Source organism: Jatropha curcas, chromosome 5, assembly GCF_041381405.1.
Source record: "Jatropha curcas cultivar XTBG-Jc1 chromosome 5, XTBG_Jcur_1.0, whole genome shotgun sequence".
NCBI classification, from domain to species: Eukaryota; Viridiplantae; Streptophyta; class Magnoliopsida; order Malpighiales; family Euphorbiaceae; genus Jatropha; species Jatropha curcas.
Genome location: NC_143155.1, coordinates 26,803,906 through 26,926,289, shown reverse-complemented (window position 1 = coordinate 26,926,289; position 122,384 = coordinate 26,803,906). Strand labels below are relative to the sequence as shown.

General features: G+C 34.1%; 20 protein-coding genes, 1 non-coding gene and 1 pseudogene across 31 annotated transcripts; 15 read left to right on the top strand and 7 right to left on the bottom strand.

Moving 5' to 3' along the window:
• Positions 1-1,227: 1,227 nt before the first annotated feature.
• LOC105642625 (Calcium-dependent phosphotriesterase superfamily protein) lies at positions 1,228-2,985 on the bottom strand. The gene is made up of 2 exons (XM_012227508.4): positions 2,362-2,985; positions 1,228-1,933 (listed from the first exon to the last, which is right to left on the bottom strand). Exons 1-2 carry the CDS (start codon positions 2,795-2,797, stop codon positions 1,386-1,388), a joined length of 984 nt encoding a protein of 327 aa, XP_012082898.1. The 5' UTR covers positions 2,798-2,985; the 3' UTR covers positions 1,228-1,385.
• A 5,921-nt stretch (positions 2,986-8,906) lies between these two features.
• On the top strand, positions 8,907-10,213 carry LOC105642624 (Cytochrome c oxidase subunit Vc family protein). The gene is made up of 2 exons (XM_012227507.4): positions 8,907-9,047; positions 9,858-10,213. The coding sequence occupies exon 2, from the start codon at positions 9,886-9,888 to the stop codon at positions 10,075-10,077; it is 192 nt and encodes a 63-aa protein (XP_012082897.1). The 5' UTR covers positions 8,907-9,047; positions 9,858-9,885; the 3' UTR covers positions 10,078-10,213.
• A 1,237-nt stretch (positions 10,214-11,450) lies between these two features.
• LOC105642623 (Prolyl oligopeptidase family protein) lies at positions 11,451-17,162 on the bottom strand. The gene is made up of 10 exons (XM_012227506.4): positions 16,856-17,162; positions 15,201-16,182; positions 14,960-15,088; positions 14,045-14,344; positions 13,493-13,951; positions 13,309-13,374; positions 12,824-12,884; positions 12,582-12,731; positions 12,284-12,421; positions 11,451-12,055 (listed from the first exon to the last, which is right to left on the bottom strand). The coding sequence occupies exons 1-10, from the start codon at positions 17,139-17,141 to the stop codon at positions 11,741-11,743; spliced, it is 2,886 nt and encodes a 961-aa protein (XP_012082896.1). The 5' UTR covers positions 17,142-17,162; the 3' UTR covers positions 11,451-11,740.
• A 1,326-nt stretch (positions 17,163-18,488) lies between these two features.
• On the top strand, positions 18,489-19,142 carry LOC105642622 (calvin cycle protein CP12-2, chloroplastic). The gene has a single exon (XM_012227503.4). The coding sequence runs from the start codon at positions 18,568-18,570 to the stop codon at positions 18,946-18,948; it is 381 nt and encodes a 126-aa protein (XP_012082893.1). The 5' UTR covers positions 18,489-18,567; the 3' UTR covers positions 18,949-19,142.
• A 2,248-nt stretch (positions 19,143-21,390) lies between these two features.
• On the bottom strand, positions 21,391-22,623 carry BZIP53 (basic region/leucine zipper motif 53). The gene has a single exon (XM_012227502.3). It carries the CDS (start codon positions 22,058-22,060, stop codon positions 21,626-21,628), a length of 435 nt encoding a protein of 144 aa, XP_012082892.1. The 5' UTR covers positions 22,061-22,623; the 3' UTR covers positions 21,391-21,625.
• A 2,049-nt stretch (positions 22,624-24,672) lies between these two features.
• LOC105642619 (Vps51/Vps67 family (components of vesicular transport) protein) lies at positions 24,673-32,875 on the top strand. 2 transcript variants are annotated; one of them, XM_020682796.3, is made up of 21 exons: positions 24,673-24,791; positions 24,899-25,084; positions 25,247-25,386; positions 25,537-25,591; positions 25,714-25,821; positions 26,154-26,252; positions 26,396-26,473; positions 26,686-26,763; positions 26,989-27,120; positions 27,287-27,387; positions 27,556-27,623; positions 28,515-28,588; positions 28,726-28,792; positions 29,098-29,216; positions 29,584-29,850; positions 29,955-30,071; positions 30,932-31,003; positions 31,100-31,150; positions 31,384-31,614; positions 31,707-31,883; positions 32,157-32,875. In XM_020682796.3, the coding sequence occupies exons 2-21, from the start codon at positions 24,914-24,916 to the stop codon at positions 32,274-32,276; spliced, it is 2,325 nt and encodes a 774-aa protein (XP_020538455.1). In that variant the 5' UTR covers positions 24,673-24,791; positions 24,899-24,913; the 3' UTR covers positions 32,277-32,875. The 2 variants fall into 2 exon arrangements, with proteins under 2 accessions (XP_020538455.1, XP_037496225.1); XM_037640297.2 differs by having other exon boundaries at positions 24,680-25,084.
• An 851-nt stretch (positions 32,876-33,726) lies between these two features.
• TRNAH-GUG (transfer RNA histidin (anticodon GUG)) lies at positions 33,727-33,798 on the top strand. The gene has a single exon. It is a non-coding gene; the product is annotated as a tRNA-His (tRNA).
• A 158-nt stretch (positions 33,799-33,956) lies between these two features.
• On the top strand, positions 33,957-40,290 carry PRL (Minichromosome maintenance (MCM2/3/5) family protein). Its single transcript, XM_012227499.3, has 15 exons — positions 33,957-34,139; positions 34,219-34,286; positions 34,454-34,513; positions 34,633-34,856; positions 35,505-35,682; positions 35,849-35,971; positions 36,050-36,139; positions 36,518-36,660; positions 37,497-37,674; positions 38,157-38,348; positions 38,467-38,639; positions 38,828-39,031; positions 39,106-39,271; positions 39,572-39,793; positions 40,017-40,290. Exons 1-15 carry the CDS (start codon positions 34,109-34,111, stop codon positions 40,119-40,121), a joined length of 2,157 nt encoding a protein of 718 aa, XP_012082889.1. The 5' UTR covers positions 33,957-34,108; the 3' UTR covers positions 40,122-40,290.
• Positions 40,291-41,141: 851 nt separating this feature from the next.
• On the top strand, positions 41,142-56,560 carry LOC105642617 (WD40 domain-containing protein). 7 transcript variants are annotated; one of them, XR_016320887.1, is made up of 27 exons: positions 41,142-41,426; positions 44,012-44,347; positions 45,031-45,185; positions 45,945-46,181; positions 46,786-46,895; positions 47,000-47,077; positions 47,905-48,011; positions 48,497-48,591; positions 48,672-48,802; positions 48,937-49,040; positions 49,114-49,191; positions 49,339-49,417; positions 49,621-49,789; positions 50,306-50,376; positions 50,716-50,796; positions 50,888-50,964; positions 51,847-51,943; positions 52,024-52,083; positions 52,487-52,541; positions 52,628-53,031; positions 53,115-53,887; positions 53,962-54,814; positions 54,925-55,497; positions 55,640-55,698; positions 56,106-56,144; positions 56,231-56,297; positions 56,418-56,560. XR_016320887.1 is itself a non-coding variant. In XM_089721415.1 (27 exons), the coding sequence occupies exons 2-26, from the start codon at positions 44,028-44,030 to the stop codon at positions 56,238-56,240; spliced, it is 4,815 nt and encodes a 1,604-aa protein (XP_089577541.1). In that variant the 5' UTR covers positions 41,142-41,426; positions 44,012-44,027; the 3' UTR covers positions 56,241-56,273; positions 56,418-56,560. The 7 variants fall into 7 exon arrangements, 6 of the variants coding, with proteins under 6 accessions (XP_089577541.1, XP_089577540.1, XP_089577539.1 ...); XM_089721415.1 differs by having other exon boundaries at positions 56,231-56,273; XM_089721414.1 differs by having other exon boundaries at positions 56,231-56,560.
• A 1,443-nt stretch (positions 56,561-58,003) lies between these two features.
• Positions 58,004-59,750, top strand: DIM1A (Ribosomal RNA adenine dimethylase family protein). The gene is made up of 2 exons (XM_012227494.4): positions 58,004-58,425; positions 58,850-59,750. The coding sequence occupies exons 1-2, from the start codon at positions 58,111-58,113 to the stop codon at positions 59,591-59,593; spliced, it is 1,059 nt and encodes a 352-aa protein (XP_012082884.1). The 5' UTR covers positions 58,004-58,110; the 3' UTR covers positions 59,594-59,750.
• Positions 59,751-60,477: 727 nt separating this feature from the next.
• LOC119370978 (uncharacterized) lies at positions 60,478-61,854 on the top strand. Of its 2 annotated transcripts, XM_089721106.1 has the most exons (3): positions 60,569-60,634; positions 60,968-61,118; positions 61,355-61,854. In XM_089721106.1, exon 3 carries the CDS (start codon positions 61,371-61,373, stop codon positions 61,635-61,637), a length of 267 nt encoding a protein of 88 aa, XP_089577232.1. In that variant the 5' UTR covers positions 60,569-60,634; positions 60,968-61,118; positions 61,355-61,370; the 3' UTR covers positions 61,638-61,854. The 2 variants fall into 2 exon arrangements, with proteins under 2 accessions (XP_089577231.1, XP_089577232.1); XM_089721105.1 differs by lacking the exon at positions 60,968-61,118 and having other exon boundaries at positions 60,478-60,634.
• Positions 61,855-61,978: 124 nt separating this feature from the next.
• On the bottom strand, positions 61,979-66,140 carry CKI1 (Signal transduction histidine kinase). Its single transcript, XM_089721908.1, has 6 exons — positions 65,952-66,140; positions 65,156-65,821; positions 64,636-65,011; positions 63,937-64,511; positions 62,568-63,854; positions 61,979-62,438 (listed from the first exon to the last, which is right to left on the bottom strand). Exons 1-6 carry the CDS (start codon positions 66,123-66,125, stop codon positions 62,229-62,231), a joined length of 3,288 nt encoding a protein of 1,095 aa, XP_089578034.1. The 5' UTR covers positions 66,126-66,140; the 3' UTR covers positions 61,979-62,228.
• Positions 66,141-70,193: 4,053 nt separating this feature from the next.
• On the bottom strand, positions 70,194-72,438 carry LOC105642615 (uncharacterized). The gene has a single exon (XM_012227493.4). The coding sequence runs from the start codon at positions 72,291-72,293 to the stop codon at positions 70,362-70,364; it is 1,932 nt and encodes a 643-aa protein (XP_012082883.1). The 5' UTR covers positions 72,294-72,438; the 3' UTR covers positions 70,194-70,361.
• A 154-nt stretch (positions 72,439-72,592) lies between these two features.
• On the top strand, positions 72,593-82,203 carry MSH6 (MUTS homolog 6). Of its 2 annotated transcripts, none has more exons than XM_089721142.1 (21): positions 72,593-73,676; positions 74,060-74,153; positions 74,386-74,488; positions 74,566-74,619; positions 74,722-74,796; positions 74,971-75,039; positions 75,159-75,242; positions 75,547-75,741; positions 75,879-76,420; positions 76,505-76,634; positions 77,408-77,499; positions 77,605-77,783; positions 77,860-78,062; positions 78,159-78,260; positions 78,876-79,038; positions 79,487-79,773; positions 79,846-79,983; positions 80,145-80,224; positions 80,370-80,469; positions 80,940-81,069; positions 81,454-82,203. In XM_089721142.1, exons 1-21 carry the CDS (start codon positions 72,827-72,829, stop codon positions 81,687-81,689), a joined length of 3,906 nt encoding a protein of 1,301 aa, XP_089577268.1. In that variant the 5' UTR covers positions 72,593-72,826; the 3' UTR covers positions 81,690-82,203. The 2 variants fall into 2 exon arrangements, with proteins under 2 accessions (XP_089577268.1, XP_012082881.1); XM_012227491.4 differs by having other exon boundaries at positions 81,445-82,203.
• A 94-nt stretch (positions 82,204-82,297) lies between these two features.
• On the bottom strand, positions 82,298-85,107 carry PIT1 (RING/FYVE/PHD zinc finger superfamily protein). The gene is made up of 7 exons (XM_012227490.4): positions 84,874-85,107; positions 84,687-84,758; positions 84,133-84,197; positions 83,630-83,780; positions 82,858-82,938; positions 82,645-82,740; positions 82,298-82,535 (listed from the first exon to the last, which is right to left on the bottom strand). Exons 1-7 carry the CDS (start codon positions 85,006-85,008, stop codon positions 82,452-82,454), a joined length of 684 nt encoding a protein of 227 aa, XP_012082880.1. The 5' UTR covers positions 85,009-85,107; the 3' UTR covers positions 82,298-82,451.
• Positions 85,108-89,664: 4,557 nt separating this feature from the next.
• Positions 89,665-90,664, top strand: LOC105642612 (Adenine nucleotide alpha hydrolases-like superfamily protein). The gene is made up of 4 exons (XM_012227489.4): positions 89,665-89,952; positions 90,053-90,162; positions 90,248-90,366; positions 90,458-90,664. The coding sequence occupies exons 1-4, from the start codon at positions 89,772-89,774 to the stop codon at positions 90,528-90,530; spliced, it is 483 nt and encodes a 160-aa protein (XP_012082879.1). The 5' UTR covers positions 89,665-89,771; the 3' UTR covers positions 90,531-90,664.
• Positions 90,665-91,084: 420 nt separating this feature from the next.
• LOC105643307 (large ribosomal subunit protein eL29z pseudogene) lies at positions 91,085-92,252 on the bottom strand (annotated as a pseudogene). The gene is made up of 3 exons (XR_016320880.1): positions 92,242-92,252; positions 91,503-91,617; positions 91,085-91,387 (listed from the first exon to the last, which is right to left on the bottom strand). The product of XR_016320880.1 is annotated as a large ribosomal subunit protein eL29z pseudogene (transcript).
• On the top strand, positions 92,219-94,914 carry LOC105642610 (small COPII coat GTPase SAR1A). Its single transcript, XM_012227488.4, has 3 exons — positions 92,219-92,504; positions 92,960-93,091; positions 94,311-94,914. Exons 1-3 carry the CDS (start codon positions 92,376-92,378, stop codon positions 94,629-94,631), a joined length of 582 nt encoding a protein of 193 aa, XP_012082878.1. The 5' UTR covers positions 92,219-92,375; the 3' UTR covers positions 94,632-94,914.
• Positions 94,915-95,789: 875 nt separating this feature from the next.
• LOC149496493 (uncharacterized) lies at positions 95,790-96,507 on the top strand. The gene has a single exon (XM_089721255.1). The coding sequence runs from the start codon at positions 95,916-95,918 to the stop codon at positions 96,381-96,383; it is 468 nt and encodes a 155-aa protein (XP_089577381.1). The 5' UTR covers positions 95,790-95,915; the 3' UTR covers positions 96,384-96,507.
• A 1,218-nt stretch (positions 96,508-97,725) lies between these two features.
• On the top strand, positions 97,726-98,659 carry LOC105643306 (multidrug resistance protein ABC transporter family protein). Its single transcript, XM_012228409.4, has one exon. It carries the CDS (start codon positions 97,848-97,850, stop codon positions 98,424-98,426), a length of 579 nt encoding a protein of 192 aa, XP_012083799.3. The 5' UTR covers positions 97,726-97,847; the 3' UTR covers positions 98,427-98,659.
• Positions 98,660-101,159: 2,500 nt separating this feature from the next.
• BXL2 (beta-xylosidase 2) lies at positions 101,160-105,513 on the top strand. The gene is made up of 6 exons (XM_012227486.4): positions 101,160-101,769; positions 102,530-102,808; positions 103,176-103,345; positions 103,425-103,879; positions 103,950-104,363; positions 104,692-105,513. Exons 1-6 carry the CDS (start codon positions 101,365-101,367, stop codon positions 105,285-105,287), a joined length of 2,319 nt encoding a protein of 772 aa, XP_012082876.1. The 5' UTR covers positions 101,160-101,364; the 3' UTR covers positions 105,288-105,513.
• A 10,766-nt stretch (positions 105,514-116,279) lies between these two features.
• LOC105642607 (uncharacterized) lies at positions 116,280-119,343 on the top strand. Its single transcript, XM_012227485.4, has 3 exons — positions 116,280-116,693; positions 116,795-117,219; positions 117,849-119,343. The coding sequence occupies exons 1-3, from the start codon at positions 116,607-116,609 to the stop codon at positions 119,095-119,097; spliced, it is 1,761 nt and encodes a 586-aa protein (XP_012082875.1). The 5' UTR covers positions 116,280-116,606; the 3' UTR covers positions 119,098-119,343.
• The last annotated feature ends 3,041 nt before the right edge of the window (positions 119,344-122,384 follow it).

Below are 122,384 nucleotides of genomic sequence, written 5' to 3'. Positions count from 1 at the left end.
TTAATACCTTTCTTCGTCTGTTTGGAGAATAATAAAGCAACAGTGTGAATCTTTTTTACTAAAACTACCTTACTACAGTACATAGCAGACTGAGAGAGTTGAAAGGATGTATGAGAAGAAAGGGGTATATATGCCATTTTAGTTAGGAATGCTATACTGGCTGTGGCTGTGAAGCGATAGCTGGAAGTGGACAATTACGTGCGAAATCATGGAAATGGAAATAAATTTTCTATTAGGAAAGTCATTTCTTTAATGCCATGCCAATGACATGAGCTGGCGGTGTCTCAAATAAACTACAAATAAATGGAAAATTATTAAAAATCATAATCTAATAAAAAATATACACAATCCAATTAAGTATCCATTTAGCAAAAATAAAAATTTTTTCCAAGTGATTTTTTTATAAAATTGACGCTTATTTTGGTAATTATTTTTAAATATAACTTTATCTTCGTGGGTCAATACATTTTTTTTTTTTTGGCAAACTTAATCGACAATGTGATTTATCATAAGGTGGTTACAAATTTTTAAAAATGCGAATTGAGGGAATAACGCTTATTTAAAATCTAAAGTATTTTTAAAAGATATTTTATTTTCGTTAGATTATTTCACCTTATTATGTTGACGTGATATAATAATTGCATTATATAATTACTTCAAATAAACAGGAGTCATTTCTTCAAAACAAAAATAGGAGTCAAAATGACGAGAAAATCAGGGGTCAGCTTTGCCCAATAGGCAAAAAAAAAAAAAAAAAAATCTAAAAGTTCAGATTTTTTTTTTTACAAAAAAAGAGGACTACTGGGTTTGATAGTCGCTCGTTTCCGTCGGTTCGGAACACCGGTTTAGGTGTTAATGTCCCAATGTGATCTCAGTCCACCACAGTATAACCTGGTCTAAGGCAATAGAGTTAATATTTACAATTTCTTTCGGACAATGATATATTCACTTGCTTTTTTTTTATTTATCCTTAGTTTACCCTTATATATCGCAATGGTACCTCTTGCACTTCCAGTTCGAACAACGGAATATCGATATTCCAGTGAGGAATAGCAAGTGGTAACAAAAGTACCACAGCATGTTTGTTAAGAATAGTTGGAAATTATACATATATCTATGTTTGCCAATACCAAATAATAATAATCTTTTTGAGCTTTAAATAAACATTGCATATATAACTGCTTCACACAGTTCTTATAGCAGAGAATACAATTGTTAACTAACACCTTAATTAAAATGGTCAAGTTCAATTAACCTTTTAAAGGATGAAAATAAACATAAACTGAAATTTCTGCTCTAATGGTACAATAAAAGGTGCAAAACCCACAAAAATGGTGAGCTTTTGCTGTATGAAACTTCAAAAATATTTATTAACCTGTTTTCATTTAAGCAGAAAAAACTGCCTCAACAATGGCATGTTTCTTCTTTGGGTATCCCATACCAACAAGATGGCTAAGATAAGCTTTACCATCCTTCACAGTTGCTGCTGTAGACAGCCGGTGTACAGGGCCTACAAACTTGGCCACAAGAGTAGCAGTTTCCCAATCATCAGAGCTCTCCACTAATCTCCCAGAAGGATTTCCTGCAACCACAAGTGTAGTTGGCGACAATAACTCTAAACCATCTCCAAATAATAGTGAGCCTCCATCTACCTTGATTAACTTGACTTCACCGCCCTTAGTTAGATCAACCTTGAATAAATTTCCAGTTATAGTATGAATTACTATCAAGAAGCCATTTGGGTGGTAAACAATTCCATTTAGTCCAATCAAGTTTTTGTACCACTGTTTTTCAATGAAGAGGGGATTTCTGATAATTGAAAGGAACTGGCCATCCTTCCCAACTTTCCAGATTTTACTGGCTTTGGCATCAGTGACATATGCATTACCTTCTGCATCAACTGCAACATCATCTGCAAAGGATTTTTCATCACCTGCAAACATTGAAGATAGCAAGTTAGACGACTACGTAACAAGCAACAAATGTCAAATCTGGGCAGAATTGAATCAATTGATTCTGATTTCAGTGTGTTGCTTTATTTCATGAACTTTGCACTTAAACAACTCAAAATGGCAACATAAGACTAATCACAATGAATTCGGTTAACTCAGAAAGGAGGTTGATAGCCTTAAGAACCAATTAGTCATATGATATGATCAAACGGCCAAATAATTCACTAGTCAAAGGTTGGTACCATGCAAATAATTCCGTCGATTAAAATAATATATATATACTTGCATAGAAAGTAACGCAAAATATCAAAATGAATGGGCTGGAAGTCGTTAATCACGATAAAGATGCAGCCGACAAAAATGACCATTTTTATTTTTATTTTTATTTTTTGGGTTATTTTAAACTTACTTGGGCCACCAAGTTGGGTTAAGAACAGACGCTCCCAAGTGGACAAATCATAAGCCGCGAGTGCATTGTATTTGTTCCGCAGCACATCGGCGACCACCGCAAGCAGCCGATTCCTTGGCCGGTCAATTACAATACCAAGCGTTGAGTTCCCGGCCAAGTCAGCCTCCTTCACCACAGTAACCTCCTGTAAAACAGTATCCTGAGAGTAATCATCGGGAACGCGAATTTCGCCGACGCCACTATCCATGAAGGAGACGATGAATCGGCGGTTGAGATCGTCCCACTTGGCGGACTCGCGGAGGAAGCCGGAACTGTGGTAGTGGAAGACATGGGTGGCGGGTTTGGCTAGCTCGAGAGAGATGATAAAGGCGATGGGGATGGCTGAAATTAGAAAGAGGAAAAGGAGGGATTTCGTAGAGCAGAGTGACAGAGCCATTGTAGCACGCAGAGAGGGAGAGATAGAGAGAGGATTAAGAGATGGAGAAGAGAAGGAAGGAATGTGTATGTTTATGTGTGGGTATTTGCTGTGCTCTTGGTATATGTTGTGTTGTGGTGGCTGCGAATGCGAATTAGGAGTGAGCGAGAAAGGAAGAAGAGACCGGCAAATAAAATTAAATGGGTGCTCGACTTAAGAGACGTTGTCACCTACCCTTGTGTATCATGGAGCTATAAATATACTAAATGCGCCAAATAAAATTTTTCATTAATAATTTTTTTATCATATGATAATTAAGTACATGAATTAATTTCTATAATTAAATAAGTTTTGCCAAATTTCTCACTGATAATCAAAATGAACTATTTTACTCTATTTCTTTACTTTACTTTATTCATTTCGCTCAATATTATTTTTTTTATTTTTTCTACTTTTTTATATTATTTGGATTAAAAAATTAAAAAGATTTTTTGAGATTTTTTTGGAGAAAAAATATATGAAAATTAAAATAATGAAAAAAAGAGATAAATTAAATGAATATTCATATTTTATATTATTTACTAAGTAAAATCATCTATTTTAATGTTTCTAAAAAAAATCTGACCAAATGCATTCAATTGCATTTTTTTTTTTTAATTTAGACTCTCAGTTGTAAATTTTTCTAGAAAATTAAAAGTTAAGACACCATAATTAATCCTAATTTTTTTTGAAAAAATAATTAATCCTAATTTTTAAATTCAAATGAAATTATTTATGTTAATTAATGAAAAATAGCATCAAATTATGACCGTTTTTATTGCATGGAAATTAATAATTGATTTAGCATATGGGTTAACACTTACGTGTGGAGGAGGCAATATATATATATATTTTTTTTCTTTAGATAGAAACAGAAGAAAATGTCTAACTAATGTTTGTTCAACTACCTGCCAAATAGGCTTGTATCTTAATTTTTTTTTTCCAATTATATAGACATATTTTCCTTTTAAATAGATTAATAAATATCACACCAGAATATAGTCTAATGGTAAGTGTATATACAGCTTGACACAAGCTATAGGTTCAAATTTCACTCTCTCAATATTCAAAAAATATATTAATAGATAGATTATTTTAGTATAAATATATTTTACTATAAAATTTATATATAAACTTATAGTTTTCATATTTACTATTATTTTTTATTCTTTTTAATTTTATTAAATTAATTATGTTTTCAATAAAAAAATTAATTATATTTTGGCCAAATTTTGTTAAATTAGTAAAAATTAATTTGTTAGGCATATAAATTAGTAAAAAAAATAAATGTTAAATATAAATTAATTAAGCTATAAAAACTAGTTAATCCTATTGTTAATCCAAAAATAAAATTTATTCTCCAATAAAATGAATTCTATTTGACTGAATTTATTATAAATACTGCATAATTAATCACTTGTAGTTTGGCTTATTGAGTTGTGCATAGCCACTTGAAACAAATAATTGCGTGGATATTACTAAATTTGTTAATTAATATAAAGAAAATTTTACTAATTTGATTCCGTGATATTCCATATATTGCTCTATTATGTTTAATGAGTAACACTCAGATTACGTATTTTAGTTGAAATTGAAATTGATAAAAAAATTAATCAACATTGAATTATTATATATATATATATATAGTACATTAGATTTAATCATAAATTTATAAATTATTCCAAAAACCATTTTCAAAAAAGAAAAAAAATTATTTATTCCGATTTAATTTCTTCATTTTTTTTTTTTTTTATAACAAGGAGGGGAAAACCCAATAAACTAAGTGGAGGAGGCCACATTCAAAAGCCTAGGAGTAGACGCTTCTTGATCATCCAACGAGAGCTGACCATGAACCATAGCAGGAGCTTGCATACAACACTGCAGACGTTGGTGAGAAACCAGAGCAGCATTAGCCAATAAATCTGCAGCCTTGTTAGCCTCACGAAAGCAATGACGAAACCGAAGTTGCCAATTCCGAGCTCGAAGCTCACACACCTGCCACCACAAACCGTGTAACCGCACACAAAAATTCATACTGCCATTAACCATATTCACCAATGACATAGAATCCAGCTCAACCTCAACTTTACGAAACCCAAGATCCCAGGCTAATCTCAAACCCATCAACATAGCCTGAAATTCAGCTTGCATAGAAGTGCAGATACCCAAATTCAAGATGAACCCTCCCATCATTATTTTATCTCGATTATTTCTTCATTATTTTATCACTTCCTTCTACATTGAAATTATCGATTTAAATATAAATTTATATAACCTTAAAAAAAACTATACAAACGTATTTTTTTTCTTGTCTTAATTGACTTCTGAACAAAATCACCAATTCCTCTAATTACATTTATAAAATCATCCCTAAATCACATATTCATAATATAAGTTTGAGGTTAATTATCAAGGGCCATATAAATCCTACGACAGAACATAAAACTGAGCAAGACTAGTTCATTTCTCCCCATTCGAAGTTCAAAATGCATTAATAAAACTCAAACAAGCATATAAAGACATAATAGTTTCCTTGGAATTTTTTTTTCTTTTGAAATTTTTATCCTCTATATGAGCATTTGGTGATTAGATTTGTCTAGACCAATCGAGTCTATATAGGTTCACTCGTGGATGAATTTTGTTTTTCCATAACTCGTTTTACTACAAAATTTTAAAAAATAAACATGATACTAAATTTAGTGAGTGTATGATTAGTTAATAGTTTTTTTGAATCCCAACAACAACAGCTAGATGCAACCGACACCGCCTTCACATGCCCACAAATTGCAGAAAATCAAACCCAACCACTCCGTTTAACAATCAGTATCACAACTCATTATTGTCAGGATTCTGACAAATATTTTATGCACGTGCAAACAGTACTACTAAGAATTAGAACGGAAGGGAAGGATCAAATCACGGATTTTAAACACAACGGTACTGTACGTGCAGTGATGGTGGATTGCTTTGCCCACCAAACGAAACCACACAATTGAAAGATATATTATCCAGAGGCGATTTGGGTGCATAAAAATGAACGGACAGGGAAGGAAAAATGAGTTTCTTTTAGCTTTCAGCGGTACTTCTTTTTTCATATTTGAACAGGGATTACTTTCTTTTAGCGTAAAGCTTTTGCTATATGAAACTTCAAAAATATTTATGAACCTGTTTGCATTTAAGTAGAAAAAACTGCCTCACCAACGGCATGTTTCTTCTTAGGGTATCCTATACCAAAAACGTGGCTAAAATAAACTTTACCTTCCTTAACAGTGGCTGCTGTCGCCATCCGCTGTGCAGGGTCTCAAAACTTAGCCACAACGGTAACAGTTTCCCACCCATCAGAGCTCTCCAGTAATCTCCCAGTAGGATATGCTGCTAGAGCGCGTTTGAGCATCGGTTGCGAAGCTTTGGGGGGTACTATAGGTAGGACGACCCTACCTTCCAGCTCGACCCGGACTAAAGAAAGATCGGTCCGTTAGTGCAGCTGCGTTTGGGGGGCCCCGAGCGATCCTATCATATCATTAAATTTGCAACCACAAGCGCAGTCGGCGACAATAACTCTAAACCATCTCCAAAGAATAGTGACCCTCCATATACCTTGATCAACTTGACTTCACCCTTGGTTAAATCAACCTTTAACAAATTTGCAGTCAAAGTATGAGTTACTATCAAGAACCGTCTGGGTGATAAACAATTCCATTCAGACCAATCAAGTTTTTGTACCACTCTTTTTGAACGAACAGTGGGTTTCTGATAGTTGATAGGACCTGGCCATTCTTCCCAACTTTTCAGATTTTGCTGGCTTTGGCATCGGTAATGTATGCATTACCTTCTGGATCGACAGCAACATCGTCCGCCAAGAATTTCTCATCACCTACAAAGATCGAAAAGACAGCTTAAGAGTTAAGACAGCAACAGCAAATAACAAGTTTCATAAAATAATGCTACAGGTTACCATTTCATAATGAATTAAGAACTGCATTATCGTCAAGAAAGGTCACCTAAAACAAACACATTTAATTATTGATTAACTAGCTTATTAATTAATTAATTATTATAATTAAGGACCAACCACCATCCCTCCAACCACAAGTGGAACTATTACAAAGGTTCGTTGCAACCACCTTAGTCCTTCGCCTTATGTGCTGTTCAGCATGTCCTTTTCTATCCCTCGTTGACTGATTTAAGCATTTGGTTGGAGCAATGCCTCTCTGATTTAATATATCATTATTATATCTTGGGAGAGAAAGTCTTCTCCATTAATAAAAGAAAATGTCTGTTTAATTGGTATTAACTTAATAGAAAGAAGTTGAAGATACTGTTATAGATTCCACCATATGTCAAATACAGTCCAAATGGTTCGATTAAATTTGATCTAACACGTATAAGATTCCTTTTTCATAACCAAAAAAAAAAAAAAAAAAAATCAGCAAAACCACAAGAATAAGTTGGCAACTTTCAAATAATTCCGTGAAATAAAATAAAAGTGTAGAAGTACTTTATCAATTTTTCTGTTGCAAAGAAATCAACCCAAATATCAAAATGAATGAGGCAGTATTCGGTGATCAGAAATGAGAAATCACAAATAAAAATGTTGACTAAGATCCTGGTCCGGTTTGATTCGTCCCTTTTATTTTCAAAATCAGAAGGCTTGCATTTAAATAAACAAGACAAAATTTTGAATATTAGAATTGAGTGGAATTAATGCTTAAAACATTTTCTTGAATATTTTCATTATTTTGATTATTTTGAATATTTTGATTTTGTTGTAGGATTATTTTCATTATTTTCCATATAAAAAGAAGCATTTTCTTTCAAATTTTTTCCCATTTCTCTCCAATTTTAATAGATTGTTGTACAGTTGGCCCATAATGATTTTATCTTCCTTCAAAATTTTACATCCCATGTCCAAAGGAAAATACCCATATTTTAAACAAGGGAAAATAGTCTTCCATTATTATTTTTTACGCATATTTTCTTTTCTCCGGTAAAATCATTTCTTCCCAAGAGAGAGTGTAAATTGAAACCTAAATTGATAAACAGACTATCACTAACAAATATACGGTACTATATATATTAGATTTCACTACTTGCTTGGCTTTTATTCGCAATAACCATTCGAGCAACCGACTAGCTTTCACCGACCCACAATCTGAAATGGCAAAGTCAAATCCAACAGGTTTCTTCTTTTAGCAATCAGTATATCAGCTCCTCGTCAAGATTCTCATGAATATTCTGCTCTGCGCATCGCATGTACAGTTAAGAACTAAACAATCAGATACTCAGAAGACGTGCAGTGACGGTGCACTGCATGAAACCGTCTCATGGATTGTGGGAAGCACACAATTGAAAGAAGATTTTCAAGATATCTTTTGAAGGGAAATTGTTAGAACAAGCAGTGAGGTGGGTGGGTGCGTGCATATAGAAATTAAAAGAGGCTATCTGTTGGTTTACTTTCTTAACATTTGAGAGTTTCCTCCTTAAACTTCATTTATAGATTTGTTTGTGGTTGTCTGGTTGAGGTTTATAGTGGAGTTTAAGACAGAGCATTATTTGTTCAAATTGCAGCAATGGGTTTGTTGATTTTATGCATTGACCATTTTACCTTTTATCTCAATCCAAGTAGAGGTGAATAAAGTTCGGTAATAAAAAAAAACTAAATTAATTTAATTTTAAATAATATGTATTGATTTCAGTTTAAAATTTTAAATAATTTTCGTTCGGTTACATAAAATTTTTAACAAGCTAAAGAAAGAATAGATAAAGAAATCAAAATGAAAGGAATAAAATAAAGGGCAAAGAACCCTCTTAAAGGGCAAAAATAGTTAATGTATTATTATAATAAATTCATTGATTTGGTTTTAACAAATAATGCTCTATTCAAATTTAAGAATAAATAATTTTATTATAGATATTAAATAATAAAAAAAGAAAAAACATTATTTAATCAATAATCACTTCTAATTGTTTACTGCCTCGTGAGGGTGAAGGAAAAAAAAAAAATGAAACCCCGTAAAGCCCATAGAATGGGTGAATCAAAAGCCCATTAGCCGCTTTCACTGGGCTCATTACCCTCTGGCCGAGGCCGACGATTCCCCTCGGTGCCATTGGACCTCGCCTTCTCATAAGACCAAATCAGAGACTTGCACAACCAAGTACAAGTGTAAAAGCAAAGAGAAGGCTTCATTTTCCTCATCGGCGAGTTGGTCGGATCTTTCTCTGCCTCGCTCAGGTAAAACCCTAATATCGATATTTGATCCACTCTATCTTTAAATCTACGCATTGATGCTTGTTTGCGTACCGTTGTTAGAGTTTAAGTGGTCATATTCGACATCTTTATTGTATACGGAGATGGATTTTATTGTTCTCGAGTTGTTGACGGTTTTGGAGGCCGATTACTCTTTTTTTCTGCTGTTCTGCCTTGTTACCAAGAAAGTCTTGAAAAATACAGGAATAGAATAAACATGGTGGTATTCTGATACGTTTGGGTCCAAACGGAGGAATTTGGTTTCAATGTTTTTCTCTTATTCTTTTTGCGTGATGTCCTCTGTTGGTATTCAATTCAACGATGAATAGTTTGAATTTTCAAAATTTGCATGCCTGGTGTAGATTTGTTTGCTTTTTGAAGCATTGTTTTTCTGGTTCTGAACCATATTTTGACACAGAGGGTCCGTAATAAACATATGAATTGAAGGCATAAAGTGTCGAATGAGCAATACAGATTGTGTGGAAAAGTGAGAATCGATACTAATTTGTTTCTACTGTGTCAAGTAACAAATGAAAGATTAATGACCGAGTGATGTTAATTAAAGCTCAAAATTAGGCAAAAAAAGTGTGGCATCCAATTATAAATTCCTAATTTGGTTTAGGAGTTGTATGAAGTAATGGTATTTTGCTTGTTTTACTCCCCTTCTATTGTAAAAGTGAGTCTCTGATTTCATAGTTTGTATTTAGTGGCATATATTGAAATTGATTTAACCGATTCACTTGTTAAGTTATTAATTGTTTATGCATGCTAAAAACAAAGAAATATTGATTGCAGATTTATCAGCTTTAGCTAGAGAAGGCAAATGGCGGGCGGTAGGATTGCTCATGCCACCTTGAAAGGACCAAGTGTTGTTAAGGAGATATGTATTGGGATTGCACTTGGCTTGGCTGCTGGTGGTCTTTGGAAGATGCATCACTGGAATGAGCAGAGGAAAGTTAGAGCATTTTATGATTTGCTAGAAAAAGGTGAGATCAGTGTGGTTGTAGAAGAATAAATTCTGTTTTTGGGCATCAATTTTTTTATGAACAGCTTCAGCAGTGTTTCAGACCTTTTTTTTTACCCCCTTATATAGCTCTTAAATGGAGCTTAAACATCTTTGAATAAATTTCTTGTTTTGAGTTGTGGAGTTACATCTTGGTTTGCGTACGCGTATGAAGTTTAATGGATTTCCATATCTTTTCTGGCTTCTCTTGCTCGCAATTTCAAGTTCCGAGTTTTAATTACTGCCTTCATACTAATGGAAAATGCTTAAAAAGGACATGCAACCCCATGCGCTGGGGAATTAATGCAACTGTATAACAGTAGAAGAGATTTCCATATCAAGTTGTGTGTGTGTATATATAAGGAAATTGCATTTTAACTACTCGGCTATCGCAAACAATTTTGACAAGAAAGGTTGTTAGGTAGGGCTTGTAGACTCGGACCAGCTAAAATCCATCAATCAAAACTTAAAATGGTAGGATGAAAACAAACATATATTGAAATTTTCTCTAGTAATGGTACGATAAAAGGTGAAAACCCCACAAAAGTGGCAAGCTTTTGCTACATGAAACCTCAATCAATATTTATTAACCTATCTTCTTTGAGCAGAAAAAACAGCCTCAATATTGGCTGAATTTTTCTTCTTTTTATTACAAATTGTAAAATAATAATAATAATAATAATAATAATAATAATAATAATAATAATAATACTCTCTTTGTTTCCATAAAATAACAAACAGTAAAATAATTTATAGAAAAATAATTTACTGAAAAATATTTTTTAAATGACTTATTTTCCGCTATTTGGTTGTAATATTGAAAATTAGTTAAAAATATTTAAGTCATTATCTCATTCGACCATAAAAAATATTATTAATAATAAAATTTTTATTGTTAAATGTAAAAACAATGCAAAAAAAAAATGTACATTAGAAAAGCTGCTAATGATGATGGTGGCTGACAGTGATGACTGATTAATAAATTAAAAAAATATAAATTTATAAAGTTTGTCAACGTCCAAAAATTGTTTTACTCTCGAAAATAAAAAATTATTTTCTTTTAAAAAATGATTTAATTTTTTGTTGATCAGAAAAATATTTTCCGTTGATTTATTTTACTGAATAACCCAAATAACAAAAATTTATGAAAAATATTTTCCTGCAAGTTATTTACAGAAACAAACAGAGCGTAAGTTTAATTAGTTTTTGATCAGTTAATTATTTTACAATCCCAAAACAATTGCTAGATGCAACCGACGTAGCTTTCACAGACCCATATATGAGTTCAGTTGTGATCTATGCTTTACTGTGTTCCGAACAAAATTTAAACCAAAGTTTATTAAATTCATTCATAATCTGATCAAAAGAATATACTTCACGGTCGATTTGTGAATGAAAATTGTTAAATTGATGCACATCTCCATATCCAATGGGAAGGGTATTTACCCTGTTTCAACATCCGTTGCATCTCACTGATGCTGCTCCTGTTTTAGTCCTCAGAAGAGATACAAGTCTGCAATTCAATCTACACAGCACAGTTGTGGTATTCAAGATTAAAAATTTGAAGTGAGAAATAGGTGAGGGAGCAAAATAGATCTTTATAACTAGACTAGGAAAAATCTTGGATGAAAAGGGGAGGCAACTGTATCAATTAGCATCTAGGGCTTGGAAATTATCATAGCAATGATCTTGGCATATACTGGAATTCTTCATGCTCAAAATCTGCTAGCTCTAGGCCCCCACCTCCACTGGCAGCAACTGCTTTCCCTTCAGGGTCTGTGACTCCTTTGCTCACATCATCTTTGGAATCATCAAGCTCTGCATTTACATCAGAAGTGTTCGACACACAATATTTCTGCAACCATCTATCTGTTTCCCAGAGAACATGCATGATGCTCTCTCGTGAAGCATACCCATGGCTCTCAAATGGAAGAATGACAAGACGACAAAGTGCACCATGACCTTTTAGGGCATTGAAGAAACGATCTGACTGCATAATATAAATTCAAATTAGCTGCAGGTAAACAAAATGCCAATAAAGGTAATGACCAGCAACAAACTGCAAAAGCACTTGTCCAGAACTAAAATATAATATCATTCAGCAATTATTCACCTTAAGGTTATTATAGTTATCAATGAGTGATTGCTAATGTAAAGTTGAACATAGCATACTTTAAGAAACAAAAACGAGTAAAAGAAAATACAAAAGAAAGAATACCTGCATGGTTAGTGTTCCTGGATTATTATCTTCTTCTCCATGGATAAGTAATATTGGCTTTTTGATTCTATTTGCTGACATGAAGGGGCTCATCTCAACGTAAGTATTTGTGGCCTCCCAGAGTGTTCTATCTTCATTCTACACCAATATATTAGAAGAAGTAACTAAACCACCCAAACATAAAGTACAACATGTGATAAATGGGAAAGGCAGAGCAATGTGAGATTCATTGCACACTTGCTGGTAATCATTGAGCTCATTAAATGATAATATGCACCCATTTCAACTAGTCTGCTACCTGAAAACCAAAAGGTGTAAGTGTTCTGTTGTAAGCCCCGGAGCGTGCAATTCCACAAGAGAAAAGATGAGGGGCATGTGCCAAGAGGTTTGCAGTCATGAATGCACCATATGAATGTCCTCCCACAGCAATTTTTCTAGGATGAGCAACCTTAACAAAAGTGTGACATCAAAAAGATTCCATCACAAATTCATTCATTATATTAACACCATAGTCATATGCAGAGCAAGAAAGTAACTTACTCCACGTCGAACGACTTCCTCAACAGCTGCCTCTGCACTTGCAACCAATTGTTCTACATACCTAGTCAAGGCATTTAGTTTAAATTAAAATTCTAGGCTATATGCGTGGTGTAGTTCCTTTTCTAATACTTTATATGAACTGAAAAGGGAAAACAAGAATATGATTAAAAAATAAGGTATAAGGAAGGGATGGCCCCTCAATCAATGCAAACATATGTTCCGGAGAAAAATATGTCACCACCTGATATTTTGGTTTAATATGTAATATCATTGATTATATGTCACTTTCCTGTACGGACAAGATATACACATAATAAATGGTTTGTGCAACACTCTTTAACTAATAACCCAATATAAGTTAGATTTACACAAGTGTTTGTGTAACTTATAACCCAATTCCATCAAAACCCAAAAATGAACCCACCCAATCACATTTATATGATTGTCCACAATAATGGAAATTCTACAACATTCTTATCAATTACCTGTCATTTGCTTCCTCATCACCCTCGCCAATAATAGGAATAGTTGGCCCAGATAAAATGGCAAATCTACAAGATATAAAACAAGCCAAGTAAATCTTAAATAGCGCAATTGGAAGAAGCTGTAAGAGACATACTAAACATCAATATAGATAGTATAAAGAAACAGAGGACAGCAAGTTCAAACCTCCTAGCCAGCCAAAGAAGAGCTGATGTTGGACCTATGCCTGCAAATTCATTAGGAGAACCACGAACTTGTCCTGCAGCATCTTTGCTTTTAAATTCTCCAGGATAAGACCATACCAGACATGGAAGAGGGCCATCTTTTGATGGATCATAGTCTGGTGGCAAGTATAATGTTGCGGTAAGCTGAACTCCATCCTTCCTCTGGTACCTAATCATCTCTTTCTGCAATGATGCCAACTGTGGGTATGGGTGAGGAAAATTTGTAATCTGAAACATTTTCTTATCTGGCCATCTCTGGATATAATATTGGGTATTTTCAGTTTTTGATTCCTTTGAAGTCAAAATTTTCAACTGATCAAGATATAGATCCCCTTCCTTATGATCAGACATCAAAGCAACAACGGTCTCATAATATTTTTCCTTGTCACTTTCCCAAATTCGTTCTTTGTTGCCTGTATTTCTGAAAGAATTTGGTTTAGAACATTGGCACCAATAGGTATCAGGAAGCAGGTGAGGAACACACATTAGTGAAAAGTGGTTCTAGAATACTCACATGTCAAACAGATCAAGGAAAGGGATATTTCCTTCAGGTGTAGCACCATTTCCATTCAACAAAACATAGGTGCCATCATCATTTTCCTTCTTTATCTTTGCAATCACATAAGTTCCAGAAGGAGTTCTTCTCATCATAGGGGAGCCGGGATCAGAATAAACATCTTCTGATGACCTATCAAATAATATACGTGGACTTACATCTGTAGAACCAGGAGATATTATCCAGGTTCTCGTTCGCCTAGTCTTGTACCATGATTCATAAACTAGAGCTAGTGAATCATCGCACCAGGAAATTCCACTGTGAAGATCAAAGAAAGAACATATCAAGATAAGATTCTAGATTAAATCCTTTTAGGCGGTTTTAAAAAAGCAGTGGTACAGCTGCCAACAAGTTATTACATATTTCATATGGATAATTTGTACATATCTACTAACCTATATTCTGTCGAAACTATCACTAACCTATATTCTGGTGAAACTATAAATATCAGAAGTTTTAACAATGAAGTAGTTGCCAAAGCAAGGCAATCAAATACATACATGCATTCCCTGCATCTCACAGCAGTATCCAAGTATTCCTGTAACTTAAAAGGCATTAAGCTTGTAACAGCACCATAAAAGAGATGAGCTAACCAATTATTCATTGTGCAAAATGAAAAATGCAAAATTGCACAACCTATGCCCTATTCAAGCTAGTTTTTGAACTATTCTAAGAATACCAGTGGAGTGCTATTCAGGTTTTGAGATTAAAAATCAGAAAGAAGAAAAAGCTTTTCATGCAGTCAGAGAATCATAAAAAATTAAAAAAAAAAAATCTAATTCAATATTCCCACAGCACCATTGAATATTCAGGTACCTATCTGAAGCCAATTTTGCAGGGAAAATAAATCAACCATATAGCTTGCATTCATACCCATAGCGAAGATCGAGTTTGTGCAAAATTTCTGGCTGTGCACCTTCAATTGGCTCAGCAGGTTGTGTATAAACTATATCTCGTGGAGAAACTTCCACTTTTGCATCACCACCATCTTGGGTCTCTGCCCTAAAACCTCAAAATCAAACAGAGAATTAAAGCAATATAAACAAACAAATTAATAAGTGATTAAACTCAAACTGTTGCCACCCATAACAAGAAGCATAAGTGCACTATATACCAGTATAGTGTTGAAGGCTTGTCAGCTCTCCAATTAATTGACCGCATTCCTTTGCGCACACTATTGAATGCTATGGGAATGTCCTCAGCAAGTGGTAAATCGCAGAGTTCCCTAACAAACTCTCCATCAGTTGTCCATATTTCAACTTTTTTTGGAAACCTACCACACGGTACAATAAAAGAGTATGGCCTGTGAAGAGAGCTGATTAAAAGGTACTTCTGGTCTGGGGAAGGGTCCATTGAAGTATACACAGCTGGTGGGCCAATCTTCTTCACTGTCCCATCCAAAGAGGCCAATACAAGTTGTGAGGTGGCATAATAGTCAAATAAATCTTCATCATACTCATCTTTCAGCAAATCCTGGAAGGTTCGAACCTGAATAACATTTTTCATCTCATTAGATTGAATCTTTGGACCAGAAGGAACCAAAGGTTTCTTTGGCGGATCTCCACGAGATGATGGAATGGTGCAAACTAATAAAGAAGAATCATTCACCCAGACAAAATTATCAAAAACAGCATTTAGATAGACATCCTGTGACTGAAACAAAGGCCTAGCTTTCCCTGTTTCCACATCAGCAACCCATACTCTAAGCTTACTGCTACCATCATCTTCCTCATCCACTCTGATGCTAAAAGACAAATGACTACCGTCAAGAGACCAGGTAACAAAATTGATCTTAGCACCATCTGGGAAGCCATATACCTCCTTCTCTGGCCCCAAAGTACCATCAGGAAGTAATTGATGAATACCAATACCAGTATAGAATGACATTCTGCTCCTAGTATTGCATTTTCCATCTATACGCGTACCAGCCAGCTTTTCCTCTGGTCTAGATAGTTCTGCCAGGGGAGGTAAAGCTCTCCTCTTAAGAAACAGTATTTTGTCTCTTTGTGGTGAAAATGACAATGCTGGAAGAGGTGGAGCATCAACAATATCTTTAATCTCTGGTGGAGGAAGTCGATACTTGCCTTCTAATGCTTCTACATATTATGAAATGAAAGAAACTTGGTTAATTAGAAGCAATGATCGATCTAGGTCAGGTCAGTCCATCATGAGTATCAAGATACAAGAAAAGCAAAACCTTTCCTAAGATCACGAAATTAAATCTAAAAGGCAAATATTGTGTGCATACAAGAATACTTCAATGCCAATCAGTAAGTTTCCATATTCAATATAAAAGCAATCCACTGGATAAATAAGATTACAGTTACAGGAGTAATTGCACTGTCACTCTCCTAGTAAAATAAGAAAGAAAGAAAACAGAAGGCACCATTTAGAGAGATAACTATACTGTCCAACGAATAAACTACAAGGGAAGAAAGGTAGCACCAAAAATACACAAATTCACGACAGACACGAAGATCTGTTATATAGCTAAATAAATCAACTGTAAGTAGTTTGAGACTTCAAAATTCAATTGTTTAAAGCTCCGATATCCACCGGAATTCAACTTCCTCAATATACTCGCCTACTAAACTAAAAAAAAAAAAGGACATAAGAAAAACAATAATCAACAAGCTTCAAGCAAGCTCAAATGATCAATCATGTTTCAAAATGAAGATAATATAGCCGAAAGAAATATAAAGAAACAATCAGCAGAAACTAGGAACTAAAAATAGAACAAGAAAGAAGACGATGAACCAAATTGAGTACCGTCATCTTCAGCGGTATTATTTGAAGAATTAACGGAGCCATTGGAGCCACCGCCACCATCTTCAGCTGCAAAAGCGGTTGTCGGCACGAGATTGCCGAGCCTAGAATTTGCAGCAGTCATGATAGGGCAAAATCTGGCGGTGTTCGAAGAGTGAGTTCCCAGGTGGCCTGGCCTTCGAAACGAAGATAGTCTGGCAAGTTTGAGAGAGAGAAAAGGAGGAGGAGGAGTTAGAGGGGAGAGAGTGAGGAAAGAAAGCCGATGATAAATTTTGTAAAAGCGCATCATTTCATTGATTTGATACTTTTCTAGTTGGGTAGTCGTGTAGTGTTGTAATAGTAGGGAAATATCCAAAGTTAAAAAAAAAAAAAAAAAAAAAAAAAAAAAAAAAAAAAAAAAAAAAGTCCAAGGCAAATCGAATCTTAGAGGCCGAGATCTGGTGCTGCGCGCGTTCAGTTTTTCGAGCCTGCGATATGGATTGGACCAACCAAAAAAAGGCCGTGACCGCGGTGTTAGTTACTTATATGGATATATTTTTGACAAACAAGATTTGTTCGCGCCTTGTTTAGGATATCATTGCATTATTTGTCTATATAATTGTCTGTCCGATCCTATTACAAGCGTCCTTAGAGATAACTATACAATATAATTAACTAAATCATCTTTTTATCAGTTTTCTAAATATTTATTTAGGGGATTAAAAAAAAGTAAGTATTGATGCTAATTCTTTTTATTATTCATTATGTGCTAAGGATTAACCAATCAACTACATCACTTAAATCATCACAAATCAAAAATAATTTGATAAAATTACATTTTATCTCAAAATTAAAGTAATTTATAAAAATAATTATTGTATTTATTCTAGATAAGAGTAAATTGAAAAAAAAATATTTATTACTTTTTAAAATATTTAAAATATCTACAAATAATCGTTGTAAAATGATTTATATTTTGATTCAGAATGAGATATGTTATTAGTAAAATATATATATATATATATATATATATATATATATATATAAATCAAATTTAAGATTCGCTAGATAACATCAATGAATAATTATTCATTTATTGAAAAAAGAAAAGAAAAAAAAAATTGGCCACCTGTTGGAAGGTATTGCTGTCGACGCCAATAAGTTGTGGCCCAATATTCTAACGATCCCCCTTTTTTAATTTGTGGCCCAATCTAAACGGCATGTGAGATCGATCCTGGCTATGTTTCTGCTAATAATAATAATAATAATAGCAAAAAATTATGGTATAAATAATAATATCACTACTGATGATTCTATCTTATGGTTTATGGAGGCTTCCTTTTTTCTTATGATATTTTTATGATGATAAACAAGTCATCTTCTGCGAGCCTCAAAAGAAAAGATGTGAAGCGCTAAAAATATCAAGGATTCTATTGTAATTTTCTTTTTTCTCTAGGGATATTCAATGGAAAGCATGACATAATTATTTGTCTTCATCTACAACGATATTTCATACTAGTATTTTTTAATTTCACTTCTGCGAAAATATCTCAACCTCGTCTTACGTGGAAGCATATAACTGGTTCTCACGTGATAAGAAATATGTGTTTCAAATATTTCAGTGAAAAGAAAAAAAAAAAAAAAATCTGTGTTCAAACTCTATTACAACCCCCAATGATATAGCTCTCCGTTATCACCTTCCAAGTACCCATTCCTATACCACAGAAGCAATTACAATGGCAACACTAACCAGTCTCAACCTCTCAACCCCAAGAGTCGTAGCCAAAGCTACAGACGCACCGAAAGCTCAACCCATCTTCAAACTAAACCATCCGTGGAATAGAACATATCAAGTCGGGTCGGGACGAATGCGAATGCAACCAGCAAGAGCAGCTCCTGACAGAATATCAGAGAAGGTGGAGAAAAGCATCAAAGAAGCAGAGGAAGCTTGCGCAGGTGATCCGGCGAGCGGTGAATGCGTGGCGGCTTGGGATGAAGTGGAGGAGTTGAGTGCTGCTGCTAGTCATGCCCGCGACAAGAAGAAGGAGTCGGATCCTTTGGAGGAATTCTGCAAGGACAACCCGGAGACAGATGAGTGCCGTACCTATGACAATTGAAATGGGTTCTATTACTATTATTTTTCGTTTTTTAGCAATCAACTTTAGATGTTTACTATGGAAGTTGGATTATGCGAAGAACGTCGTATGATGAATTTTATCATGGTGGTGTTATTTATCAGATACATATACCATATACCATATACCATCTTGGATTGGAAGAAAAATGGGATTGTTCATTAATTATTACTTTATATTCTTAGCTTTTATCATATTATTATTATTATTATTGCAATATTCAGCTATTTGCTAGCAGCTACTATTTTTCAGACATGTTGAACCAAATTGATGAATTTTTATATTTTAATGTAAATAAAATTAAAATTGCAAAGGAAATCCAATGTAGTTCAAATCTGCACCTCTAAAATCAACTAATGCATTTTTTTTTATAATTATATTTTTTAATTATATTTTAAATTCTAATTCATTTTATGTGATGATTGAATCCAGTTTGATTATTGAATTTAGTTTAAATAGTTTTTTTGAGGAAAAAAAAATTGTATGGAAGAAATCAAATGGCTGTTTCCTATAAGGGCTCCACACAGCCCTTTAGATTGTAGTCCTCAAACTATTAAGCTATTGAAATAACTCTTTGATATATCCTTTTCAGAAAAAAAAAAAAAAATCTTTGATATATCTTATTAAGGCATATTATATAATGGAGAGGAAATTTACAAATCAACCTAACTATTTGCTTTGAGTTAGCACATTGAAATAATGTTATTGGTTTGGTTTTGATTTTAATAGAATAAAGGTCAAATGTTTTTTAAGTTTTATTTTAATAATCATTTTGTCAAATAAGTAAACCTAGAAAACTAAAAATCGAATAGAATCAAGTTAAAATTGAAAAATCCAATTTGATTACGTTTGATTCAGTAATGTAATCTAATTATTTTGATTCTGTTTATATCTTAAAGATATAATACTTTTTGAGTTATTGATTCAGTTTTAGTATAATTTTAAATAATATAAAGTGTCCCAAAATTTGGAATGGTCCAAATGATTCAATCGATGAAATGAAAAATTAATAGTAAAGACATTTTGATCTAACTCTAAAATTCATTTTAATTTAAATCTTTTGAGAATCAATCTACCCAGTTTAGTGGAACATTAACTCAACCTGGCTTGAAAAAAAATTGGCATAAAATTAGACACTTAAATTAAATAAGTCGATTGAATTTATAAGTCAAAATGTTAAAGGTTAAATGCTACATAAAAATTGTTGTCCAAGATAGACCAATTATAACTATATAAGATGTATTATAATTAAGATTTTTGTAGGATTCAACCCAAACAAATGTTGAAGAGCAAGATTTCATATTACAAATGACAGGTCCATCTCTCAAGTTAAATAAAATGAAGGAGGGGTAAATTTCCCAGGAAATTGGAAAAAAACAAAAATGAATACTCTTCTTTTATCTTCCAGAGGGTTGCTTGCAAATTTTACCATAAAGAGACTTCGTCCGTCAACCACAGATAGCAGCCTAGCTGTTATAACAGCACACCACAATTTATAAGATAAGAATAACGTCATTTTTTAGGATGGACCAAAACTTCTAGATAAATCGCAGCAAGAATCAATATTCTCTACGCAACATTTTCATCGCCATCCGGCTGCAGGCTAGTCAAAGGAGAATTTTGCAGAATTTGTAATTCTGTCGGGCTTTCATACAAGATAACCTAATTTGGTACCCACATTCTCAGTTTTGCGATCATGCACAATAAAGGCTGGACACCAACCGTCTATCAAAAAAAAAAAAATAATAATAATAATAATAATAAAAAAAAAAACCATTCAACTTGCCTAATAAAAGATGTGTGCTTCCAAGAAACTTATGTTTCATTGCTCATCACTCTATTCAACTTCGAGGAAACTTTGATTTCGAAACCATCTCACATCCTATCTACCACCAATACCTAACATATTCAACTTCGAGGAAACTTTGATTTCTAAACATCTCACATCCTATCTACCACCAATACCTAACATATCCTGTTCCTCATGAATCAGGAAGTAAGAAAGGAAAATATGAAAAAGCACAAAACACCTACCCCACCCACCTTAAAATATATCGAGGTCCAAATCGTACAACTTTGATAAGAACTATGGAGCCTCATAGTTATCCAATTCAGTCTTCTTCGAGAAGTGATAACCATCTTCCCTAATCAACGAGGTGAAAGTACAAACAAACTTAAACCTATCAATAGAAGACTAAGTATCAAGAATCCAGCCATTGTGCCAATCAAAACCATGCGTTCATCTGTTCCCTAGCTCAAGGATGCAATCCTCTAATATGCAATACCGAGAACAAATTCAGGCCACAACATTTAAATGCACAAAGCCACATGCAAAAGACTCATCAACTAAGGAATCAACATTGGCACAAAATCTCCCATAACCTACACAAACACTGAATTGCAACATTCAATAAACAAATCTCCTACACAGAAAACAGCCACATTATCATAACGCATTACAAAGATTGATAGAAAATTTCGTACAGAACTACACACCCATTCCCATCAAAGACAAACGACACCATTCTAAAACACGACAGAAAAGAAAAGAACTTCAAATAACAAAAAGCTAGTACATTAACTCTCAAGCCAGCAAAAATACCCCTAAAAGAACAAACATATCCACTCCAGATTCCACTAACTCGATACAGATGCCATATCAATACTGAAACATATCGGCGGATGCCATGATGGGCTGCACGGTGCAGGGGAGTTGCCATGGTTTCAGCAGAGGATCTTGTATTTCCGGGATGTCCAACTCAAAGCCGCTAACATCGTCCACTATCTGGAGCAAAGAGTTCAAGGACTGAAGCCTATCGGTCAATTCCATAACTTGAGCCCTCAAAACGTTGTTGGCATTTTCGATCTCCGCATACCTTTGGCTATTAACATTGATACTCTGCATCAATTGACCGTTCTCATTCTGCAAACGGCTCGCTTCATTAATCAGATCCTCCATCAGCTTCTGTTTCCTCATCCTGGATCGCCTGGCCGATTCCCGATTTGATATCATCCTCTTCCTTTTCCTCTCATCGACGATATTCGCATAACGCGGATCGGAATCGGATCCTGAGCTAGCTGCCTGCCTTTGCATTGCAGATTTGAATTTCTTTTCCAAACAAAAAATAAAATTCTAAAAAAAACTTAGATTAGCTAATGTTAATAGATGTTTGTTCTATCTAACAAATTTAGTTAGAATATGGATAAAATCAACAGAACGTGCAAAGAAACTAGTTCATGAAAACACGTAGAACCAGTAAAGAAACACAACCGAAAAGGAGTGGAGGATTCGAACTCGACGCATGAGTATGGCGCAACTCATAGAAAATCTAAAATCATTGTATATTTTTCAGAAAACGAATATCTTAGATCCCCAAATCAAAGAGGAAGATTAAGATTTACAAAGAATAGGAAACCCAAAGCAGGGATCGAAAACCCTAGATCTAAACCAACAGCAGACTATCAATCTAGTAAAGCAAAAATTTACAAAAAGAAAATCAATCGGAAGGGAAACAGAAAGCAAAAGACGGAGGCCACAAAGAGACAGAAAAGGAAGCACTTAGCTGATAGCTAACGAAACCCCGAAACGCGAGAGAAACGCAGAGAGAGAAGAAACCCAGAAGTAAAGCGAAACGAAAGAAGGTCTATAAGGCTGCGAATTGGGGATTTTATAGAAAAGTTGAGCTGGATTCCACTAGTAGTTGGGATTTTAGAATTAATTTTTCTTAATAAAGAATTAATTTTTTAAATTGCAATTTGTTGAGAATTAGTGGCGTCGGTGCAAATTGCTGGCGTAAAGAGTGACGCCAGCTGTGTTTTAAAAGGCACTCCAGGCTCCAGCAATTGTTTTCGAGGGAATATTCTCCGATTCTTTTACTCGGTCGAAACCAGCACAACAAACCGATATCGGTAAATAACTATTTAGTCCCTTATGTTTAGATACAATTATAACTTCATCCTTCTTATTTGGGGAATATATTAATTAATATCTAAAAAATCAAATCACATTAAATTATCTAATCATCCCATTTAAAAAGATGATTTTAAATTTTCATAATATTTAACTGTTTTGTCTTTCACATTTATTGGAATATTATACTATTTAACTCTTCATATTTATTATTATTTAGTTATTAATAAAGATAAAAATAACATTTTTTAATGGACATGAAATGCTTTAAATTAACTAAATCTCATAAAATAGTTAATACATTTACAAAATAAAAGAGATAAAGCTGTAATTATAAATAAATTTGAAATACTAAATAGTTATTTACCCAATCTATACTGTCTGCCTTTGGTTTAGTCATTGGCGGGCGTGACGAAATTAGAACACGAAGAAAATGTGTTTATTTTATCCAATTTTTGGTTTTAATTAATTCCTGCTTATATAAGATTTAAGTTGTATAATTCTATTTCTACGTATGACAGCAATAAAATTCATATTTTATTAAAACTCTGTCTCAGACGAGTCATGTAGAATCATTTATTTATATGTTTTTCTCAAATATCTAAAGAAATTTTATTTTTTTGCCAATCGGATCGATCTTTTTCACACAGTCAAAGATCTCGAATTTGATTCATATCTGTTATAGTAGCTTTTATAAATTTGATAAGCCAAAGGAGGCTACTCCTATTATATAGCATGTAATATTATTTCAGACATTGGATCTTTCAATATTTATTTTCTAAGTCACCCTAATAATATACTCCTTCCGTACTATTTTGTTTGTCTGATTTGACAAAACACTCGTATTAATAATTTAGTCAACAAAAATTATTTTGTTATACTTTACTCTTAAAAACTCATTAATATATTAATAAGCATTTCATTTAATGAACAATTATAAAAGTTATTATGAGAAAAACAATTGTTTGCATATATAAATTTAAAAACCTTAACATTTTGAGACATTCAAAAAATGAATAACAAGGAAACAAAATGAGACAGAGGGGAGTATATTTTTTTTGTGTAAATAATCGGTATCGAGACGCTATTATCAAAGACCACATAATCCAGATCGAAGCATAATCACAATTAGGCTCTTTAGCCCTCCCTACCAGCGGGTTTAGCAGGGATTAAATAGGAGCGCTTTTCTCACGTGCTCCCTACTAATATATTAGTAATTCACAACTTATAAATATATATTTTTTTTCCAGCGTGAAACAGTGACATACTCATGGGTCGAAGGCAACTTAATTTGACTTGTAAACCCACATTTCAAAGCATGTCGATCTGTTCTGCAAGCAAAATAAGTTATCTATTTATTGTGCTTAATTAGCACAATTAAGCTTTGACTTTTCGTATGATTTTTCTAGCTATCTGATTTTTTTTTTTCAAGGAATACACTTTTTTGTAAACATTATCATTTTAATATATAAAAATTAAAAATAATTTTAGTTATTTTAAGGTTTTATGATTAACAATATCACAGTTGGTTTTTTGAAATTAAAGTTTTTATATTTTAATTTGACTATAACTTAGGTATCAAATTTTTTCTTTTCTTTGTTTTTTTTTGGACTTGCATTTATTAAATAAATGCGAAAATGTTCCCACGGAATAAAAAAGAAAGTAGGAAAATGTTGGGCTGGACCTGAAACAATAGAGTTGGGCTGATGTTTCACAGGATGGGCTCAGCGGCTGAATGTTTCAGCCCAAACGGATGCGCCAAAGGCCAGGAGTAACCGGCCGATGCCGTCATGCGTGCACGGTTGAACGCGAAGGCCAACTTCAGATGTCCCTCTCTTTTTCATTTTCTTTTCTCATTAGAATCAGTTAAGCTGGTTTTTCAATAAACCTCGAAGCTGTTGGCCTCTTGCTACTGGTAATCCTTACTGAAACTTTTTTTTTTTTTTTTCCGCGTCAAATCTTCGATCTGTAGAATCAATTCCTTCACCAACAATATTTTGATAAGAAGAAATAGCTAAGCAGAGATCCAAGAGGAAAATGGGGATAGATGATGCTCCATTGGACGATAAGGCGAAGAGAATGAGAGATCTGCTATCAAGCTTTTACTCTCCCGATCCTGCAGTGTCATCCAGCAATTCTTCAAAGTTCGCTTCCTTAGATGCTATCAACACCTCCTCATTCGACGCAGATCAGTACATGAATCTCTTGGTAAGCACCATAATACATTGACTCTGATTGAATTGAATTTGATTTAGTGTTGTTTTGAGGTTTAAAACTGAACTCGGGGCATGGGCAATGGCAATTTAAGGTTTGTATTGAAATTTAAAGTATACGAGGAAGAGAGAGTGTTAATTAATAGTTTTAATGCAGGCGCAAAAATCAAATTTGGAAGGGCTTTTGCAGAAGCATGTGGAAATGGCGGCTGAGATAAAGAATCTTGACACTGATTTGCAAATGTTAGTGTATGAAAATTACAACAAGTTCATTAGTGCGACTGATACAATCAAGAGGTATTGCTTCCAATCCTTTTATATTCTCGATGAACCTTTGCTGAGAATCTGTTAGAAGTTCCCTTGAATGCTTTCTTTTTCATTTCCAAATCACATTAAACTTTGTTGGAACCTTATGAATGACGCTAGTATAATTTTGTTTATTTACAGGATGAAAAATAACATTGTAGGCATGGAAGCAAATATGGAGCAGCTCCTTGAAAAAGTATGCACACGACTTGCATCTGAATGCTTACCCAATCTGTGCTTTTTGTTTTTTCGTGCTTGTGTATCTATGTGCGAGAAAAGAATGGCAAAGAATAATATAAACTCAACCAATCATTGCAGATAATGTCAGTGCAATCAAGGAGTGATGGTGTTAACACTTCACTTTTTGAGAAGAGAGAACATATAGAGAAATTGCATCGCACACGTAACCTCCTTCGTAAAGTTCAGGTACCCATATCACTGGCACACCTTTTTTATGGTTTATCTATATTTTGGTACATATTTTACTTTCTTTGACCTTCGCAAACATACACTTCAGCAAACCTGAACCAAGATCAAGTATTCTTTTTTGGGGGATTGACCTTGGAGAATTATGAATCAAATTAGAACAGGGGCGTAGTTCGATTTGTTGACTCATCTGAGAGCTTGTTAAATAGTGTCACCTGTTACTGTTAAATTTTGAATGGATGGATACTATGATGCCTATTTCTCCATTATATCAGTAGTTGTTTATAGCAACTTACGAGTCTCACCATTTCCTCTTGTATGGAAAAGGGCAGTTCATATATGATCTTCCTGCTAGACTTGGGAAATGTATTAAATCAGAGGCATATGCTGATGCAGTCAAGTTGTATACCGGAGCAATGCCAATTTTTAAGGTTGCTATTCTTTATCTCATCTTCTGATGGCTGTATCACAATTTCATTAATATTTTATTGTTAGTTGCTTTTGGAGTCTATTTTTCTTGCGTATGTCATACATTACTTCAAAAGTGTTAATTGTTCAATAGTATCTGTATTAGGCATATGGGGATTCATCATTCCAGGACTGTAAGCGAGCATCTGAAGAAGCTATGACCACAGTTATAAAAAATTTGCAGGTAATTTTCAAGCCAAACTAAGCTCGTAGGTGGAGGGCTAGTAAATTTTTTCTCTCTTACTCGTTGTTTAGCAATTTATATTCCATTTCCAGAGATTAAATTTGATGGTAATTTGAACAAGATGCTTATTGTGAAAAAAAGTATTGCAGTTCACCTTTTTATGTGTTCTTATTGCTAATGCGAAGTCTGTCTCATTGTATTGTGCTTTTAAGGGAAAGCTATCCTCAGATACTGAATCCATACAGGCAAGGGCTGAGGCTGCAGTGCTTCTTAAGCAGTTAGATTTTCCGGTTTGTACTTTGAATTTATCACTTCTGGTTATGTTTTAGTTGGCCAGCATACTATAGTTGCATGAAAAGAAGGGAGTGTATTCTGGAGTATTTGCAGAACAACTGTCAACTTTCATTTTATAATGCTTGAATTCTTCTTATACATGCAAATTGATTTTTCTCTGTTGTCATGCAATTTTTTGAGACGGTAAACTTGTGATGACGAATGTCTTATTGTTTTGACAGGTGGACAACTTAAAAGCTAAACTATTTGAAAAACTAAAACAATCTCTTCAGGACCTTCACCTAAAGACAGAAGAAATACTCAATGTTTTGCCTAATTCTAATGATCCTTCAAATCCTGCTACCACAGTTGATGTAAGTGAGGAAAGAATTATTACTTTTCATTTGTGCTTATTATGACAACAACTCTCTGCTTTCAGTTGGGTGTCTGTATGTGCACTCTTTCTTTCCATTTCTCTTTCACTGTTCATCAGTTCCCAGACTGAGAAGTTAAATTCTATCCTTGAAAATGTAACCTTAGGGTTCTGTTCATGAGTTTGCGGAAGCTATCCGAGCTTATCGAGTAATATTTCCAGACTCAGAAATGCAACTAATTAAACTTTCACAAGACTTGATTACCAAGTAAGTTAGGGTGTGCGCTAGAGTTTGGAAAAAGTTATATATATATATATATATATATATATATATATATATATATATATATACTAATGCTCCTGGATGACAATTGTTTCAACTTAAAGTTCATAAAAGCAGTTTATTCATGTGACTGATTGGCATTTGTGGCTATAGGCACTTTGAAATCACTGAACAATACGTAAAGGAACGGACTTCTGTTGCAAAATTTCTGGGTGTTCTCCGTAAGTATCATGAATCCCCTAACGAATAATATCTTTGCATTCGTGATTTTTGCACCAGAAATCCTTGTTGCACTTTAACTAGTTATTCAATCTTTATTCTTTTAGCTTTCATTCCTTACCCTGCAAATGCTTTCACTTACCATCAAGTGACTTCACTTGTGAACTTGCACTTGGGGTGTTTGTTTCCACCTTCCATTGTAGGATAAGAACTTAGCTTACTTTATGCAGCTAAGATGTAATATAGCGTTCTATTATGGGATGTGAGTGACCTGCAGTATGATCTTCTTCTACTTTGCTCATGATTTCTTTTCCAATTTTTTCTAGAATTTTGTCTCAAGTCTTCTTCTGAGTTCATGTTTGTGATTCTTACGCTTCTACTCCAGGATTAGCATTCTGAAAGTAGGCATCTCTATTCTCTAGTGCTCTGCTAATATAAGAAGCTTGCTTATCATTGCTTACACCTTGTGTTTGGCTGCTTGGCTTAGCTATTCTTGTAACTAGCAGTTTTCTTTTCTTATGTGATATGCAAAACGAAGCTTCCTCACCAAGAAGGTGGTGAACTGAAGTTCTTATCTTGTCTACATTTGCATCAATAAGTTTTCTTCATAGGCAATGGTGTTATGATGTTAAAAAAGGATGTCTGTTGGAGTAGGCCCTACAAGACTTGTGGATGCGCCCAATAGTATTAAACTTATCTTTCACCTGTAGACTATTGTAGTATGCTTGATGCCATTATTGTTATCTTTCATCTGATAAATTCATTATTCTCATTTTCTTATTGTTCTTAAAACTGTTTTCCCTGGTGATTTTAATTTTGATAACTGTCATTTGTTGTTCTTTCTAATTTGGCAGCATCCCATCTTATTTGTTGAAATTCCTTGACAAGTGCAGGACTCATATGGAGAGATGTAGACCTGATAGATGAGGTTTTGCATGAGGCTATTCTCCCTGACTATTCTTTGGAGGTTGTCCTTTGATTTTTATTCTCATACTTGACAACAATCTAAATCTGCATTCTGTCACTCTTATTTGAATGACTGACAATCTGCTGCTAAGTCCAATAAGGAAACTTGTTATGCTGATTAATCCTACTTGGTTTCAGGCTGCCCAGGTTGTTGTCAAGCAGTATGTTGCAAGCACATTTTCTCACCTTTTGCGTGATATCTCAGGTTACAGTTACTATTTTATTGAAATTTTAGTTCTATAGTTACATATCATAAACAGAAAAGGAACTTGGTCCTTCTTTTTTTTTTTTTTTTTTCCGGTTTCAGTTCTTAGTCGTTAAGAAATGGATAATAGCTCAACTAAGAATCTTGGAGTGCCATAAACTCTTATAATGATAGTTTAGGAATGGCACATGTTTATCTGACTGAAAAGCCTAAGGAGAAATTAAAATGATATATTTCTTATATATAATTCCTTTTATCATTAAGTTGACTTAACGATCTAAATTACATTCTGCTCAAACTGGCAGATTCCCTTACTGTTAACGTCTATATTAAACAAAAGGAGGGAGAGGAAGAGCATCCCTTGCAGGTTGCTCTGGAGACCAGCAAAAACACAATGCTTCAAGGAAGCATGGATCTCTTAGAGGTAATATATGAGGGACCCTAACTAGTAATACAAGCAGTCTAATTTCCCTTGTGTATTAAATTATTTAATATGTCTTACATATTGCCTCTATCATATTGAAAAATTTCTTCATTATGTGGATGTGCTATTTGGCGAGTACCTAATTGATATATGTCTAGGAATAGGTGTATTCTGGTAATGTTTGGTTTTGGAACATTGGGTGTGGCTGTATAGTCATAAGGGTCTCCCTTTTTCTCCCTTGTTGTTGTCTACGTGCGGCTCTTGAATGCTTGCGCTTTGACATCTTTTTTTCACCCTTCAACGCTTATTGATACATGCACATGTTCATCAGCCGTTTTGAATGTCTATCTGACCTTATTCATTCCAGGACTTTCGCCAACTTCTTGATGAAGATATAGGATTGCTTCTTAAATTGAGAGACTCGATTGTTGATTGGGTTCAAGAAGGATTTCAGGACTTCTTCAGGGCTCTGGATCATCACTTCCTCTTGCTTTCTGGAAGAAATAAATTAGCTACTCAAGATCGAGTTTTGACAGAGGGAATGCCAGTTGACAAAGTGCTTGCTGGTCTTGTCCTGGTGTTGGCTCAACTTTCTGTTTTTATTGAACAAACTGCCATCCCAAGAATTACTGAGGCAAGGAACCACAAAATAGATTCATTTAAAATTTCTTTTTACATAAGTTTTAGCACTCTCCATAAGTTTGGGGTTTGCCTCAAAACTTTTGTTCTAATTGCCAGGTAATAGCCACTTCATTCTCTGGTGGTGGTGTTCGAGGCTTTGAAAATGGGCCTGCTTTTGTTCCCGGTGAAATTTGTCGAATTTTTCGGTCAGCCGCTGAAAAGTTTCTGCACCATGTATGAGTTAAAATCTTTAGATTTTGAAAGTTTTGAATTGAAACCTCTATGCACCATTATTATTATTGTTGTTGTTGTTGTTGTTGTTGTTGTTAATTCCTCTAGTTGTCTGAAAAGCCTACTCCTCCTTGGCATTAGTGCGGATTTTTAGTTATGAATAGAATAAAATGAAAACAGAGGATACATTAGCTGATTCCAACTAGTTTGGTATTAAGGCCTGGTAACTTCATTATGACTATTACAAGGCTATTTATTGGAACACTTTGCCTGATGTTGGAGTGATAGAATCTCTGAGCCTGTTTGTAGCCATCAATTATCTTTTCTATTGCTTATAGAAACTGCCCTCAGGATGTACACTATACATGCTGCACTTAGAACACCTAAATCATGACGGCACTAACTGAGTTTATGAAGAAATGCATCATGAAATGTTTTTATGGTTATGAAAATCATTGCTGCACTAGACATGGTAACTTTAGCAGTGGCAGAGTTGTGATTTCCACTTTGTGGGGCATAGATAGACGAATCTGTACTTGCAGATTACCTTTTAATTTTGATACTATACAAGGAATTTATCCACAATGCAAAAGCTATTTTTTGTTTTTTGAGGTTGACCATGTGGGTCTATGACGCTTCTTTTTTTTTTTTTTCTCTCTTTTTGGAGTTGTTTAGCATTTATGGTGGCATTTTGTTATTTTTAAGAAATTATTAGAATATCAGCAAGGGATTTACTGTTATGGTATCCTTTGCTCTCACATAAACATCTGCAAATTTTGTGGTTGCCATATATACTCTCTGTAATTTGGACATTGACTTTTCCAGTCTATATCTGAAACTTGGTTGCATTGATTTTTATCCAGTATATAACTTTGAGAACTCAGAGAGTGTCAGTTCTATTGAAGAAGAGGTTTAAAGCTCCTAATTGGGTCAAGGTCAGTATGACTGCCCAGGTTCTGTAGATTTAAAAGAATTGCTGGAAAGGGAGTATATAGCATTGAATTTATCTAATATTTTTGAATTTTTTACAGCACAAGGAGCCAAGAGAAGTTCATATGTTCGTTGATTTATTTCTTCAAGAGGTCTGCTCTTGGTTTCTTCCCCTTTCTGTTATCTCTTTAGTAATACTGAGAGATGATATTAGGATTCCACTGTTTTTTGATTCGGGTCGTTGTAATTACGGGTTGGATGTCTAATTATACACTTTCTGACAAATTGCAACTTACAATTATATGAAAACTAGTAGATTTGTAATGCATGGGCATGTGCCTTTTAGTGGTGAAAAGTTGACCAACTTTGATTTTGTCCTCACCAGTTGGAAGCAACAGGTACTGAAGTAAAGCAGATTCTACCTCAGGGAGCTATTCGCAAGCATCGTCGTTCTGAAAGCAATGGAAGCACTGCATCTTCTCGCAGCAATCCATTACGAGATGATAAAATGAGTCGATCGTATACTCAAAGGGCTAGGAGTCAGCTCTTGGAAACCCACCTGGCAAAATTGTTCAAGCAAAAAGTTGAGATTTTTACAAAAACTGAATTTACACAGGTATCATATTAGGATTGCTTAACTTTACTAGGGAGGAATAGCTGCAAGTGATGATGAGAATAATGTGGACTGTGTCTGGTTATAATTTGCAGGAATCTGTGGTAACTACTATAGTAAAACTTTGCCTTAAAAGTTTGCAAGAATTTGTCCGACTCCAAACTTTTAATCGGAGTGGGTTTCAGCAAATTCAGTTGGATATTCAGTTTCTAAGGGCTCCATTAAGGGAAACTGTTGAAGATGAAGCAGCCATAGACTTTTTGCTTGATGAGGTAATAGAGGGATAGCTCAATTCAAGAATTTGAGCACTTGTCCTGAAAGCTAATATTGGAATCTATGCTTGTTTTATTTGTTTTGTCTTTTACATGAAAATGCACTAGATATCTGGAAAAGGTTTGGTTGGAGGGAGGGAAATTGGGGTTGGCTTTACTTGTTTTTATGCACTCATTTCTCAAGAGTTTTGATCTTGGGGAAACATGATGTTCATTGTTACTTTTGAAAGTTTTTGGCAACAAATGATACGCATGCTTTTGTCTGTGGAGCAGGTGATTGTTGGTGCTTCAGAACGTTGTCTTGACCCAATTCCTCTTGAGCCTCCCATCTTGGACAAGCTAATTCAAGCAAAGTTGGCCAAAAAGAGGGAAGAGAATGCAATTGCTTCATAACTAGGGAGTGTCAAATAAGTGATTGCATTGTTTTTCAGTCATCAAGAAGTGGCAACTCAATACCTGACTGGAACGATCGAAATAAGAAGCTTCACTGGCATCTTCGGGCATATTTTGTGTGTTAAGTTGATTGGTACAGTCGAGTCTCAGGAGGCTTCTAACACTGGAAATATTTGAGCTATTACTGCAAAATGACTACAAATAACCTTCAGTCTGTATTCCTGCAACAATGAAGTTCACTCTTGAAAGTTTTGACCTTTGATTGAGCCTGACCTGATTTGCATTATTTTTGTCTTTCTGCTGAGCTAGTTACCAGCACACGCAAGCCAAGATGCAACTTGTATGGAATGTTCAATGTCCCCTATACCTTTGGGATCGTATAGCTGAAACATTGGCTGTGTATATGTGATTACATACATGTAAAATACGCCAATATTATTTATGAGGCATGCCTCTTTTATTTTTTTTATTTTTTTTTTTTCCGGGGGAGGGGGGAATTGGTAGTGCCTGTGGGGCCTATCAATCATTGGTGGACCTTCCCTTGCTTGTAATTCAGTGTTTCAGGAGGATTATGGCGCGATGTTGCAGTTTTTTCTCAATTGTGTGTGAACTTTATTTCCATTTTTGTATTCAAAGTGATAAATTACATGGGGGGAAGGAATTGATAAGTATCATTTGATGAGAATGTACAGACATTGAAGCCAATGTCATCCACGATGGGGTAATTTAAGTTGACTGAGCATAAATACCATCCTTAAAAGAACTAGTTGAAGTCCTATTATATTGTTGGTCAATGAAGCAAAATGGAAGAAAAATGAAAATATTGCAGAAGGCACTTCTTACCCGTGCTCCTAAAACTGGTAATGGAAGAACTGAGATTAGGTGGAATTTGGTATTTCCACTCTGCAATTCAGAGACAAGGATGGCACTAGAAAATTAAAAGACAATGGATACTATGTTTTATAATTTTATTCCTTTATAAAAAACTTTAATGAATGTCAGTATTACTGTCATTGAATGTATATAACGAGTCTTAATACCATGAATTAATATTTAAAGAAAAAGTTGGTTAGCAAATACTAAATTTATAACATTATAAGGTTTTACATGCTCATAAATTTTTAAGTCATATAAATTCCACTTATGGAGAACGTGGAGAGTTATTCATTAATTTGATAAATATTTAAAGGGAAGTACTGTCTGATATGTAATCTATAATATTATTATAGATGATTGAATTGACAGATAAAAAAAATAGTAATAATTTTCAAAAAAATTCATGGGTCGGCTTGGTATATGAACAGGGGCATTCGGTGTATGGCAAGTCCTATTCATTAGATAATAAGCAGAGTGAAAGCCCCTCGTAGAAGTTATTCAAACATAATTAGTAGTTTAATGGGTTTCGTACTTTATTCTTTTTATAATTTTTTAGCGGAGACAAAAAGCATCGGTGGCTGTAGTTTAGTGGTAAGAATTCTACGTTGTGGCCGTAGAGACCTGGGCTCGAATCCCAGCAGCCACACTTTTCATCTTTATTTTTCCATATTTTGTTCATCCGATCCCGAGCGTCCATCATCAACATGTCATATTTTTTCCCCTAGTTGGGTCCCAAATCAACGGTCCATCATATATTATGATATATTCTATTTCATTCCCTCCAAAGATGCGCCGTCCTCGTTATTTCCCGCCAAAACTCTTCTTACCTCTCATCATTTGGCGCCAAGCCAATCCCCTTCTGCGGCTCTTTCTCATCTACCTATTTTCATTCTGTCTCTCTCTCTCTCTGTGCTCTATCTCCTTCTCTTTCTGTGTCTATCTCTTGTTGTTGAGTCATGAAAGATTTAGACCTCAACGCAGACAAAGGTAGAATCTCCTTTCTTTTCCATCTCAATCACTTCTTTCTCTTTTTCATTTATATAATATTGTCCTCCTCTTTCTCCAGACTTGACGAAGGATTTTCTTTCGAATTTCGCCGATGCAATTGGCGAAGCCAAATATATGAATATTCTGGTAAGTTCCCTCTATTTTCTTTTCACATTTCTCCATCTGATCTCCAAATAGTAATACGCATCAAAAAGATAGAAGAACCCTATACACTGGTTGCTCAAATTCGACTGCTGAAATCTAATTATTTATGCAATCTTCAGTATCAGCTCTAACTGTTCTTTTATTTTCAGCAAGATGTTGCAAATCATAAGATTCGTGCAGTTCAGATAGATCTCGATGACCTTCTTAATGTAAATTTTTGTTCTCCTTCACTTCTATATATGATACTATTATGTTAATAAAAGTTCTTCGTTTGGTCTTAACTTTGAAATCTAAAACCCTAATGTGCTGTTAATTAACTGTTTTGAAGTATAAGGACTTGGATGAAGAATTCTTTAGACGAGTTACTGAGAATACTCGCCGATATATTGGGATTTTTGCTGCTGCAATTGATGAATTGATGCCTGTCCCCACTGAGGCTTTTCCTGATGATGACCTTGACGTATTAATGACACAAAGATCTGAGAATGACAATGAGAATGCTGATGGTTCTGATCCGCAGCAAAAGATGCCTGCGGAGATCAAGCGTTACTAGTGAGTTTCTCGAATAAGTACTCCTTTGCTTGAAATGCTGTTGAATTTACTCTAGACAATAGTTTTTTAGATTTTTTGGACAATATATGCAGCTGAATTGCTGGATTGTTTCAATTTGAGGTTTCTAGCATTTATGTTGCTAGACCTTTTGTACCATAGGATTAGAATTGAAGGTAGAGATAATTTATACAGCACGAGTATGTTTATTGAAAAAAGAAAAAAAAAAAAAAAGGAAGAGAGTTATCTTGTGAATTTAGCATCCTATTTTTGAAAAATTCTAGTAATTGTAAACACTGTTATTCGTAATCCCATTTCTTAACATGTTTGTTCTGCTTGTAATCGCCAAATGCTGAATGTTAAACCCTGCAGATGTTACCAGTGCTTTATTAATTAAAATAGATTAATGGCTAGAATGCAGATTATCAATAACCTTTAACATAATCTCCATTAATTTAAACCTCTTTATCAGTTTTTGGGATCTTAACTGATGTTTTTTTGAGCATGCAATTTGTCACTTAATACAATGCACTACTGTCGTTTTGCAAAGAATAAGTCTAGGCTTCTCATATATGTTAACACAGTTCTGAAAATAATTTGCTGTTACTTCGATGTAGTTGATTTACTTAGTTGCTTGCTTTATTGATTCAGTGAAGTTTATATCAGAGCACCTTCAAAGGGACGGCCATTTACTATTAGAGAGGTTAAAGCTTCATATATTGGGCAGCTTGTAAGGATATCTGGTATTGTGACCCGATGTTCGGATGTTAAGCCATTGATGCAAGTAGCTGTCTACACCTGTGAAGACTGTGGTTTTGAAATATATCAGGTATTAAGCATTAACCATCAAGACATTACTGAAATTATTCTTGTCAGATTTACCGGCCAGTATGTTCTTAGCAAGTTTCAAGTGAAGGCCGTGATTCTTGAATTTGTTAGGAATCTTTTCTTTCATGATATTAGCGTTATGTATTTATTATCTTATACACAAACAGGAAGTAACTGCTCGAGTGTTCATGCCCTTGTTTAAGTGCCCATCTAAGCGTTGTGAAGTAAACAGAACAAATGGAAATCTTATTCTTCAACTCAGAGCATCAAAGTTCCTTAAGTTTCAGGAGGTAATTGTTTTGTTCTGCCTTTCAGTCAAATGGCAGTTATTGATTTTGGTTTTGTAATACATCCATGGTTTTCTGCAGGCAAAGATTCAAGAGTTGGCGGAGCATGTTCCAAAAGGTCATATTCCACGGACAATGACTGTTCACTTTAGAGGAGAACTCACAAGAAAGGTTGGTCAGTTCATGATTTATCTTTTTAGAGCACGCTTAACTTTCAGATAAGGAATGGTGCCTGGATATCAGCTGCTTATGATATGATGCCTCACAGTTTTATCTAAAGCACCCAACTGTGGCATGATGGACACCTACTAAAAACGGAATAGTTCAATCAATTTGGATAGCCTTTTTCCTGGATAGATATGCAACTACCTTTATGGCCTGCTTTATTTTGAATTGCCACCCAAAGAAAGAAAAAGCAATTGAAATCAAAGCAAGTAACTAGATATAAAGACCGCCGCCTTTTGATTCACCTTTGAGCTTAAGTGTTTTTTGTACTTTTCATGTTATTATGAGACATATCTTATCTGACTGTTTTGTTGATATTCCCAGGTAGCTCCAGGTGATGTCGTTGAATTATCAGGGATCTTTCTCCCAATTCCTTACACAGGATTCAGAGCACTTCGTGCTGGCTTAGTCGCTGATACATACTTGGAAGCCATGTCTGTCACTCATTTCAAGAAAAAATATGAGGAGTAAGCAAGTTTTCTGTTCTCCATAATTTATCACAGGGCAATTCGGGTTGCTGGAATTCTCCTAAGTGCTCTTGCTCACCATTTGCCAATTTCCAACTAACATTTTTCACTTCCCATCCTGTTTTAATTACTGAAGTCAATCTGGTAATTTATTCTACAACCAAAGGCTGTCATTTCAGAAATAAAACCATTTTGCTAGTATATGTTGCTCTTTTAATGGTAGATGATGTAAATTGTCACCTTTTCTTTCTTATAGATAAAACTTATATTTGTAATGAATGGTGGAATCTTGGGCTGATGAAAGAAACTATGCAATTCAGTAAGCTAATGTAAATCTGTTCAGTTTCTTTGGCATTTTTGGTTATTATATTGGGGAAAACAAATAACATCAGGATATGCAAATTGCAAAAGGATAAGAAAAGCAAGCACTGAAGTTTTCTTATCTTTGCTCTTTTTGTACCTTTTCCTTCTATGTGAACTAACTATATAAATTACAATGTATTGGGAACTTTTCGCATGTTGTATTAGTATTCAAACCCATTGATGCATGTTATTCTGCTTACTAAAATTGGGAAATTGACAATCTAGAATGAATAAGATTTTATTCTAATATTGGGTTATATTGTCCTTTGAATATTCCAGTGTTGAATTAGTGATTTTCTTTTGGAATATGAATTATGACTTAGAAGAGAGGATGGAATCATTTCAGCTGAAAAAGATATGGGAAGTTCCCCATAAGGTGTTTGAGAGTCCAAAGATCAAAAGAGTCGTGTATGGTATCTAATTATGTGCTTGGATAAAAGAAAATTCATTTACTCAGTTGTGCTTTATCACAGGTATGAACTCAGAGGAGATGAGGAAGAAAAGATTGCACGCCTAGCTGAGGATGGTGATATTTATAATAAGTTGTCGCGATCATTAGCACCAGAAATATATGGACATGAAGATATCAAAAAAGCATTGCTTCTTCTCCTTGTGGGTGCTCCTCATCGGAAGCTGAAAGATGGCATGAAGGTAATGCATACAGTGCTACGTGGCATTCCTATGCTTCTTGACAAATCCATTTCTGCTATAGTTTCTACAGGCGGTAAAGTTAAATTAGATTATGTCATTTAATTAGCTTTGGGATGAAGTGGTTTTCTTTGCTTTTGCTGTTGCTTTTGTGCCATGTTGTTTTGAAGAGGATACCTTATCTTCCTCTTTGTAAATCTTTTTGTTACTTTTTCCTTTTCCAATATTATATGCATTTTCCTGAAGAAAGCAGTTGAGATTCTTTCTTCTTGCCATCGTTTTTTGTCTGTGTATTGGGGTTGGTTTTGTTGCCTATCACCAGCTTACCTTTACATTTAGCTGAGGAAAGTGATTTTTTGTGATTCAGAATCTTCTGTCAATGGATAAGGTTTCTCTAGTACATATTTATGATAAAGTTAGTGCTTTCTGTGCAATATTTCTATGTAAATGCGGTGATAAAATACGGCAATTCAATTAAATTGCAGATTAGAGGAGATGTACATTTATGTTTGATGGGTGATCCTGGGGTTGCCAAAAGTCAGCTTCTGAAGCACATAATAAATGTAGCGCCTAGGGGAGTATATACTACTGGCAAAGGAAGCAGTGGAGTTGGTCTAACAGCTGCTGTCCAGAAAGATCCAGTTACAAATGAGATGGTCCTAGAAGGGGGAGCTTTGGTGAGATTTCTACTTCTTTTTGTCGTGCAACAGTTTAATCTGCTTAAATTGATTTACTCTTCTAATTCTGATTATATCTGTGTTTGAGATCCTGATGGAGAACTGTTATCTGTTTCAGGTTCTAGCTGATATGGGTATATGTGCTATTGATGAGTTTGACAAGATGGATGAATCAGATCGGACAGCTATTCATGAAGTTATGGAGCAGCAGACAGTTAGCATTGCCAAAGCCGGGATCACCACATCTCTGAATGCAAGAACTGCTGTCCTAGCTGCTGCCAATCCCGCCTGGTATTCCTGGCACTATCAATTTTTACTTTACATGCCGAAATCATTTTATGCTGTTTATGCATGTTTTCAATACATGACAACGCTTTTTTTCCCCCAATCTTACAGCAAAAGAAGACCTTCCCATATCTTTTCATGAATAAGTCTAAATGTAATTTATTGATTATGGAGGTCATTTAATTTTGTTGTAGGGGAAGATACGACCTAAGGAGAACTCCTGCTGAAAATATAAATCTACCTTCTGCTCTTCTATCAAGATTTGATCTCCTTTGGTTGATCCTTGATCGGGCAGATATGGACAGTGATCTTGAGATGGCTAGACATGTTGTTTATGTGCATCAGAATAAAGAATCTCCTGCTCTTGGTTTCTCTCCACTTGAACCATCTATTCTTCGGTAAATATCAGAACTTCAGGGAGAAACCAATTAAATGTCTTAAAATTGACTGCTTTTTCGTTCAATGCTTGCAGAGCATATATTTCAGCTGCTAGGAGATTGTCACCTTATGTCCCCAAGGAGTTGGAGGAGTATATTGCTACTGCATATTCCAGCATTCGACAAGAAGAAGCTAAATCAAATACCCCACATTCCTATACAACTGTTAGAACTCTTCTCAGCATCCTTCGTCTATCAGCTGTAAGTTCCCATAATCATTTGCTTATTCATAATAATTGCTGGTCCTAGGAAGGCAATCAGATTGTTCTTGGTAGGGTGTTACCTTGAATGATTTCAGACCTGGATTCTAGTCCCTCTAAAACCATCTCTTTTTCAGTTCTTACACGACTTCTTGTAAGGAAGCATGAGAAAGACGATAAGTATGAAAAAGGATTGTATGCGGTCTAATATTCTGTAATAAAAATGGCAGCATAAGTTCTCAATACATCTTTGGTTTTTGAGTTACATCAAAAAGCTTGAACTGATTTCATTTGGTTGCAGGCTTTAGCAAGACTTCGGTTTTCAGAAACTGTAGCTCAGAGTGACGTGGATGAAGCATTAAGATTAATGCAGATGTCAAAATTCTCTTTATATTCTGATGATCGTCGGAGATCCGGTCTGGATGCCATCTCTGATATATATTCAGTCTTGCGGGATGAAGCTGCAAGGACTAACTCAATGGATGTGAGCTATGCCCATGCACTCAACTGGATCTCTAGAAAGGTTAGTACATGTAATAAATTTAATATAATTTAATTTGTCATTACTCCGTGGTTTCAAAACCAAAAATGCATAACCGAGGACTAATTATCTCCAAATGTTGCTAGTATCTGATAAGCCATTTGGAGGTCCTGGTGATTTTATTCGAACTTCTTCTCTTTCCCTCAAAATTACATGCACTCGAGTAACCTGATTGCTTGAACTTGAAATGCTTGTGTTTGAACAGGGGTACAGTGAAGCTCAGTTGAAGGAATGTTTAGAGGAATATGCAGCCCTAAATGTGTGGCAGATCCATCCCCACACCTTCGATATCCGGTTTATTGATGCTTAACAGGCTTCGTTGTAAATTATTGTAGTAACTTTTCCATTTTTGATTTGTAGTTGTCAGATTAACTAGCATTCCCAAAAAGATTCAGTGGACAGTTCAGATTATATATTGTTAACTTTTGTAATTGGATCAATTTTTAAACTTACCAAAATAGCATGGATTGTTAATGCCATTGTTGTTAGTTTTGTAGACTTAGGATGCATTATTGGAAGTTACAACTTTATTTCTTCATTTCCTAACATGACCAAACTGGAAGAAGGAATTGGACTCCGGGGCTTTTATTCCACATATACTTACCAAACCAGTATTTTTTTTTATTATTTTTTTTATCTCTGAGATATTTTTAAATTTAGCAACGTTTCGAATCAAATTCGCTACTTTTTTTTAATAAATTGTTGATTTTATTAATTTTATGCATGCAAATTAATCACTCCATCTTACAAGAAAAGTAATTTTTCATCTCGTAATAATAATATATAAATAAACTCTCTCTCTATACATTTATCATTAAATACAATTGATTATTTTTTAGGTTAATTTAAATAAAATTACTGAATTAATTAGGTTCGAGTAACAGTTATGTATTGTACACACTAAATCATATTCTAATGGCCTAACTATTTATTCAGATTAGAACTTTTTTCTAATATTCGAAAAAAAAAATTATACATTATTAGTTTATTTTATTAATTATTTTCCTTTAATTCGTGAATTAGTTTTCGGGCAGGAAGCAGCTGCAAACCGGCTTACCGCTACTAGCCTACTACCTTGTAAAGCAAGAACGCTTAAACCGATTCCACTTTCTAAGACAAATATAACCCTAGAAAAATCCTTCAGGCTCGAGGAACATTGAAAAGTATATTGGGTGCATCAGTCATTTCATAATGTGAGTGCCCCATTCATCTAATTTGTACTTGTAGCACCCAAATCAAAGCCCTCTTAATCAAATCCATTTTCCTATATTACATCTTAATTAATCTCCAAAAAAACATTATTCCCTTCTAGATTAAGCTTTTTTTTTTTTTTTGGTAAATCCCTCCTTTTCGTTGTTCATGTTCAACTTTCTCTTCTTCGCCTGCACAGGAAAAAAAACCGACTAAAGAAAAACTCAAACGATAACCAAATTTCAAAATGTAAACTGAGCTATTTCTTTTTCCTTCATATTGATCTTTCTCAGTTCCATGTCCCAAATTATATATATATATATATATATTTTTTTTATATATTATAATAATTAATTTTCTCCTTAACCACTCTGGGTCGCTGCTTTGAGTGGAAGAGGCTTGGAGTTTCTTACCTAAATCTCAGGTAAAAAAGAAAGAAAAACAAAAGAAAAGATCATCTTACCCTTTCTATTAGATCTTATCGTTTAATTTCAATGCAGCTATATAGTAGTTTATGGCTTGATTGATTTTGCTCCTTTTTGGTCTCTATTTGTTGTTTGAATTTATCCTGATCTCAGTGAGTGTGATTTTGAAAAATGTCATGCACTTTTAGCTTGGAGGAAATAAGGTTTCTCAGTTGGAAGATTTGCTTATTAGGTTTTTTCTTATAATATTAATTTTGTTCGTTAATCAATGTTTAGTGATAGTATGTAGCTATAAAGCATCAGAATACCGAGTAGTTGTACACAATTTAAGGTTCTAATTCTCTCTTGAAGTACATGTTTAATGTTATTATTCTTGAAGGTTGTTTGACTGATGTTTGTTAGCAACATATGTTTGTTGAGATATTATTTGCTAATTTGGACAATTTTAGGTTATGGGGTTCATAGTTGTCAAATTGATAATTGAAATTTTTATTTTTATTTTTACGATCTAGAACGAATAGAATATTCAGTGTAACTTTTCAAAATTAACTATACATATAAATATGGATTTTTTCCCATTAATTTTGTCAAAAGATGCTAAAAATTCAATTGCAAATAATGTATTTATGTAAATTTCAATTCTAAATCATTTACTAAATGCAAACTGAAAGAGAACTTAATAACTTGTGTAGTTTTCAAGTTTAAAATATCAAACTATGAAGTTAAAACGAAAAAAAAAAAAAAAAAACAAAGTAAAACTATCAAGCCATTAAAATTTCCTATCCAAATCCTTATTTATTCATTATCATTTCCAAATTCAAGTCTTTCATTATCTTCATCTTCTAATATAACTGTACTCTCCCGCTCTTCTTTCTCTACTTTGACTTTCATTGATGAGAATCTACTCGAGATCGTAAGATTCGAATCGTATGAATCATAAGATTCACGATCAATACTGATTCACCCATAAGATTCAAATCGTTTAGCATGGAAATTTATTTGAATCTTACAAATTGCATGAATCATAAGATTCACGATCAATACTGATTCACCCATAAGATTCGAATTGTTTAGCATAGAAATTTATTCGAATCGTAAGATTTGAATTGTTAATCGTAAGATTTTGATAACACTTGGAAATAATTTCATGTGGTAATGGTATTCGTAAACAAAGAAATGACATTAACAATATAATTGGCTCAGATTTGTGTGGAATTCTGGAGTGTAACTAGACTGTGCTTCTAACATTGCCTTTTGCATTTAGTAGATTATAATGTTAATGTCCTTCGGGTAAACTTTGGCACTAATATCGTGTTGCCTGCTGATTAAGCTCAATAAAATGTATACAGAATTTCACAGAAACAGTTGCTGCAAACAAATAATCCCCTTGTTGTACTGCTGTTCTTCCCTTATGCCTCTCTTCTGTTTCTGTATCTACCTCTTTGTGCATTTGGTATTGTTACAGTGTGGAATGCTTTAGCTTTTCCTAAAGGTAGATGGAAAAGCAAAATAATGAACTTTAGCGCCAAATGGAGGCAAACTCTCTCCCAAATCATAAAAATCTTCCAAGCGTCTAGATATCTATGGTAGTGGGTTGTAGTTGAGATTGGATTGGATCTTAAACCACTGGTAGGACACTTTATATAGTGCAGCACAGTTAGGAGGGTTATGAGAATAGTGATTGGTGAGAAAGTGACTTTTTAGACAGTGTTCAAGACATTTAAGGCAGATAATTGATGCAAAAAGATTAGGAATTGTGTTACTATGGTCAAGATTTTCACGGGATGCAATAGAACAGGGAAGAACCAGACTGTTAGGTCTCTATGAATGAGATTCATATCTGGATTATTAACTAATATTTTCACTTTGCTGACACATGATATTGAAAGGATCTCGTAGGCTTGTGATTTTTGAGATAGTTGGATCATTTGCACTTGCACCATGTAGGCCATTTTTCAATTGTCAACGTCAGCTGTTTTTTTTTTTTTTTTTAATGGTGTACTACATGATGCGAGTAATTCATTATTTAGTTAAGCTGAGCTCGTAGTGCTGTCCCTCCAAATGGTGCAAGCAACATTTATTCTCAAGTGTATGGTTTGAGCTGAGACTCATTGATACCTAATGCTTTATACAGCTTGTGTTCTAATAAATGTACACTTAGCAACATAACTTTAGGAGGTCCTGAGATATATTGTATAATGTGTATATAAAAATAATTGTTGAGTGGTTTTGCATAATTTGGGAATTCTGATGCATGAGGACAGTGTATAACAAGTATGTATGCTTATGTTGGAATGTTGCCTTGTGTGGCACCTTGTACATGCTTTGTTTGGGCAGGTTCATGTTCATGTATCTGGAGGTTCAAGCATGTTCTATGACAGTTTATTTTCTGGCTGTGGTTGTTAATCCCAATTAATATCCATCATTCCTTTGGATTGATATTATTTTTCTGATTCATTTTCAGATTTCGGTAATTTTTTTTTTTTGCAAACTGTGTCTTATGTAGAATGCTTTATCTGTTACTTCTGTTTTTAAATGCTGTGTCTATAATGTGAAGTCACTGAACAAGTGCTTATTTCCTCAGGTTGCACTGAAAAGAAATGGACTTGTGGAAGTGTGCATCTTCTATTAGTAAGGCACCTTTAAATACTTCAAATAACATGGTGGAGAAGGCTCAGTTTGAACAAGGAGAAAGGAATGAGATAGATGTAGACCTTAGAGAAGTTTACTTTCTGATTTTGCTTTTTCTATCCTCTGGGCCTTGCCAAAGGAGTTATGGACAATTTTGGAATGAGCTTTTGGAACATGAACTTCTGCCAAGAAGATATCATGCCTGGTTTTCAAGAAGCGATGCACATAGTGGGAATGATGATGATGATGGCGTCTCTCTTCCATTAAGTTATGATAAATTGATGGATAGGTACACATGCTTCATCATTTTTTTAAAGTAAATGGGATTTTTTAGTTTTGATATCAGTTAATATAATTTACGATCTTCCCAAGGAAACTTTATTTCCATGAAATGGCATCGCTAGATCGCGTAGCAAGTGAAATAGATTTGATTTTTTCACGTGTTTAATTTCATTTAATTAACTTTTGAAATTGTAAAAACTTTTAGAAAACCAGCGGTTGAACCTTAAATTTATTTTCACGATTTTAATAACTTTGGTTTCAAAAGATTAGTTGGCCTTCTTAGGACACCCCCCCCCCCTTCTTTTCTCCCTCTTTTCTTTTTTCTTTTTCCTCTTTTTAAAATAATGCTACTCAATGTTTGCATGCTTCCCCAGATATTTTTAGAAATTGATTAACTGGAGAACTGCTTTCCAATAGTAAAATCTAAGCATTGAAATTCTCCGTTTGGAGTTCATCGCCATTTTATGGATTGGTCTTCTCCTTCTCAATCAAGTGAAAGTGAATATTTAATTATTCTGATAAACAAATATTGATAGCAAGACTCAAAAAGTTATTAAGTCATAAAAGGGAAGACTGCTCCTGTCAAAATATTGGATTGCTTTATACTTTAAATACTTTGTTATGTTGTATTTTTGCTTTATTTATCTGTAATGCTAATGGGACATGTCTTACCATTTGAGTAACTACCAGGTATCCTCATATTGAGAAGGATCATTTGGTAAAGCTTCTGAAGCAAATGCTGCGGCAGATTGCACCTCCTGTGCTTTGCAAGGTTCGAGACATTACACCAAATGCAGCTGCCATTCCTACTTTACTGGGATCCGGTTCCTTTTCGCTTCTGGATTGTATGTGATTCCACAGTACCATATAGTTTTATGAAATTCCTTTTTAAGATGAATCTTAGCAACATGCTTTACTCTGGTGTACATTTTTGTCCCCAAACAAATTCAATGTTTCCATATAAAATTGTATACCTTCAAGAATATTGCTTTTTTGCTGAAAATGAGATACAAGCATGAGATTATAGGCTTGATGCGTTGTACAACATAAAACTATGATGAGGGATAGGGCCAGTTTTGTTGTTCACTGAAACAAGACAGGGCCATGCCCTTAGGGAAATGCCCTTCTTTTCAGGTCATAGAGTTTGCTAATGTGGAGGCCAGTGGCTTTATTTTTCAACTCCTTTGCCATGGCGTTGCTTTCATAATGCAATAACATGCTTGGAAATTCCTGACACTGGCATGTTTTTGTTTGTAATTGACATAATAAATGCTTTCAGAAATTGTCGAATTTCATTTCTTACATTCACTTTATTGTGATGTTTATGTTGTATAATGCTTTAAATGTGAATACGAAGTGCTCTATGCTTCCTTAATAGTACAAGTAACTTTTGAGCAAAAATGTCGCCAGATTTTCGGCAAGAGTAAACTTATCTATCATGTGTTCATTTTCCATATTTTTGGTTTCTTTAAAAGATATTTTTCTTTCTGTGTCTCCCCTCTTCTTGGTCCATTTTCATTATTAGGTTCTTTTTGATTTATGTTGTTAACTTTTCCCCTTTTCTTGTTACTTTTTCCCAATCTTTTGGTCATCCTTTTTTTCAGGTGACAAAAGCGTGGATAAGCAAGTTGAGCCTCTGCCTGCGCACCTGCGTTGGCCTCACATGCAGGCTGATCAGGTGCATGGTTTGGGATTAAGGGAAATAGGAGGAGGTTTTGCAAAACACCATCGAGCCCCATCCATTCGTTCTGCATGCTATGTGATTGCTAAGCCATCAACCATGGTGCAAAAGATGCAAAACATTAAGAAGTTGAGGGGACACCGTGATGCTGTCTATTGTGGTATGGTTTTGTAGTGCTTTGAACTTGTACATTAACATTTTGGCTTTCTGCATTTCTTATTTAGATGATATTGATTTTTGGGAGTATGTTTACTAAATATATCATAGACCATGGCTACAGTAATTACCTTTCGATTTTTAGTCTTATTCGCTCTTATATCCAGTGACAGTTTAGCAAGCAAGAGACTTTCTTTTTTTTTTGTTTCAGAGTTAAAAAGGTGTTCTTTTTACTTATTTATTTATTTTGTTTTTGTGGGTTTTTGTTGTTTTTTTTTTTTTTTTTTTTTTGGGGGGGGGGGGGGGGGGGATTGTGTTGGTGTTTTGTGGATTTTGTTTGGTAGTGTCTTTTGAAAATTCTTCAAATGTATTATTGTTAGTGTCACTATTGGTATCACTGATGAAACCAACTAGGTAATCAATTCTATGAACTGTTTTATAATTGCAAAAATTAATAATAAATAAAGATTCTATTAGCTGCGTCCAAATATCTGTCAAATATTGTTAATGGTTTTCAATGCCTTGACAATTTTATGCATGTTGGCATATTTCTTTGAACAATTTATGCGGGCAATGAGATTGAAATGATTTTGCCTGTCTTTCTATAGCTATATTTGATCGCTCAGGGAGGTATGTAATTACTGGTTCGGATGATCGTCTTGTCAAGGTTTGGTCAATGGAAACTGCATTTTGCTTGGCAAGCTGCCGAGGGCATGAAGTGAGTTTAGATTGCATGCGCAAACATGTAGTATTTAGGTGTACTTTTCAAATCAATTTTATCTTCTCTATTTTAATATCGCCTTCTTGTTGCATGCTCCCAAGGGTGATATTACGGACTTGGCTGTAAGTTCAAACAATGCTTTAGTGGCATCTGCTTCAAATGATTTTGTTATCCGCGTGGTAAGAATTTCTACATCACTTTTAAGCGTGTTTGTTCTATATTATTCAATAACTATATAGGTACTTTTGCCAAATGACAAAAAAATCCTATACTTCACCCCTTTTTTTAAATTAGTATGTTTAACTCCGACAATGTTAAAAATTTTGGCTGGCTCACTGATTTTGTCAATTTCTTTGTCTACTCAAATAAAATATTATTTTGTCAATAACTGCAGAACATTAGCTCTCTCTTTTTTCCTACCCCTCCCTTATAACTCTCCCTCTGCTCACCCCCCTCCACCATCAATCATTTCCATTCAGACTATGGTGGTGGGTTCTAAGAGAAAAGGCCAGCATCTTTATAAATGTATTCTCATGGCTGGTCTCACTAGAGCTTGTGGCTATGTTGAAATTCTTTCCCTTTTCAAAGTTGATTTGATACATTTGGAAGCAAAATTCAACTTTCTTCTTTTTGTTGAATCAAGATAAGTAAGGTATCGTTTGGTATTGGACTAGTAGTATTATAATTTCATGGGGCAGAAAACACATACACTTTTGATTATGCTTTTACCATATTTATGTGCTTTCAGTGAGCTGGCCAAAATTGTTAAATACAAAGTTGCAAGTAAAATGGGCTAAAATTGGAAGGCTGAGTTTTTGATGATTTGATAAAGCACAGTAATTTGTCAGCAATAAAAAATATATTGTTTGTTGGCAAAAATGTTACGTCAAAAGTTGAGGGTAAAGTGACCAAATTAAAATGATAACCTAAGAGATTGAAACGTATGCAAAGAACAGGATTTTTTGATCATTTGACCCGGTTTTCTTTTTTTGGGAGTCTGCTGCAGTGGCGCTTGCCTGATGGATTGCCCATATCGGTCTTGCGGGGGCATACTGGAGCTGTTACTGCTATTGCATTTAGTCCCCGGCCTAGCTCTGTCTACCAACTTTTATCGTGAGCCCTGCTTCTCAAATTAATGTTTGTTTATTGCTTCTTTAGTTCTTTTAAATTAGTCAATTGATCTGGTTTGACCATTTTACACTGAAAAGTTGAAGTTTATTAAAGTCCCTTTTCCAATTTGAGTTTCATGAAAATATTTCATTTTTCTCTGAAATTTTTGCGATGAGATATCATGACTCTGAATTTGACATCACGTAGCTACGCGTCAATAATTTAATTCCAGATGTATTTAAAATAAAATGATTCTCCTTTATTTGTACTACCAATCAATGGCAGATTTCATGAGCCAATAGCATCAAATCATCTCAATGTGGTCTGCATTATGAGGTCATGTGGCTATTTTATGATATATATCTTATGCTTATGTGGTGACCTGTAGGAAGACACCTTTGTCTATGTAAGTTTTATGTGTTTAATATCTGGAGCATTTCCCTTTCGGAATTCTTCGGGGATGTTAGTAATTCTGCTGACATTTGTAGGTCATCGGACGATGGAACTTGTCGAATCTGGGACGCTAGATATTCCCAAAGCATTCCACGAACTTATGTGCCAAAACCTTCAGATGCTGTTGTTGGTTAGATGATTTTGCATTCCTTTGTTAGGCATGATACCTGCTCATAGGAACAGCAGTAGTAATTTGGAAAACTTCTGCAGGTAAGAACAATGGATCATCTAGTAATGGACCCTCCTCGAGCAATGGTCCACCAAGCAATCAGATATTATGTTGTGCTTACAATGCCAATGGAACTGTCTTTGTCACTGGTAGCTCTGACACTCATGCAAGGGTTTGTTAATCATGTTAACTCTTGAAATGACTTTTTTTTTTCGGTCCATCTATTAAGGCAGTGTTTATAATTGTTATCTGTTTACATTGCTGTAACTCTAGTTTGATATCTTGATCATGAGCCAAACCTTGCAGGTTTGGAATGCCTGTAAACTTAATGCAGATGAGTCGGAACAACCGATTCATGAGATGGATATATTATCTGGTCATGAGAATGACGTCAATTATGTTCAGTTCAGGTTAGTCACTCTTTCTTATTAAATTATTTTCCCTTATTAAAGTCTTATATGAACTATTCTGCTTCATTGGCAGTGGCTGTGCTGTGGCTTCAAGATCTTTGTTGTCTGACACTTTAAAGGAGGAGAATATCCCCAAATTTAAAAATTCCTGGTATTTTAATATCTTCTGTGAATATATTTACTTTCTCCTTCAACGGTTCTTATGTCTCTTTTTTTGGGTGCTTGGACATAAAATCAATCTTCTGCTTTTTGACAAATGCAGTGGTCGCTTATTACTTAAAAACTTCATTGTGATCAGGTTCTGTCATGACAACATAGTTACCTGCTCTCGTGATGGTAGTGCAATTATATGGAGGCCTAGATCACGCAGATCCCATGTGAGATCCTCTAAATAAGTTTCCATCATTGTTTTCAGTGTTTGGCTACGGAGGAGTCATACTCTTTTTCTCTTTTTCCTATGAATTTTTCAGAATAATTTGGCTCCATCAGCTCTTTAAATTTTGAAATGCGGTAATTGAATTCAATAAATGTGCTACTCAGAATTTGAATGCATTTCTCTTATAATCCATTATTATCTTAGGGAAAATCTCTACGGTGGACAAAGTCATATCATCTGAAAGTTCCACCTCCCCCATTGCCTCCACAACCTCCTCGGGGAGGTCCACGGCAGAGAATTCTTCCAACCCCTCGCGGTGTTAATATGATTATATGGAGCTTGGATAATCGCTTTGTGCTTGCAGCTATAATGGGTAAAATAAGCATCACAACAATTAGCTTGTCTTGAATGGCTTGGCATTTCATATTTGATTTGAATAGATTATCATTTACGTATCACATATTTTGTATTAGTTCCATGGAAAATCATTTCCATGTTGAATTTCTTTATGGACAGGGTTTTTAAAGTCATCTATGACATTCATCTTAAAGTGAGATCTTCAGAGTGCTTGAGGTTGAAAAATGAACCAAGGAATGTATTTATGCCTTTTGTGAGGAGAAATGAGGCTTACACAAATTAATATAACATGGAAGGCTTCAATGGGGGAAAACCTCAAAACCATAGAAATGAAATCTGGAAAACTGGTTCTACTAATAGTTTGTTGCAAATGTAGATCCCATTCTAGTTAATTGAGAGAAATTGGTTGTCCACATTTAAAAATGTAGATCTGCAGATAGTCAGCTCCTATGGCACTGCATCTGAATCTTTGAAGGTGTTTTACTTAAAATTTATCTTCACCTTTGTGTTCAATTGCTTCTAATTTATGCAGATTGTAGAATATGCGTTTGGAATGCTGCTGATGGTAGCATAGTACATACTCTTACTGGTCACACTGCATCAGTAAGTGTCTCATTCATATTTTGATTCCCATCAGGCAAATATTATGCCAATATTGTGTCTATTATGCCTATTTCAGTCTCTTCTAGATCAGCGTTGTAATCTTCTCAACAACTTCATCATCCTTTTTACTCCTGCACTAGCCCTTTTTTTTAATGAATTTGACAGAATAAAATAAGTGTCTTTTTGTGCTCGAGATTGTATTTATCTTGGTGATCTGAAACACTTTCCGCATCTTATGTGTTTTCATCATCCTATGGTTTTTCATCAGGAATTTTATCTTTCTTTAATTTTTAAATCTTGCCTCAAGGATTGACTGTGTGATCATTGACTTTTTGGCAGTCTTATGTATTAGATGTTCATCCTTTCAATCCACGGATAGCTATGAGTGCCGGGTATGATGGAAGGACTATAGTCTGGGATGTATGTTTCTGGTTCCATAAATTTTTAATGAGTTACTGAGCTGCTTGTGTGTATGGCTTATATATAACTACTATGGTATTGTTATATATAGATATGGGAGGGCGTCCCTATTCGCATATATGAAATTGGACTTGGACGTTTCAAGTTGGTCGATGGGAAGTTTTCTCCGTAAGCGATTGAATCTTTTTTTTTTTTTTTTTTCGACACTTGGTTGTTTCAGGTGGAGATAGCATAATGTAGACTTCCTTCCTCTTAAATGGTTATTCACTAGTTTGATTTATGTATTGCATGTGGGTTTTATTCTTACAAACTTGCTCCTTGGCTTTGATGTTTCCTTGATCAAGTTGTAAAGTCCCTGGACCATTTTCAGCATCTTGAGGTTTTAGTTTATAGAGCTGAGTATGAGACTTGTCTCTTCAGTACAAAGAGATGGCACAGGAGAGTTCATGTTTAGGTGCACATTTGAGATGTAATTCCTTGGTTCCTCATGCTGCATGTGAGGCAATCATAAATTATATGCTTCATGCCTTTGCATATAGTGTCTTTTATGGCAGCGTTTAAAGATCTATTAAAGATGAACCAGAAAATATACATTCGGTTTTGCTTTACTAGTAAACTGAGTAAACCACTCCATGATTGGGTTTAAGTTTTTGCTATATGAACTTTGAGAGATGGTGAAAGTATTACAGAGAAAGAAAAAAGAGGAAGGGGTGAGTTAACTTACAATCACAGAGAGGTTTGATTTGCATCCAACACTAGCTTTCGTGTGTTCTTTGAACAATTTTTCTGAGTTCCTTGAATAAATCTACATATAACTATATAAACCTTCTTTGTTTCACAAGAAAGTGAGCTCAGCAAGAGGGCAAAATCATCACGTTATTAAGATTGCACTTACATTAACTTCATTTTTTTGGGAAGTTTGATATTTATAGCTCTTCACTCTTTGCGATATTAATGGGAACATTAAATCATTAGATGATGTACCAATGCATTTGCAGTTTCTTATTTTCTTCTCCTTTTCCCTCATGGATAATAAGTCTGTCTCTGTAGGGATGGAACATCAATAGTCCTTTCAGACGATGTTGGGCAGATACATTTGCTAAACACAGGCCAAGGCGAGTCCCAAAAGGATGCAAAATATAATCAGGTGTGGGAAATTTTCGTAATTATTTAACTTGGCCTTGAGCAAGTTATTTAATTGCTGTTTTTTATTACATATCTCTGCAGTTCTTCCTTGGGGATTATCGGCCCCTTATCAGGGATCCCGCTGGGAACGTTCTTGATCAGGTTGGTTCCTGTTTGCTATTACTTCCTTTGCAGTCATTTTTAACACTCATGCAACGGTCACTGTTGGGTTAGTGTTCAAAGGAACAAAAAAAGGGAAAAACTCAAGCCATTTACTTCTGGCGGTTTTCTTTAGTAAAGATGAATTCCATTCGTTCAGCAAGAAGCCCAATGGTGTCTACTACTAGATCCCCAACTATGTCAAATCCCTTATCATCTATTACTTTCATGAGTAGAAAATACAACTGATAAAATGATACTGAATAGAAAACAAATATTTTTAAAATTTCCTATTGCAATTGAAGGTCTTTCATCTCTTTTCAACTTAAGCAACTGATAGTGGGGTCAAACCTTTTGAAGGTTTATATTCCTTTCCACTGTTAACTTGAGATCGCTTGTGATGCAGGAGACACAGCTTCCTCCACATCGTAGGAACATTCAAGATCCTCTTTGTGATTCCAGTATGTTAGTTACATACGCCAGATTATTTCAGATATTTTCTGATGCAGTAGATCTCTGATATTTAGTGTTCAATGGTGCATTCTAGGCATGATTCCATATCCAGAACCTTACCAGATTATGTTCCAGCAACGTCGACTTGGTGCTCTTGGAATGGAGTGGCGTCCTCCATCCATAAAATTTGCTGTTGGTCCTGATTTCAGTTTAGGTCTGGATTATCAAATGCCTCCTTTGGAAGATTTGGATAGAATGATTGAACCACTGCCAGAATTTATGGATGCAATTTATTGGGAACCGGAAATCGAAATCCTAAGTGATGACAGTGATTCAGAGTATAATGTTGCGGAGGAATGCACCAGTGAAGGTGAGCAAGGTAGTTTTTGTTACAGCTCTGCCAGTGATCCAGATTGCAGCATGGAGGACAGTGATGGTGAACATAGTCAGAGAGATGGCCTTCGCAGATCAAGAAGAAGCAAACACAAAACTAAAATGGTGCTTCACTTATATCAATCCATTATCTGTTTCCCATCTCTTTCCAAAAGATAACCAAATGAAAATGATGTTATTGTTTCTAGGTTGAGTCCTCTGGGAGGCGTGTCAAGAAGAGGAATATGAATGAGCGTGACGGGTCGATATTTGGAAGCACTGGAGCTAAGAAATTAAAAAATGGCCAGAAAGTTAGTAAGAGGAAGTCTTCAAAGACAAAGTCATCAAGACCTCAGCGTGTGGCAGCACGCAATGCTCTAAATATGTTCTCCAAAATTAGTGGGACATCTACAGATAGCGATGATGAAGATGACTCAGAAAATGATACATCCAGCAGTGAATCAGGGATGCAAGATTCAGACACTCAAAGCAACATATCTTATAAATACGTACAGAATATGCGAGATAGATATGCAAGAGAAGAAAATATAGCTGAACCTCCTAAGTTCCCTGAATCTCAATCAAATGCTGGAAATAAAAAGAAATTAGTTTTGAAGTTTTCATTGCGCGATACTAAAAAGCCTGTCTCTCCAAAAGACAGCATAATCAATGCTGAGAGACAGAATGATCAGATGAATCCATCTCCAACACTTCATGAAACTGAAATTGAATTAAGCTCTAAAGATCCAGGATCATCTTCCTCAGATGTGTTTGGTTTGGAGCTGTCCCAGGACCAGCATAGAGTCCATATTACTGGTACAGGGTATCCTCAAAGGGTTGGGGATGACATAGATGAATCTGCAGTTGACAATGGAAACAAAATCAGATGGGGAGAGGTCAAGGTTCGGACATCCAAGTATTCTAGATCAGGAGATGTGATTCCAGGTGATGCACACAAGGAAAGCAGGATTGATGTTAATGGGTATGTAAAACCTGGAGTTTTTATACATCTCTTTTCATGAGAAAATTTGTATTATAGAATCTGTTTCAATGCAGGGATGAACAGTTTGAAGTGGATCAAGACGATGCAAGAACTGAAGCTGGTGAATGTGGTGCACAAATTGAAGCAAGTGAACATGGTGCTTCTGCAAGCCCTTTGAATAGAGCTCCTGATGTGGGAGACAAGATTTGGTCCGATTATGACAGAAACAGAAATTTCGATTCATTGGAAGCAAATGCATATGCTGCTGTAAACCCTTGTCAGGGATTGAAAGAAAACCCTCCCAAGCTAAAAAGATTAAAATTAAGAACAAAAGGGAGTTTGATGGGTCCACAAACTCCTTCCAACCATACAGTTATGAGAGCAGTGAATGATTTACATCAAGGTACATTTGATGTAATGTCTGAAAGTCCCCCTTACCAAGAGCAAAATCAACTTATGGGAATGCGAGCAAAAATTGAAGGTTCTAGCAGATCAATTTCTTCATGCAATATTCGTGAAAGGGAAAAGTCACATAAGAGTAGGGCTGATTTAGAACATCTGGATCGTGTTATGGAAGAAAATTCTTCAGATGCTATGCGTAGAACAAGATCGATGAAGATGAAGGCAACTTCACGGGAGCCAAATGATGTGAACCATGCCTTGAGGATGAAAGTGGGTCATAAATTGGTTGGGACATCAAATAATGATGGTATTGGGCTCCTACCTGAAGGAAGTGCGGTCAATTCGAGAATTACAGTAAGATCAAGATCTGCTAGAAACAGGCGAGCAGATAATGGCTCAAAATATTTGATTTCACGGAATTCAAGTTTCCCTGAGAGGAAACTGTCATGGCTTATCTTGTCAAAACATGAAGATGGCTACCGTTACATCCCTCAGCTGGGAGATGCAGTAGTGTATCTGAGACAGGTACTTTTAGTTTTTCTCTTGATTCATGGTTTATTTCTTGGAATACTGAGGTTTGAGATTGGCATCTAATTGCCAGTTTGAATATTTATTCTTGGCTTTGGTTATTTCAGGGCCATCTAGAGTATATTGAATCAACTCACTCACCAGAAAAAGGTCCTTGGAGTTCAATTATGGGACACCTTAGTGCTGTGGAAATTTGCAAGGTTGAAAGCCTTGATTATGCCCCATGTCCGGGCTCTGGGGATAGTTGCTGTAAAATCATACTCAGATTTATAGATCCTTCATCTTGTGCATTTGGTAAATCATTCAAGTTGACCTTGCCTGAACTGATTAATTTTCCTGACTTTGTTGTTGAGAAAACGCGGTATGATGCTGCTATCGGTAGAAATTGGACCCAGAGAGATAAATGCCTGGTTTGGTGGAGGAATGAGAATGGGGAAGATGGTAGCTGGTGGGATGGTAGAATTGTTTCTTTGGATGCAAAATCTAGTGATTTTCCTGACAGTCCTTGGGAGAGATACACGGTATGCTACAATACTGATTCACACGAAACCCATCGACACAGTCCCTGGGAACTGTATGATCCTAAAGTGCCATGGGAGCCCCCTCATATTGATTCTGAGATCACTCAAAAGCTGCTATCTTCTTTTGATAGATTAGAGGAGTCAGTGAGCAGAAATCAGGTACCTTTACTGCATTCCCCTTTTGGTTAAAATTTATAAGGAGTTTGAATCTAGAAGTGAAGTGAATTTGACATTATTAATATGGCATAGCACGAAAGGTTTTTCCTTGTGGTCTTGATATAATATTCTCCAAATATTTCAGGATAAATACGGATTCCAAAAGTTGAATGAAGTTTCTCAAAAATTGGATTTCTTTAACAGGTATCTATATTTCCCTTGAACTCTTACCTTAACTGCCCTTTTTATTTGGCTGTGTGAATATATTGGCCTAGGAGGGTCATGCTGATGGAGTTCCATAAATCTAGGGTTAATTTTTATGTAAAGAACAAATATATTATTGTAAGCAAATCAACTTCTTGTAGTAATATCTGAAAATTGTGAATGTGCCCAATTGTGAAGAATGTGCCCTACTTTACTTTCTAATAGGATATGCAGTTTATGTAGAAACATAGGAAGAGTTAACTAGCAACTGTATCTTCTCAATGTGATGTCAAATTAACTTTTTCTTTTGAGCCCGTATCTGAAAATAACTTTGAATTTTTCAATGAGGATGAGGTAGAAACTTATGAATAGACTAATCTTATTCCTGGCTGTCTGGGTTCTTGCAGGTTTCCAGTTCCTCTCTGTCCCGAAATTATCCGATCAAGGTTAGAAAACAACTATTACCGGAGCTTAGAAGCAGTGAAGCATGATGTAAATATAATGATGGAGAATGCCCAATCTTATTTTGCAGCGAATGCTGAGCTATCAAACAAGATGAGGCGGCTATCTGATTGGTATTCAAACAAACTGTCAAAACTGTGAGAGATGATGTCTCATGTTTTTTTAAAATTTTTTTTCATTTAATTTTTTTTTTTTTTATGTTTAACCTTTCGTGCTCGCTGATCCAATTTTTTAAAAAATGGATTATCTTTTACCAGCCATGAAGGCAATTCTCGATGAGAGGGAGCTATTGTCATCCATGTTGTCAAAATGGGAGGGGTTACTTAATCTGTGAGTTACTCTCACAATGTATAGCCTTATTGACGAGCATTTAAAATAGAAAAGGAAATAGTCTTCATAATCTGATTTTCATCTCATGTTGGAAACCTAAAATTTCTCCGTACCTACGATGGATGCACACACAAAAATGCCTTTCTGCATGTCCACTAATTTTATATATGTGCTTGAATTAATTAAAATTATTATTTGACTTTTGCCAATTATCTTGTGTAATTGTTTTCACCCAGTTTCGAAATTAATATCTGAATATTTGGAATTTCTATGGAATAAATGCTATAAATAATAACTCGAGAAAATAAAAAGGGAAAAATCAATTAAAGGAGGCAATGGTCAAAGTTGACATTTGCATCAGCAAGTGGACCATTTTTTTCCCTCTGAGTTCATATTAGAAATAACTCTTCACACCTTTTTTTTCTTTTTTTGAGTTTTAATTTTTTATATATATATAACTTTTATTTATTTTTTCTTTTAGTATCGAAAGGTTCACGGTTAAAAATTATCTGCACATATATCAATGGAAATTGTAGATTTACTTTTAGATTTTTTTTTTCTATGCCCCTTTTGGTTTAACTGTGTGCAGAGATTGTTGATAGCTTGTAGATCTTAATGTTAGTTCATAAATATTATTAAAATGTAAACTGATAATTAAAAATAAAATTGTTTTATCATTAATTTTTAAATTTTAATGGTAAATATATTATTTTATATTTTAAAAAATTATATAAATAAAAATATTATATAATTTAAAATTCTATAAAAAATCATTATTTTTAAATTATTATAAACAATTTAAAAATAATAATTTAAAAATGATAATTTATTAGTAATTATTTTTTATGGGTCATCAATTGTTAACTACTAATACCAAACATATGATCGAGACAACTTTTAACTGCTAATTAAATTTTTATCAGACACTTATAACTTGGTTGTAAATTTTATGTTCAAAACATCCGTCAAATATATGGATGAACTAATTAAACACCCTCTTGCAGTCTTTGTTTACTATCAGATTTTTGCACCATAGTTTTAATATTTTAATAATAAATTACTATGTTAAGTATTTTAAATAACTTTTTACGAAAATAATAAAATATTTTGCATAAATTATTGAAAAAAAAAATTTAACTTTAGAAGAATATGAAATGTACTTAATTTCTAATAATAAAATGCGTGAATAAAAGATTGAAAAAAAAAATTTTTGAAAACTTATTTCTAGTCCCTGAATTATGTCTCCGTCTAACTCTTTAGTCCTATCGGAAAAATGATATATTTTTTTTATTAATTGTATATAAAAGATCGGAATATCCTTATTATATGGATCCACATTAGCATTTTTAATTACATGTAAAAGGATAAATTAATGAATTATGTAAAAATTCAGGACCTGAAATAATTTTTCCAAATTCTTTTTACCAATACGAAAACTTTTTGGATAATTCAAATAAAAAAATTCCAGAATACTCACGTGCCGTATATTTGAGGCAGGCACAACCCAAGCCGCTCACAACAATTCCTAATTCCTACTTAAAACCATAAAACCCTAACCCCATAACTCCCTTTCGCGCTCTTTCGGCCGCCGCCACTGCCGCATCGTCAGTAACAGAAAAAATGGCCGGCGGCAAGATTAAGAAAGAGAAGCCGAAGCCTTCAAGAGCACCGTCAAATCACTACCAAGGAGGAATATCTTTCCATAAATCAAAGGGACAACATATCCTCAAGAACCCCTTACTGGTAGATACCATAGTGCAAAAATCGGGAATCAAAAGTACCGATGTTATTCTCGAGATTGGTCCCGGTACCGGTAATCTCACCAAGAAGCTTCTAGAAGTCGGGAAAATGGTGATTGCTGTTGAGATCGACTCTCGTATGGTGCTCGAGCTGCAGCGCCGGTTTCAAGGCACCCCCTTTTCTAATAGATTGAAGGTAATGATTTTTTTTTTCTTTTTTAATATTGCACTGTACGTTAATTGGTTGCTCAGAAAATTCTTGAATTCAAATGAAAAAAGACATTGACTTTATTTGTTTTCTTTTAACATATGAAAAAATTCACTTGGTTATGTGATCCAGTTATTTTCTAACTTTTGGTCAATTGTCTGTTTAGTATAGAATTTTGGTTATTCAGCAACTAGTTTTTTTTGTCTCTCATGGAAATTGAGAGCTGAATTGGAATGCTTACGGTACTACAGTACTATTATTTCTCTTAAGATGTGCTTTGATATTTAATCATAGTAATATTGCTTCAGCAACCAATTTAAGCATGCATTGTAAAGGGAAAGAGGCCTTCTGCATAATACAATTGAACAATGAATTAAAACTAATAATTTAGATGCAATCCTGGTTTTGACAGGTTATTCAGGGTGATGTGCTTAAGACTGATCTTCCCTATTTTGATATATGCGTGGCCAACATCCCTTATCAAATTTCCTCTCCTCTTACATTCAAATTACTGAATCATCAACCTTCTTTCCGGTGTGCCATTATAATGTTCCAAAGGGAATTTGCAATGAGACTTGTTGCCCAACCCGGTGACACTCTGTATTGCCGTCTATCTGTGAATACCCAACTCTATGCTAGGGTCAACCATCTCCTCAAAGTTGGAAAGAACAATTTTAGGCCTCCACCTAAGGTGGATTCCTCCGTAGTTCGGATTGAGCCTAGAAAACCACTCCCGAAAGTGAATCCCAAAGAATGGGATGGGTTCATACGAATTTGTTTCATCCGAAAGAACAAGACTCTTGGTGCCATTTTCAGGATGAAAAATGTCTTGTCTATGTTGGAAAAGAACTACAAGACCCTACAGGCAATACAGACTTCTCAAAATGGTTCCTTGGAAGGTACTGATGCCCAGATGGATATTTCTGGACTAGGGGATCATAAGGAAGATCATAGCATGGACTTGGATAACGGAACAGATGATGAAATGGAGGTGGAGGATGGTGATACTGATGTGGAGGTGTCTGAGTTCAAAGAAAAAGTTTTAGCTGTGTTGAAAGAGAGAAACTTTTATGAGAAGAGGTCCTCTAAACTCACACAAGAGGAGTTCTTATACCTGCTTTCTCGGTTCAATATGGCTGGCATACATTTTTCATAATCATTTGAGGTCGAGTCTCAGCTGTTACATTTTACTTTTATTTTCTTACTTTAATTCTATTTTGATAAAGTTTTGCCAATTTTGTTTTCCTTTGATCGAAACATTTTCAGTATGTACTATACCTTAATTCAATAGAAGAAATCCATTATGTTGATTATTTGTTGTTATTGCTATTATTATCTTTTGAATTGTTAAAAACGGTGAAAAGCTAGATACTGGTGGTGTTCTATCAAATTCTTTAAGTGGATGAATCTCTACCGACCCTCCAGGATGTATTAAAGGATGCAAAGCAAAGCGTAGAGGCTTGCAAATGGCAGGCTTTTTCCTAAAAATTATTTGCATTCATTCTCTATTTCTATTATCCTCCCATATGGTTACAGCTTTACAGGTCAGTGGAAGCCTATCATAGTAAGCAAGCAAATTGCATGCGTAAATTCCTGTTATAAAACCCCATAGTTACACTCATAATCTTTTTGTAATTGTATTTAGATACTATAAAATTGATCATCAGTTTTTTTAAATTTTTCATTCACTTTTTTTATATTTCTTTTTCATACACACAGCTTTTTTTTTAAACAAAAAAAAAATATATTCTTGAACTAGATCTCATTTGGTTCACTGTAAAAGATGTACTTCATATAAATAGCTATTCCAAGCTAACACATCTGTATTTTAAAATTTGGTTGAATTTTAAAATATATAATAATTTATTATATATAATAAATATTTTAAATTTATAAAACATAAATGTTATGAAGAGTAAAGAATATGTCTTTTATTTTGTGGAATAACTATTTTATATATTCATATTTCATTTTCCGAACTAAAAAAAGGGACTCAAATTTAGAAAAATTTCAATTTAGAGGTGACAATTGTAATTTTAGCAATTTGAGGGTTCATCGTTGTTAATTTCAGAAAAGACATTGGCCGCTAAAGAAATATATCTTATTTATTTATTGAAATAACAAAAGAATTATCCGCCGTCCTGCTTCTAACAGTCGAGAGCTCCTCTGCCTTGAGTTTCCAGCTCCCTCATTCTCGGTCAGTTCTTCCTATTTCTCTTCTGTTTGAATTTATTTAATCTTTTTCATTTTTGGGATAAAAATATGTTTATTCTTTGGTTGCGATTCGTTTGAATAACGATACACTAGGCTTAAAGATGACAAGGTACTCAGATCAACGATATTGAAATTTCTTTAATTGAGAGTTTTCTTGCCACAATTGGCATTTTCATAGTCTTTAACCCAATTCTCTAGCAAATGATCTCAGCTTCTTCTTTTCCGGTTGCAAGTGCGACCTTTTATTACCAGTACAATCCTTTACATTGTAGGAGTTGTATGGATTATTTAAATTTGCTCTTTCTATGGAAGACAGGAAATGTGATTATATTTATTGTTTGAAGCTCTTGCATTGGAGGTGTAAGCATCCTTACCCAAAGCCCTAAGCTTGTCAGTTCTACTTCTTTGATAGTCTGATGGTTTCTATCTTTTAATGGCTTTTGCCAAACCTTTGCTTGATTTCAAAGGTATAAAGGTGTTTCTTTCATTTGTACAATTCTTGCATATGTCTGTGAAACATAGCCAGGAGTAGAATGATGAATTGCAGTTTGGGTTTCTAATTTATATATTTGAACATATGTTCGATCCTTTAAAAGTCAAATTAGATATAGGAAGAGGAAAAAAAAAAAGCTATAGGCTTTGTATGGTTATACCAATAACTGCTCAAACTCTAATCTCAATTTTAACTGTTCAAAATGCGCAGGCACTCCACGATTGCAATGGAGGCTCACGTTCATGTGCCTCGTGTCAAAGCTACGCTTAAACTTGGGTCAGAGATATACTCTGTTGATGCAAGTCAGGGCAGTACCATCTCTGAGGAATTGGTTTGTATGAAAGAGAAAAGCATGGGTATATTGAAAGAATTCATCACCAAACATAATGTTCCAAACGATGTTCCTGATGAAATGGCAGAAAGCTCTTCGGAAGATGATGAAGAAATCCAAGAGAAGCCTCATGTTAAATCAAAGAAAACAAAACTTACTTGAGGCTCCCTTGTTTTGGTCAAATCTGTAACATCCATGGAAAGCTTCTTTATTTTTCAAATGACTTAAGCAAAATATCAGGAGTAAGATTTTAGGCTGTTCTGCTGCATATCCCTTGTAGCTTTTACTTTTCTTGATCTTATATTAATATGTAATGTGATTACAATTAGACTATCGCCATTTGTGCTGCAATTCTAGTTTTCTGCGGATGCTTTACACAGACTCTCTCTCTCTCTCTCTCTCTCTCTCTCTCTCTCTCTCTATATGACATAGCAGTCTAGTTTTCTGCAACTCTAGAACAATGCATAAAGAAAAAGGCACCAACATAGCAGTTTCTTATATCAATCCTTCTAGAAATCAGCAAGTTTTACCTATTCAATTAATGGACTTGAATTGAGGGAAAAACTTGCATAAAGTAGCATATACTAGTTGCATATGCTATACTACAAAACTTCTACAAAAGATTACTGTGTATAGATGTTTTTTAACTAAAGACTACTCCTATAGCTAGCATATGCAAAAAGAAGCAAAAATAGATAAATGAATGAATGAATACAAAACAGATATAATAGTAATATGCGCCAAAGGATGTCTTTATTTGTTATTTATGCATCTAATGGCTTCAAGCAAAGGTTCCCTCTCTAGCGGTTTGTGCAGACAAAAGTCCATTCCGGCATCCTTAGCCTTCTTGCCTTCATCACCTGAAGTATGTGCTGTTAATGCTATAATGGGAATATGAATGTCATAAGACGCCTCCTCCTTTCTTATTTGTCTCGTTGCTTCATACCCGTTCATCATTGGCATCTGTTACAATAAAACACAAGAGGTTAGGAAACAATGTGTAGAATTTATATTTAGTTTATTCAATAATGCATTTTAACTTGGAAAACTATTCATCATAGATGAGGTAGCAATAATACATATAATCTCTACCTCACAGTCCATTAATATATAATCATATGGAGGCATGGAGTAAGTTGTATTTCTCCTTTGGCCTTGTAAACCGATAATGACTAGCTCCACAGCTTCCTCTCCATTTTGACAGAGCTCAACAGATGCACCAAGCCGCGAAAGATTAGTCATGGCTATCTTGCGTAAGAATGGATTATCTTCAGCAACCAAGAATCTTAATCCACATAAGGCTTTGTCGCTGCTGCTTTGGTTACTGTATTCTTCTTCTATCTCTGAGGATCCGACTAAATACTTCGATTTCTTGTGTTTCTCTCTCCTTGAGCTACCTTCAGCAGCCATGTTCCCTTTGCAGGGTGATTTTCCAGTAGACAGGGGAATCACTGCTTCTTTTTGGCTATGTGAATGCGTTGCAGATGACGGTGCAGGATTTTCAACAGCTTTTTCACGTCTAATGCTACGTTCTTTCTCAGGTTTAGCTGATGAAACCCCATTTTGCAAATTACCCCCAAATTCAGGTAGAAGTCTAATTACCCGAAACAAGCGAGAGCCATGAAATGGTTTTAGCAAAATGTCATCATCTTCAAGGCCTTCGGGGTTTATGTTCCGCATAGTTGGCTTATCTAACCAAACAACTTTGCAAGAAGCTCGGTGAAGTCCTCTTTTAAATTCAGTTACAGCTGCAAAGAGTTGTTGAAATGGTCCTGCAGTAGCATCTATCACAAGCAATATAAAGCTTGAAGCACCTCTAACAATAATGCTTCTACTTCTATTAGAAGGCAGTCCTTGTTCCATCCCATCCAGAGCACTTAGAGGAATATCTTTCCGTCTACTGCTAGAAATTTCACTCCTCGAACCAGAATCTGATTTTCCTGAAGAGCTGTAAGGCGAAACATTCTGCTTCTGTTTTATCTTTGTCAGAGTAGAATGAAGGCTTTTCCATTTATTTACAGCTGATACTTTTATCCCTAACCTCTCCATAAATTTCTGCACAATCTTTTGCCTCTCTGCATTTTGAATCAAGAGAACAACATGAGATTCATCACTCCTGGGACTAGAACCGAGAATGGATAATCGAGGACTAGAATTGCGGATAGGTAGGCTAGGAGCAAGAGCTCTAACAGTTAGCCCTAAATCTTGATTTGTGCTGTCAGATACGGAAATATTTCTTATTTCAATGTCACCCCTTGTGTTGCTAGCCAAAGAAGTGCTCCCAGCTGTTGTAATAAGAAAAATATTGAACCTGAAGCAAGTTCCCTTTTTATTATTCTCTTTATCAATAATTGCTATCTCTCCACCCATTAAACGAACCTGAGACAGAATTAGAAACATTAGATCAAAGTGTATTATTATGTGATTAAATATAATATAGAAAACAAAACCAAGTGCATACCAAAGACTGAACAATGCCAAGCCCTAAGCCGGTGCCTTCTTGCCCAAAAGCTGTTTCTTTAACCTGAACAAAATTTTCAAAGACTGATTTTTGCTTCTCTTTAGGAATTCCTTTACCTGTATCGTCTACCTCAAACAGAAACTCTAAACAGTTTGGATTTTTCTTCACTGAATTCATTTCTTCTACGTCATTATTACTTTCTTTGTTCTCAGTAAACCAGCCAAAACAATATTTCCACGAACCACTCCTATTAGAAGCAATTATCTTATTCTCTAAACTGGGTTTTTGTGCCCATGCTCGAACTGTTACATGCCCTTCAGAAGTATACTTAACAGCATTGCTAAGTAAATTACAGAGAACCTGCTTCAGCTTTCCCCTATCACCTTTTACGCGAGAAAATCTAGTAAGAGATCCATCACATGGATCCAAAACAACTTCTACTCCTTTTCTCATACCAACAGGATGAAACAAATCAACTGCATCTTCAATAAGGTTGGCTAAATCAAATTCTTCCGATTCGACTTGCATCTTTCCAGCTTCAATTTTGCTTGTATCGAGAATAGAGTTCAATAAACCTGAGACAGAAAAATCATTTAGTATTCTAAAGCTGCTACCCATTAGTCCTGATATAACTTCTTTTCTTTGACAATTTTGTTTGATGATTAGGCTCTGACTATAATCAATTGACAGTGAGCTTACCTACTAGGTCTTTTGCACAGTCATCCATTTGTTGTAAATTCATCTCTAAATCAGAACCTGGAGACACTTCTTCATAGCTGATCTGTATCAACCCAGTAATGCCTGCTAGAGCAGCACGAATATCGTGGCTCGCGCTAGCAAATATAAGACTTTTGTTCATACTCTTCCTCTCTGCTTGTTGAGTTGCTTCCATTTGTTTTATTAATGCAGAACACAGGTGTATCTCTCTAGTTGCAGCCCTAACCATTAACAACACAAAACTAAGAATAGAAATGAAGACTGCAACGATCATTACCATCAATAGAATGAGAGCAATTTTTGTACTCCTGTGGACGGCAGCCATTAATCCATAGTATGGGAAAGCCAATGCATATACCTGAAATTCAAATATAGTTAAGACATAATTATGTAAAAATTAGACTAATTAGAGAATTGATTTGCTAATTTATTCACTAATCGGATCGATTCAATCAGTTTAATAAAAAATCATTCAAATAACATTAAAATTTTAGAATTATACCGATTGGACTCCCATAATTTCGAGCGGAGAACAGTAAATCCTATACTTTGTTTCTCCAATTCTCAAGACGGAAGGTCTTCGCATGCTACTGTTAGCCATGCATGAAACAACTCCAACATTATCTGTTTGGTCACCACTTGATTTCTTTAAGTTGAAAGAAACTGATTTTCCAGTTACCACCATTTGAGTGTCTGGTAGACCATCTTTAAGCACATCTCCACGTTGTGTAGCCAAGAACAAGCTCCCATCCAAAAGATCGATACCATGAAAGAAATTAATCAATTCTTTAACTGATAACCCTAAAGAGAGAACCCCTTTTCCATGTATACTAAAAGAATTAAGGAATAAAAGGTCTTGACCGCTGCTCCATTGATTTCCTATTGAAGCATACCCATTAGCGCTATTTAAGGCTTCTTGAATCCAACTTGCATTAACCATGATATAAAACTGACATTCGATGGCATCTCCGTACAGTTTTCCTGTGTCTTCGTCTGCCAGTTGCTTATACCAAATGTATTTCATAGACTCATTTGACTTGGAAGAATACATAGCAAAAATCTTATCGTTATCGCGATAATAAGCGAATAATGAGCCTTCTAATCCAATATATGATACTTGCAGTACGTGTGGAATTGTTGAAAATGCTTGAAATAATATTGGAGCTACCTACAAGACGATATTAAAATAAATAACTCAAAAAATTAAATAAATCATAATAAACCTTTAGAAATACAGAGATTATTGACGGAAATTCAAACCAATTGCTTAATCTGATACAGAAGGAATAATAACCAACCTTAAGATTGATGTCAAACCGCGAGAGATCAGTTCCATTGAGGGATGAACTGAGAATTCTAGACAAATTTGTTGCAGATGAGTTTATTGGATGCAGCAATTTAGCAGTATTGTCAATTTTAGAAAGCAATCCAAGTCGAAAAGTGTGAGCATTATCATCAACCTTGAATTTCATATGTTGAATGACCTTATACCACCACGTGATTGCTATACTGGGAAGCAGCAAAACTCCAATTGTCTACGTGAAAGCTTATAAGCATGATTAGTTTTGTTAATGAGAGAAAGTAATCGTTTCAAATGCAATTAAACATAACAACAACAACGGTTTCAGCTGGATAGGATTGACTATATATATTTATTCAAATGCAATTAAATAAATACTGATAATAATATAAGTTTTTTTATTTTAATGACATAGTCTCTAACATTATTTTCCTTCTAAAAGAATGAAATAAAATAAACAAAGTTATATATATATAAACGAACACAACTTCAAGTAGTATTACTCACTAGAAGGATGAAGATGAAAAGAGGCCGCCATGCTACAACTGAGTTGAGCTTCATTGAACCTTTGAGTTGGAAACAGATAAATTAAGGTTAATATATTTTCTTCATTTGTTTCTTCCTTTTTTTTTTTCTTCGCTTTGAAAGGAAAGTATTTCTTTGAAGATATGATATTAGGTTTTACGAGAAAATTTATTTAAACTGTGTTTCTATATGGGAAAGTCAAATCTAATTGCGATTTTTTTTTACAATTTTATTTAAGGAAGTCAAATATATAGAATATATATTTATATATAATTGAATTCTCTCCAATACTGAAAATAATGTTCACGTTTTTTCTTAAAAAAAAAAAAAAGAAAAAGAATATTCATGTTTACTCTTTTTAAGTTTTTTTTTTTTTTTTTTTTTTTCCAATTTAGCTAACCTAGCTCTTTCCAATATATGTATAACTTCTTTCCGTTCTTGAAAAAGCAAAAGCATTATTTATTTATTTATTATGATTAATTTATTATTGTTATCGTATGTGAACAAAACAATGTAAAAAGGCTTTGTGAATTTATCTCCATAAATCGAAGTAATTTTTAACTAATTTTTAATATTACAATTAAATTAATAATGAAAATTGAACCATTTGAAAAATATTTTCTAAAGAAAACATTTACCTGAAAAACGTTTTTCAAAGACAAGTTATCAAGAAAAAAAATAAAGCCTCAGTATATAGATATATAGTAAATTGTATATGCATGTAAATATGTCGATAAAAAACAAGGAAATCATTTTATATATAAAGGAGAAACATATAGAGTTTTCGCTTTATGCTCTCAATATATTGACATTTGCTTCCATCTTACTTGTGAGCTTTTCATTTTTTTTATTCTCTTTTCTCCCATCATTTATTTTTTAATGGTGATTTGCATTTTATAAGTTATAAAATTCAATTATGGCATGTGAAAATTAATTGTTTTTGGTTATATTTTTATGTATTTTAAAATTGAAAAAAAAAACTATGCTTAATAAAAATTACCAACTTTCTGAAAACATCTCTCTCTAATTCAACACCGTTTGATCAATTAAAAATTAATCCATTTAAAATTTTTTCTCTCTATTAATCAATTTTTAATTAATTTTCTAAATTAAATTTAACTTAATTTATCTCTTTTTCTCAATGAAATTTTATGAATTTTATGTTACACGTATATATAAAACACCTACTGAGATTTGCGACTTACATATTCAAACCTCAATCTAATTTAACTACATTTTTAAGAATCAAATATGCATCTCTCATTTGAAAACAAGTCCTCATTTTGTTATTCAGGGCCATCAACATATCTGTATAAAATATTTTTCTACCTTCTTTAATAATTTTATGTTGCATATATGGTTTTTGGTGTTCTTTATTATTAATTCTTTATAAGTTGTATCTGTATGTGTTTTTCTTTTTTCTCATCTTTTTGTGATATATATATGACTTTTAATATTCAATCTCATCGACATATCTCTATCATTCTCTATCATCCTTATTAGTTTTGTGTTCCACACGTACCTCATTGTTTATGAGTTTTATCAGTTTCATAGTAATTTATCAATATCTATAATTATCACCATATGTATTTATTTAGTTTATATGTGTTTATAAATAATAAAATAAAATATATATTATATAGTCGTGCGAAGTGTGAGTATCGCTTAGTTACTAATAATATATTATAAGCATTTAGTTTCTCTTTTAAAGCATGTTGAAAAAAATTCTAGAATAATATGGAGTTTGTGATACTCAAATTTTGATAATTAATAAGGGTAACACGTGTATAAACATAATATTCCTTTTCCTTTTTATAAGTTTTCTATATCCATATTTGATTTATTTATATATGATCTAATCATTTTTTTCGATAATTGATAGAAAAATTATTTTTGTTTAAAAAATATTACAAATATGCTACCTAATACTAGGTACAAAAAAAAATTATATGACTATTAATTAAGAAACAGTTAAAGAGTTTTATAACTAGTATATATATATATATATATATATATATATATATATTGTAAGACATACTACGAAACAAGGTTATCTATTAAAATGCTACAATGTAAGTAATAAAATATATTTACTCCAAAAGAAAAAAAATGCAATGTCAAATTTTCCTTTTAATTTGTATTTGTTACTTGATTTAGATTATATGTTACTTATTTTTGTTTTTTTTCCTGTTCTTGATTTAAAGAGGCAAATTAAACAACATGGAAGATAAATTTTATTAAAAAATAAAAGAAAATACCAAAAATAAAATAGAAAAGAAAGGATAAATCTTAACTTAAGAGATTAGAGAGAGAACCTTGTTGATTGAGTTTCAAATCCTTTTGAAAAGAGTCCTCCAGAGGCACTTTCTTATAACAAGCCATGCAAGTGTGAAGGTTAGTTTCAATGGCTACCCAATCAAGCTGACAGGAAAAAATACGTACAGTGGTGTGTCACAACTTACTCGATTCAGGCCGCTGATTTAGGCGTTAATATCCCAATTCAAGACATTCCTGTAAGCTGCACTAACATCCTAGTATCGTTGTCAAATACGAATACTTTCCTACAGCTATCAGTTCTTTTAAAGCGACATTAACAGTTTCAAATTTTTGATCTAATTTTGAATATAATACCAGCAATAGTAGAACATAATAGATAGAAAGTGTACAGGTTTCGTGTTCTTTCAGAGGTTGACTCGCTAGCTGGAGGTGTTATCTTGACAGCGGAGGATCAGGCTGCCATTATTATCTGAAATTGGTTTTGGTTCTGGTTTTGAAAGAAGAAAAAGAAATGGGATTTGATCAGAGGAATGTTATATGGCAAATAATCTATTGAAATCCAAGTGGATTCTGTGTTAAATGAAAATCGCAGCAAAAGAATATACTTCTAATGACATTGATGAACTTACCATTCCTGGGGGATAATAGTGTTTGATCCCACTGAGTCTCTGATCATTTATACACGCTGTGTTTTCTCTTGAATTTTTGACTTGCTAGCTAATCATTAGTAATTTTAATTGCGTTGTCTTTCTAATTCAATATCATAAAGGTAATTACTCAGCAATTTATTTTATATTAATTTTTAGTGAAATGAGAAAATTATAATTAAGAAAAAAATAAATAAGTTTTTATGATGAATCGTTCGATACTCTTATTCTTGATACTTTTATTCTTTTGAGTGAGAGTATTAGTATAATTTTTACTCGGAAAACAAAAAGAGTAAAATAGAAATAAATGATAATTTTTCTTTAATTGGCAAATAATCAATTGGATTCATACATAGTCCATACAGGTATTTTCCATATAGGAAGAATGCAGTGAAATTTAACCGTCCAAACCAACAAATCTGAAACGATGTGCTTCAATGTTGATTTGATTGAACTGAACTGAGGAGTTTGCTGCTATATATTTAAATAAATTTTTTCTACATTTTAAAAAATGGGTTTTATTTGTATCTTAATTAATTAAGGAAAAGTAAAGGTACGGATTTATTATTTAAAAAAAAAAATTCTTTTGTAACGACGAAAGAAATTTTCCTTGTCATTTGAACAAAAAATTTAGTTTAGATAGCATTTCTTTTTCGTTAGTAATCAAGCAAACAGCACCACTCCAAATTATCCAAATGGCATCAAGCCATCAGCTCAGTAAAGGATCAAACTGTTTATTATGCTTGCCACAAAACGCGCAGACACATAATTATCAGTAACAAAACCGACTCTGCAGATAATAATGATAGGAAATTCAACTAAACGTCCATAAAATGTCAGCCACGAACAATATGTACATTAACTCTCAAATACTTTCAGAAACAAACATATTACAATCCAAACCAAATACCTACAGGAAGAAAGTTACACTAGTCAAAACACCAACTCAATTATAGCTTCTAATAATCAAAATCTCTTCTCTTAAATTTCTTCTTCATCATCTCAGCCCAACTTGCAAGAACATTAGAAACTTCATCCTTGCCGGCGAACTTCATCTTTTGGGCCAACTCCTCCAGTATATCAGGCTTCCCAACTCTAGAGAAATCGGCTACAAATTTCGTGTAGTCAAGATGTGGAGCTTTCATTCCTTTATTTAACATCTCCTCCAAGTATTTACAAGCTTCACCTGATCTTCCCTGGCTTATAAGCCCCCCAATGAAAACAGTGTACGAGTTATCATCAAGGCAACACCCTCTCCCAATCATCTCATCCCAAACTTGTCGACCCATTTCATAGTTCCCTGTCTGAAAGTAGGATTTCAAGATCATGTTATAAGTGTGAATTGTAGGTACATTTCCACTTTGAAGCATCTTATTGTATATTATCAGGGCATCGTCTGGCCTTTTTCGACTAGTCATCAACTTGATAAGGGCATTGTAGGTTTGCCCGTCAGGAGGGCAACCCTTTTCTTTCATCTCCTTCAACAAGTCATAAACCATATCCATTCTCTTCTGTTTTCCAAACCCTGTAATCAAACAGGTATAAACTGCACGATCTGGCTTACACCCGGAATCAATCATCTCATCAAAATATTCCATTGCCTCTTCCATCTTCGATTGCTTGCCTAGATGCCGAATCAAAATTGTATAGCTTTGAACATCAGGTGATGGACCCTTGGCCTTCATTACCATAAAAAACTTAACAGCATCAGACATCTTCTTACTCCTTAGTAACCCTTCAAGCATAATATTATGTGCAACAATGTCAGGCTTAAATCCCTTATCAATCATCTCATTCCAAATCCTTCCTGCCTCCATCAAATTCTTCACTTTGCACCAACCATTAAGCAACACTGTGTAAGTCTTCAAATTTGGCGTAAACCTACCTATCAACTTTCCAAAAAGGACTTCCGCTTCTTTTCCAAGCTTGGACCTTCCAAGACTGTCGAGTAAGGAATTGATAGTCTCAACCCCTACTTTATACTTGTGCTTCTTCATTAACTCAAATATCGCAACAGCCTTTTTCCTCTCCTTTGCAACAGCAAAAGCTCTCATTGCTATTGAAAATGTTTCCATTGTCAAAAGCCCTTTCTCACCTATTTCTTCCAGCATTGATATCATAGTCTCAAACTGTCTAGTCTTTGCGAGTATACTCATCATTGAATTGTAAGTCCTCGAATCATGGGCAAAACCCTGCTTTTGCCCGGCCCAACAGAAAAACCGGAATGCTGGTTTTCTTGCATGACGGAACCTTTCCAATACGTCTATGACCAGATCTTGCGATAAATTGATGCCACATTCATCAAGAACTGCCTCCATGTTGCGATCTAAGGCAAACAATTCATCGATCACCTTGCATACCCTATTGACCTCCACAGGATCCGCACTTGACTTGACATTTCCACCTCCATTATCATTTTCAAAGATATCACTATCATTATTACCATCACTTTCAGCATCAGAATCAGCTCCACCGCCGGTGAAGCAAGAAAATCCCCTAGAAGTTAACTCAGAAAATTTTCCTTGTACATAAAAAGACGACAATAGCGAAGTTTCAATATTGATAATAAATCTTGATTTTGTAGCTAGTGACAATTTTTCTTGTAGATAATCGAGTGGAGAGGAGTGTGGCAAAATAAATGGAACTTGACAATAAGAATGATAGAGACTACGATGAGAAGAAGAATAAAACAAACGAGACCAGGGCAGAGAGCTACAACCAGGAAGGCACACTTGCTCTCCTCTACACCGTTTTCCTGCGCCTCTCTCTTGGAGATAGAAAAGCTTCTCGGCGGAGTAGATTTGGCCATGGAAACTTGATTGCGTTTGGGATTGGAGACAGCGATGAAGCAGAATGGAAAAATCGCCTGGCCTTTTTAGAGAGAAAAACATTTGGCAGCCATTAAAAGTAGTGAATAAAAGCAAAAGCAGTCGAATTATAAAGGGAGAGCTTTGAGACTGGTGCGGCGATGGCGGCAGTGGCAAGTCGAGACAGGTGTACCACAGCACCGGTTGATGCGACTCGGGCAGGTGTAACTAACGGTAAGGTTGTTGCTGGGTTCGGCTCAGAAATGGACAGATCTTACTGGGCCTAACTTGATGCAACTTCGGCCCCATTACATATTTTGCCCAGGCCTAGGGCCTGACCCACTCAAAATAACTAAACAAAACTCTCTAGATAATGGACCCAAATTCCCGCCAAAGAACGCCGATCGAAACACTTGCCGGGAATGTCCACTAAATTCCCGCCAGATTCCATGTTAGAGTTGAAGCCTAAAGCTACTTCTTTCAATCTCTCTGCTTCAGTTGTTTAGTCTCTCCAGTGACCAGGATTATATCAAAACTTTTCAGTCTCATTTCTTTCTCTCTGTACACCTTTTCACTTAATTTTATTCTTCTGGCGGCATTCTCTCGAAACAGCAGAAATGGCGCCGTCGCGTAGATCGAGTAACGGTAGATCACCGCTGGTCAATGCACAGCGCCAAATCACCTCTTTCTTCTCTAAAACAACCTCTCCTTCTCCATCTCCTGCTTCCACACGCTCCAAAGAACAAAACCCCAAATCTAACCCGAACCCTAAGCCTAAATCTCCAAGCCCTAGCAAGAGCCCTAGCCCTAGTACTCCTTCTCCTCTACAGTCCAATACCAGAAAACCACTCCTAGTCATTGGCCAAAGCCCCTCTCCTTCTCCCTCAACACCTGCAACCACCGGTCAGTCGTACGGCAAAGAGGTGGTGGACAAGAGGATTAAGGTTTACTGGCCGTTGGATAAGAGCTGGTACGAGGGTTGCGTTAAATCTTATGATGAGGATTCCGGTAAGCATTTGGTTCAATATGATGATTTTGAAGAGGAGGTGTTGGATTTGGGGAAGGAGAAAATCGAATGGGTTGAAGAAATTGCGAAGAAATTTAAAAGGTTGCGTAGGGGTTCTTTGGCTTTCGGGAAGACAGTGATTGAAGATGAGGAGATGAAGGATGTTGGTGATGATGAAGAGGATAATGCTGGTGGTGATGATTCTAGTGATGAAGATTGGGGAAAGAATGCGGAGAAGGGCGTCAGTGAGGATGAGGAGGATATAGATTTGGATGATGAGGAAGAAGAGGATGACGCAGAGGGTGGTAAGAAAGGAAAACAGGGTGGGAAGTGTGAATCGAGGAAAAGGAAGGCTGGTGGAGCTGCAAAAATGGATTCTGGGAAGAAGAGCAAGAGTAGTGGTGTTGGGAGCAAAGGAGAATTCAAGGTTTCAGTTGTGGAGCCTGTGAAGAATAAAGGCAGTAAGTTTTTCGCTTTTTTCTTTATTGTTTTGAGAGGGAGGGGTGTAGAAATTGTAGCTTAACCTGCAATATGAGCACAATGGATAAGCGAAGTCAATTATAAGACTGTGGTTTCTTGGATTGATTGCTAATACAGTAATACCGAAATTGATTCTGTGATACTTCCTCCTGTTAGTTCCTTAGTTTAAGAATGGATCAGTTTTAGGGTTTTTCAACCTCCTTAGACATGTTTTATTTTATATTTCTCGTGTCAGTGGCTGCCATCTGAATCAAAATCATGATTGATTCTTTTATTAGTTGCTGTGTTGATAAAAATCCGGAATAAGAACTGAGAATAATGTTTAAATATCATTCATTGTGAGTTTTAGCATGATTTGTTGCAGATGAGCCGTCTAATGGCATTGGTGATGCCTTGATGAGTGATGCATCAGAAAAGTTCAACTTGCGCGAATCTGAGAAGTTATGGTTTCTTGGAGCGTAAGTTCTATTCTCTCTTGAAGGTCTATTTGTTCATGTCTCTAATCACATATTTGAATAATACTGCATTGCAAAGAGAATGAGGTAACCCAACATTGCCTCTTTGTACATTGATGCTTTGCATGAGTATTTGAATGCACATATCCTAGTTCTTGCCATGAATGCAAACTCAATCTGTTCTTCAAATGATGTATAGTTTTCATCCCACTTGCTTACATGGCTTCTGAAACAGAGAACGGAGGGATGCAAAAAGGAGGCGTCCTGGAGATGCAGATTATGATCCAAGGACTCTATACTTGCCTCCAAATTTTGTAAAAAGCTTATCAGGTGGTCAGGTAAGAGCTTTCAAACAAGGAACTTAAAAGTAGTTAAGGTCTTTCATTTCAGTTTTCATTACTTTTCTTATGTGCAGAGACAATGGTGGGAGTTCAAATCAAAGCATATGGATAAAGTTTTGTTTTTCAAGGTATCCGCCCAAGTAAAATAAAGCTGTTTATACTTCATATTGTCAACTAAATATCAGTTTAATTAGTGCATTTAAATGATAATTATTTATTTGGTGGTGCAGATGGGTAAATTTTATGAGCTTTTTGAAATGGACGCGCATGTGGGAGCTAAGGAATTAAATTTGCAATATATGAAGGTATTTGGTTGTTTTAGGTGCCATGCTTATGGATTTTTGAATGTGCTAGCCTTGATTCCTTCTTGATTTTTATCTATTTCGTTTTGTTATTAGCTATGTAGTTTGGATATCTTATTGATTAGTTTATTAGATTCTTACCCTAAGTCAGTATTTGATTCCTATTCTGATTCTCAGGGAGAACAACCTCACTGTGGTTTTCCTGAGAGGAACTTCTCAATGAATGTCGAGAAACTAGCTAGAAAGGTTGGCCCATATGAATGTTCCTTTAGTTTTCTTTAATATCCTTATTTCACTCATATTTCTTCGGTTAACACATGTGGTACTCTGAGTAAGATTTCACTTGAGCTTTCTCGACAGAGCAGGGTTATCGAGTTCTGGTTGTAGAACAGACAGAAACACCTGAACAACTGGAGCTTCGTCGCAAAGAGAAAGGTTCTAAAGACAAGGTTTGTAAATATTTTATGAGACTTCTCAAATTATTTTGTTTACTGATACTTTTTTCTGCACGATTGGTTCCATGTCTGTCCTGAACCTGCCATAGTGCCATGTCCATGATCAAACATGTAGCCCTTATTGAGTCCATATCCAGCAAATACTGCAATTGTTTGAAAGTTAAACCAATAGCCAAGATGCCGATGTGCAATTGTACAAAATACCATTCTTTTAAGGGGAAAAAAGTATGCTGTAGCCAATTCTTTTGTGAATCTCTTATATCTTAAGTCCTGAGAAAACTTTTCCATCTCTGTTCAGGTTGTGAAACGTGAAATATGCGCAGTGGTTACAAAAGGAACATTAACCGAGGGAGAATTACTTACAGCAAGTCCTGATGCTTCTTACCTAATGGCAGTGACTGAAAGTTGTCAGAATTTGGAAAATCAATATTTGGAGCATTACTTTGGTATCTGTGTGGTTGATGTTGCTACTAACAGAATCTTTCTTGGTCAGGTGAATTAATTTTTTAAATAATTGTTTGGTGAATTAAGCAATGAATTTTTGATTATTGTTGATCCATAATTTATTTATACTAAATAGGACCTCATCTTTCCTGGGAGCCCTTTCATTTGATTGTGCTCTTTTGCCAGTTTGGAGATGATCTGGAGTGCAGTACATTGTGTTGTCTGCTATCTGAGCTGAGGCCAGTAGAAATCATAAAACCTGCAAAGGGTCTCAGTTCTGAAACTGAGAGAGTAATGCTGAGGCATACCAGAAATCCCTTGGTCAATGAGTTGATTCCCCGCTTGCAATTCTGGGATGCCGAGAAAACTATTCATGAAGTGAAGACCATCTACAAGCATATCAATGTTCAAGCAGCTTCTGAATTGTCAGACAAAACAGATACAAAAACAACAAATCTTCAAGACGGGTCAAGCTGCCTGCCAGAAATTTTGTCAGAGCTAGTAAATAAAAGAGAAAATGGCAGCTTAGCTCTTTCAGCACTTGGAGGCACACTGTATTATCTAAAACAGGCTTTTCTGGATGAGACGTTGCTCAGATTTGCAAAGTTTGAATCACTTCCATGCTCTGATTTTTGTAATGTTGCTCAAAAACCATACATGATTCTTGATGCTGCTGCCCTGGAGAACCTTGAGATCTTTGAGAATAGCAGAAATGGAGGCTCTTCAGGGTAAAACTGTTACATGCTAATAAATTGGTCAAATTTGATGTTTCCCTGAAACTTCTCTGAGGTATATTATATTTTTCTATGAAGGACATTATACGCGCAACTGAATCATTGTGTGACTGCATTTGGGAAGAGGTTGCTGAAAACATGGTTGGCAAGACCTTTATATCATTTGAGATCAATTAAGGACCGCCAGGATGCCATATCAGGTTTACGGGTAGGTTTCCGTTAGGTTTCGATTTTCTTGATTGGTAATGCTTTGGAAGGTTAATTATGTTTTAGTTTACATTTGGCTTTATGGATTTCAAATGGAGGCATGTGCTCTATTTTTTTTTTTTTTACTAAAGTAATTTGAATAAGATTTTAAATCGCTTCTTTTTTCGGCAAGTTTTTTGAGTTGATTAGGTTATGAATAAGAAAAAACTTTTAAGGATGAATTTTGAACATCTATAGAAGATACATGATTCATATACAATATCTAAGATTTGTTTCAAGGAATTGTGTCTTCCTCCTTGACAAGTCCATATATTTAATGATATAATTTTTGCTGAAAACTTGATTTCAGATGCTATCTTATTTCTTTTCATTTCCATTTGGAAGTTTAGATTTTTGTTAAAAATCTTGAGCTACAGATGGTTTAGCAGGATTTATGATATATAGTTTGATGATTTGTTCTAAGAAAAATGCCTAATTATCAAACTCATGCCATTTTGCATTTATGAAGTGCATGGGCTGCGTATAGAACCCAGAATTCAGTTAGTATCAGTGATCCCAAACCATCATGTGAATAATGCATGCCCCTTGTCTCTTCAATTTTCTTATTTAGGAAACAATCTTATTTCTTTGTTTCCTTTCCAAGTGCCTAGCAGTTGGAATAACCTATGTGCTTCCTCCTTTTGGTTTTATGCATGAAATTTTTACTTTTATATGTTCTCTCTAATCCTGGTAACCTTGCCTTTCGTGCATTCTGACATTGCGTCTGCTCTTTAGGGGGTAAATCAACCTATGGCGCAGGAATTTCGAAAAGGATTGTCCAGGCTTCCTGACATGGAGCGGTTGCTTGCACGCATTTTTGCTAGCAGGTATATTTGAGAAAGGAAAAGGACCATGCATCAATGTGAATTGTGAAGCACCCTTCTAATGATCACATGATAACTTTATTGCGTGTTTATTTTAATGGTGTGCAGTGAAGCTAATGGAAGAAATGCCAATAAAGTGATTTTCTACGAGGATGCAGCAAAAAAGCAGCTCCAGGAGTTCATATCTGCTCTACGTGGCTGTGAATTGATGGCCCAAGCATGTTCTTCACTTGGTGTTATTTTGCAAAATGTTGAGTCTACACAACTACACGATTTGTTAATGCCTGGTATAGTTGCTTTTAATGTTCTTCTATTATTTCACAATATGATGTTTGGCATCTCAATTTTGTTATCTGTCTGCAGGCAAAGGTCTTCCTGACACCCATTCAATCCTTAAGCATTTTAAGGATGCCTTTGATTGGGTAGAAGCCCACAATTCTGGTCGTATAATACCTCATAAAGGAGTCGATATGGAGTATGACTCTGCTTGTAAAAAAATTACGGAAATTGAGACTAGTTTGACAAAACACCTGAAGGAACAACGGAAGTTACTCGGAGACACCTCAGTAAGAAGTTTCCAGATACATTTTGGTTTTTTTTTTTTTCACACTCAACTTCTTTTAGTAGATAATGAAGTTCTGTCATCTTGTAACCTGTTACAGATCACTTACGTCACAGTTGGGAAGGAGGCATATCTATTAGAAGTTCCTGAACATCTGCGTGGGAGCATTCCTCGAGATTATGAGTTGCGTTCATCCAAAAAGGTAACTAGCTAATATATGACATATGGCCACTTTTGGAATTTTTTTCTTATCCCTGTAGAAAGGTGTGCCAACATATCACATTGTTGACCGTGTTGTGCTAATATTATCTTTTATTATTTGAAGAAAAGGAAAATCTTCCACTGTTTATTGACTTCTATTAATTTTTTCAAATATTTAATAAATGAAATTTTTGTTTGGAACCTCCAAAGCAGTTTTCTCTTCATGCTTGAAGTTTTAACGCTTAACCCTTTGTTTTCTTGGTTCCATGATGGGTCTGGTTACTCCATGTCTCTGCCCTAAATAAATATTAGATGTTTGATCAATTAATTTTTCGGTGCCATATCTTTCTCCTTTTATTTCTTCTAAAATCAGCTGTTAATACACGATATACATCTTACCACATTGAATTTTAATGTGCTAATTTAAGGTATGATATGTTCATATCTTGACATTTGGTTATCTTGCTTACTGTAACTTTGAAATTTAAGAAATCATATTTGCTGACTTTGAATCCAACTTCTGCTATGAGAATGATTTGCTGAGTTTAGAATTTCCTTTCTTGTCACTAACTTAAGCTAGAATTTCCTTTGTCTACCTGCTTCCTTCCACATGCAGGGCTTCTACAGGTATTGGACTCCAAATATTAAGAAGTTCTTAGGAGAGCTCACGCAAACTGAATCTGAAAAGGAGTCAACATTGAAGAGCATTTTGCAGAGATTGGTTAGGCGATTCTGTGAGCATCATGATAAGTGGAGACAACTGGTTTCTGCAACTGGAGGTTATACACCAACTCATTTTTTTTTAGTTTTACTTGATTTCAGAAAGTCTAGAAAGTGAAGATCTGAGATCTCCTTTCATGCGCTCTTTTCAGCCGTCTTTCCTATTGATTGGAGTTTCTTTATAAATGAGCTTGCCTGTGGTTCTCTCACTTCCTCTGCCACATACTCATGCACAAACAGACATGCAAACAAGCATGCTTGCTTTTGCTTCTGCATTCGATGAAAATGAAAAATGCAATCGTAATATCCAGTAAAAAGATCTCGCTAATAATAGTATTCAAGATTTTATCTTGCATCCTTGCCAATAATGTGTTTTCTGGACTAGGCATAAAGTCTATCTGAATGATTTGAAAGAAATCATCATTAGGATTGATGGTTATTCAATCAAACAACTTCTATTTAACTTGATATAATTTTAATTTGGTTGGCATGACTATCATGTTGCAGAACTTGATGTTCTGATCAGTCTGGCATTTGCTAGTGACTTCTACGAAGGACCAGTGTGCCGCCCAGTCATCCTAAGTTCAACAGCAAATGAGGTGCCATGCTTATCTGCAAAAAGTTTGGGGCACCCTGTTCTTAGAAGTGATTCTTTAGGCAAAGGTGCATTTGTACCCAACAACATTACTATCGGTGGTAATGGTGGTGCCAGCTTTGTCCTTCTCACTGGTCCTAATATGGGTGGGAAGTCTACTCTTCTCCGGCAAGTTTGTTTAGCTGTGATTCTGGCCCAGGTAAAATTTTGGTTTAGGTAATATATGTTGCCTTGTTTTTGCCCATATTTTTCAGCTTTTGTCCTTCCATAGGTCGGTGCTGATGTCCCTGCAGAGAGCTTTGAATTGTCACCTGTTGACCGAATATTTGTTCGTATGGGTGCTAAAGATCATATAATGGCAGGACAAAGTACATTTTTAACGGAGCTTTCAGAAACTGCATTGATGCTGGTAAGATTTCAATACTCATAGCTTTGCTACTCTGTAGAGCGATAGAAATATTGACATGCAAAAAGGTATACTTGGGGCTATCAGAAAAAGCCACAACCTGTTACTCCAACTAGTTCCATTTGACTGGCAATTTTATATTTGACCTGTGTGGTTTTTAACAGTCATCGGCTACCCGAAATTCACTGGTGGCACTGGATGAACTTGGACGTGGCACGTCAACATCAGATGGACAAGCCATAGCGTAGGTCCCAGTGACTGAGGATATTTGATATTTGCTCTCTCTTTGAGAAATTTACAATTTTAACCACTTCTCAAGATTTTAAATTCCTTTTAAATTATGTTGGGTTCTGTTATCCTAATTTCTCCTTTCTGGTTTTATCTGTCAGGGAATCAGTTCTTGAACATTTTATCCAGAAGGTCCAGTGTCGTGGAATGTTTTCTACTCATTATCATCGATTAGCTGTAGACTATCAGAAAAATCCTGAGGTAGCTTCCTCATTTTGGCCCCCTAAGATTATTTTTTAGTTTTCATTTTTTTTGTTTCTTTTCCCTCTAAAATATTTCATTAATACTACGAGTCCCTTGAGTTTTTAATTTTTCCTCAAATCTAAGCGGCTGCCTACCCACATCCCCCACCCCTTCCCCCCTCTCTTCTTTTTCTTTCTCCTCTCGTCTCTTCCCTTTACTTCCTCTACCATATTTTCCTTGACAAGATACACTATTCACTTTAAACAGAAATAGTATGCTGTATATGATAGCCCCTTACATTTACCCAAGGAAATTCTGTTCTTTCCCTCCTAAAATTACCAAATTTGGTCGCACCGCCTAAATCTCATCTTGTCTGCCCCTGCTCACAGTTTAGACTGATCAAGATTAATAATTGACCATTTCTCTAATCAATAATCAGAACTTCCTTGAAATGTTGACTGATATAATTTCTTTTATGTTTGGTACAGGTCTCTCTCTGCCACATGGCATGCCAAGTAGGAGATGGAGTTGGGGAAGTGGAAGAAGTTACATTTCTTTATAGATTGACACCTGGTGCATGCCCTAAAAGCTACGGTGTCAATGTAGCTAGACTGGCTGGTAAAGTTTTTGCCTCATTTATTGCATTTTTATCTGGAGTTTCCACACAGGATTGAATACCCTTGGTTTACGGTGCTTTGCTTCCAGTATTATTATTATTATTATTCAACACAGTAAAATTGGATATTTACCTGGGGAAGTATGCTGATGGGTGATGATTAAGTAGTTAGGGTCAAATTTCCAGGTTACTGAACAGAAAATGGCTTGTAATTGTTATCAGAAAATTTTAAAAAATGTGGCAAAAACCACCTGCTAACGATGCAATGAGATTCTATTTGCATTCTGTTGGTATATATTAGTATTCAAATTTGTTGGCAATGGTTTGAAGATAGGTGTTGAAGAATGAATTACAGTTCTTACTAGTAACTATTTCAGGACTCCCAGACTCTATACTTCAAAAAGCTGCTGCAAAGTCCAGAGAATTTGAGGCTGTTTACGGTAAACATATGAAGGGGTCTAAAGGAAATCTGACTATTCAAAGTAGTAATGAGATAGCAGTCTTCATCCAAAATTTAGTTGATTTCACTACAAATTTGAGTTGCCATAGATCCAAGAATACCGATATTGGCACTCTAGCTAAACTTCAGAATAGAGCAAGAGTACTTCTACAACAGAATTGAATTGATTTTGTCTTCCACATTTCAAGATTTGGTATTATGCCATCTACCGGCAGATTTTGTCAATACTGAGGTATGTAGAGAACTTGTATTTAGGCTTTTTGGGCATTGCTGATTTTTTTTCCCAGGAGCATTGCTTTCAAACTTTGGACTCATCTAATGATGTGGGTGGAAAAATTTGTAGCATGTAATTAAATTGGGTTTGACAATTAGGTCTGGGCCTATTTGGAATTGACATAGAAAATCACTTTTTAAGTTGGTTAACCAAATCTTTTGTATAGTAATTATATTCGCGAGCAAATATAAGAGTGTTTTTGTCTCAATCAAGTGGTGATGCTTCTGCCATTATTATGTATTGTTGATATGTCAATGAGGTGGGTTCAACCAACAAAGTGAAAGGTCGTTGGCTCCCATGTTTTGTAAAATGTCCTGATCATGCAAATGATTCATTCTGAAAGTGATTGTGTATGTACAAACACATTCGGCAAATGAATTATTCGTAATGGTGGTTTACTTAGTGGCCAGTTCTGCTGTTGAATTTTGCAACTTTTTAGTTATTGGGTTGGTATGGTTCTTAATTACTGACACGATTGGTATCTCTAAACCGAATCTTCCCATATAAAAATGAATTTTTATTTTTTTTTTTCCCATTTTGCCCACAAAAAGGGGTGAAGAATATTGACAAGATGAATGAGCATTGATGAAATGCTCTAATACAAATCGAAATAATGGACAAATTAATATTAAAATTTATTGACATGCATTTTATACCAAGTGTTGCTGCGCATCTTCATCTCCATCAGAGTTTGTTGACGTGTCATCTTCGTTCTCTTCTTCATCATCCAATTCCTGGAACATAGAGCAAAATGAAATACTTGGTTCATTTAAAGAACAAACAAATCTATTGGCTGAGTTCAAAGTGTCCAATGTTTTAACAGTGGCATAAAATGTTACTGACCTGATATTGTCTCTTAATGATTTTCTGAACCGCTGCAATTGTCCTAATCACTAGAAACATTGGAAGAAGAATCCCACTGGCCCTTAAGACAAGTATCTGAAGCACACACCAGAAATAGAGTTGACATAGTGACAGATAATCGAATTTCAGTTAAGTTGTAGTACGGTAGTTGGAAATACAAAAGAGCCACGAAAAGAAAACAGAATTTCTTACAGTGAGGATTGTAAAGGGGTAATCCTCTGTTCCGCCTGTGAGTGTTGCAAACAGATGTTTCAAAAGCAAAAGGGCCGTAAACTGCCAATTCAATTAAAACACTTTATCAAAACAAAATAGGAAGGAAGGAACTAAATATGTGAGACAAACAAAGTTATTTATTACAGAGAAATCACAATTTACCTCTTTCAATGTTTTTAATCATTTGACTACCAACCTGTGTCTGTGTGAGTTTCACTTTTTTCTAGGGTTTATACTTTTTTTTTATGAGTATTTTATACCTTTTCGAGCACGAGATTAATCTAGTAAAAATCATCTATTAATATTAATTTTAAACGATTTGAGCTATTTTAATGGGTTGAGAGTTGAGGATTGATTGAGAGTTTATACTCTCTAAAACTAATGAAAGTCTCAAAAATACAACAGCATGAGTATGACCCACGAAAAACAACTGTACTTCATTGGTCCAATTGACCCCATAACCATTCCAATGAAACACCCTGAATGAGCCGCACTTCAATTAAATGTTATTATGAAGTCCATGTTGCTCGGTCAACTAAACTACACCACACCACACTAATACTCCATTTTTGACCAAAGAAATATATTGCAATTGCCCTATTGGTATTTACGTTTGAAGCTAAAAAGTAAAAACTTTATATAAACATATTGTTATATTCCGTTGCCCATACTATTCAACCTCAGCATTAAAAGCTAAGCTTGTAATTTATTACTATAAGAGAAGAATGTATTAATTATGAATTCAACTTACAGTTAAAGCTAATGAACGGCAGTAAGATGCACTCCTATCTGCGGCGGACGCGCACTCAGAATAGGCGGAATCAACTGTTACTCCTTCTTCAATGGCCAGATTGCCTAGGCTTTCCGGATCATGTTCTCTTCTTGGAATTTCCACGCTATCTCTATCAAAATCATAACATCAATAATTTAACAAAAACAGTACATTTATTAAAATAATCGGAGCTGAAATTAGACATAGCAAGTTGAGCAAACAGACAACGAAGTCCTGGGAGCCCAAAATATCAGCAACAGTCCTTATGAATTATGGTAGAGCAAAATTAGTTGTAAGGCACCTTTATCGGAAAGCTAATTAGGTACCTCACTACCTGTAAATAATGTAGGAAGGTGACAAATATTCTAAGACGGACGCGGAGAAGCAGTTGGTGATAATGCCACGTGTAAACTTCTGTAAGTTATTATATAATTTGTTTATCTACAAATCAGTGAAATACAATACTCCATAGATATATGTACCTAATTGTCATTGCATCTACTTGCTGAGACTTTTTTGAAGGTGCCGTGTATCCTGGTTCATACTTCTGCAAAAATTTACAAAGAAAATTAAATTAATCAAGTACATGTGAGATATTTTTTTAATCAGCTCTTGGAAGAAGAACAACTTTTTTTTTTTCTTTTCTAAGATCAATATTCATCTGTTCGCAGCATAAATTACTGAATTTAGAACTGCAAAAATAGAATATCGGGATTTGGAATTATTGTAATTATATAGCAGAGAAAGAGATGAAACTTCAACATAAAGGAAAGTTGAATAAAGACAAGAACGGAGACTGCAGAGCAAAAATTCAAAGCCAAGGATAAAGTTTGATGTTTACAGAGTTTGAATTAAAGAAAGATAATAAATCCAATTTTGAACCAGAACAAGGAAAACCAAACAGAGAACAGAGACGTCAGACCAGAGCCATACAATTTGTTTAAAACTATCAAACAGCAAAAGTAAAAGAAGAAGAAGAAAACAAAGAGCTGGCCGGAGAATTCATTTTCTTGTTTACAACATCGGAAATTCATACCTGAAGACATATTTCACAAGTTGTGTTTCCTTTCTCGTTACACCATCTCTGTATGCAATCTCTGTGAGCGAACTGAACCAAGAAATCAAGTTTAGAAGACATAGACATATTTAGATAGAAAGAAAATTATGAACAGATAGAGAAAAAAAAAAATGAAAGTCCAAAAATTAATTAAATATGATAATACCTTAACAGTTCCGGAACAAGCACAAGGAGCTTCTAAGCTCTTGCAACTTTCAAATTCTGCTTCGTGGCAAATTCTACAGTGAGATACTGCGCAATTTGATTGCCATTCATCCACTAACAATACAACGTCTTCCATTTTTTTATGCTTCTTTTTGTTTCTATTTTTGAAAGAAACTCTCTTCCCTGTTTTTCAGAACTTTCTCTCTCTCTCTCTCTTTCTTTCTCTTTCTGCACTTTCTTCCCGACTTTAAAGAAAATGAATTATAACTGAAATTTCAAAACTGCCCTTATTATAATAATTTAATTTAATTTCATGTACCATATGGATTGCTGGCCCACTGGACTATTAATCCACGATCTAATCCGATTTAGCAAGGACCTAACTGTCATTGTATTGCCTTCTTATTGCCACAAAGCTACATGATATTTGTTTTTTCAAATTTTTCAAATTCATTTTTCCAAGAATCAAATTTTTAAAGTTCTTGTTATTGAAGTAATACTTCAAATTTCATTCAAAAAAAAAAAAAGTAATACTTCAAATTACATAAACTCCAAACTTTAATTTATTAATTAAAAAAATTTAATATATTGAAATAAATATTTATAAGTATTATTCTTGATGTACTTATAAAGAGAACTTATTCTTCATTTTGAAGACAAGATGTTAGTTTTTAAATCATAACTTACGATATCTTCTTCATCTTAGAATAATTTAATTTTCATACAAATTATGAAAATATAATTAATAGAGTTACATTAGAATATTTTCCTAATACTAATATCTTTATATTAAATATATTATGGAATCAGCTAATACATGTGGAAATAATAATCACTTTATATCAAACAAATCTATGTATATTTTGATAGTATGAATAAAAAATATATTTGTAATTTATTTTATAAAAAAAAATGCAAAATTTTGGTGAGGATCTTCTTTGGTAATTTAAATCTTGATCGGAGAATAAATTTGGTGGTGTTGAACATGCATGGACTAAATCAAGGCACACGGTTTTATTTTATTTTGCTTTGAACTGGAATCTGGAATTTGAAATGGTTGACCTGAAACTGTGCACAATAGAGATTATTCAGCGTCAAGCAATTAAAGCTGTAATATATAATTTCCACTTCCAGCTTTCTTTCACTTATTGGAGACTCCAGAATGATTGAAGCCAAATGAATTTTTTCCGTTTTTAGGATTCTTTCCTTGTCCATATATTTTTCTCTTCACATCTCTCTCTCTCTCTCTCTTTACATATATATATATATATATATATATATTCAAACTTGACATCGTTCACTGTTAAATCAAATCTGATTTTTAATATAATGTCATATTATAAGAAGAGATTTACTCGTGTTTGATGTATATACCCAGTAAATTTAATGAAATTAAGATAAATAAAAATATGGGTCTTTTTAATTGAAAAAATTGACAAAATAATAATAAAAAATAATAACCTTTTTAATAAAAAATCATCTATTGATTGCGTATATAAAAATAAAAATGAATATACATAAATGTTTTGTTCTTGAATTTTTAATTTGTATTCCATCGTATATGGTATTTTCTTAATGAATTTTTCAGTTTAATTTTCTTCTAAAAAAATAATATGAATATATTATTTTTGATCGTTTTCCAATTAGATTACATACCTAATGGTGAGATTTCTATATTCCCAACTAAAAAGATAATTAAAAAAAAAAAAAAGACAAAGGGCAATGTCGTAATCTAATAAAATGATGAGAAATAAAAAATAATAGTTTTAGCGGCGGAAAGCAAATAAAATAATAATAAATCTGGAAACCATTTTCTGTACCTGCGTGTCCAATTCAAATACTATCTTTTTTTTTTTTGGCCTTTTTGCGTTTGAATATAAAGCCTGCGATCTCCAATTAACGGCTCTATCACCTACCTGAAATTTAAATTAGTGGGGCCGAACTGCTCAGAAAAAATAAATAAACAAACGAAACGCGCTCACCGAAAACACTAATATCATCACCGCCCGTTACTCAATGGGCCCGTTTTGCGACGCTCGACGATGTCTCTTTCTGTTTCTTTTCCCCTCCTTGCACTTTAACTTACAGAAAAATTTTCGGTTAAAAAGTTGAAAAAAAAAATTGTAATATCAATTTTTATTTTACAATTTTACAGCTTGATTCTTTTATTTGAGGATAAAATAAATATTCTAAAGTTTAAAATTTGATAATCCGCTTAGATAGCACAAATTGATGATAAAATCTAGTTTGTTCATCTATGCAAGACTTCTATTTACTTCTATTGGTAATGATAATACATGATGATGGATGGTGCTAAATAGGAAAAAAAAAAAAGGTAAATCTAATCACTGGAATTTAATTTTTTTTAATATAAAAAATGATGATTTAAATCTGAATTTACTGTTAAATTATATATGTACTGAATAAATCTGTCCATTTTTGATATGGTTATAAACTTAGATTCATATAATTAAGAGTTTGATATCTCCATTTAAAAATATTTAGAAAATTTTCTATATATAAAGAGAAACTATTTTTTAACAATATCGCCGATGATATAGTATTATAATATATTTTCTGACATAATTTAAATCCTAATGATATATTTGATTTGATGGCTTGATCTAAAATAAAGCATAAAAAGGATATAATTGTATTATTATTATAATGAAAATGGTATATATTAAGGATGGTGACATTTGTGCTTATCCCGTTTTCAATCTTATCGCTTATTAGTTTTGTGTGTCATATTAAGTAAAAGATTGGATGTATGTGATTAAGCGAGTGTCTGTGTCTATCGCTTTGATTTGTAGCCCACGATTGGCGAAGAAAAGGGTGCGATTTTGCTAATGGAAAAAGCAAGCGACGGCCAAATTGTAGGTTCGTGGGGACAGGTCGATGCTACTTGTTTATCTTTTGTTATTCGAGTCATGGTGTCCACGTCTTTTCCCCTCTAGATTATCTTAATTATTCGGATATTTAGGGGAAAATAAAAGATAATACGAGTGATTCAGAATTAAAATAATATATTAAGTAAAAGATAAATAAAATTATATTATATTAATTAATTTTTTTAAAAAAATTTTTCCCTTCTTCTAATGATATTCGCTGGCGAAGAATTAAAGTCATTTACCATATTGTCTCAACCAAATATTTAAACCGTTTTTAGTTAGCTAATTAGAGAATATACTTTAAAACATTATGTAGCTACAAAATAAAAGGTTAAAATTCTATATTAAAAACATAATAACGAAATATTATAAAAATAGCAAATAATTAACAGATTCGTCCCTATACATAAAAGAACAGTTTTGGAGGAATATCCAAAATGATGGTCAACAACAGCAGCTGATCATATGAATCATTTTGAGTAAGTGGGATCGTTTGGTTTAACGTTGGCCAACCTTAGTTGTAATAAAAAGTGAAGCAATTTTCATTATTCCTACCGTTAAGAGTGGGTTGGATTAGGAGAAGAAGAGGATAGTAGTTGGAGGAATCTTTGCTTCAAATTCAAAATAAATATGTATGCAAAGCATTGGGATGGGAATCTTTCTACTGTCCATTCTATGAACAAAACTAAACCAACCCAGTAATTAAGATATTATGTTTAATCCAATATAATATTTACCATTTAAGTGAAGTTATTACAAGTGGGGATTGGAATATTACATATGGAAAATTATGTCAATGGGGTTAGGATTTTTTTTTTTTTTTAATATATATTTGATTAGACCTAACTTGGACAAACAAAGTAGGCCCTAATTTCTTATAGTCTGGGCCAAAGCGGAAAAGGTTGATGACCAAATGGGCTTGGTTTGACCAGCTGAACAATGAGGTATTAAACGAGCCTTATAGTTGGGCTCGAAATTATTTTAGTCTGGCCCATAACTCTGCTATCAGACTGGACCAATTCCCTACTCTCCAGGTCATCCGCTAATGACAAAACGATCAATGGATGAGAAAATGATGGAGTCGTAGGTAAAATAAAATACAAGTACTCAAAAGGGGACAACAAGTTCAAGTTGCCCTAAACGTAAGTATTGCAATAGACTTAGGTTTGGACCATAAAGAGGGAATCACTCTATAGGTGGAGACAAACAGTACTCGTAGGAGGGGTTTCCAGGAAATTGAGATTCCCTTTTTAACCGAGGAAAAGGACATCCTAGTCTTATTGAACTTGGACAAGTCATAGCTTGTTGTTATGCACCATAATCTAACTATAATTAAATAATAAAAGGCTACGGTGTGATATTTATTTAATATCTCCATTTTTACTTAGTTGGATAAGCTAATGACTATGACACCTTTGGTGGCTAAGGTTCCACTTGGCTGGTTCGTTGTTATGTACCATAATCTAACTATAATTACTTACACCCGAAGTAGCATGGAGAATGACATCTATCCGCCACTTTGCAAAGTAACCTGATATTCATTTAACTCTGGATTTTAATTGATTCTTTTTTGTCTCTCTGAATTTTACATATTTCAATCACTACTACATTTAGATATTTTATTTTAGCGATACTGAATTGTAAAAGTGCAAAAATTCTCTCACAATTTTCAATAGATCACAAGAATAATCAACCAAACTACATGAATTGACCAATCAGGCTGTAATACTGACCTTTGTCATCAAATAAATACTCGTATAGTACTTAACCAAGTGGTACAAGCCGTCGTTTTCATTAACAAACCAGAGTCAATAATTTACCCAAGTAACAGAAGCCTTGGGATTTAGGAACCCAAAACCAGAAACTAAAAAACCAAAGCCAACGCCGCCGCCTATAAATACAATGGATTGCTTGTTTTGTTATCCACATTTTAAGGCCAATAAGTTTCTTCAGATCAACACATACAATAATATCAGCAGTTAGGCCAGAAATTCGCAGCACAAAAATAATGGAAGGGTTTAACATGAAGAAAGATCGCAGAATAGTAGTTGCAGTGGATGAGAGCAAGGAAAGCATGCACGCTCTCTCATGGTGTCTTACTAATCTCGTCACTCCCAATTCAAATTGCTCTTTAGTCCTTCTCTACGTTAAGCCTCCACCTCCTGTCTATTCTGCCTTCGACGCTGCAGGTTATTTAATTTCCATTTCTGGCTCTCTTCCATTTCTCGCTCTCTTAACACTTCAAAATTAATTAATTAATCAGAATTCCAAATATTTAATTGATTGCAGGTTACATGTTTTCCGGCGATGTAATTTCTGCCATGGAAAAATATAGCAAGGAATTGGTGAATTCTGTCATGGAACGAGCAGAAACTGTCTACAGGAACTTCAATAACAATGTAAAACACAAATTCAACTTTTTTTAAAAAAGTTATGTTGCTGTTTGTGTCTTTGGTTATGAATTGATCTGATCATAACATGCAGGTGAAAGTGGAGAGAGTAGTTGGGAGTGGAGAAGCAAAGGATGTGATATGTAATACAGTAGAGAAACTTGGAGCTGACATTCTGGTTATGGGAAGTCATGGTTATGGTTTCTTGAAGAGGTATAAAAAGATAAATGTTGAATTTATTAAAAGAAGTTTTCTTGATTTAAGAATATCCCATCTTACTCATTTATCGGGTTCATCGTTGCAGGGCTCTGCTTGGAAGTGTAAGTGACTACTGTGCTAAACATGTAAAATGTCCAGTTGTGATTGTGAAGCACTAAGAAGAGAGATTAATTTAGTTTCTGCCATTTTTAGTATATGATTGAGGGGGATCATGGTTATTGCCAGCTTGTAGCTACCATGTATATACTGTTTAATCATGTTTCTATATAATTCGTACTTGGGTTTTTGCATAGTTAAACGACAAATGAGCCAAAGCTCAAGCAGACACTTTTCATTTCATTGGCTGTAGCATTAGCATCTACCATTACGTTTTCGCTTTATCATCTAAATTCTATCAAGACGAAAAAGACACAGATATTACAAATTACAGTGACAGATGACAATTGTCAAAACGCTTCCATTATTGAAGTTGTCCCCACCCGGAGGAAAATTGGGAAGCTTTTAGTTACGAGAACATCCTTAGTAAAAATGATCCTGTGCACACAACTTCATGTACGCTAAGAAACGCGGATCGTTGAATTTGGTGATCATGTTGATCAAATGGCTGATACTTGTGTTTGTGATTAATATGCGCTAAGCAGTAGCTGTGGAAAAAAAAAAAAAAAAAAAAAAAAAAAAAAAACCTATAATAGTAGCCAAATTAAAAGAGAAATACTAGCAAAGAAAGCATTCAGTCATGACTATTAGGATGAATGATAGAACTGTCAAAATGTAATAACTAAGCCTTCAAGTCAAAATGAAAGTCATATTCCAGGCCACCTGTTCTAACCAAATCATAATCAACTCTTAAATTGTATTAAATATCAGATTAAAAACCAAACAGATTAAACAAAAAATCAATACTAGAGACACCCAAACACAGTTCCAATGTCTATTCTTCCTCTGTTGCAGAATCACCGCTGTTCTTGTTATGCTTCCTAGCGTACCTCTGGTTCCTCAAAAACTTGAGATCCATCTGTAAAAATGAGAAAATATTCTAGTTATGAACAGCAGTGCATCAACCACAGTATAATAAAAATGATATTAGGAAAGAAAAATGGAGAGTGATAAAATGGAGAAAGGAGACAAACCCCTTTGGTAGAGGTGTGCCTTTGCCTTTTGGGTTTCTTGATCCCGTTTTTGTGAGCCTTCTAAGGCTGATTATGAGCTGTGTGGTTCTTCGACTTTGCCAATATGAACTCCGGACTATTTTACGAATTTTCCTTGAATGGAAAAATGGAAGGTAATCAAATTAGAGCTTACCGAGATGACTGGATTTGGAGCAAAAAGAAGCAAACCTTTCAGGCGAGGAAGATTAAACCGCTGTTGGGATTAGGGTTTTAGTTTGGCAAAATATAAGGACTTGGAAATAATTAGCATTTTATTGTTTTTTCTTTTTTCGTGGAATTTTTATCATTTTTAATGTCAGGACTCAGCTATCATAGAGGTATTTATTATGGATTCTGAACCGAAATCGAGCCGAAAATAAAGACAAAGTTCAGCTCGATTTAGACTCAGCGAGAACCCAGCCCATCCGAAACTGTCTATTTATGTCCATCGATAACTCTAAGCCCATTGGATTGGAGCAAAAGAAAAAGAAAAATAAAAATTAAAACACATGAAAAAAAAAAAAAAAAAAAATAGTAGAAAAGAGTGTGATCGCGGCGGGCACATGCGCGAAAGCCTTCAAAGGAAGGGAGCAGCGGCAACCTTTTGTCCGCCATCAAAAAACGACGTCATATTCCACACATTTTGCGGGCCCTCCAGCTCATAATTAAAAATGTCCATTTAATTCGGCCAAAAAAATAAATATTCCTCTTTGGTTCTTACTTGTGTCCCATTCTCAACCAGAGACCCTGCAATCGGACGATCGGGTTCGTGCCCGGACTTCGAAGGATAATCACATATTCGAGCTCTCCATTCAGGGATCTGATATTCTCATCACTATCTACACTACAGAAGCCATGTTTCTCCTGGATTGGTTCTATGGCGTCCTCGCCTCTCTCGGTTTGTGGCAGAAAGAGGCCAAGATCTTGTTTTTAGGTCTCGATAATGCCGGAAAAACCACCTTGCTTCACATGTTGAAAGATGAGGTTCGATTGTTTGTTGATTTCGCCTTTGTTGGTTGTATAATTTAGTTGATTGATTACTGTATTCGATTTTACATTTCGAATTAGGTAACGGAAGGAAAGTTTGAGATCTCTTATTGCTATTGGCTTGCTGAGACTTACGAACTCAGGGTTTTCCAGTTAATCGGTCATTTTTTTACTCAAAATTTTTGAAAATTTAGCCAAACACTCCCACATATTTCTCACTTTTGGAAGTAGGTTTTAATTTATTAGATAAACATAATTGTTTAATTCGATTAATAGGCTAGTTTATAATTTTGGAATTTAATTGATTAGCAAGCGGCTTTTGGCATAGTTGAGTCGAAATTTGAAAGTTTCGTACAAATGTGTGTATGTATGCGTAGATGATTTTATAGCCTCTTCTTTTTTGACATCCAGCATATCATTTTACTTAACGGTATTTTTCATTCTGATCATAGAGATTGGTTCAGCATCAACCTACCCAGTATCCCACATCTGAAGAACTAAGTATTGGGAAAATTAAGTTTAAGGCATTTGACTTGGGAGGTCATCAGATTGCTCGCAGAGTTTGGAAAGATTACTACGCCAAGGTAAGTTATTGATAATAAGTTAGCCAGCATTGGCTCTATATATCTTGTGCACTGAGTCTACGGAAGTTCCTTCAGCCATTCAAATCTTGTTTAAGTATGTAATCCTCTGTCACCTGACTTAACCACTGACCAGCGAGTTAAGTCGACATGCTTTGACAGAACCAAGGCATAATTTCTACTATTGCCTGAAATGATGAGGGCAGGCTTACTAATGTATGTTCTTGTTGATTCTGAGTTAAGTCGACATGCTTTGACAGAACCAAAGCATAATTTCTACTTATGCTTGAGATGATGAGGGCAGGGCTTACTAGTATGTTTATTCTCGTTTATCTGATCTTTTGCTGTGTGTTTGGTTTACATCTATACTTGAGAAATTCCATTCTTTATTACTCCTTTTTTGACCACATCTCTTCAGTGCATCATATCTTGAATATTTATTCATTACTTCAGGCATAGTTTCTTTTGCTTTTCAATTTCTGCTGGTATCACTATCAATTTATGTATGCACTTCGAGTCCGTCAGCTTGAGCATTGTAGTCCATGATGGCTTTTGTAACTATGTGCATGGTTGTACTAAAGTAACACTCTTTACAGTATGGTTCAGCTAGAGGCAAGTACAATTTGAATTTTTGAATTGACTCGGGATTGAGATTATGTTGATTTGCTGCTATCTTCCACCTCTTGTTGATTGCATGTCCATTATACCGTCTATAATTAATGCTGTGACTGGATAAAAGTTAGTAATTTAATGGAATTGAATATTGCTGTGGAGCATACGCTTGAACAAGCAATCCTCCACCAATTTAACCTATCACTCAAAGCAGAATGCTTTAATGTTTTATGCTTCTTCCCCGCCTTCGCATTCTTTTTAATTAACTATATTCCTTTACTATTTGTTTTTCTGAGGCTGGAAAATTAACAATTATGCTACACACTTATCCTTATAGTGTTGTGGAAACACTGGTCAGGACTTATAATTGTGATTGTTGCAATTGCCTTTCTTTTTCCAGAGTATTCTAGGACAGCTTTTGTAATTAATTTGAAGTTACTTACTGAATCCGCTTTCTCTATATTTCTGATGTTTTCTATGTTGAATCGGTCTGTTAATCTTTTGTGTTTGTATTGTAGAGTGTAGTTGACAATAAATGTTTAGACTTGCATCCTGCAAATAATCGTTTCCAACATGGACTGGCAATATAATGTGGTTTTTTGTGATAAAGGTGGATGCTGTGGTGTACTTGGTTGATGCCTATGACAAAGAGAGGTTTGCTGAATCAAAAAAGGAATTGGATGCTCTGCTTTCGGATGAAGCTCTTGCCAATGTTCCATTTCTCATCTTGGGGAACAAAATTGACATACCTTATGCTGCTTCAGAGGATGAGTTGCGATACCACCTTGGCCTAACAAACTTCACCACCGGCAAGGGGAAGGTAAACCTAGCTGACACAAATGTACGCCCCCTAGAGGTGTTTATGTGCAGTATCGTACGCAAAATGGGATACGGTGATGGTTTCAAGTGGCTCTCTCAGTACATTAACTGAGGTGATTGTCAGGAAGATGTTTGGCAGAACCATGAAGACCTCACCCAAGCACGCCATCTCCTACCTGAAAAGTTGTATTTACCCCCCTGTTTAAATTGGATGTATTGTGATCTGCATCTGTGTGGAAGGAGGTATTAATATCACTGCTCTGTAAAATTTACTTGTGGCAGCAAGTTGTTCTTTGCTCTTGTAGTTTGTCAATTGACTTTTGCCATCTCTTGCTGTAATCGTAATGTGTAGAGCCAGAAAATTGAAATTTCTATATAATGTCTTTGGGTCCGCAGTGAAGCATTACTGGGATGTATTTATTAGTTGTATCGTAGGCCAGTATTTGCTTAAGGAAATATTTTTAACTATTACATCGATACGGGAGGATCGATGACTGCATATGTGATGCATTTGCATCTGAAAATTCTTAATTGGCTGGTCTATTATTGAATTCACCATGGTTACGCACATGAGAATTGAACCTTGAAACTGACTAGTAGTGCATCATCTCTTGCCATTAAACTAGGGAATAATCTGTATATTAATGTTAATTTACTATAGAACTATTTTAATTTAATTTGTTAGGATTCTAATTAAGTTAATGTCATTTATGGAAAAAATAAATACTTTACTTGAACATTAATTAATTTAGATTAAATTTGTTAACAAAAAATTTCAACTAGAAGACTAATTTGGTCCATTTTATACCGTTTAATTCGTGCTATGAAGCTCAAACGAGTCGGCCATCATTCCTCGATTAAAATCGTACATACTGTTCCTGACCTGTGATATTCTAGTGAAAGGATGGGAATAGGAGAAGATTCTGAAATGCTCTAGTCTAGTCTCTGGCGTAGTCAATCAGCAGATTCGTAACCACATAAAAACAAATAAGCAGTGGCCCCACAAATTACCACAACCAGGCATTTGTCACATAATTGGTACAATACCGCACTCGGATTTGAACGCACACAACATTCACTTTACTAACTATGCTCACTGCTGCGTCAATCGTCATTGCTACGCTCAAACGCAATCGGTAAAAAGGAAACCCGCGTTTAAATCAACTTATTTTACACGCATTCCGCATTTCATTGGCCGGTCATCTCTTTGACGCTTTGACTCTTTCTATCTCTCACTCGCCGCTCCCTGGTCTCCTCTCATTCCTTCTCCTTTATTGTTCATATATAATATGGACCACTCACCGTTACTCCTCATTCATAAAACATCGAACATCAAACATCCAAAACAGGCAATAAGTAAAAGAAATCGCAATCTCTAATCTTCAACTTTGCAAATATGGGAAACTACTCTTCCTGCTTTTATATCCCCAGTAAAACTGCTAAGCTTATAGATTCTCAAGGGAACTTGAGGCAAGTAAAGGCCCCAGCTAAAGCAGCGGAGCTCATGCTCGAAGAACCCGGCCACGTCGTCTCTCCTGTGCAAGAACTCCGGCGGACCCGCCGGTTAATAGCTTTGCGAGCTGAGGATGAGCTTTTGGCGGGAAAGTTTTACCTGCTAGTTCATTTAAGTAAGCTTAACCGTAAGATTTCGGAGTCAGAGCTGGGGATTATAGAGTCTGCTGCTGCTGCATCTAAGAAGAAAAAGTCAAGCAAAGGGCGGAGGGGCGCTAAGGTTTTACCGGCTGTGGCTAATGAGGCAGAGAGTGAGGTTAAGGAAGAGCTGGATATGGGTTTTGCCTGTTGCCGATTGGAGAAATGCAGGCAATGGACTCCAGCTTTAGAGGCCATCACTGAGGAGCTTTGATTTTTTTTTTTTAATAAATATTATTGGGGGAATGATTTTCCGAATCGTTGTAACATATATGAACAGGGAAATCCAATAGGGAATATATTTGAATTGTGAAATAGAAGTAGAAAATTAACTCCAATCATGAATTTGTTTATATCATCAGCTGTTATTTGTCAATCATATATTCAATTTGAATATTTGAAATAATTATTGAATGAATGATCCAACTAAAATGGTAAACCTTTTTTATTGGCTGTATGGCACACATATAAACGACACAGAATTTTAACAAAGTGAAACGACATATAATCTTTTGATAGCGAATGGGTCAAACGTGGCCTAACATTTTAGGCCTTCTAGAAATAATGGGCGGCCTCTCTTTCATTAGTATTAGCCCAACCTAAGAGTCGAATTTCAATGTGCTAAAAAGGGGAAAAGAACAAATATTAATAAATCTCTGTTTAGATCTTGCTTTCAATAAATATGGATAAATATTTAATTAAATAAATATTAGCTCATGCTTGGTTACAGTTTTCTCCCTTTAATATGCACGCAGAATGCTTCTTCTATTGTACAGTTTTCTAATACATCCCCATATGACCAACAGTATAGTAGCCCTCGTGAGATTAATAGATGCTTGGACGGTCCAATTTTAATTTCTGATATGACATATTATATTATCCTATGGTTTTAATTAAAGACATTAGTTAATATAGTTATAGTTGAACCGTTCCTTGACTTCCCTTGGCTTCGTTAGGTGAAAGACAAATAAAAGGTGATAAATTTTTAATAAAATTCCAGGAATCTACCACTACCAATACCACCTCCATTGTATTGGACCAAGCCTAACGTTTGCGTATTACCTAGTCAAATATCACGGGACTATAAAATATGCTCCGAATTCTTGTTCTTTTTTTTTTTTTTTTTTTAGAAAAAAAAAAAATCAATAGTGATAAATAAATATTCCTATTATTTTTTTTTAAGTGTAACATTTTATTAGATTTCAAACTCAAATCTTAGGTGTAAAATTTGCTTCGAAATATAATTATTTCTGTTTATCTGATCATCTATTAACATTTGATTAATTTTTTATATATAAATAGTGATTTATGAATTATTAACATTTGATTCATTTTTTATATATAAATAGTGGTTTATGAATTATTAACATTTGATTCGTTTTTTATATATAAATAGTGATTTATGAATTAATAAAGCGTGTAACTTAATTATAATATAGGTTAATTCTTCTTTTTTTTTAAAAAAAAAAAAAAAGAAGAAGAAAAAACTCACTCAAATCGCCCAGCGGCCTAATCTTTATAGAGAGATTTAGTTATTACCAAGTCCACCATTATACATGTCACATGATGGAGCGGTTTAACAAACACTTCCCACAAGCAAATTCCCATAAATATTCTCTCAATAAGATGCCCCAAAACCAAAACTTCCTCTCCATTGCATGAGTTCTTCTCATCAACAATGGGGAATTACATAACTACCCAATCAACAAACGTCACCGGAAAAGTAATTCTATCGGACGGCAGCGTTCAAGAATTCGACCAGCCAGTAACCGTAGCGGAACTGATGCTAGAGCATCCACAACAGGTGGTGGTCGAGTTCTGTCCAAACTTGACTGAAAAGAGGCCAACTCCATTGCCAGCTGACAAGAAGCTTGAAATGAAGAAGCTGTATCTAATGCTCCCAATTAAAAGAGGAAAACCTGCTTCATTATCTTCAGAGGAAGCTAGACATGTCGTTTCGTGTGCAACCTCTCTCTTAAGATCACGGTCGTTTTTGTCTTCGTCGAGATTTCTTCCTTTGTTTGCTAGGATATGCCCTGCGGATGGACACAAGATTGTTTTGGAAAGGAAGGAAAGTAATAATGTGGAGAAGAGGAATCATGAGTCGTCGGAGTTGTTGCCGGAGATTTTGGAGAACCGACCGGAGTATTTGAGCAAGCAGCTTTCAGGGAAAGGGTGGAAACCTAGCTTGGATACTATTATAGAGAAGAAGATAGAGAAAAAGATACCTCACTGGTTACTTAATTTCCAAGGTTAATTAATTATTTAATTAAAAAGATTATTATAATTAATATTAGGTTCTGTGTTTGTTATGCATGTTTAGTTAAACAGTTTGTCATGGCATGAATTGTTAATGCTAAGTAGAAATGCATGTTTGCTTTGCTCGTGTTTATTTGCATAGAGAAAAACTAAATTATTATACCTGTATAAGTTATTATTGTTGAATAAGTTTTCTTAGTGAAGTATAAGAAGCTAAGAACATGTGATTAACTTATTTATCACTACTTATTAATTACTGGTTTATTATATGGCTCTATCAGAAAACAATATTTTATATTATTTTTATTGTTTTAACAAAGTATTTTGTATTAATATTTAGAATAAATTTGATCAGAACGAATAGATGATAAAAAATTATACCTTTATTTAACTTTTAATGAAAAGCTAATTAAATAAAAATAACTACTATCACAACTAATACACCGCTAAATAAGATAATTTTGCGAAACAAACTCTATAAACAGTTTTCTTACTCAGCGGGATTGCATTTCGGTCAATTTTTTTTATTAATTCCTTCATGGAGATGTCTTTTCACTTAAGAAAAAAAAATTCTTGAGCAAATGTTTGTTAAAGTTTCGGGTTCTCTCTCGGACCAAGCAGGCCCAAAAAGTTGTTTGGGCTTCAAGCCGTGAATTAGGCTGAATGTCTGTTCTGTAGCTAGCAGGCCACACTGGAGTCTTCTATGGGACATTTTGACGCCCTATATCTATTTGGATTGGATGTATGATATGGGTCAATAATATTTTTCAAAGTAAATCATTTTTCAAAAACAAAGGAAGCATTAATTTTTTTGAGATTGAAAACCAAAACATAAATTTCCAAATAAACAAGCCTATACACAGGCAAACCAACTAAAAATGTCCTTCCTGTTAATGAATAATCATTTCTTCTTCTTTTATTTTTTCTTTTAGGGAAAAAACTTTGATGGCAAAGACATAAATAGAAGAATGGGATGGGAGAAGACCAAATGGATAAGAGCAAAATATTTAACATGGGTTGTTGAAGGAAAGGTCCCACAATGACAATTTAATCAGTTAGATAACCAATCATCAATCTTCAGAATTATTACCACAATAATTAAATTGAAGGTTCTTTTTCAAGTTCCCTTTCAAAGCTTTCATAATTTCATTATTACGTTACAGTTGGTACAGCTTAGCATCCATAATTAGCCTCTCTTACCTTTATGTATCATTCATTTGCGATAAAGTCAAGTAATACAAGTTCATCATTTTTTTTTTTTTTTTTTTGACCATTAAGATAAAAGAAATGGTTATTGGTGAAATCTTGTTTTCAATGTTAGGAAAAACAAACAAATATGGATGGATTCATTCCTAAAATCCGTTTTAACTTAAATAAGTTAGGAATAGAATAGACCTATCCCACTAGTTCAATTTAATAAAAATGGGTTAGAAAACTAAATAGGTTGACCAAATTTAGTTGGTTTGCTAATAAAAACTGTAGTTATAATTTATTAAAATCATGAGCAGATCGGATCTAAATTCCTTGATTTTCTCTCAAAAAATCTTGCTTGAAAACATCTAAGCTGTTCTATCCATTAGATGCATTATTGGAGCATAAAATTGTTTACTACTAACAAGAAAAACCTCCATTAAATTATAAACTCAGCCGCGTGTTCAAGCCAATTGCAACTCTGCAATCCTTAATTTTGAAAATCTCACTTGTCAGTAATAAAATCCAAATTAAATAGTCCTGTGATCCGTTAATTTACGAACAATTTGCAAGTGGAATAACAATCTAACATGTTTAATATTTTCTGAAAACATATTTAAATTTAATGGATTTGAGAATATAAATTATTTGGCTTGTTGCTTAAGTGATATATTTTGGTTAGTTTTGTAAAATGAACACTTGTTTGTTAGACTTTTTCGTTTTTTTTATATTCCTACCTTTATCCTTCTGTTGTAAATTATTTTGAATAACTGTTTTTTTTTTTCTAATATCTTTTTAAACTATAAATACAAATATATTTAAAAGCAAAATATTTAAATTTTATCAGAGGGGCTAAAAACTTTTTCACTATGCAGTCCGAGGGATTATGCATTCTGGTTTAAAACAAAAATACATTTACAATTTTTGAAAGAAAATAAAGAGCTAATGTTTTTTGATTCCATCTGGTAATGCAATCATATCACCGTACCCTTAGTGCTTAGAGTGTCTGAGTCTTCGTGTCTGACCTATCTTTCAAGTGAAGCTATTTTTATCTATCTATTTTAAGTTTTTAACTCTCTATCAGAATTCAGTGATTGTGTGATATATACGTATACTGATCAAGTGCAATTCAGACCACGATACCAAAAATGGGTATCCTTAATTAAAACTTATTATAAATTCATTGATTATGCGAATAATTATATGTTTTACTGCTACATATTTAAGACCATTATATAAATTCTGGTGCAATCTATCGACTCTATTCCACCTGATCTTTATCTCCCAAAAATGTACATTTGACGCTTCCCAGCCAGCCATTGGGAGAAATTTTCCGGATGAAGAAAATATTATTAGAGACATTTCGTCAATTTGGATTATCTAACCTCCAACTGGACCTACCAACTAACCAATCAAAAATTACCATTGCCAATCTCTTCAAAACGGCAGGTAGGTTCACTAAATTTTGTTATCCAACATCCACCCAACTTATAGCCCACTATACACAAAAAGATTTAAAAAAAAAAAGAAGAAGAAAAGAAAAAGCTTATCGCTTTTACTTGTGTTCTATTCTTTAACAGCTAAAGGACCAACTTGAATATCTAATCATCAAATTTTCACTTTCTTTCTTACATCATCACTTCCCTAGCCAATATATATGCACCACTTTTCACTTCCCTTAGCCTCCATCTTCATAAAAAGAACAAGAAACATTTTTCACCATTTCCTTCTTTCCTTCCAAGAAAATGGCTTCCACTAACAGACATTTTATTATTTTCTTGATTTTCTTTGTGGGTTGTTTTTATTGGAGAACTAGCAAAGCCATTGAGCCATTTGCTTGCGACCCAAAAGAAGAAACGACGAGGAACCTGCCGTTTTGCCAAGTGAAGTTACCAATACAGGATAGAGTTAAGGACCTCATTGGGAGATTGACATTGCAAGAGAAGGTTGTTTTGCTGGTTAATAATGCTGCTTCAGTTTCTCGGCTTGGGATTAAAGGGTATGAGTGGTGGTCGGAAGCTCTTCATGGGGTTTCCAATGTGGGTCCAGGCACTAAGTTCGGTGGGGCCTTCCCTGGAGCTACTAGCTTCCCTCAAGTCATCACTACCGCTGCTTCTTTCAATGCTACTTTGTGGGAGGCTATTGGACGGGTCAGATTTCTTTTTAATCCCTTATATATTCATTAGTTTATAACTTTATTTTTGAAAACAGAGCTGGATTGAACAGTTCTGTATTGTTTCTTAGGGAAGATAACCTTTTATATGTTTTGTTTTTTATTTTCCGTCATGTTAACCGCACCATGCTTGCTCGTGCCTAGTGTGTCTATACTAGAGCTTTTTGCTGCAATTTCTTGCTTGCTTAGGTCATTCAAATAATGAAAGGACCAATCTATTCATTCTTACGTTACAATGAACAAACCAACTAACAAACTGTGTTTTGTGGGCCATGAACACTATATATGTATCGTTAATAGTTTATAATGATAAAATTCCGAACTTTATTTGACGGTCCACAATTTTGTTGTCCATTTATTATTAATTCAGGCTATTCATTGCATGTCATGTCTAGAAAAATGATTCTCGCAATCCTCATGATTTGTCATTGGTTCTTCGATAAGTGATATTTAATAATAAAATCCTTTAATATACTTAAAAAAAAAAATTCCATTTTCATGTAAAGGGTACTTTTAGAAACTTAAATCTCTAAAAGAGAAAAAATCATTATATTGAATTTATTAATTAATTACCTGTTGCAACTTGCCAAGTTGCAATTATTTATATTGGTCACTAGAAGAAAAAGAGTGATGAATTATTAAAATTTGACAAATGGCGAGCGAGTTTTGGATTTGTTTTTATGTAGTTAAGAAATATAGAGACTTTGTAGAGATGCTAAAATACATCAAGTGGGCAGGTTGTGTCAGACGAAGCTAGAGCAATGTACAATGGAGGGATGGGCGGGCTCACGTATTGGAGTCCAAATGTAAATATATTTCGAGACCCAAGGTGGGGACGTGGACAGGAGACTCCCGGTGAAGATCCTTTAGTAGTCGGTAAATATGCTGCTAGTTATGTTAAGGGTTTACAGGGAAACGAGGGTGACCGGTTGAAGGTTGCAGCTTGTTGTAAACATTTCACTGCGTATGACCTCGATAACTGGAATGGAGTGGATCGCTTCCACTTTAATGCTAAGGTACACTGCTTTTATGATGAGAATTTATACGTGAATTTGATTGTTGGTTTATGATCATTGATTTTTATTGACAAGATGGTAATTTTAGTAAAAGGAGACGTACGTATAATTTATAGTAATTGAAAGGAACCAGAATCAACCTGTTTGGTTGTCTACTTTGGACATTAATGGCATGGAAGTTAGGACCATCAACCGTCAAAAATGTCGTTTTCTTTTTGCCCTAGCCATTATAGTTTTTGCAATTAACTTGCCATCAAATTAAGGAAAATAGAAATTTTTTCTTTGAGTTGTTTCCATAAACAATAATAATATAAATAATGTTAGATAATAGATAATCACGTGCTGTTAATCTACGGTTGCGAAACAGGTAAGCAAACAGGACATAGTAGATACATTTGATGTGCCATTCAGGATGTGTGTAAAAGAAGGAAAGGTAGCAAGTGTAATGTGCTCCTACAATCAAGTTAATGGCATACCCACTTGTGCAGACCCTAATCTGCTACAGAAGACTGTACGAACCCAGTGGGGCCTAAATGGGTAAGAGCCGTTTGATTGTATCATGTTGAGTAAATATTTTTATCATTGGAAAATTTTGCTTAATTTCAAAATTTTTCAGGTATATTGTTTCAGACTGTGATTCTGTTGGTGTTTATTACAATCAGCAACATTATACATCAACTCCTGAAGAGGCAGCAGCTGATGCTATAAAAGCAGGTCTAGATTTGGACTGTGGTCCTTTCCTTGCAAAGCACACGCAGGACGCAGTTAAAAGAGGGCTAATTAATGAAGCCCATGTAAATGGGGCTTTGGTTAATACTTTAACTGTCCAAATGAGGCTAGGGATGTTTGATGGTGAACCATCTTCGCACCCATATGGAAACTTGGGCCCAGAAGATGTGTGTACCCAAGCCCACCAAGAGCTAGCCCTTGAAGCTGCTAGGCAAGGCATTGTTCTTTTAAAAAATAATAATCATGGTCCTTCCTTGCCTTTGTTTACTCACCGCCATCGCACCATTGCTGTAATTGGGCCTAACTCCAATGTCACTGTTACTATGATTGGAAATTATGCTGGTAGGTTTTGCTTCCTAAGCCTAATCCTTTGTAAAGCTAGCAGAAAATCGGCTTAATGTTCTTTTTTTAGGGGTTGCTTGTGGCTATACGACGCCGTTGCAAGGAATAGGAAGTTATGCCAGGACAATTTACAAACAGGGGTGTCCAGATGTGGGTTGTGCTAGTGACCAGCTATTTGGTGAAGCAATTGGAGCTGCAAGCCAAGCGGATGCAACAGTTCTAGTGATGGGGCTTGACCAATCTATTGAGGCAGAGTTTAGAGACAGGACTGGGCTTCTTCTTCCAGGACGCCAACAGGAGTTCGTGTCTAAAGTTGCTTCAGCCTCAAAGGGCCCAACCATTCTGGTCTTGATGTCTGGTGGGCCAATAGATGTTTCTTTTGCTAAGAACGATCCTAAAATCTCTGCAATCTTATGGACTGGTTATCCGGGCCAAGCCGGTGGAGCAGCTATTGCTGATGTCTTGTTTGGAACAACTAACCCAGGTTTGCTCACTTCATACAATTTATATCACGAAATGCATAGATTTGTCCTGAAATTTACGCTATTTGTCTTGTGGTACCTCAAGTTTATATAATCTATTATGAACCTACACTTTTACATTTTAGTAATAATCATGTCACTCGTCAAAATAAAATGTAAAAATGTAGAATCATAATTTTAACTAGTAATATAATATTTCTGAAATGTAAAATTATAAGATTTTGATAGGTTTCTGCAAACATAAATATGTGGCGGGACAAATCGCTTAAACGTCAGGGTAAAATTTATATCATATGTCAATGGTCAGTCACGTAAAGTTGTTTCTTGCAGGAGGGAAGCTGCCCATGACATGGTACCCACAAGATTACATAACAAATCTCCCAATGACAGAAATGGGCATGAGGTCAAGCCAATCAAAAGGGTATCCAGGAAGAACCTATAGATTCTATAAGGGTGAAGTGGTGTACCCATTTGGACATGGAATGAGCTACACAAACTTTGTTCACAACATAGCTAGTGCACCCACAATGGTTTCTGTACCTCTAGCTGGCCACCGGGGCAACACCACCATATCAGGGAAGGCAATTAGAGTTACACATACTAAGTGTAATAGACTTTCTTTAGGACTTCAAGTTGATGTTAAGAATGTTGGGTCCAAAGATGGAACTTACACACTTCTTGTCTACTCTACACCGCCAGCTGGACTTTGGGCGCCACATAAGCAATTGGTAGCCTTTGAGAAAGTACACGTGGCAGCAGGGTCACAACAAAGAGTAGGAATCAATATACACGTATGCAAGTATTTGAGTGTCGTGGATAAATATGGAATTCGAAGAATTCCAATTGGTCTACATAGTCTTCACATTGGTGATATTGAGCATTCAGTTTCACTTCAAGGAACAGTTCTTGGGGTCATTAAGTCTTAATTTTTCAATTTTTCTTTAGATATAGACCAAATAATTCTTTCTAATCAAAATTATATACAGGAAATTAATCTCCATTAAGTATGATTACCTATTAAAAACTTGAAAGGAAAAATCTTCTCCCCATGTATTTGATTACTCTATTGTTAGTTATCCATTTTATGTAGTATAATTTAGAGATTGCTCATGTATTATTGTCAGAATGAAATCTATTATACTCTTTGAATCATTCAAGTTGAAATATGGTGATTCTTTTTATTATACATATAATTTCTTTTTTTTTTTAATATTATTGTATCTTTTGATATAATAATTCTTTTTCATCGCTGAAAGAAAGAAGCTAGTATCTTTTAACATTAGTAATTATTTTTTCTATCGATGAAAGAAAGAAGCTTTCAACTGTTAAATTAAATTATCCCCTACAAATTAATTAGTAATATGTATATATATATATATGAGGTTGTCTTGGTTTGATGGTGTCGTTCTTGAAGATTATCCAACTTTTCATGTGGAGTGCAGTTGTTCCTTTGTCGTAAGGGATTGGGTAGATAGAGACTTTACATAGCTAACAATTAATCATCTAATTGATGACAGTAATTGATAGGTTTATTGGTCCAACACCAGAGATTCCTTATGCCTTTGTCAGGTTATCCTTTGCAACTGAATTAGTACTATGATGCCTTTCGTCCGGTTACACTTTGTTTTCAGTCCAGCACTCATCATTACTGTTTTCTAATTATTTATGTTCTGTATTATTTTTCAGTTTTTTCCTTTTATTTTTATTTCATTTGGCAGGCCAGGCCACAAATTTTGATTTTTGGGTTACGCGCTTTTTAAAATTTAATATTTTCTAAATTTAGATTCAATCTATAAACTGATATGCAATTTACATTTCTTCTTTTTGTAATGTTATTCGACTCGTCAATGTAATACTGCCATTGTCAACTTAACAATCGTATTCATGTGAATAAAAGGAAAATTCTCTGTATAATTTTTATTTGCTTTTACATCAAAAAAAAAAAATATATATAGCATGCACTTTTCTTTATTTCACGTGACAAAAATTACTATATTGAGCGAGACAATAATGGTAACATATATATATAAAGTGTACAAATAACATTGCTCTATAAGTAAATAGCATTGCATTTTTACTAGCCTTGCAACCAATTATTTTTGGATCTCCAAATATTTAATCTAATTTAGATTTCAATAATAAACTAGTCAAAATGGGTTAGGTGTTTTGAATAATTTAATATTTTTCCAATTCATATTTCAATTTATGAACAAATATGCAATTGTATTTATTATTAAAGTAATAAGCACCAAATGTCTAATCTGATTTTTTACATTTGGATGGTAAACTAGTCAAATGACCTATGACACGCACATCGGCTTGCTACAGAAGAATTATTGTTCTGACTGTTGATACATATATATATATATATGTGCATATAATCTTTTTAAGAAACTTTTAGCAATTCATTAATAAAAAAAAAAAATGTAATTTGAGTATATAATGATATTTCTATAGAAATAAGAAATATAAATATAAAAATACACTTTTTTTTTTTTTTTTGATCCAGTGAAAGAAATTAGTCTTCTGAGTAAAAATCGTTAATAATCTAACTGTATTTGAACCTTCAACTTTTTTTTTTTTATTTAAATTTTACCTTAAAAAAAATTCTACAAAAAGGAAAGACAAGGCATTAAATCAAAATCAGAGTCCCAACCCAAGATTTATACCAACTAATACAAAACTACCGACTTCTTATTTGGACCCAAAGATTCAATGGACAGATTTTTAATTTGTCGTAAAGAGATGACTTATTGACTCAACAAGTCCAAATAGAAAATTCATGGGGCTAAAATTTTTGGAAATTTACTTACATGTCTTTGATGGATAGCAAACTTGAAAAAGGACAATAATTTAGAACCTTCTTTACATGTAAGAAATGTCTTCTCCCTGAAATCTTTATGGTCAAGGTTTTCTGAAATTTCTCAACAAACTTTAAATCATTCATTTTCAATTCTACCTGTGTTCATATTCCAAGTTTGAAGAATACAATTGGTTCATGATGACCTTTTCTGAAAGTAAGAAATCCTATGATAAAATCCGGTTTGAATAATGTAACACTGATGGTCTTTGAAAAATATCAACAAAACCCATAAAGAAGGAAACCTTTTTGATTTATCTTGATCAAAAAGCATCTTGCCTTTTATTTTATTTTCTTTCTTTTATTCCTTACGAGGTTGAATGCCAAAATAATAATATTATAAATTATATAACACGAGTATTTTCCTTTTAACTCAACAAATTAATAAAAATTGTTCGTAATATGTATATTATTGTCATGGTCCCTAGAAAATAATCATCTTATCTCTGTCAATTACAGGTTTGAGGACCCAATATGATCAGCTTCAAAAATTATTCAAATTTTACAAATTTGATGGACAGATGACAATATCATAAATTTTCCATTATAACTTAAATTTTTATAGTTTTCTATTGGGTTTTTTTTTTTTTTTTTTTCCCTTGTTTTTTTCCCATGAGATATTTAAGCATAAAAGATGTATTTCAAACCTGCGCGAGGCAACAGACTACCAGAGCAATCAAATCTCAAAATGTAATATTGTTCTTGTCAATTCTATAAGATAGAAGAATATGTAAGAGACCACGCGAGAAGTACGCAATTCAAAGCTTATAATAATTAAAATTTCCAAAATGGGAACTTGAATTTTTCTAGTACAAAGCTAATAACCTTTCTTCGTTTAGGTAGCCTGTATAGAGGTTGAAGGATGGTTAAGTTTTCTCTGAAAGTGAAAGTACAGAGAAGTTCCAATGTAGATGCAGCAGTGAGTGAGATAAGCATGTGCAAATGCTAAGCCAAGACAAAAATATGATAGTCTCAGTATGGCACTGATTTTGACATATATGGCCAACAATGTTGTCTATGAATCATTTCTACTTTCTATTTCTCTCTCATTAGTCATTACCCAATTAGAGAATCTATCTATCTATCTATCTATCTATCTCCAGTACCACTTGCTTCTGTACCATCCACCAGTACGTACTTAAGCTTGCTTAATTAATTAATTTCCCTCTATTAATAATAATTACTCAATCAGAGATTATATCTTCTTATCAGATTGTGAAGCTTTTGACATGCGAATAGACTTTTGGCAAGCAAAGGGAATGTGAAGGGTAGAGTGAATTCTGTGAAAAGAATTTTCCTTTCCTTTCCTTTCCTTTCTTTTCTTTTCTTCTCTCAATTGCTAGGTTTAGTTTTCCTTTATTCTAGGCATCATTTAAGAAGAAAAGCTTTAAATAAAGGCTGGCTCGCTAGGAAATTGGCTCCTAAAGATTCCACAAAAACCCTAAAGGTCTTATCAGCAGCAGCACAGAACTGAGCTATTCTCCAGGAACACTAAAACCTTTTCACATGTTTCCAATAATTGCAAAAGACTTTTCTTTTTCTTTATTATTATTTTTTTTAATCTTTTCTCTTTTTACAAGTTTTAGCTTTCATCCACTCTAAACTTTAGTATTTCACTTAATTTTATAGCAATGGACAGTCAAAATTTGAATTTCTTTGTTCTTGCATTAAATAATTATTTAAAAGAATCATGTGAATTACTGACCTGTAAACGAGATCTAAAATATTAGTAGTGGAATGTGAAATGAGATCCAATGAAGTTGACATTTTGGAATTTATTTTTCTTTTTCTTAGAAAAAAAAATAAAGAAAGCATGCATGTGGTCAAAGATATATAGATGTTGAATGGTACTATTGTGCATGGCTGTCAATGGAGAAGTTTTGTCAATGGCCCTGAATCCTAAGCCCCGACCGGTGTCTCTGCAACTTTTCCTTCACTTTTGTCGATGATTAAGCTATATATATTAGGCTGCTTAATTTTCTTGGATTAAACTAAAATATAAAGAAAGACAGCCTATTGCTTGCAAGAGATAGAGTTTCTAATGGGAAAGAAGAGAAATTAGTAATGGGATTAAATTAAAAAACGCATTTTTCTTGTATAAAAACGCAAATTCTAAGCTGCTGAATTATGATTTGTGTATATAAATCAAGAAGTCAAACTACCTATAATCTCAATTTTGATTTTATTAATAGTATATTAGATTATCTTTTATTGTTCTTATAAAAATGTACATCATATCGATATATGCAATAAAAATATATATATATCCCTTAGAAGAATCTAGAAGTGGAGTGCCATTGAATTGGTTTAACCTAAATTGTAAATAGAAATTCAAATCCCTCCAACCACTCCCACAAAGTTAAAGGACAAAAAATAAAAAATCTGATTTGTCATTTTACCAACCAATGAAATGATGCCAAGTCATAGTCTACCCCAATTTTAAAATGGAAATCGTGAGATCAATTTTAAAGTATTTAAAGTATTGGATCTCATTTATTTAATTTACACACAATTGGCAGTTAGGAGAAGAGGATAGATTAACCGTTAGATGCATGAATTATAGACTTAAATGCATTTTTTTTTACATTAATAAATATCAAAACCGCTAAAAATGTTAACTGCTGATTTGGGAAATTGTTATTTGTTCCCTTTAAATAACAATAATAGTAAAATATTGGCATTGTAAGACACGCCATCGCTATATTCTTTTTATTTATTTTTTTAAAGATGTTTGCCAGAAAAATGATTTTGAGAAATCAAAAGGATGTTATTTATGCCATCACGCCTTTCATGCCCTCAACAGTCAACATCCAACCTAATTTTCTTTTACTGAATTTAGTTAGGATATGCACATATTTTTATATATATATTTATAATATTTAATTTAGAGATAAAATGAAAACACGATATTAGTTGTTTTGATTGTTTAATTTCGAGTTTTACTGAAAAATCAAATTCAATTATTTTATTCGGTTGTTCAACAAAATCAATTCAATTGAGTTATTATAAATCAATTTTCTAATTTCGTTTCATGCGTATCCAAACTAAATTTTGCCATAAGCTAAGAGAGATTCTGATTTTCTTTTCTGAACTTAATAATTAAAATGAATTTTTTTGAAAAATATGTCTGGCATATAAAAAAAACTAAAAATAAATAAATAAAGACCGCTGTGCTCCTGCAAACGTTTAAATTTGCAGAAATTCTCCATGTTACATTAGGTGCATGATTAGGAACTTTTCAGTAAAGCAACAGCGACGCCACCCTAATTAGGCTGGCCTTGTTGGCCATTTTTAAGCCCCTTACACATTACATTACAACCCATTCTCAAATCAAAAACCTTGCACATGTCTCTTCTCTTAATCTCTAATTTCCATCTGCACGTGAAATTTCATCCAAAGACACGTGCTCCCCTCATTTGTTCCTCTGATTTTTGCAGAACCCCCTTTTGAAAAGAGAGCATTACGCATTTGGACCAATCATGAATTAACTCTAACATGATTGGTTAAGTCTCTTATAATAAGCCAAATATTAAGCCGTCAAAAAACCACAGTGTAAGAGCCTTATCTAAATGTGTGTTTTTGATAAAATAAAAGGAATCTTTAGGACTTTGCACTGACATTTTGCCTCCTTTGATACTAACATGTCTAGAGAATGGGAGAGTCTCTCAGTAATCTTTTTTTTTTAATCACTAATTCTTTATTTTAATTTTTATTACTAAGATAATCTCAAGAGATTTTCAATAGACATAATGGTGATTAGTGGTTAATCACTTCCCCTTTAAATAAGGATCTTGCTTTAAGCTTAAGTGGGTACTATCTTCCTTCTTTTTTTTTATAATCCATTTTTGATTTGTTTCTCAACAATTTGTATTAGTTTCATTTTATTCTTAATTTATTTTCAAAGTCATAGGAATCAAAACTGATAATTACCAAAATGATAATTAAGAGAGTTCGAACTTAAAGACAATCTATTTTTTATGCTCTTAAAAAAAGTGAAAAAATCGAACAGAGCATACTTAATTCACATTTTTATATTTTCATGCACTTTCTATAATGATGATAAAGATAATTATTTCCTAAAAAAAATATAGATAATAATGAATTATTTGATTCCAAGTTAAATAAATTTGGATTGACATTCTTTTTTCACCCATAAGGCTTCCAATTCCCACCTAAGCTATAAAATTTTTTCTCTTTCTTCCGTCCTTTTCTTTAAGTCAACCTCCATAAATTGCAAACCCCTCTATTATCGATTATTTATTTAAAAAAAAGAGAGAGAAATAAGAGTCTAATTGGTAGTTGTTAGGACTAATGTGGCCATCTGAACCTTACATATGAGGAAATAAATAAATACCATGAATTATAAGGAATGACAAGAAAAGGTAGTTATAAGATAATGGATCTTTAAAGAATGTGAAAGTATACAGCACCAATTATAGTCTTATCAAGCTGTGCCCAAGAATAAAGGGCTATTGTCCTTTCATTAATGGGTCATTTGATAAGGGAGTTTTATACTGATCTTTGTAATTTTAGTCAATTCTGCTTCTAATGAGGGGAGAGACATTGCATGTGTCCTACGCAGAAACCCCCCTCCCTTATTGGGTGCATGATATGTTGTTCATTTGTTCTTGCATGTGCCCTTTTCAATTTGGAAACTTTTTTAAGGACAAGTTATCCTACCTATTTAGGGATTGGCCCATTTTTCTTACAAAATAAAAGAAACAAGAATAGACTCAACAGGGCACCTGCCCTAGAAAAAAAGGCAATTACATTCCCTTCTTCTACACCGTTTTACCTAACCATTAATCAAAATGACAAAACATGAGAGGATGAACAAGAAAATTTGCTTAATTGGGATGAACCATATATAGTAAGTGAGAGATGTCCATCAAAAGATTCAATTCACATGTTCAAAAGGGAATACCTAAATTGGTACATTAAGTTGTTCATTTTTTCACATGGGTAAATCAAAATTTTAAATTATATATTAAGTTTCATCCATTGATGATATCTATTATCGACCTAGAATTTGGTCTGCCTTCATCAAAATATGTGGCCCCTTTATTTGTACAGCTTGGATTGCTTAGCTGTACCAGTGGTACGCTTATGTTAATAGAAGAAACCAACCTTACTACGCTATGGGGTCCGATGGTCCCAAACTTACGGGAACAGGGACAACAACCCAACTTATGTGTGTAAGACCTCAATGATAGAAGAGAATAATCCTTTTTAATAAAAAATAAAAGTTAGTTAATTCAACTGAATTAAATTGTCTTTTTTTTTTTCTTTTATGCGATTTAAAGAAAAATTCCTTGTGAATAAATTATCCATTCAGTTATAATCCAGCACATAACTCGCACTACATAAATTCTTGCTAAATAGCTATGGAGTTCAACCACGAATTTGTATCCCGCACTATTAAGCGATAAATAACAAGCTTGTCCTAATACAATACCACAAAAATATTTACTAATATAAATATTTGATTATATATTAATTAAGTGTAATCTAGTCAGTCTTTCTAACTCTTGTAGAAAATATATGGAGTGAAAGATTTTGAATTAGAGTTATTTTTATTATAAAAGTTATCACTAATTTGGTGAATATTAGTGAAATGAAGGACTATCTCTACTGTATAATTGATAATATTATTTCGATTCGTTAGATATCCCATATATAGAAAAAAAAAAAATGCTTATGTCGTGGTCTCTCTACTAATGGGTTTGCTAGATACATGTAATGTATGAGTGAAAAATGGAAGTTCCCATTCTTTCATGGGTTGGTCAATGATGGGTGAATCTCCGGCTACTGTTTTTCAACCAACATCGATCGTAAAGATTAAAGATTGCCCTTGTCATCATCACGATTCTTCCTTTGCATAAACCAATGTGAAGATATAATTGCAGTCTTGATACAGCATCTTCCGAGGATTAAGGTGGAAAAAATGATGGCGGTAAGTTTAATTCTCTAAATAATTATAAACAAATTCGGTAAAGATATGAGATTAATTTGATTCTTTCACAGTACTACGATAAAAAAGAGATATTAAAATTTCGAATTATTGTTAAGCTCTTATAATAGTAAAAATATTAATATGATTAAAAAATTTTATAGATGAATAATAATTTTAGAACTATGGAAATGATTGTTTTTTCTTTAGCAATATACAAAAATTTGATAATTATTGGAAAGACTATAGATCATTGATCATATAATGGGTGCATAACAATAACAATAATAATAATAGGACCCCAAAACAGAACAAGAACTACAGAGAGGAGAGAGCAATGTCCAAAACTTCAAGCTGATCCGGACAAGGCAGTAGTCCATATGTAAAATGGGACCTACAATGAAGTGATGCCACGTGGAGACAAACTAGGCTGGAAGAAAAGGATGACGTGGCAAGAGAGTTGTAGGTGCGCACGAGATTGTAGGAAGTATAGTATACAAAGGGGGTGGTGGGAGAAGAGGGGTGTGGAGCCTGGGTGGGGTCAAGAGAAAAGGAAGTTAGATGGAGCCTTTAAGACAAACCCATCTGGCTACTATCCATATTCATGTGGCCTCATTAATCAATGTGGGTGAAATAAAAAGCAAAGCAAACCCCCAAAAGGAAAAGCATGATTCCTGTGCCTTACGAGACAAGAGTCGCTTTCTTTTTTTCCCCCCTGTAAATATGCTTCCTCTAAGATTACTAATTCCTCCTTCCTCTATCTCCTTAATGACAATCATATCCCCACTCCTTTTAATCCACTTTTACCTTTTGTTTAATTGTGATCCTACTTTAATCCCCGAATAATTTTTTTTTAGCTAAAGCAACTTTAAATTGCATAGTTATTTCTAGAATCAAGGCTTTCTGATTTTTATTTCGAAGTTTTTAATGAACCATACCGTGGGTTGAGTTTCCATTTTCATTTTTTAAAATAATTTAAATACTTTACTTTTATTTCCGCTCGCGAAATATAATTTGAAATTTGATTAAGAATTTATTTGCTTATTTGGTTTATAACTGCATCAGCTAGTATTCTTTTGTTTACCTTTAATATCTTCAGTCTTCAAAAAAAAAAAAAAAAAAAAAAAAAGGATTTTAATAATCATTTTCGTATTTTAATGAGGAAAGGAGACTGATGGCAATATAGACTCTTTTTTAACAAGTTTGAGAGCCTTTTGATAATTTTGGTGGCTTAAAATCATTAAAGAAAGATGTTGACGTTTGTGTAAATTGAAGGACGTGAATATTGAATTGCGTTTGATTTAGCTGTTTTTTATGGTTGAGAGATGAATTAATATTGATTTGTTAGTTCATGAATATTGAGTGTTAATTGCTCAGTAAAATTTTATAAAATATTACAGTATAATTATTTTTTTATAAATTATCGTTTATCATATAAATAAAAAATATATTAATTATTATTTTCAAATAATTATGAATAAAATAAATAATATCAAAATATAATACAAACATAATTAGCTAATAACTAATAGGAAAAAATTCTAAAATATCTAATAACGATTGATCAAGATCTTTACCAAATTTATTTGGTCTAACTATTAAATACAGATCTATTAATTGTATGAAATAGTTCAACCCAACCCTCTAATAAAATTTATGCTGTGCTGCCAAAAATCATTCAATCATCTATAAATTTGTTTTAAAGATTAAAAGCCTGGAAATTTTATTGTTGGTTATTGATTGCTCTAATAAAAAATGATGGACGAAGGGGATTGGGCGGCCCTGGCTGCAACAAATATAAATAATATTGGCTGGTGGGAGCTATAAATAAATGAACAACGGTTACTGGTAAAAACTATCTAGTGTAGTTATAACCTCTTGGCAACGCATACAGTAAATAAAATAAAAATCTAAATATTCTAAATAAATAATTTTTATTGTAAAATATATTTTAATTTTACATTTTCAACTTCAAAAAAATAATTATTTAATAATTGTAAATTATTTACTTATTTATTTATTAAAAAAAATACAAAAATAGATTATCTCCTAATTCTAAAACATACTAGAACACTTGATACATAATTAAATTCAATAAAATAACACACACATACATAATTATTATACAAATATCAAAATTAAGGCAAAAAATTTTGAAATACAGTGATTAATGAAGTTAATATCTGGGCGATTTCTATTTATTCTTATTGTAAGAATATAAATTTAACTTGCAATTTCTTGTTTTTATTTATTTTTTAAACTTGTTGTGGTAAATAAAATAAAAGTTCAAATATTATAGATAGACTGTCTAAATTTTTATTAAACCTCTCATCTCTTATATATATATTAATTAATAAATAATATTTAGAATATGAGATGGAAAAGTCTCATGATTTGGCTTGTGCATCAAAGTACAAGGTTCAAATTGAACATTTAAAAAAAAAAAAATTAAAATCAATAAAATTTGAATTAAAAGTCAAATGATGATAAATTCAAAAATGGAAATAAAATAACATCAAGATAAAGAGATAAAAATAAAAACTAACTAATCACATATGTCTATTTTTTGAATTTTCAATTTTAAGTTTCTCTTATGCATGGAAATAATTTATATTAAAATATTAAAATAGTATTATTGACGTTAAATGATAATTTCAATATTTATTTTAATTCCCTTAAAAAAAAAAAAAAAGTCGTTCGCAAAACCACATCCCGAATCCTATCATTTAAAAGTGAGGTAACTTGTGTATCCATAATAGGTTTGATAAATTGACACATTGAGAAAAAGGTGTTACTTACTTCTGAGTGTGGAGAACCCATTGGATCAGAAGGGCAAATAAGTAATTTAAATATGACCTGAAATAAATAACTGAAGAGTTTTCTTACACCCTCTTTACTTACTTTTGGGGCAATTTGCTGGCGTCTTATCTTTTCTCCGGTAGTTCTACCCGAGGACCCGTGATGGGTAACCGCCAATATCAGGTCACAATCATGAAACTCACCGGATTTAGCCGGTGACCAAAATTTAGAGGCTGGTTTTATTTTATTTTATTTTATTACTACAAAGGTAGGGGTTAGGGTCATAGTCCTCTACTTGTATAGGCCACATAGTGAATGGAGAGAGAGAATCTTAAGGTATGGTGTGGTGCCAGCTATGAAGTTGAAGGATCAAAGCTTTCTCTGAGGTCAAAGCTGGCAAATTTTTATTTTATTTTTATTTTTTAGGCTTTGTTTTTCTCTCCACAACCTTCCCTATTTACACTAGTAATCTACACAGATTTTAAATCAACCATCTCTTTCTCTCTCTTCCTCTCCACTTTTCTCCCATTTTCCCTCTCTACCATATTCTCTCCCTATATATTTTTTTTCTCTTTTCAGAGAAAAAATAAAATGCGTATGCTTTGATTTCAAATAGAGGAACAGAGAGAAGAGTTTATGGTTGTTTCTTCTTCAGCAAGAATGGCTACTTCTCCATGCCTGAGCGGTTCTGAAAAGAAACACTGGTGGCTTAGCAACCGAAAGGTAATTGATTATTTGATCTTTGATTTGATGGCCTCGGCCTTTGCATTGTTCGTTTGATCGCTTGAAACGACAATAACATTTTCTGTTTTGGTGTTCTGCAGATTGTAGATAAGTACATTAAAGACGCTAGAAACCTTATTGCAACTCAGGAACAGAGCGATATTGTTTCCGCTCTGAATCTTCTAGACGCGGCTTTGGCTGTGTCTCCTCGCTTTGAAGTGGCTTTAGAACTTAAAGCTAGATCTTTGCTTTACCTTAGACGATTCAAGGACGTGGCGGATATGCTTCAAGACTACATTCCGAGTCTAAAAATCGGAAATGACGAGTCCGGTTCGGTTTCTTCTGATAACTCCTCATCTTCCTCGCAGCAGCTCTCGAGAGAACGAGTCAAACTCTTGTCTTCTAATAACTCGTCCTCGGACTCAACGGACCGCGATCCCAGCTTCAAGTGTTTCTCTGTCTCGGACTTGAAAAAGAAAGTCATGGCTGGGCTTTGTAAAAATTGCGAGAAAGAAGGGCAATGGAGGTAATAATTCATTCTATAACTTATAGTAGTAGCAGTATTCTTTTTATGCCATATGTTTTGTTTTCTGGTACAAATTTAATGGCTTTGATTCATTGTTAAATCAGTGGACATATTTCTATTGGTTAGAGTAAATGCAGGGCCAGACTTCGTTTAACATTTTTCTTTTGGGACATGGGGTGGTGCCCATTATTGGATTTACAAATTTTCACTTCAGAAATTCTGCAATTACAGTTTTACTGTTTCTCATAAAGGAAAAGAGCACATGAATTTACTCTGGTTTTAACATAATTGACTTTTTTTTTTCTTTTTTTTTTTTGGGTCAAATGTTGAAAAATTGTCATGGCTTATCTGTATTGATTCACTGTATCGATTGCATATTAAAGTTCATTGACTTAATTTTTTTTTAAAAGAAATTTGGTAGTTGTTATGTTATTTTCCTAAACCTATTTTTTTAAACTAATGTATATTCAGATGAATCCTAGACTTACATTACATAGTTGTATTTCAATCGTGTAAAAGTCAGATCTTAGATAATTACCATAATTAATCAAATCTTATCTGTTAAACATTAGTTTAAGAAAACAGTGAAGAATATATTCACTCACGGATTTACTGTTGAATTCTTCCAGATACTTGGTTTTGGGCCAAGCTTGTTGTCATCTGGGTCTTATGGAGGACGCCATGGCCCTCCTACAAACCGGAAAACGCCTTTCTACAGCCGCATTCCGCCGGGAAAGCATTTCTTGGTCCGACGATAGTTTCTCCATTTCCAACTTCCCAATCTCCGGTGACATATCCACTTCATCAGCCCCACCAACGCCACCGCGAAATTTATCCGATACGGAAAGCATTTCCCAGCTTTTATCCCACATCAAGCTGCTCCTCCGCCGCCGTGCCGCAGCAATCGCCGCACTTGACGCAGGACTCTATTCCGAGGCCATCCGCCACTTCACAAAGATTGTAGAAGGCCGCCGCGGGGCCCCGCAAGGATTCTTGGCGGAATGTTATATGCACAGAGCTTTTGCGTATAAGTCATCAGGTAGAATAGCGGAGGCGATTGCTGATTGCAACAAAAATTTAGCTCTTGACCCTACATGTATACAAGCACTAGAAACAAGAGCGTCACTTCTAGAAACAATCCGATGCTTGCCTGATTGTTTGCACGATCTTGAACACTTGAAACTTTTATACAATTCAATCTTGCGAGACCGAAAACTTCCAGGTCCGGCCTGGAAACGGCATAACGTTCGATACAGGGAGATTCCAGGGAAACTCTGTGCATTGACTACAAAGATTCAAGAACTGAAACTGAGAGTAGCTTCTGGAGAAACTGGAAATGTTGATTATTATGCTTTAATTGGACTAAGGCGGGGTTGTTCAAGATCTGAATTAGAAAGAGCTCATTTATTGCTCTGTTTAAGGCATAAACCTGATAAGGCTATAAATTTTGTTGAAAGATGTGAATTTGCAGATGATAGGGATCTTGATTCAGTCAAAGATAGAGCTAAAATGTCTGCATTATTGCTCTATAGATTGCTTCAAAAGGGTTATACAAGTGTAATGGCTACAATAATGGAAGAAGAAGCTGCAGAGAAACAAAGGAAGAAAGCTGCTGCTGCTTTACAAGCAGCACAAGTAGCTGCAGCTGCAGCAATTCAAGCGCAGAATACAAAACCTGAATCAAATCAATCTACAATGGAGAAATCAGGTCCTAATAGAATCAGTTCAACTGAAATTGCAGTAACATCTTCAGGAACTACTAATTCATCTGTTTTTCAAGGGGTATTTTGCCGGGACCTCGCTGCAGTTGGGAATTTACTATCTCAAGTTGGATTTAATCGTCCAATTCCAGTAAAATATGAGGCATTGAGCTGCTAAGTTAGAGTATCAACAACAAGAACAAGTCTTTGAGATGTTAACGGCGGTAGAATCTCTGGTTCATTTTGTACAAAATATATATAATTTAGGCCGCCGGAAAATTTTGTCACCCTTTGTCTTCTTCTATCACTCTCTTTCTTTTCTTTTCGTTTTTTTTTTTTTTTCTACATCTTATTTTCATCATCTACTACATGTACAGAATTTTCAAATTTTCAGTACTCAGAGCCAGTTTCTACTTTTTTTTAATATATATTTTACGATTTGCTTAGTTTATTTGGACTATTCTCTTATAATTATTTTTTAAATCACCCGTTCAGTTGATATAAATGTGATGTTAATGGGTAGATATTTAAAAGGATCGATACTTTGGGTACTCTGTTATAGCAGGTGCGTACAGATACAGAAGAAGGTGATAGAGAAGCTGGTTTTGTCTTCTCTTTTATGTCTTATCTGTAGAGTTCTATAAATTTTCTCTGGTTAGTTTTATATCCATGAACTGACAAATCTGACATTCCACTAGATTTCATTTATTTACTAATGCCACTCAAATGGGTTTTCTTTATCCACTCTAACTCTGTCTAAGTTGCAATCCTATTGGTCTAAGAGCATACCCTGTCCCTGTTATGGCTTTGAGTGCCCACTTGTTTTTTTTAGACTTCTTTTTCTTTTTTTTTTTATTTTTTATTTTTTATGGTGGAACCTGGAAAAAACCCTACAGTGGGAAAAGGGTTTGTCAGGTTTCTTTTTTCTTTATTTATTTATTTATTCCAGTCTAGAGAAAAGGTCTAATCAAGCACTCAATACAAGAAAAGAAATAGAGTTAGAAAGGAGGTGTCAATTCAAAGGTTACACTTTTGCCATCATTGGGAGTTTGTTTGGGTCTAACTATTACCTATTGGCATCTAATAGAATACTGTTCTATTCTTGCACACCACTCACTATATATATTGACACAGTAACAGTAAGTGTAGAAAATAATTACCGAGTCTGGGAGAGCAATAATGGTGATTCTGTAAGGGAAGTTTGGACTTTTAAGAAGGTTGTTGGGGGAATTTATCAAAGTAGGTTTCCAACTTCATAAACCTAATTATGTATGTTGATGGTTTTAGGTTATAATGTTTTCTGTCATAACTAAAAGCCTGTGATTTTTGCTTCTTGGAAAGCTTGCATCATTATTCTCCCATGCAAAGGAGCACAAAGCGGTTCAATTCTTTTTCTCAAGAACCGTTTATTGCAAATATATAATAAATTAGGTTGGGGTTGAAATTTTCAAATTAATGCATAAAATGGTTCACTTTGTTCAGCTTTTTTTAAACCTAATGTTTGATTTAAATTGTGGGTAGCTTTACTTGTTAAAACGCTCTCTTTTTCTTTCCTTACAAGTGATTTGAGGATCCTTATGAATCGGCTTTGTTCTTTGTTCTTTGTCCTTCCACGCTACTCAATCACTTCCTTTGCTTTTCTTACTCTTAAACTTATTCTTCTTTTCTTTTTCAACTGGAATTTGTGTCACATGGTTTCAAGATTTTTCTCCTTCAATGCCCAATTAAAATTCATCTTTAATCAAGAAATCATTTCTTTTTCTTGATTTTCTTTAAACAGTACTCTGAATTAATTTTCTCATAACAATATTAAAGAAATATATTTTATTTCTCTTATAATTTCATTCAAAGAATTTCAAACTCTAATATTTCAAATTTGTGCAACCAATAAATATTATAATGGGATGAAAATTGGATTTTAATATTCCTGACATGCTTTTGAAAATTCACTTAAAATTCCAAATTGCAAAGTCAAATTGACATGTTCTTATTATTATTTAATGAGATTCCGATTTCATGCTTAGGTTTAATCCTTTCATAGATGAATTGTTAAACAGCCAATTTCCACCAACGAAGTATATATAGAAATTTTTATTTTATAGTAATAAAAGTAGTGATTGCAAATAGATATTTTTTACGCTAACTCATCATCATCATCATTTTCTATTCTCCTAATTAGTAATTACCATTTTAATTATCATTAGTGGACAGTAATGGGGGATGACTTGCAGATTTGGAGCAACTCACCACATCAAGACCCTATAATTAATAAAAACAATATAAATTTAGATAGAATTATTACAACTATCTTGCACATCTTTGATCTATTTTTCATTTTTTAACTGTGGAAAACAGCTTTAAAGTATGAAATGATATTGATTAGCCAGTTAATTATTACTATCTCTTGGCACTAATCAATTGCTCTTCTGACATAATTATAATATACTTAGGTATTGCTGTTTTTATTAGGCTATTCCATTATTTATTATTTAATCATTTACTATTTTAATGGATAGTTTATTATCTTGTGGCGAAAGAAAAGGTTGCGGGAAGGCTTTGCACGAATTCTCACAACTTGATTCTCTATTTTTATATTTATCAGTCAGGGATAGTAGTGCTTTCCTCCACAAAAGCCTAAGAAATCTTTTCTAAAAAAAAAAATCACTGTTGATTCGATAATCCATTCATGACTTTGCTGCAAAATTAACTGTATTAATAAATGTTAAATGCATTAATTGCTATGAATTGCTTATTAACGTTTTTGTCAAATGTTAGAGTATCTTTACATGTTTTACTTTACTAAATTCTAAATATTAATATAAATATTATCCCACCGAATTAGTCTTAATAATTAGAAAATTTTCTTTTAAATCTTATCCAATTTATTTGATATGGTTGTTTGAATTATTATTCGCAAAAAATAATGTCAAAATTATTGATGAGAAATTATTGAAATTGATTTTAATTTATAAAAATAATTATAAAGTTTAAAATAATTAAAGAAATAATTTTTTAACAAAACCCAGAATAGTATATTTTTAAAAAAGAGAAGGTCTAAAATTAATTTCAAACATGATTTTCGTTTTGTTGCAAATGATTTACTATTAACCAATAAAAGATATAAAATTAGTAATGTATACAAAAATTGGGTTATGGTTTCGCATAAATGTAGTAAAATAATAGAATATTTATCTTATAGTATATTAATTTTAGAATTATTTCAAGTTTGGTGAGTTGAAAGCAAGGAATGTTTTTGAGGATAAAAGAAGAAATAGGATTAGTGGAGGGTTGAAAATGGGATTAAGATGGATAAGAGGGGTTTAAGGAAAATCACACGTGATGTTTGAATGTTGGGAACATTGGAAAGAGGAGAAGTCGTGGCCAGATATGATGATGTCAGGGGCACCATGTGATTGTATTATCATATTCATGTGCAAGAAATTGAAATTGCAATTGTAATCTCTC

What these genes read in the sequence shown, in the direction of transcription:
- LOC105642625 (XM_012227508.4), bottom strand. Translation starts at nt 2,797, where the DNA reads ATGGCTCTGTCACTCTGCTCTACGAAATCCCTCCTTTTCCTCTTTCTA. An exon ending in AACCCAACTTGGTGGCCCAA is followed by an intron (nt 1,934 to 2,361) that starts GTAAGTTTAAAA and finishes CAATGTTTGCAG; the next exon opens with GTGATGAAAAATCCTTTGCA.
- LOC105642624 (XM_012227507.4), top strand. Translation starts at nt 9,886, where the DNA reads ATGGCGGGCGGTAGGATTGCTCATGCCACCTTGAAAGGACCAAGTGTT.
- LOC105642623 (XM_012227506.4), bottom strand. Translation starts at nt 17,141, where the DNA reads ATGATGCGCTTTTACAAAATTTATCATCGGCTTTCTTTCCTCACTCTC. An exon ending in AAGCCTTCAACACTATACTG is followed by an intron (nt 15,089 to 15,200) that starts GTATATAGTGCA and finishes TTGAGGTTTTAG; the next exon opens with GGCAGAGACCCAAGATGGTG. An exon ending in TTACACCTTTTGGTTTTCAG is followed by an intron (nt 12,422 to 12,581) that starts GTAGCAGACTAG and finishes ATATTGGTGTAG; the next exon opens with AATGAAGATAGAACACTCTG.
- LOC105642622 (XM_012227503.4), top strand. Translation starts at nt 18,568, where the DNA reads ATGGCAACACTAACCAGTCTCAACCTCTCAACCCCAAGAGTCGTAGCC.
- BZIP53 (XM_012227502.3), bottom strand. Translation starts at nt 22,060, where the DNA reads ATGCAAAGGCAGGCAGCTAGCTCAGGATCCGATTCCGATCCGCGTTAT.
- LOC105642619 (XM_020682796.3), top strand. Translation starts at nt 24,914, where the DNA reads ATGGGGATAGATGATGCTCCATTGGACGATAAGGCGAAGAGAATGAGA. An exon ending in ACCTCCTTCGTAAAGTTCAG is followed by an intron (nt 25,822 to 26,153) that starts GTACCCATATCA and finishes GGAAAAGGGCAG; the next exon opens with TTCATATATGATCTTCCTGC. An exon ending in TTAAGCAGTTAGATTTTCCG is followed by an intron (nt 26,764 to 26,988) that starts GTTTGTACTTTG and finishes TTGTTTTGACAG; the next exon opens with GTGGACAACTTAAAAGCTAA.
- PRL (XM_012227499.3), top strand. Translation starts at nt 34,109, where the DNA reads ATGAAAGATTTAGACCTCAACGCAGACAAAG. An exon ending in AGACCTCAACGCAGACAAAG is followed by an intron (nt 34,140 to 34,218) that starts GTAGAATCTCCT and finishes CTCTTTCTCCAG; the next exon opens with ACTTGACGAAGGATTTTCTT. An exon ending in AGTTCCTTAAGTTTCAGGAG is followed by an intron (nt 35,972 to 36,049) that starts GTAATTGTTTTG and finishes GGTTTTCTGCAG; the next exon opens with GCAAAGATTCAAGAGTTGGC.
- LOC105642617 (XM_012227495.4), top strand. Translation starts at nt 44,028, where the DNA reads ATGGACTTGTGGAAGTGTGCATCTTCTATTAGTAAGGCACCTTTAAAT. An exon ending in GTCGATGGGAAGTTTTCTCC is followed by an intron (nt 50,965 to 51,846) that starts GTAAGCGATTGA and finishes CTGTCTCTGTAG; the next exon opens with GGATGGAACATCAATAGTCC. An exon ending in AGTCAGTGAGCAGAAATCAG is followed by an intron (nt 55,498 to 55,639) that starts GTACCTTTACTG and finishes CAAATATTTCAG; the next exon opens with GATAAATACGGATTCCAAAA.
- DIM1A (XM_012227494.4), top strand. Translation starts at nt 58,111, where the DNA reads ATGGCCGGCGGCAAGATTAAGAAAGAGAAGCCGAAGCCTTCAAGAGCA. An exon ending in CCTTTTCTAATAGATTGAAG is followed by an intron (nt 58,426 to 58,849) that starts GTAATGATTTTT and finishes TGGTTTTGACAG; the next exon opens with GTTATTCAGGGTGATGTGCT.
- LOC119370978 (XM_089721105.1), top strand. Translation starts at nt 61,371, where the DNA reads ATGGAGGCTCACGTTCATGTGCCTCGTGTCAAAGCTACGCTTAAACTT.
- CKI1 (XM_089721908.1), bottom strand. Translation starts at nt 66,125, where the DNA reads ATGAAATTCAAGGTTGATGATAATGCTCACACTTTTCGACTTGGATTG. An exon ending in CTGTGCAAAAGACCTAGTAG is followed by an intron (nt 64,512 to 64,635) that starts GTAAGCTCACTG and finishes TTTCTGTCTCAG; the next exon opens with GTTTATTGAACTCTATTCTC. An exon ending in TTGGCATTGTTCAGTCTTTG is followed by an intron (nt 63,855 to 63,936) that starts GTATGCACTTGG and finishes ATTCTGTCTCAG; the next exon opens with GTTCGTTTAATGGGTGGAGA.
- LOC105642615 (XM_012227493.4), bottom strand. Translation starts at nt 72,293, where the DNA reads ATGTTTTTCTCTCTAAAAAGGCCAGGCGATTTTTCCATTCTGCTTCAT.
- MSH6 (XM_012227491.4), top strand. Translation starts at nt 72,827, where the DNA reads ATGGCGCCGTCGCGTAGATCGAGTAACGGTAGATCACCGCTGGTCAAT. An exon ending in TCAGATGGACAAGCCATAGC is followed by an intron (nt 80,225 to 80,369) that starts GTAGGTCCCAGT and finishes TTTATCTGTCAG; the next exon opens with GGAATCAGTTCTTGAACATT. An exon ending in ACTATCAGAAAAATCCTGAG is followed by an intron (nt 80,470 to 80,939) that starts GTAGCTTCCTCA and finishes TGTTTGGTACAG; the next exon opens with GTCTCTCTCTGCCACATGGC.
- PIT1 (XM_012227490.4), bottom strand. Translation starts at nt 85,008, where the DNA reads ATGGAAGACGTTGTATTGTTAGTGGATGAATGGCAATCAAATTGCGCA. An exon ending in ACCCCTTTACAATCCTCACT is followed by an intron (nt 82,741 to 82,857) that starts GTAAGAAATTCT and finishes TGTGTGCTTCAG; the next exon opens with ATACTTGTCTTAAGGGCCAG. An exon ending in TCATTAAGAGACAATATCAG is followed by an intron (nt 82,536 to 82,644) that starts GTCAGTAACATT and finishes TCTATGTTCCAG; the next exon opens with GAATTGGATGATGAAGAAGA.
- LOC105642612 (XM_012227489.4), top strand. Translation starts at nt 89,772, where the DNA reads ATGGAAGGGTTTAACATGAAGAAAGATCGCAGAATAGTAGTTGCAGTG. An exon ending in ACAGGAACTTCAATAACAAT is followed by an intron (nt 90,163 to 90,247) that starts GTAAAACACAAA and finishes CATAACATGCAG; the next exon opens with GTGAAAGTGGAGAGAGTAGT. An exon ending in GGTTATGGTTTCTTGAAGAG is followed by an intron (nt 90,367 to 90,457) that starts GTATAAAAAGAT and finishes TCATCGTTGCAG; the next exon opens with GGCTCTGCTTGGAAGTGTAA.
- LOC105642610 (XM_012227488.4), top strand. Translation starts at nt 92,376, where the DNA reads ATGTTTCTCCTGGATTGGTTCTATGGCGTCCTCGCCTCTCTCGGTTTG. An exon ending in TTCACATGTTGAAAGATGAG is followed by an intron (nt 92,505 to 92,959) that starts GTTCGATTGTTT and finishes TTCTGATCATAG; the next exon opens with AGATTGGTTCAGCATCAACC. An exon ending in GGAAAGATTACTACGCCAAG is followed by an intron (nt 93,092 to 94,310) that starts GTAAGTTATTGA and finishes TTTGTGATAAAG; the next exon opens with GTGGATGCTGTGGTGTACTT.
- LOC149496493 (XM_089721255.1), top strand. Translation starts at nt 95,916, where the DNA reads ATGGGAAACTACTCTTCCTGCTTTTATATCCCCAGTAAAACTGCTAAG.
- LOC105643306 (XM_012228409.4), top strand. Translation starts at nt 97,848, where the DNA reads ATGGGGAATTACATAACTACCCAATCAACAAACGTCACCGGAAAAGTA.
- BXL2 (XM_012227486.4), top strand. Translation starts at nt 101,365, where the DNA reads ATGGCTTCCACTAACAGACATTTTATTATTTTCTTGATTTTCTTTGTG. An exon ending in GCTTCCACTTTAATGCTAAG is followed by an intron (nt 102,809 to 103,175) that starts GTACACTGCTTT and finishes GTTGCGAAACAG; the next exon opens with GTAAGCAAACAGGACATAGT. An exon ending in GTTTGGAACAACTAACCCAG is followed by an intron (nt 104,364 to 104,691) that starts GTTTGCTCACTT and finishes TGTTTCTTGCAG; the next exon opens with GAGGGAAGCTGCCCATGACA.
- LOC105642607 (XM_012227485.4), top strand. Translation starts at nt 116,607, where the DNA reads ATGGTTGTTTCTTCTTCAGCAAGAATGGCTACTTCTCCATGCCTGAGC. An exon ending in GGTGGCTTAGCAACCGAAAG is followed by an intron (nt 116,694 to 116,794) that starts GTAATTGATTAT and finishes GGTGTTCTGCAG; the next exon opens with ATTGTAGATAAGTACATTAA. An exon ending in GAGAAAGAAGGGCAATGGAG is followed by an intron (nt 117,220 to 117,848) that starts GTAATAATTCAT and finishes GAATTCTTCCAG; the next exon opens with ATACTTGGTTTTGGGCCAAG.